The sequence below is a fragment of the Engystomops pustulosus genome, chromosome 3 (genome assembly GCF_040894005.1).
Source record: "Engystomops pustulosus chromosome 3, aEngPut4.maternal, whole genome shotgun sequence".
Taxonomy (NCBI): domain Eukaryota; kingdom Metazoa; phylum Chordata; class Amphibia; order Anura; family Leptodactylidae; genus Engystomops; species Engystomops pustulosus.
In genome coordinates this window covers 96,328,325-96,472,503 of record NC_092413.1, presented here as the reverse complement: position 1 = coordinate 96,472,503, position 144,179 = coordinate 96,328,325, and the positions used below count along the sequence as shown (strand labels likewise).

Below are 144,179 nucleotides of genomic sequence, written 5' to 3'. Positions count from 1 at the left end.
GAGGTATGCACCACAGCTGCTGAAGAACATCAATATATACTCTTCAACTGCTGTAAACCTCATAATACAAACCTTAGTTGCTGAAGAAAAGCACAATACACACGGCAGCTTCTGCAGAACCTCATAGTAAACACCTCTAATGCTCCAGAACATCATTATATCCTCTTCAGCGGCTGTAAACCTCATAATACACACCTTAGTTGCTGCATAACATCATCATACATACCACAGTTTCTGCAGAACCTCATAATGCACAATTCTACTGCTCCAGAAAATTGTTATTTCCTCTTCAGTTGGTGTAGATTTCTTTCTACTCACTTTCTGTGATGGTTGCTCTTGTGACCCACCTCCTGGGTCACAGGAGCTCACGTGCCCCTCTCAGCTACCCCGGTCCCCAGCTGGCTCACTTACCTAGCCGCGATCCAGCTCTGCCTCCCCGGCTTCTAAGATTTAAAGGGCAGTGCGCCGGTAATTGGCACTGGCCAGCTGCCAATTCTGATAAACTCCCAACCCCTTCCTGTGTTCCCTGCCAAATCTTTGTGCTTCCATGCCTGAGAGGAAGCTATATTCCAAGCCCTTTGCGGTTGTCCAGATTTCCCGTTGTGACCTCGATTTTGCTCCTGTGTCGCCTGTCCTGACCTACTGCTACATCCCTGACTCTGATCCTGTGCTTCCTGCCACCACCTTCTGCCTGTCCCCGACCACAATTCTGCCTCATGCTATATACCTTGCCTTGGCCACCAACATGGACAAAGTCGTGCCTTTAGAATGACCTGGTGGTACCACGCCACAGCAAGTCCAACCAGCTTTGCCATGGGCTCTGGTGAAAACCGGATGCCACTTAGACTCCGCTCCCAGGTGTCGGCTTAAGTCATCATCTGTGGTGGTCCAGTGGATCCACTACCCCTGGTGCCTGACACTTTCTACAGGACCTGTAAAGGTAACTGGCTGATGTTTCGAGTAGTCCCATAGAAAGTAAGCAGAGTTTCCAATCATTTGACCTATATTGCTTGTTATAATTGATTGTTATATCTGCTTATGGTACATCAGAAGTGTAGATCTGTTTATGGTTTTATGGCCATGTAGAAAATTTGAATCTAATTTTTGTAATTATCGAATAAGTAAAAACCACCAAGCGGACCAATTTTATCTTTTTTATTGTTAATGTATAAAGGTCTTTATACTTTATATAAGAAAATAAATATCTAAAGACAATAGGGAGGTTGACTATTGGGGAATCATTTGGTACGGTTAGCACATGGAAATATATAATATGATACTGGTATGAGAATGGATCTCCATATCATTTGGTTGCCAGTAGCGTAATAAGGAGAGGCAGGGCTCCAAACCAGACTTCTGAATATGGTTCCCCTTTCCACTTAAAAATATGCATATTTGTATATTCACACATGCAAGCTACATTCACACACTCTTTAGTGTGTCAGATCGAATGACGGAGCCCCCTGACACTGCAAGCCATATAGCAGTTGCTATGGCTGCTACCACAGTATTTAGGCCCCTGTCGGTTGCCATAGGGAACAGTCAATGCTGGAAAGGTCAGCTGGAGGGCTGTGTAAGGGTTCCATGCTGTTACTAATTTACATACTCTCTGCATAGCTCCCAACCATCCCGGATTTGCCGGGACAGACCCGGTTTTTCACCTCTGTCCCGCTGTCACAGGCAGCTGGGAGATTGTCCTGGTTATTCCCCCCAGGTCCCACCTAGTACATACTTTCAAAGCCAGAATTTTCGGTACTGAATTTGGGCAATGGAATCCTTTTTAGAGATGTGTTCGGTTAGATCTGCAGGGAGATATCACTATCTGTCCACATATGGTCTCTACATCTCCTAGGGCTTCCCCAGAGCAGACATCGAGCAGGGAATCCTTTTGAGAGATGTATCAGGTTAGCGCAGAGCAGGGACCATGTCATCAGGGAGACATCACCATCTATGGTCTCTATATCTCCCAGGGCTTCCCCAAACACAAGACTCTATTTAATTCAATTAAATAAATTTTAGCCTAGCCCGAGATTCAAACCCAGAACCTCTGCAGACCAACTGCCATAGAGACACAGAGCCTCTATCCAATAGGCCAGTGATGGCGAACCTTTTAGACACAGAGTGCCCAGACTACAACCAAAACCCACTTATCTATCCCAAAGTGTCAACATTTATGTACAATTTATGCAGTAACTTCTTGCTCCCTTCTCTGTTATAGCTTTCAGTCGTATCAGTATCCTAAGAACACCAATACAGAAGAAAGAGGGGGTGACAAATTCCAGTTCCCCTGAATAGGAAGAATTTTCAGGCCTGGAGCGATGTTACAATGATAATCCAGATCTATCCACACCTTCCCAGTCCTCCTGTAGTCACAGGCAGCACTGTCGCTTTAAGGCCCCCTCTCCACTGGCGTTTTTCACGCGCGAGTTCTGCGCGTGCATTTGACGCTCAGAACTCGCATTGCACTCTGTCCCATTGTATTCAATGGGTCTTTCTCCATTAGCGTTGTTTTTGACGCGCGTGCTTGCGTTCGTTTGCACGCGCGTCAAAATCGCAGCATGCTCTATTTTTGCGAGTCACGCGCAATTTTCACGCCCCATTCAAGTCTATGGAGATGCATCAAGAACGCATTGCACTCGCAATCATTGCAAGTGCAATGCGAGTGCAATGCGTTTTAAACGTAAGGGTTGCTAGGTGACCAGAATAACATTATTTCCCCTGCTCGCGAACGATCATTTAATTAAAAAAACACAGTGAAGAACAGTGAAGAATAGAATAAAAACAGTGAACACAGTGAACACAGTGACCACAGGATCATTTAAGATAAAAACACAGTGCAGAACACAGTGCAGAATAGATTACAGATGTTCGGCACATCTGCTTACTTGTCGGGAGATACGCGCGGAACGGCGCGAACAAAATAGCATGTGAAGAACAATATATATGTGTGAAGAACACATTGCAGATGTATTTAAACATCTGCAATGTGTTCTTCACACACATATATATTGTTCTTCACATGCTATTTTGTTCGCGCCGTTCCGCGCGTATCTCCCGACAAGTAAGCAGATGTGCCGAACATCTGTAATCTATTCTGCACTGTGTTCTGCACTGTGTTTTTATCTTAAATGATCCTGTGGTCACTGTGTTCACTGTGTTCACTGTTTTTATTCTATTCTTCACTGTTCTTCACATCTGCTAAATTGTCGGGAGATAATATACGCGCGGAACAGTGAAGAATAGATCGCAGATGTTTGCAAATTATCAGAAGACATTATTTTTCAATTAAATAACACATTTTAATCCCAAACCATGGTCCCTTTGAAAAATGCTCGAGTCTCCCATTGAATCGCGCGTCAAAAATGCGCCGAAAACGCAAAAAAAACGCAAATTACTCCAAGGAAAAATGGAACAAAAACGCAGCCAAAACGTCAGTTTTTCACGCATTGCACCCTGACGTGAAACGCAACGCTAGTGTGCAAGAGGCCTAAGATAGCACTGAGCGCAGAAAGTCCTGGGCTGTCTGGGAATCCGTGAAGATCCCTTGTGTCCTCTTTGGTGATGGTCTGGGTGCCCACAGACAGGGCTCCGAGTGTCACCTTTGGCACCCGTGCCATAGGTTTGCCACCACTGCAATAGGCTATGAGCTCAATGGTTGTCTATAAGGGGATTTTTGGTTAAGAGCTGTTAACTGTTACACTGTGACACAGACTTAATGCACTGATATATAGAGAGGGATCTTCTCAGAGATTATTATTGTAATTATTGAGACAATTATTTTTATTATTATTATTATTAGTAGTAGTAGTAGTAGTAGTAGTATTATGGAGATGATTAATAATAATAATAATAATAATACAAATAATAATAATTGTCTTCATAATAAAATTACAAATAATAATCATAACTGTCTCAATAATCACAATAATAATCTGTGAGAAGATCCCTCTCTATGTATCAGTGCATGGAGCCTGTGTCACAGTGTAACAAAAACAGTTAACATCTCTTAGTTACAAAAAATCCTCTAATTGAGAACCACTAAGCTCATAGCCTAGTGGGGTAGAGGCTCTGTGACTCTATGGCACATGGACTGTACAGGTTCCAGGTCCAAATCTGGGCATAAATTTATTTAATTTGAATATTATTATTATTGAGACAATGATTATTATTATAATATGGTAAACATTTGGGCCGTGGCCCAGGAGTAATTAGGGGTGTGGCTTAGGGGGATCGCTGTGGCCGCCATTTTTTCCCTTCCAGAAATGTTGGGAGGTATGTCTCTGGTGTCTATAAAAATTATTACAATAATTTCAAAACTATAGAAGTGCTATAATTACTATATAAATTATTAATTCTGCTATAAATCAATAATTTTTTTTTCACAGTTAATGAAGAGCTTTCTGAAATCCGTGCCCCAAGAGATTCTCTGCAGGATTACTACCTTCAGTATAGATGGTTAAAGTCATCCAAGACGCAACGTCACAAGAAAACTTCTTAATCCAGATATTACTTCACACACAAGGACAGTGCATATAATGTAAAGCTGCTAACACTTCAGAAATCACTAGGGGAAAAGTAAGAATCTAAAAATGACTGCTTAGAGCAACAAGAGGAAGTAAAAGGTGATGCCAATTAGGACATCTTTCCTGGAAAATCTCCGCTCACTTGAGACATGAAAGCTGGAGCTGTCTTAAATGGATCTCATGGTGATTTTCCCAAGGTTACAGGCGCTGCCTATGGACCAGGACATGCTGAAGTCATTTTAAATCTGTTTCTTTGCTATTTCTGCTGCCAGAAAGCTGCAAATATATGCAGTTACATAACAGTATCCGTAGCTGTAAGCTAGGAACAACACAAAGTTATTAGAAGCTGCTGCCTCAGTCTAAGGACAGCTCAGTTTTTATTTTTTAGAAAAAGTTTCAGTGATCGTCATGTAGTGTACATTTCTAGCCTGCTGAAGCAGCCCAATGGATTTCGTGACACACTTACCTGATTCCATTAATCCCACAGTATTCATAGCCATAGCTAGGATCACTGCAGAAGAGCAATAAGTGATAGAGGAGAAACAATGATCTGGCATGTGGGTGGCATGAGCACTTTCCAGGCTATAAATATAGAACACACAGTTGTATGTTTACCCTTGTTATACGGGGAAATTCTGACTCATATAAAGAAATCAATAGGCTCTATTCAAACATAAACTAAAGAAGTGTATGACGGTCATTTCATATAGCAACATATGCGATTGCAAGTAGATATCTCAGGTAGGGACTGCCACATTGTCCTCCTACAAGCAAGATTGGATATAAGTTACATATTTTGGGTACAGTATTTTTCAAACTATAAGGCGCACTAGAGTATAAGGCGCACCTTCAATAAATGCCTGCTAAAATGTCTAGGTTCATATATAAGGCGCACTGGACTATAAGGCGCACCTAATTATAAGGATGAATGACCAGCAGGTGGCAGACCTGTGCACAGTTCAAGGCAGCTATTGTCTGTAAGTAAAGTTTGTATATTAGGTGCCCTAGACTATAAGGTGCACCTTTGATTTCAGAGAAAATCCAAGGATTTTTTGTGCGCCTTATAGTCCGAAAAATACGGGTATATTCTTTTTTTTATTCATTTCATCATACGCCCCAGGAAAGCTTTCAGAGATTAGACTTATCCACACATTCTCCACTATACATGTATTCACACTTAGTCAAAGAATAGACATTACACATGAAACCAATTCAACACAGTATTGCAAGATTCTAACAATAGCCTTGAAAGGATCATATACACACCACTTCAAATTTTGGATAAACTCAAAGCAAAACTATGTGGCTTTTAGAAAGGCAGACCAACTTGTTATATGTTTTTCTAGACATGCCCAGCCAAAGAACAGATAATAAAGGACCCTAATATTGTGCAGGTTGGTCATGAAGTGGGTCTGGATTGGAAAACCTGCCTCCCATCTGGGTTGTGCATGTGTTTTAGAAGGAATTATGGACAGATCTTGTTGTATTTAGGCACCCCTAATAAACATTGTATACTGAAGTGTTACTCCTATGATAAGTGTTTCCTATCATAAAGTGCTCTTCATGTAAAGACTTACATCAAAGCATAAAGATAAATCATTTGTATATATCATCCTTATAATTGCTGTTAGATATATAATAAATAAGTGTGATGCATGACTAAATATGCAATTCAACACAATTTTCTTTCTGATATATTTATCATTTTAAAATTGGACATGTTTAGGTGTCCTTTTAAAGGAAATGTACCATCAAAATCAAGGATGACAAACCAGGGACAATTACTCATAGATCCAGGCACATATAAATTTAGATTGATATTAATTTGGTGTAACAGGGCAGAGTGTGCCCCCAGCCCAGACTATACCCAGGGTTAAAGTGGCCTAGGCCAGAGTATTCCCCCAGACCAGAGTATGCCCCCATTTTACTACATTTTATAAATGCAGGTGTGGATCCTAATGGGTGAGAATATATAATGGAGATGCTACTCCTCTTATTATTTGTTCTCCACTCCCGGTTTGAACATCAAAAAATGCTTTCTTTCAAAAACTCCATTCAAAAAATCTCGGCATTCACATTATCTGCATAGACATTTCTTCAATTACATTTTATTTCAAAAAATGTTGCTGTATGAATATTGTTTCTCATAAATGTCACTAAAAAACTAAAAAGTTGTCCTTGGATACAACTGTTCATGCACAGGTGGTGTAAACATGGTGTTTAAGTAAACGCTGGTTAAATACAATGGAGTACATTTACTAAGGGCTTTGCGCCAGTTCTCTGTCAGACTTTGCAAATTTTTTTAGGTGTAAACTGCTTGCACAGGTATATAACCCCTTCCCGACATTTGACGTAATAGTACTGCATCGTGGGAGGTGCGTTCCCGCAAAATGCAGTACTATTACGTCAAACTTCTGGCCCTGGGACTGCCAGTGCCCGGGGCTGCGCGATCCTCCTTCCTGTAGCCGGGTCCCTGCCTTCTGGCAGGACCCGGCTGTAACACACTTAGCATGTGCAGCATGCTCAGTGTCTTACATTACACAGTGCAATACATCTGTATTACACTGTGTAAGATGAAGAATAGCTTGAACAAGCGATCAAGCTAACCTGTAAAAGTAAATTTAAAAAGTTAAAAACATTAAATTAAGACATTTATTAATAAAAAGAATTAATTAAATAAAGTTAAAGTCCCCTAAACACAAATATTCCCTATATACATGCAATAAAGTGAAAAAACCACAAAATCAACAAAAAACCCCACATATTTAGTATCGCCGCATCCGTAACAATCCGTACAATAACTCAGAAACATTATTGGGCCCGCTCGGTGAACGCCATGAAAAAAAAACCCACGAAAAACACGCCAAAAATTTACATTTTCCATAAAATCTGTTCACAAAAATGTTCTAAAAAGTGATCAAAAAAAGTTATGTGTGCCAAAATGGTACCACTTAAAAGTGGCTGAAAAAGTGGCATCGGCGTTAGGGGGTTAAGAAGTGTCTGCACCACAAATGTGTCGCATGCAGCCGCTTTGTGGTGCAGCTACAATAGCCACCATGCAATACAAATTAAGGGGCGTTCCAGCATTCAGTCAGATAGTGCACATCCTATGTTAAAGGTGCACTACAAAAAATTGGTCAACTCTGTTGGGCCAGTGCAGGGAAGCAACATATTTATGATTTCTGGTTCACGTTCTTAATGAATCTGTCGCACCGAGCATTACACCCGCAGAGCTCTTATAGTGCAGTTTCTGACTTTCTTAGTAAATGTGCCCCATGTGGAGTTAACATGTTCAAATTTGTAACCACATAAATGCAGTTTACATTAATGTGATGTTGACACAATGTAAACATGATTTGATTGAAAAGTGTGTGAATGCAGGCTACAATTGCGATTACATAGCGCTTACATAAATGTGGTATGAATATCGCGTTCACAATCCTTTTACATAAACATATTTTAAATCAACCCAAGGTTAATGAAATGTAAACGTGATGTGCGAACACAACCGAACATTGAATTCACATTACTTTCACGTAAACATGGGTTAAATATCTTGTTCACAAGGGGAAGGTTTCTGGCGTGGTGGAGATGGAAAGGGATGAGAGTTTCTCACCCCTCCCACGTGACATTGTGGCTCTGTCATGGTGTGGTGATAAATGGTGTGCTCACCGCCACGGGGCCATGCATAATTCTAGTTAATGACATTCGTGAGCAGTTTGTGTGGATACTGCGACCCAAAATGGTAGTTTACATGAGTTGAGATAACATTATGTCCGGGGAGGATTTAAGTGGCCTGTTATTGCAACACTGTGTGCTTAGCTTGAAAGGAAACCTACCATTTGATTGCATGCATTATGAAGCAAACATACTTTGAGACTGCTGTAGCTACACTGATGCAGAAGCATATCTTGTTTAATCCCTGAGCTGAGTGGTTTCTATAATTTAATTATAAAATTATGATAATGAAGCTTTCTTGCTCCTTTGCCTGGCTCAGAGCTTTTCCTTATTAGTTATGCACTGCACCACAGGATTATGTAATACTTGTGTTTTGCCTGAAGGCTGAATAATTAATCACTGCACCATCCCCCAGCTGCTGTGTATGAGTGATCCAGCTCAGGTTGATTAGTCCTGCCTAGACTAATCCCCATGTGTAATACAAGCTCTGTTTAACTTGTGCAATCATGCAATCCAGCTCTCCCAAGGTCCTGAATGTTATAATTGTTTTTTAGCACAACCACTCAACTCAGGGATTAACCAAGATATGTTTCTGCATCGGTGTAGCTACAGCATTCTCAAGCTATGTTTGGTTCATAATGAATCAAATCAAATGGTAGATTTCCTTTAACATCTACTCTGTACTTTTAAAATAGTAATCCATTTATAACGTACATCTGACCACTTAGTGTGCTGTACTCATGACCTCTGGTAACACAATCACCATTTGAACACGCTGCATGTTTAGATCCTACGCTTAAAGGAAATCTACCATCAGGAAATGCATCCTGTTTTTGCCTAATTCTGGGATGCAGCTGCTGCTGAAATACACTTAATAAAACATTATGGTAAATAGTTTCAAGGCTACTGGGGGTGTGTAGTGCTCTGGAGCCAAATGCTACTCCACACCTCCAGTAGCTATTTCAAATCCGCCTCATAATTTATATTTTGTGGTGCAGCTCTGGCATCAATAGAGCTACTGCGCAAGAGCAGAGGCACGACAGCAGATCGTGAGCAACTGCGAATGCGTTTATCTGCCTGTGATCCGCGCCATCAGCAGACGTAGGTAAGCTGCTGCGCATGCAGAGTGCGCACAATCAGCAGACGCATCAATTGATTGATGCCACAAAATATAAATTACAAGCGTAATAGAGGATTTGAAAAGGCTACTGGATGGTAGAGTAGCCTCTGAAACCAATTACCACAATGTAAGGGTGCGGTCACACGTCGCGTTTACTGCATGCTTTTAAAAACGCATTGCTACAGCTGAAGGGAGATTTGCCTAATTAAACAGCTGTTAACGCTTGCATTTACAAAACGCAAGTGTTAACACATTGTTAACATATGCGTTAACGCATGTGGTTGTTAACGCATTGTTAATGCATGCTTGTATAAAGGGTTGCAGCTGCTCTTGGGGTGGGTGGGGGTTATCCGCACCAGCAAGTAGTTTCCTGATGGTAGATTTCCTTTAACCCCTTCAAGACTATTTTAGCCTCAAGGGTGCAGCCCATTTTTTAAATCTGCCCTGTTTCACTATAAGTGGTTATAACAGCTGACAGCCGCTGGTCCCGGCTCTGTTCGTAAGCCGGTGCCAAAAGCTGGGCGTTATTGCACATCCTGGTGCGGGAAGTAACGTACTATTACGCACAGCTGCGCATAAGGGTTCAGCTGTGTAGTGTCTGGCTACATTAAGTACAGCAAGTATTAAAACTCCAAACACATAATGTGGGGGGATTTATCATGACTGGGCACATTGTGTACCTGCCACCATGTTCCTTCTGCCAGCGCACAATATCTCAGTATACTAAGAGGCTCTAGCTTGACTTAATTGTATAACAAGTCTTTCCTGGCATAGAATTCTGCTATAAATAGCATTTGGATCCTGGTGCAGGTTATAGAAGTGCAGCCACAACCCACTTCCCATCCACTTGGTGTAGGTGGTACTAAACAGCAAGGAATTGCAAAATTTTCACTGCATAGATGCCATGACAAAACCCACAATAGACTGGTATCACTTTAACCAGAAAACTTCTTGAAACTTCATTCTATAAAGAGCAGCATGGTGGCTCAGTGGTAAGCACTACAGCCTTGCAGTGCTTGGTTTAAGTCCCATCCAAGTCAACATCTGCAAAGGGTTTGCATGTTCTCTCCGTGTTTGTGTGGGTTTTTTCTCTGGGTCCTCCGGTTTCCTTCCACACTCCAAAACATACTGGTAGGTTGATTAGATTGGGAGCCCCATAGGGACTGATTTGGCAAACTGTGCAGCCCTGCATAATCTGTGTGCGCTATAAAAATAAAGGAATTATTATTATAAAGGTGGGAAATCCAGTGAAGTGATCACATTAAGTCTGGATAGATAGGGTCTAGGTCAGTGATGGCGAACCTTTTGGAGACAGAGTGCCCAAGCTACAACCAAAAACCCACGTATATGTCGCAAAGTGCCAACATGACAATTTAAGCAGTAACTTATTGTTCCCTGCTGTATCACAGGGTTTAATCATATTGGCGTCTTGAGTTCACCAATACAATAGAAAGATGATGGAGAAATTTGGATTGCAGCTTCCCTCGTGGGTCCCCTGAAGAGGAAGAATCAGGGGACCCAGAGCAGGAGGTCCAATAACAATCCATCTCTATCCACACCTTCTTGCTCCTCCATTAGTCCTGACAGCCAAATAGCACTGAGCATGGCATGTCCTGGTCTGTATTGGATCACAGGACAAAGCCTTTAATCCTAGCTGGCAAACACTGTGTTGGGGTGAAGGCCTGGGTGCCCACAGAAAGGGCTCCGAGTGCCACCTCTGGCACCAGTGCCATAGGTTCGCCACCACTGGTCTAGGTTATCTTGTACCACCTGGTAAGGGTTATCCACAGGGGTATATATTCAGGCCTGGTGGAGGGTATACTCTGGGATAGGGTTATTCTGGACTACTACAGCAGGATTTTTGGAATTTCAAATATTTGATCTCTTTTATTTGTTTGCTTTTATATGACCCACCATTTTATTAACCCTAGCACTCAATTATTATTGTATCTACATTTTAAACCTTTACAATAAATCTTTGCAAAATGGGATTCTGACATTCAATTATGATATCACAATTTAATAATTCTTTATGAGTACAGGTTGGACACAGTCTGAATATTTATGCAGCCTGAAGACTTATATTAGATCGCCATGTTCATGAGGGGAGAACGTTCTTGACTCATTCTAGTCTTGTAATTTGTGACAGATAGCAGCATATCTGCAGGCATCAGTGATTAGTGAGAGAAGGGGGGAAGTATCAGAATTGCCCTCACAAACAGCGATTACTATTTGTATGACACTAGATAAACACAAAGTAAATTAAGTCTTCATTTCCATCCATCCAGTCAGTGGTCATTGATGGTAGTGCTCATTGGTGCAGGAGGTCAGGCAGCAGTGAGCACATAAGACAATTGCTCAATGCTCCAGGTATCTGCTGCTCTGCCCTGGCTTTTGACACTGGCTGTGTGTGCAGTGTTTGGACCCAGGGCAGCACCCAGAGCAAAAGTGGACCTGAGCGGTGAGGACATGTGTACTCAACGTTCGGCTCCTCCCTTGTATCAGCCACAGCACTGCTCTGGGTCCTAACATTGTCACATACAGCCAGGGTCAGAAGCCAGAGAAGGAGTAAATAAGACTGGAGAAGTAAGTGCAACACCCCTGCCCATGCATAAGCAAGGTGGTTGTTGCAAACAGTGCCTTCTCCTTGTCAGGATTTGGTGCGCCAACTCAAGCTACTGCTAGGTAAACTTAGTAATTGCCGCTTGAAGCCACTGCCTGGTAAGGCAAGAGTTAACAATGTTAAATGTTGTTGTCCAATAAGAATCTATATAATACAGTAAAGTAAGCTGGAAGCTGGTTGGAGATTGCTACAACTTGACCATGGAGTATAAAATCTCCTGGTGGGCAGGAGTACATGGTCTTTAGAGAGAACCAGACCTCATGGTCTGCCTTGTATTCTAGTCAGCAGAGTGAGAAGCAGGTCCAGTGGGCATCTCCTGCAGAGCTGCCATCCAGACACACTATCAGGAACCACAGGTGCCTCAGGCCACTGCCTAGCACCCAATGTAAGTCAGAAAACTTAAGTCCCCAGAGCAGAGGTCCACCATCTGGACTAAGCTCCATTTTTATAAGCCCAGTCTGAAGTTACTACCAGGCTGTGAGCAACCATCAACCACCAGCCTGCTGTTTGAAGTTGAATAAAGAACTGTAAGTTTATTTGCACAATGGTCCTCCGTGCAATGCCTGGATCAGGCTGTCTCACCGTCATGGGCTCCCCATCCTCCAGGGACTCCTACATACATATCAGGGGTTGTCCCAGGGAGAAACAGCCTCTCCCTCCATATTTCTTGTACACACATTCTGCTGGAGGCCTGCCAGGCTGTAGGCATGTCCTCCGGGCCCAATACCAAGTACCGTGACCATAGAGTGCCCAAGGCCACATAAGCCAACCACTTTGGTATTCTGGGCCCCGTTTGTCTACAGCCACCAAAGAACGGCTAGGCCCAGTGGGGGATGTTGCATAATCATCTGTCGTTTTATTTTATTAGTCTTCTTTGGGGAGTTGTTGGCTCTCCATTATTATTGTGTTCTCTGGGGGGGTCTCTTGTATTTGTGTTTGATGTGGAGAATCTCTAGTATTAGTGCCTGCTCTGGGGCGAGGTCTCCAGTATCATATGTTTGCTCTTGGAGGGGTTCTCTATTATAGGTCTGCTCTGGGGGTGGGGGGGTCTTCAGCATTATATGTGTGCTCTGGTGGTTTACTGTATTATAGGTCTACTCTGGGGTTCTCCAGTATTATAAGCCTGTCTTTTATTATTGTATTTTACTTGCCTTAAAGTATGGTAAAACCACGGCCTACAGTTGCCCACAGAAACCAATGAGCTTTGCAACAGTGATGGTGCAGTAGGCCATGCAGCATTGAGCATATAAGAAAAGTGCTCGCCTCTCCATGTGTATCCTGCTTAACCTTGTCTTCTGTGCAGTTCTTTGTGCAAGAGGGGACCTTAGCAATGAGGACACCGTACTCACCACTTGGTCCCCCCCCCCTTCTCCAGCTGCTGCACTGTCCTGGGTCCTAATGCCGGCACATACAGACAGCGCCAGAAGAATAAGAGACTGCAGAAAAAAACACTTGGTTTTTGTTTTGTTTTTTTTTATCTGCAGTATTAGCGCTTGCCCCATGTTAACCTGTATTATGTGCCTGCTCTCAGGGCCGGCGCTATGGGTAGGCAAAGTGGGCAATTGCCAGGGGCCCCCTGAAAGGGGAGAATCTCTTCTTTCAAATGAATCTTGAATTTTGTTTCTAGGTGCTATGGATCCAGAGATATTCAGGTTTAAAGTGACAATATCAGGTGCCATTTTAATATATAAAAATCACTCCCGACGGCAGTTTAACAGTTAATATCTCCATGTTCCTGAGACTTAGAAACACATGTTTAGATTCATATAAAAGAGGAGGCTCTCTTCTTTCAAAAGAAAAAGAAGTAACTTTCTATGTGTCACAGAGCCAAAGATACAGCCCCCTGAAGTGTAGCCCCCTCCAGATTCTTAGCCATCAGGCTACAGGGAGAAATCACTGCACACAGGAGCTGCTGCACCTCACAGATAATGCAAATATTCACTTTATATGTTGCTACATTTTTTTTTTTTTTTTTGCGAATAACGATGAACATTTGATCCTCTTCGTCTAATGTCACTATTATATATTAACACTGCAACCCAGAACATGTACATAAAGTTATATGCAACACCAAAAACACACACATGTCCTGGAATAAAGTTTTTATTTCCCACCATCCTCCATTAATTACACATATGTTATGACGTTCTCACTCTCATTCTTATGAAGCGCGGAGGGTTATGTTATTGTGATAATACAATGGCGCAAATCTAAACGTGACTTTTATTATCTCATTAGCTTGGTTTATGGATATATAGTTATTTATTTGGGTTACCATTGTGTAAGGGTCATACAATGATACATCTGTGTGAAGCTCAATGCAATTTTCTGCATTTTTGGTGTCCCCTGTGGATGTAACATTCTCTTTGCTGCATATTTTGGTGAATATATTGGTGTGGGGTCTGTATGATCTCCTCACATCTTACTGTTTTAGGAAAGTATATTTTCTTTATACAAGTATTCTGGATTTATACATATTTTAGAGGAACTTTTAAATGCAAATTGCCAAATGCATCGCCTGATTGTTTGCTTTCAAAATGCTATAGGTTTTATGGCTCCTTTACTGTTTATTCTGTTTTATTGATATATTTTGCAGGTTGTAACTGTCTTAAAATTTGTAGCTGAAAAGCAGATATCTAGTTATTACAGTTTTAGTGATATTATGTGGATTTATTTATGTGAATATATCAATATGGGACATTTGTGAACTCTACACATGTCCATCTATTACATTTAGGAGATGTGAAGGTAAATATTTTCTGTTTGGAGCACATTTTTTGCCATCAAAGTCAAATTTTAAGTATTTTTTATAAAATGTTGCAGTTTGAATCAAAATTGCATGAAGGCGTCTCTGTCTATAAACACTTTAATGCAATTTTGAAAATGGGGCGACTGTCTGCTTTCAGAAAATATATGGTTTGTTGGGTTTACTTTAATTCTTTAAACATTAAAATTGTAAAAATTGCTCTGGTCAATAACGCGACAAAATATCCAGAAATGCCGGGCGCTGAAAGGGCTTATACACCCTGGTTAAATTCTCTGGTGAAGATGCTTATCAACTATCATCATCCTTTCATCATCATCACCATTATCTCCTATAATCTGACCATTTATATATGTTGCTTTTTCTCTATCTATTTACTAATCAATCTTCTATTTCTCCTACTGTATTTATCTCATATTTATCTACTGTATATATAATCTACGTTAAAGTTCTGCATCTAGAAATCTCTATCATCATTCATATTTATCTTCTATCATAGTAATTATGCACACAGATTACGCAGCGCTGCATAGAGCTTGCCAGATAGTCCCTGTTCCGAATGGGGCTCACAATGTATTCAACCTACCAGTAATTTTTTTGTAGTGTGGGAGGAAACCGGAAGACCCGGAGGAAACCCACACAAACATGGAGAGAACATACAAACTCTTTGCAGATGTTGACCAGCTAACCACCGAGCCACCATGCTGCCCATCAATCTCCCTATCATTTATCTATCTCCTGTAAAATTCTCCCATATTACAGTTTGTTTTACCATACTAAATGGAGCCTCTTACTGACTGTGACTGGTCATTAAATAGTTTTATTTTAGGGCCCCACTTTTAGTTTTGCCCAGGGCCCCACTTTGTCTAGAACCGGCCCTGCCTGTTCTGGGGGGTCTACAGTATGTGCCTGCTATGTGGGGGTCTCCAGTTTTATTATTTTCTGGTTTGTGTACTATATTTAGTAGTATTTGGTTTCTGGGGTGCTATTTTTTGCTATACTGTGGTTTTTTTGGTGGTCTAGGGTGGTTGTTACTATTGCAGTACCTTGAAGTTGGGCAGTATGACAATGCCTTAAAGCAATACAATGTTCCTGTAGTAAAGATGTTATACTCAACAAAATAATGGAGCAGGGTTAAAGTTAAAGCATTTTTAGTTACTCTGGGAATAACACCATTTAGTTAGAAGTTATTCATTTACAAGTGACCTTTTTTGGTCAGGAGTAACCTCTAAACAGACATAATCCATCAAGGCATGTTTGTATAGAAGAGTTCAGCAGTATCAAGAAAAGTAAATGCACCTCATAAAACACAGCCAAATAAGCTAAACAACCTTTCTAAATCAGTTTCTTATATTTATCAGCGTTATCTGGATTGTGTTCAACCACAATTAAACTAATAATGTGGCTATTTATCTTAAAGGGTTTTTTCAGTCTCCTTTCATTTTATCTACTAATGACCTATCCACAAAAAAGATCTTCAGTATGTAAATGTGGGCCTGCCCAACACCCACTAAACAGAGATGAGATGAGCGAGCACTAAAATGCTCGGGTACTCGTTATTCGAGACGCACTTTTCCCGATGCTCGAGTGCTCGTCTCGAATAACGAGCCCCATTGAAGTCAATGGGAGACTCGAGCATTTTTCAAGGGGACCAAGGCTCTGCACAGGGAAGCTTGGCCAAACACCTGGGAACCTCAGAAAAGGATGGAAACACCACGGAAATGGACAGGAAACAGCAGGGGCAGCATGCATGGATGCCTCTGAGGCTGCTTAATCGCACCATTATGCAAAAATTATGGGCAACAGCATGGCCATGACAGAGTGACTGAATGAGCATCTAAAACATGCAATAATTGACCCTGACACTATAGGGGACGGCATGCAGAGGCAGCGGCAGCAGTGGCAGGCTAGAGAGTGTCATGGTGACATACCCTAAATGGAATCAGGTTTCACCAAAGGAGGGGAAATGATTTCCTATGTGAACAAAAGGTTGACAGTATATTTAGTCGATAACACAGCATGGTGGCGACATAGTGACCAAGTTCCATAACGTATCTAGTGAAACACCCGAAAAATGAGCCTGACACAGCTCTTTTGATAAGGGGACGACATGTGGAGGCAGCCATGGAGCCGACTTCCATGATTAAGAGCGACAGTATGGGGCATTCATATTGCGCTGCTATGATTGCAACTTCAGGTCTCCAGCATGGCGGCGACAGATGGGCCGAGTTCCACCATGTATCTGGTGAAACACCTGAAAATTCTGCCTGGCACAGCTCGTTTGATAAGGGGATGATGTGCTGCATATCCTCTCGTGCTCCAGCGTCTGGGGTATAGAGAGTTGAAATGAGACATTGTTGGAAGCTGTGGAGGATCGTGGAAGTTTTCGCCTATCCAAGCCCCTGTCTCTCGGTTACTCCCCAAACAGCACTTCTAAGAACCTTTTGTATAAGATCAAGTGTAGTAGCGTTCTTATAAGTTTGGGTTATGGCGGGTGAGGGGAATGTAAAGATGCGCAAGAAGCGCTGAAATAATATCGGTAAATGATAAAAGTTTGCCAGTATATTTTGTGGATTACACAGCAGGGTGGCGACAAAGTTAACAAGTTTGATGTGGAATCCATGAAAACAACCCAAAATTCTGCCTGACACAGCTCGTTTGATAAGGGGACCATGTATGGAGGCAGTGAACTAGTAGTAGATTAAAGGTACTGCAGTTAAAACTATGTTAGTTGGATCTTGAGATGGAGCTGGCGCTCCGCTGCCAGGCGAGCTTTCGCCAATCCAAACCCCTGTCTCTAGGCTACTCCCCACACAGCACTTCTAAGAACCTTTTGTATAAGATCAAGTGTAGTAGCGTTCTTATAAGTTTGGGATATGGCGGGTGAGGGGAATGTAAACAGATGCGCAAGAAGCGCTGAAATAATATCGGTAAATTATAAAAGTTTGCCAGTATATTTTGTGGATTACACAGCAGGGTGGCGACAAAGTTAACAAGTTTGATGTGGAATCCAGGAAAACAACCCAAAATTCTGCCTGACACAGTTCATTTGATAAGGAGACCATGTATGGAGGCAGCTATATGGACGACTTTTGGAGGCAGCTATGGCGATGACATGTGGAGGTAGCAATGGAGACAACGTGTGGAGCCAGCTAAAAAGACGACATGTGGAGGCTGCTATGGAGACAATTTAATTTGGATAGTGCCTGTATGTGGCAGTCCAAAAAAGTTTTCAAACCAGAGGAGCAGGTAGGTAGTCCTCCAGAAAAATTAAATAAATTGAGTGCCTGTATGTGGCAGTCCAAAAAATGTTTCAAACCAGAGGAGCAGGTAGGTGGTCCTCCAGAAAAATTGAATAGATTGAGTGCCTGTATGTGGCACTCCCAAAAATTGCTTAAAACAGAGGACCGGGTAGGTGGCCCTCCAGAAAAATTAAATACATAGAGTACTATGGCTAGATCCAGTTGGCCCTGGCAAAAAATAGCCAGTTTCCTCAGCTTTAGTGTACAAAGTGGAGGAGAAGAAGGACAATGAGGAGGAGGAGTGCATACATTATTCAGGTTGAGCTTCTTTCACCTGGTGGAGAATGAAAATCCGGAGAAATCCAGGCTTTATTCATCTTGATAAGCGTCAGCCTGTCAGCGCTGTCAGTTGACAGGCGTGTACGCTTATCGTGATGATGCCACCAGCTGCACTGAAAACCCGCTCGGACAACACGCTAGCGGCAGGGCAGGCAAGAACCTCCAAGGCGTACAGCGCCAGTTCGTGCCACATGTCCAGTAGTTGTAGGGAGCTGTGTGATGATTTAGGACGATGGTATGGTCAGCTACGTACTCCCTCACCATCTTTCTGTAAAGATCAGCCCTACTCTGCCGAGACTGGGGACAGGTGACAGTGTCTTGCTGGGTAGACATAAAACTGGCAAAGGCCTTGTAAAGCGTACCCCTGCCAGTGCTGGAAAAGCTGCCTGCTCGCCTACTCTCCCTCGCTACTTGTCCCGCAGAAGTACGCCCTCTGCCGCTAGCTCTGTCAGAAGGGAAATACTGTTTCAGCTTGTGCACCAGGGCCTGCTGGTACTCATGCATTCTCACACTCCTTTCCTCTCCAGGGATAAGAGTGGAAAGATTTTGCTTGTACCGTGGGTCCAGGAGAGTGAATACCCAGTAATCGGTGCTGGAATAAATTCTTTGAACGCAAGGGTCACGGGATAGGCAGCCTAGCATGAAATCTGCCATATGAGTCCCAACGCGCAAGAATTCACTCCCCTCACTGGCCTGACTGCCCATTTCCTCCTCCTCCAACTCCTCTTCTTCTGCCCATACACGCTGAACAGTGAAGGACTGAACAATGGTCCCCTCTTCTGTCTCGCCAACATTCTCCTCCTCTTCCTCCTCATCCTCCTCCACCAACTCCGATATGCGCTGAGAAACAGACCTAAGGGTGCTTTGGCTATCAACAAGGGAATCTTCTTCCCCCGTCTCTTGTGAGGAGCGCAAAGCTTCCGACTTCATGCTGACCAGAGAGTTTTTCAACAAGCCAAACAGCGGGATGGTGAGGCTGATGATGGCGGCATCGCCACTGACCATCTGTGTTGACTCCTCAAAGTTACTCAGCACCTGACAGATATCAGACATCCACGTCCACTCCTCATTGTAGACTTGAAGCTGACTGACCTGACTACCAGTTCTGGTGGAAGTTGACATCTGGCAGTCTACAATCGCTCTGCGCTGCTCGTAAACTCTGGATAACATGGTTAATGTTAAATTCCACCTCGTGGGCACGTCGCAAAACAGTCGGTGAGCGGGCAGTTGGAGGCGGCGCTGCGCTGCCCTGAGAGTGGCAGCATCTGTGCTGGACTTCCTGAAATGCGCACAGATGCGGCGCACCTTCATGAGCAAATCAGACAGATTGGGGTATGTCTTGAGGAAACGCTGAACTATGAGATTTAACACATGGGCCAGGCATTTAACACAAGGCCTTACATAGTAGGCCTTTGAGACCTGGACCGAGGTAGGCCCCGCAATCCTCGGCGTCGGCAGTATATGACCAGCCCCAGGGTCAGACTCGGTCCCAGCCTCCACCAAGTTAACCCAATGTGCCGTAAGTGATATATAGTGGCCCTGCCCGGCAGCACTCGTCCACGTGTCCGTGGTCAGGTGGGCCTTGTCAGAAACGGCGTTGGTCAGGGCACGGATGATGTTCTCTGACACTTGCTTGTGCAGGGCTGGGACGGCACATCTGGAAAAGTAGTGGCGGCTGGGGACCGAATACCGAGGGGCGGCCGCCGCCATGAGGTTTCGAAAGGCCTCAGTCTCTACCAGCCTATAGGGCAGCATCTCCAGGCTAAGCAACTTGGAGATGTGGACGTTGAGGGCTTGGGCATGTGGGTGGGTTGCGCTCTACTTCCTTTTGCGCTCCAGCGTCTGGGGTATGGAGAGCTGAACGCTGGTGGATGCTGTGGAGGATCGTGGAGGCAAAGATGGGGTTTTCGCACGGGAGGTGTTTGGGCCGTGGTCCTGGGCAGGGGGCTGACTAGCAGATGACACAGGGGAAGGAGCAGTGGTGTGCCCGGCCGGAGGTGAACGGGCTTGGTGCCATTGAGTGGGGTGTTTAGCATTCATATGCCTGCGTATACTGGTGGTAGTTAAGCTAGTAGTGGTGGAACCCCTGCTGATCCTGGTTTGGCAAAGGTTGCACACCACAGTCCGTCGGTCATCCGGTGTTTCTTTAAAGAACCTCCAGACTTCTGAAAATCTAGCCCTCGCCACGGGAGCTTGACTACGGGCAACATTTGGCGCTGATGCACCAGCTCTGGCCCTGCCTCTCCATCTGGCCCCACCACTGCCTCTTCCAACCTGTTCTGCTATAGGACTCGCCTCCGTCTCAGAAGCACTGTGTTCACCCGGCCTATCAATCCAGCTTGGGTCTGTCACCTCATCATCCTCCCTCAGTCTGCTCCCCCCTCGGACTTCCTGCCCTGACAACAACTTCACCACTGACAACCGTGTCTCCTCATCGTCGGACACCTCTTTACACACTTCTTCCACTACGCCAATAATGTCATCATCACCCACAGACTGCGACCGGTGGAAAACCTGGGCATCGGAAAATTGCTCAGCAGCAACCGGACAAGTGGTTTGTGACTGTGGGAAGGGCCCAGAAAACAGTTCCTCAGAGTATGCCGGTTCAAATGCCAAATTTTGGTGGGAGGGGGCAGACTTGGGGGAAGGAGGCTGAGGTGGAGGAGCTGAAGGAGTGCTGATTTCGGTGACATGGGTGGACTGCGTGGAAGACTGACTGGTGGACAAATGGCTAGAAGCATTGTCCGCAATCCACGACATCACCTCTTCGCACTGTTCTGGCCTCAACAGTGCTCTACCATGAGTCCCAGTAACTTGAGACATGATGAACCTAGGGAGTGTAGCTCTGCGGCGTTCCCCTGCTCCCTCATCAGCAGGTGGTGTCTCACCCCGCCCAGGACCACGGCCTCTGACCCCTGCAGTAGTTGGACGCCCACGTCCACGCCCTAGTCCTCTACCCCTAGCCCTCGGGTTAAACATCTTCAAAATTAAAGTGTAAACTTAAAATTTTTTTTTTTTGTGTTTTTTTTTTAAACAAAACGATGCTATCCTATTGCTATGGCTAGTTTCTAACCTACACTGACGGCACACAACTGGATTTTGTGCTGTGCCAGATGACTTTGAGTTATAAGAGAAATAAACGTAAAAAATAAATAAATCAGCAGACTGTGCCTAATTCAAATCAAACCCCTAATAAATTGTCCCACTTCGGTGTTTGAGGTGGATATGTGTGTCACTAAGAGCTAAACACAACGGTCGCAAGTCTCCCAGCAAATTCCTCACAATATGGTACTAGCTGCACTACTAATGCCAGCAAGCCCAGCCACAAGCAAACCAAAAAAAAGGAAAATATAACGCTATTGTAGGCCTAAATAAGCCATTGGGGTTCTCCTATGGCTATTTTCTAGGCCACACTCAAAGCACACCGCTTTGGCAGATTACTGTGAGTTCTAAAAAGAAATAAACGTAAAAAAAATAAATCAGCAGACTCGGCGTAATTCAAATCAAACCCCTAATAAATTGTCCCACTTCGGTGTTTGAGGTGGATATGTGTGTCACTAAGAGCTAAACACAAGTCTCCCTGCAAATTACTCACAATATGGTACTAGCTGCACTACTAATGCCAGCAAGTCCAGCCACAAGCAAACCAAAAAAAAAAAGGAAAATATAACGCTATTGTAGGCCTAAATAAGCCGTTGGGGTTCTCCTATGGCTATTTTCTAGCCCACACTCAAAGCACACTGCTTTGGCAGATTACTGTGAGTTCTAAAAAGAAATAAACGTAAAAAAAAATAAATCAGCAGACTCTGCCTAATTCAAATCAAACTAATAGCAGCAAGCCCAGCCACAAGCAAACCAAAAAAAAAGGAAAATAAAACGTTATTGTAGCCCTAAGAAGGACTGTTGGGTTCTTGTAGAATCACTCCTGCCTAACACTATTCTAATAGAACACCCTAACGCTTTCCCTGACCAGCAGCAGCTCTCTCCCTAGCGGCATCCAGACAGAGAATGACGCGAGCAGCGCGGGCAGGGGCTAGTCTATTCCAGGGTCACCTGATCTGGCCAGCCAACCACTGCTATCGACGTGTAAGGGTACCACGTCATGCTGGGTGGAGTGCAGAGTCTCCTGGCTTGTGATTGGCTCTGTTTCTGGCCGCCAAAAAGTAAAACGGCGGGAGATGCCATTTTCTCGAGCTGGCGAAATGCTCATCCGAGCAACGAGCAGTTTTGAGTACGCTAATGCTCGAACGAGCATCAAGCTCGGACGTGTATGTTCGCTCATCTCTACATAAGATCAATGTGGGATGTAGTTGTAAGACACATGCTGATCACATTCTGATTAAAATCCTGATGAAATATTTGTCATCAGTAAAATGGACCTGGGAAATTCCTTTAACATATAGTTAAAGAAACAAGTATTGAACATGTCACAAATACTATAAGTAAACATATTTCTTAAAGGTATTTGCAACATCCCCCACTGGGGCCTAGCCTTTTCTTGAGGCCTGGAGACAGCCGGGGCCCGCGGTACCGGAGTGGCTGGCGGTTGCGGCCTAAGCACGCTATGGTCACGGTGCTTGGTACGGGGGAACCGGAGGGCTGTCCTACAGCCTGGCAGGTCTCCAGCAGGGTGGTGTTGGCAAGAAATGATGAGGGAGCGGCTGCTATAGCGGATCTCCCTGGGGCAACCCCTTAATGTCCCGAGTATGAGTCTCTGTGGGGTGGACAGGGTGCCGGTGATGAAGGCAGCCGTATTAGCAGGGACCAGACGGAGACAGAAGTTGAAGAAAACAGTTCTTTATTGGAACCGCAGGAACCGCAGCAACGTGCCTTTAACAGGTAGATGGAGTGCTGAGATGTGAGTTGGAGGGAGCCTCAGGAGATAGTTCACCAGCCTGGATGTAGAGGGCAGGCTGGGAAGGCAGCTGTGTCCTGGTAGGAAGCTTCAGCTCGTCCTGTAGGGCTTCAGGTATCACCTTTAAAGGTAAGATGATACCCCTTTTCCTCAATACACTAACTCTAGTCTAATACTCCACTCTTCAGAGGCAGGGGCTAGGCTCTTCCTGCTCTGGTATGGGCTAGACAGAGATTTCTCACTCACTCACTGATCTCTAGGATTCCACACTAGAATAATCATAATCCAGAACATTCCTGGCCAGAGGTTTTATTACCTTCCTTTGGTCAGGTGGTGGCTGCTCCTCCAATCACATCTCAGCTTACAGAGCACAGGATGTAACACATATCATTGGACAACAGCATCTTGCATCATACAAAATACTTAACCTCTGCCTTGCCAGGCAGGATTCACCACTGCAATACCCCTATGTCCTATCAGGACCATGTAGTGTAATGTGGGTACATGCAGGTGGGACGTATTCGCAAACACTCTCTCGCCATTGCATCGGCGAGGGTGTATGCATACCCCGGGGGCAATTGAAAGAGCCGCCCTCGGCTCGACTACAGATGTCTTGAGGGGGCCGAGGTGGATAAGGGCACTTCTGGGAAGTGCAGGCTATGTGAGGTGTAGGGACAAACCGCCCATGGTCCTGGAGACAGGCACCTGGGTTGGTGTCGGACTAAGACAAAAACATGTAGCTGTATGACAGTTGGTCGCTGACGCCATTAAACCGAACTGTACAGTAGGAAAGGTGTGGTGTCATGTCCTGTAATCCACTCCTTGCACCAAGGCCTGTATATTTGTTGTATCAACGCTTCTTCCCTGGCGGCAATTATATATAAGGTGTCTATCTGCATTGCGTTAGCATATGCGACACGAGTACCTCCTGACTGGCATCCTTACCCATGTATGAGTGGCATCCAGGTGCTATCTTTGTAACACCCCCGGTCCCCGTAGGACCCGCAGTTTACGGACTACCCCCATGTGCAAACCTCGGTTTGAGGGATCAGGTAGCGGTCAGTGTTTTACACAAAAAGACGGTCCGACACAGCCACACTACAACCTGAAAAGCCTATGAAAGGGTTAATGCAGACTACTGGCAGATATGACAGTGTGCAAACAGGTTAAGCTCACATTGGCTTAGGAGCCCAATGGGTACACATCTTGAACGTTACAAACGTTACAGAGGTAGATAGGCTACTCAGGGTAGCACGGTAGCAAATGTCTCTTTTCCTACAAAGAAAAGGCATAAAAAGTGCAAGCAGAATGTCCATACCTAAAAAGGAAGGCATTAAGTGCAAAATAATAATCAATAGCCACTTTTCCCTTGTAGTATCTGGCAAAAGTCTCACAGAAGGTCTCTAATGACAAAGTCCATCTTCTGGGCACAGCCCTTGATGTGGGGAAAAGTGCACTGAGAAGCAAAGGGTCTCCTCTTTGTGTAGAGGGACAGAGTCCTTTGAAGAAATCTCTGCTGTGGCAGAGGAAGGGGTGCTATCATAGCACAGGACAATAATCAGTTCAAGGAAAGTCTCTTGACTGAGATAAATAGGGATGAGAGTCTCAGGAAAGTCTCTGGCTCTTTAGGGAAAGGACAGAAATAAATACACAATATGTACATAGTACAGTACCTGAAGTGGGCTACAGCCCTTCAGGGGTTAATCTTGCTGCACTGCAGCAGGGACATCATCATCCTGGGTGAAGAAAGCAGTGTTGAGATCTGTCACCTGAAGACATCTGGTGGTAGAAACTGGAACTGCTGACATGGGGCACCCAGTAGCTGGAGCTGGAACAGCAGGGAGGTCATCTGCGGCGGCAGGCATCTCAGCAAAGGAAGGAGACAGGCACTTCTCTGGCTGACCTTCAGTAGCTGGGGGCGCTGTGGAGCGCATGATGATGACCGCAGGAGCTGTAACTTCTTCACTGCTGACAGCTGAAGGATTGTTGTTCCTGGACTGACCTGCAGCTCTTGGGGGCGCTGTTGCGCTGGCGGTGGTAACCTCTGTAGCTGGCAGGGCGTTCTCACCAGACAGCCTGGGCCTCTTAGCAGGTGGTCCTGGATACTCCGCAGGACGGTCAGCAGCATTAGATAAGGGGTCAGGCCCCTTTAAGAGAGTCCCTTTTGTAGCCGGGCCTCCTATGGGGAGATGTTGGCCCTCTGCAGGGAGGCCGGACTGTACCCCAGCCGGGGCTACAGGAGATATAGTCACAGTCACTGTGATATAGGCCCTGGGGGCCATGGTACTCACATCCGCGGTGGTCCTCTGGAGGTCCGGAATCGGAGGAGGCAGCCGCTGTGGAGAATCCGCCATTGGAGACTGCGTACGGGAGACAGCAGTAAGCGGTGCAGCAGAGGAAGGTGCCCAAAGCTTGTGGGCAAGCCATGCGACACTTGGTTCTTCATCTCGGAGGCTGTGCGGCATGTCGGCAGGACAGGAGACAGCACGTGGAGAAATCCAAGATGGCCGATTAACCTCTCTGATGCTGGATGGCGGCTGCGCTGACTCTGAGGTACCTCGTGGGCTCTCACTGGCGTTGCAGCTCGGGAGAGTTTCGCGCCAGAGGGCGGAGCTTGAGTCTTTCCCGCCAGGAGTTGTGGCGGGCTCAATTTTCTGCTGCGCCACAGCGCGCTGAGGCAGGATTCGTGCCATACGCGCAGGGGGCGGAGCTTAGCGATGTCTCTGGGTTTCCCGCCAGTGAAAGTTTTGGCGGGCTGGAATTACTTGCTGCGCCACAGTTTCGTGAGGTAAATGCTTCAGGCGCAGCAGCGCCGGATGTAGCAGAGCTGGTACAGTTCTTGCCGGGATTAACCTCCTGAGTGCTAGAGCGGCGCTCGACAGCACATGGCAGCAGTATAAAGTTCAATGTAGAAACACACAAATACTTGGGCCTAAACCCGGATGGCAGCAGGGTTAGGCAGCACAGTCTTTTTCTTAATAAAGTACAGTCTTTAGTGCCAGGATAAGGCACAGAAGTATATATCCTGTGATTCGTGACGCCACTTGCAACATCCCCCACTGGGGCCTAGCCTTTTCTTGAGGCCTGGAGACAGCCGGGGCCCGCGGTACCGGAGTGGCTGGCGGTTGCGGCCTAAGCACGCTATGGTCACGGTGCTTGGTATGGGGGAACCGGAGGGCTGTCCTACAGCCTGGCAGGTCTCCAGCAGGGTGGTGTTGGCAAGAAATGATGAGGGAGCGGCTGCTATAGCGGATCTCCCTGGGGCAACCCCTTAATGTCCCGAGTATGAGTCTCTGTGGGGTGGACAGGGTGCCGGTGATGAAGGCAGCCGTATTAGCAGGGACCAGACGGAGACAGAAGTTGAAGAAAACAACTTACAGTTCTTTATTGGAACCGCAGCAACGTGCCTTTAACAGGTAGATGGAGTGCTGAGATGTGAGTTGGAGGGAGCCTCAGGAGATAGTTCACCAGCCTGGATGTAGAGGGCAGGCTGGGAAGGCAGCTGTGTCCTGGTAGGAAGCTTCAGCTCGTCCTGTAGGGCTTCAGGTATCACCTTTAAAGGTAAGATGATACCCCTTTTCCTCACTACACTAACTCTAGTCTAATACTCCACTCTTCAGAGGCAGGGGCTAGGCTCTTCCTGCTCTGGTATGGGCTAGACAGAGATTTCTCACTCACTCACTGATCTCTAGGATTCCACACTAGAATAATCATAATCCAGAACATTCCTGGCCAGAGGTTTTATTACCTTCCTTTGGTCAGGTGGTGGCTGCTCCTCCAATCACATCTCAGCTTACAGAGCACAGGATGTAACACATATCATTGGACAACAGCATCTTGCATCATACAAAATACTTAACCTCTGCCTTGCCAGGCAGGATTCACCACTGCAATACCCCTATGTCCTATCAGGACCATGTAGTGTAATGTGGGTACATGCAGGTGGGACGTATTCGCAAACACTCTCTCGCCATTGCATCGGCGAGGGTGTTGCATATTATTATCATGAAATTCTCACCAGATGTACATAGCAACCCATCCAACTTCATCAAGGCAAACATTTGGTTATGTCTAATAAATAAATTGGCACATAGAAAAATTATTGAGCACATGAAGAAAGAGAGGTGAAAAAAGTAGAGTGAAAATAGAAAAAATAGAAAGTCATGACACATTCTGAAGTTGATCTAACTTAGAGGCCTTAGTATAAGTTGTTGTACAGTTGGAGTATGTGATTGCCAAGATGTTGGATTACAGGAACATCATAAATAGTATTCAGTATTTGGTACACTGGAAAGACTATGGTCCAGAGGAAAGGTCCTGGTTGTCCACAAAGTGTCCTGTCTCCTGCTAGCAGTGCTAAGGTTGAATATCCATCTCAGTTCGAGGTTAAAGGTTGCCTGTTAATTCGGTTGTGGCCTTGGATGTGTGAACACTTTTTGACCAGACAACTGTTTCCTGCTAAGGTACCTCGACCTCGGCTGCCACCGCGGGCTAGTCACACCTGTGGAACGACCTGGTGGTACCCCACCACAGCATGTCCATCCTGCTTTGTGCCCAAGAGCCCTCTCCATACACCGGGACCCGGCATGTGCCGTACTATTACGTCACATGTCAGTAAGGGGTTAACAGTCGGATCCTGGGGCAAATGAAATTGTACACCAGGACTGATAGAGACAAGTTGGAATTATATCTGTGAAATGCTGTATTTTTGCTAATAACAGTGAATTATAGAATGTTATTTTGTCATCCTGAGTATATTTAAGAATCTTGTCGTTGTGGTAATACCCCTTTAAAGTCTGCTCCACAGTGACCAAACCACTCATTAGCAGAAAGATTGAAAAGGCTAGACTATCCTTTGCTGTTGTGTCGACAGAGTTGAAGTGGTCCACATTTCATTAAGGATGAAAGTTTAAAGGGGTTTTCCCACGAACTAAGTTATACAGCATGCTCCATTCATCTCTATGGAGGTGATGGTGTTCACCGAGCAGAGGCTGATGTCACAACCTGTGCGCCAGAGCGCACGAGTATAAGTCTGGTTTGGGTTTTTCAGCACATTTTTTGTTTTAACCCATTCATTACAATGTGCTAATTGCAAATTGTAATGAATGAGGAGGAAAATCCCTTTATACTGCCATACTGTAGTATGGCAGTATATGATAGGACCGATCAGACAACCTAGGGTTTAAGTGCCCCAGGGAGTCTGAAAAATAGTAAAAGTAAAAATAAAAAAAAGTTTTAAAAAAAATTATATATGAAAATTATAATTAAAAAAAACTAAAAATTCTAATCACCCCCCTTTCCCTTTCCAATTAGGTATCACCGCGTCCGATACAATGCCCGGTCTACCCCGAAACAGAAAATAGCGCCCAAAGTTGAAAATGCCACTTTTTTGCCGTTTTGAAAAATATTTTAAAAATTCATAAAAAGTGATCAAAAGGCCATACAGTCCTAAAAATAATAGTAATGAAAACACCGTATAAAGTCGCAAAAAATGACACCACCCACAGCTCCGTACACCAAAGTATGAAAAAGTTATTGGCGCCAGAAAATGACAAAATACAAAAAAAAAATTTTATACAGGAGGTTTTAATTTTTGTAAATGTATGAAAATATTATAAAACCTATACAAATTTGGTATCCCCGTAATCGTACCGACCCAAAGAATAAAGTAGACATGTCATTTGCGGCGCACAGTGAAAGCTGTAAAATCCAAGCCCACAAGAAAACATTGCAAATGTGATTTTTTTTTACCATTTTCACTGCATTTGGAATTCTTTTCCCGCTTCCCAGTACACAGCATAGAATATTAAATACCATCACTATGAAACGCAGAAAATAAGCCATCACAGAGCTTTATGTGGAAAAATAAAAAAGTTATAGATTTTTGAAGGTTGTGAGAGAAAAATGGAGGTGAAAAAACTAAAAAAGGCCAAGTCGTTAAGGGGTTAAACCCCGTAACCGAAAATAGCACCCAAAGTCGAAAATGGCTCTTTTTAGCCATTTTGAAAAATATTAAAAATTCCATAAAAAGTGATCAAAAGGCTGTACAGTCCTAAAAATATAAGCATTAAAAATGTCATCAAAATGACTTCACCCACAGCTCCGTACACCAAAGTGTGAAAAATGTATTAGAGCCAGAAGATGGCAAAATAATGAATTTTTTTTGTGCAGGAGGTTTTAATTTTTGTAAATGTATAAAAACATTATAAAAGCTAAATTTGGTATCCCTGTGATCGCACTGACCCAAATAATAAATTAGGCATGCCATTTGGGGCACAGTGAAAGCCGTGAAATCCAAGCACACGTAAAATCCAAGCAAATGCATTTTTTGACCAATTTCACTGCATTTGGAAAATGTTTCCCGCTTCCCAGTACATGGTATGGAAGAATAAATACAATCACTATGAAGTGCAATTTGTTATGCAGAAAAGCCAAACAAGCCATCACACAGCTCTTTATATAGAAAAATAGAAAAGTTTTAGATTTTTAAAGGTGGGGAGTGAAGAATGGAAACACAAAAACGAAAAAGGGCCTTGGTGTTAAGGGGTTAAAGTTTGGGAAATCTTTTTGTATCCAAATCCGGCTTTAAACTTCTCCACAACAGTATCAAAGAGCAGGTGTATTTATACGGAGACCTGATTATACACAGGTGGATTATATTTATCATCATCAGTCATTTAGGAGTGAGTTTGCTGCACTGAAAGTAACATTGCACGTTCCACTTCTCAGTTTATTATTTTTAACAAAAGTTTGAAATATTCAATAAATTTCATTCTACTTTACAATTGTGTCCCAAAAAAATTACAATTTTATATCTTTATGCTTTTCCTGGGGTTTCTGGAAAGGTGATGATAACACTCTCCCGTGGGTAGAACAGAAGGAGGACCCGTCGCGGTACGTAAAAGGATTTATTTAATATATAAAACAATAAAAGCAAAACGCGTTTCGGACCCGGAGTGGATCCTTCATCAGTTGCATAAATCTGTTGACATACGTGCGGTTTTGGCGTGGTATGATCACCGGTTATGGCAACCGAGCAGACCAATTAGTGGATAACAGAGATAATCGATAAAATTTCAAATATTTACACAAATACAATGAATAAATGAATAATAAAATACATAACTTATATATATGACCTATTTACAATGGTACCTTTATATTGCATCCTGGATGTAATTAATATGTAGTGTAACAACAGAATGAATGGCTGGACGGTAAGGACCGGGATGTGGAGAAATCCTCGTCCGTAGTGACTAGCGGTGGATTGGAGAAAAACTACAAAGATGGCCGTCATTGCCGCACACGACTACAACTACTGATGCTGGCAGGGGTCAAAAGGGTGTTGAATGGATGGGATGTCTGGCTATGGATGCTTATAAGGTTAAAAAAGATGCCGAGTTTGGATGAGGTGAATAGGCATTCCGTTATGACCTGATACCGATGTAAGAAAATAAAGACACAAATGGCTAATCGATTCTATATCGGTCCAGGTCACAATCGTGGGATATATTTGAAGGGGTGGTAGTGAATATATCCTTATATTAATATCATCTCTGTGGCTTCATTAAAACCTTGCGGTTTGAGTGTTTTAAGTTTGTACATCCAGAAGATCTCTTTTCTTTTCAAGATCTCAAATCTATTCGAAATCCCCTCGTTCACATGGTCTATTGGTATAATATTATATTTAAAGTCATCTTTATGTTTTAATTCCAAATGTCTGGAAAGGCTATGATTCTTATTACCATGACTTATATTGAACCTGTGTTGATTCAATCTACAGTGGTTGTGTAGTGTGTTTACCTCATAGGTTGTCAATGCGGACTACAATATGTAGGACACACTATGCAACCACTTCACTGTAGATATCTTTATGCTTGAAACCTCAAATGTGGCAAAAGGTATAAAAGTTCAAGGGGGCTGAATACTTTTGCAGAGTATCCCTGTATATTGTGATGACGTATCAAAATATTTTATTAATTTCTGTATGCTCCGTTGCACATATAAGGAGCTTTTTACACGTACAGTATCCCTTTCTCAATAGATGGTAAGGGTGTCACTAATACAGTGTTCAATGTAATACACCAAATTGCTGTACTTGCTACAAACTGTTCACCTAAATATTGTAGGTTATGATGGGAGCAACCCACCTACTGCGTTACATCTATTCAGACCTAGATCAACTCAAACTTTTGAGACAGCCAGCAATGGGTTTACTAAGGTAGAAGTTGTCAGACTACCCTGATCTCCTTCTATGAAGAGGTGAGCAGATGCCTGAATGGGAGCTGCAGTGGATATTGTATTTGTGGACTTTGCCAGTTAATTGGTGCACCCCAAGGTTCTGTGCTCGGCCCACTATTATTTAACTATATATATAATATATTAATATAGAGTTTGGAATAAATAGAGCTGTATCTTTTTTTGCAGATGGAGGATGTTCATCGGCTGTCAGCTCACTTGGACAAACTGTGTTTGGTCATCAATGTGGATAAATGTATGGTTATGCACCTCAGGACTAATAATCTACCTGCAACATATGTCCTTGGTGGAGTAAATCTGGGACAGTCCCTTGTTGAGAAGGACATGGGTGTACTAGTAAATAATAGATTAAACAACAGCATACAATGTCAGTCAGCTGCCTCTAAAGCCAGCAAGATCTTGTCATGTATCAAAAGTGGTATGGACTCTTGGGACAGGGATGTAATCTTACCACTGTACAAGGCATTGGTTCTGCCTCACCTGGAATATGCTGTTTCAGATTTTGGGGGCTCACCTACTACTACATAGAAATATTTTGGGATAAGGGAATTTCTAAGCACTAGCGGGAGCAGTGAAACAAAGGATAAACTAAGCCCTTTCTCCCTCCCTCTCTGCTAGTGCTCGGCTCTTAGTTTGTGTACAGGGGCTGCAATGGTGACGTTACCTCAAGGCATTAATGTTAGGGATAGTATAAGAGTTACACCTGGTTTCCTGGGCTTTCTGTTGCTGGCTGGGCTGTGGTTAGGAATAGTAAAAGAGTTACCCCTGGTTTTCCAGGCTTTCTGCTGCTGGCTGGGCTGTGGTTATGGATGTAAATGTTCGCACCAACCTTCCAATAAGAACTGATGTCAATAACCCTACTCTGGCGTCCACGCACCACATCGACAAGTCACCCCTTTCTCTCTGACCCTATAGTTATAAAAGTACATACTCTGAAAGATTTCTCACACTAGAAGGTTACTCAGTGACTACAATACTGATCAGACACAGTAAGAAGTAGCATCTAGTACCTCACAGGTCACTTGTCTACTCCTTCATGATCAGAATCGTCGTAAAATCTGGTAGCAGAATTTTCTGGCATATGCGTTCAGCTCTTGGAAGCAAATCCCCCTCACTGCGCCTATAAAAATACCACAGTTACTTATAGTATAATGTCACCTGGCTAAAATGATGTCCCACACTGTACTTCTAAAGAATCTACATAAGAAACCCCAGCATATCACAAATTACATTGTTACCCCCAAATATATTACTATACTACAGTCTGTGAATAAATAATACTCTACCATTAAAAATTATGTGTGGTCCATAATATATGGTTCCCCTGTGAATTATTTTAATGAATTTATCTATTTAATGTCACTTCTAATTATTTTTATACATTTCCCCTACTAAAAAATGTGTTATATAACAATGATGCATAATCAATTATTTTGTACAAAATGTGCTAATATGTTTTTTTTATACCATGTCCTAATTATTATTGTACATATAATGCCCTCCAAATTATTAATGAGCATATAGAATCCCTTCAATTATACAGTTATACAACTTGCCTCCTATTTATTCATTTACACATAGTATCTGCACATTATTACATCCAGCCCCCTGTAGTGTATAGCCTGCCAGCCCCCTGTAGTATATAGCCTGCCTGCCCCCTGTAGTATATAGCCTGCCAGCCGCCTGTAGTATATAGCCTGCCTGCCCCCTGTAGTATATAGCCTGCCAGCCGCCTGTAGTATATAGCCTGCCAGCCGCCTGTAGTATATAGCCTGCCAGCCGCCTGTAGTATATAGCCTGCCAGTCGCCTGTAGTATATAGCCAGGCAGCCACCTGTAGTATATAGCCAGCCATGCCCCTGTAGTATACAGCCAGCCAGCACCTATAGTATACAGCCAGCTAGCCCCCTATATTATACAGCCAGCCAGCCCCCTATATTATACAGCCAGTGAGCCCCCTGTAGTATATACCCAGCCCCCTGTAGTATATAGCCAGATCCCTGTGGTGTATAGCCTGCCTGCCCCTGTAGTATATAGCTCCTTTTAATGCAGGCCTGCAATGAAGTTGAAATGTGTTTTGGGGAAAAAAGTTAGTTTTCTAGGCAAATATTGACTTTGCAATTAATTGCTGTTAAGCTGATCACTCTTTATAACATTCTGGAGCATATGCAAATTGCCATTATAAAACCTGATGCAGTAGACTTTGTAAAATTTAACATTTGTATCATTCTCAAAACTTTTGGACAAGACTGTGGCATACAGCCTGCCAGCACCCCATACACATTGCCCTTCATACACATTAACGACCCTCCATACACATTACCACCCCCCATATACAAATCCACTCCACCGCACACAATACCATGGTTCCCCTGTGAATTATTTTAATGAATTTATCTATTTAATGTCCCTTCTAATTATTTTTATACATTTCCCCTACTAAAAAATGTGTTATCATAACAATGATGCATAATCAATTATTTTGTACAAAATGTACTAATACTTTTTATACCATGTCCTAATATTATACATATAATGCCCTCCAAATTATTAATGAGCATGTAGCATCCCTTCAATTATACAGTTATATAACTTGCCTCCTATTTATTCATTTACACATAGTATCTGCACATTATAACAGCCAGCCAGCCTCCTGTAGTGTATAGCCAGCCCCCTGAAGTGCATAGTCTGCCAGCCGCCTGAAGTGCATAGTCTGCCAGCCGCCTGTAGTATATATCCTTCCAGCCCCCTGTAGTATATAGCCAGCCAACCCCCTGTAGTATATACCCAGCCCCCTGTAGTATATAGCCAGCTCCCTGTGGTATATAGCCAGCTCCCTGTGGTATATAGCCTAGCTGCCCCCTGTAGTATATAGCTCCTTTTAAGGCAGGCCTGCAATGAAGTTGAAATGTGTTTTGGGGTAAAAAGTTAGTTTTCTAGGCAAATATTGACTTTGCAATTAATTGCTGTTAAGCTGATCACTCTTTATAACATTCTGGAGTATATGCAAATTGCCATTATAAAACCTGATGCAGTAGTAAAAATTAACATTTGTATCATTCTCAAAACTTTTGGCAATGACTGTAGCATACAGCCTGCCAGCCCCCCATACACATTAACGACCCTCCATACACATTACCACCCCCCATACACAAAATCACTCCCCCACACACAATACCATATACACAATACCAACCCCCATACACAAAACCACTCCCCCACACCCCCATACCCAATACCAACCTCCATACACAAGATCAGCAAACCCCAACCCCCCGGCAGGCCAGACCGACCCTGAAGCAGGACATGATATTTGGCTTGGGAAGTTACCTTTGCTTGTGCTGTACTATTACTTCCTGTGTCGGGAAGTGGTTAATATACTGTAAGAACTGTGAATCTGCGGAATAGCCTGCCTCAGAAGATGGTCACAGCAGGAACAGCAGACAGCTTCATAAAGGATCTAGATGCCTTGTAACATCAAAATACCATTAATGGTCAGTAATTATGAATATAAGATCAAGGTCCTAGCAAGACGATTGTTAATGGACAGTTAGAGATCTCATGACCCTCCATCTGCAGCCATTTTATGGTCATGAATGAATGGCTGATGAGGAAAAAGACATGAAGCTTCACTTTTCATATCAAGAAAGCAGAGCAGGACTTTTAATAGATGCATATTGGTAAATTACCTAATATCCTGGCTGCACACTTACAAATATTACAAAAAAGATGAATTAAAGGGGCCAACCCTAAACACATCTACTTCATCAGCTATAATGAGGTTCCTACACTATTCTCCTACAACCTAAAAGCAGAAGTCACCCAACAAGCGATGTTTGACACCAAATAAACAGTCAATTTGTGAGGTAATGAAAGAAAGTGGCCAAGCAAGAACATCTGAGACTTTTGACCAGGGCGTGTTTGATGTCGCTAGGCTTTTAAGCTAGGTCATTTATAACATTTGTCAGAATGAAAAAAAATCTGATTATTGCAGAACTCACAATCTATATGGCTGCTGCAAATGCTTTCATGCTAGACACTACAGGACACTTTCTAAGTTCTAGTGGGGCCCAAGCCCTCAAAAGCCCCTGCTGTTTTGATGACACTAGAATGACACATACATTACAATATAAGTGGTACTTATAATATATATAATATAGCGTATTGCGTTATATTTATTATATAACAATATATTGTTATAGCTGGTATACATTTCAGGATGATAACATAAATAATTTCCATGACAAAAGTCTATTTTATTTGTTTCCACCTAGTTAAACAACCTACAACAAAAATAACAAAGTGTTTTGAAGCAGCATAAATGCTACATTGGTAAATTGCTCTTCTAGCTCTTCATATTTCTGTAAATTGGTATAATGGACAAAATTGCTACATATGTTACATACAAAAGACATTGTTTATAAAGTTGTTTTTGTCACGCAGGAGGAATATTTCCACTGTTATACTTCTACCACTCTTTCCTTTGTTGTGGTAAATTACTATATGATTTACATGTACAAGTACTTTTTCTACAGGCGAGTCTATATTTACGCAATAATCACTTATAAGTCTTCAGATAACAAAATAATAATTCACCATCTGATAAAAACCTTCTCAATTTAATATATCAGTTATTATTTTAGGAAAGAATTACTCTAACAATCATGTTATGTAAGCAATTATCATGGACCAATGAAATGAAGGCAAACAGAAGCTTTGCAGTGCTCTAGCCAGTGTTCTGCTTTAATACTTGATCACAAACTGTAGTTAGTGAGTTGAAAAGACTTACAGCATAACTGACCTTTTGTCAAAATTTTAGAAATCAGTAGTGCAGATAATAAACCTTATAACATACTTTATTTCCAAAATATGCTCCCGTGTCCTCTTTTCTCTACCTTTCTTCCATATTTCAACATTTTGTATAAATCAACTATTTGTCCCCATACATCACTGACAGCTAAAGAAAAAGTAGCCTAATGAAGTGTCTAATGATGTAAAAGGGGTTTTCCCATGTAAACTATTTATGACGTTGCCACTTCCTGGTCCAGTGGGTCTCAGTGATGGGAACAGGTGTCCGTAGAACCCCATTGCATCCCAAACAAATGGAACGGGCGGTTTAACATCTGAGTGGTATCTGTCAGACTCCAGCCCTGGATATAGGCTCTTAAGGTCTCTATAACAAGGTATGTTGGGATTTAATACCATTGAAGAAAAAGGCCTTTGTGTATACTGTATAGGGCCAGTCAGCATTTTTGGTTTTGTTAATATAGATAATACTGGAAAGCTGGGTTCCCACTTTTGTCTTTTAGGCAGGCTCAGTGTATAACCCAGGAGAGATGCCCACATACCTGATAATTTCATTGTCAGACAAGAGAGTATCCTTTCCGTCTGCATCTGTCCAGTATGTCAGCAAACGTGTCAATCTAAAATATGTACAAGTTTGGCTTGTGTATGAATACAGCCTCCTGTACCACTAAATATAATCCAGTGTCCAAAAGCCTTTGGAAATCATCGTATTAGTAAATATAGTACCTCTGTATAATATATACACTCAGTATAAAAACTGTTTTGTGAAGGATTCAAAGATTTGTTAGAGTGAATAAATAGAATCATGAGAATCTAGGGACACACCAGAGAGCTCAGTGATGAACATGTGGCAAAGTTTATTATGGAATTAGGTTCAGAATTTCTGTAAAATGCATACACCTGATGATCCTTTATCAGCATGTTTTTCGGTTGATTGGTAAAGTACTATTTTTGGGGGGAAATTTAAAACCCAATTGATTGGTCCCATCAGTCAGTAGCTGAGATAAATGGCCAGCTGACCGTTCTAGTAAAATTAAGAAAGAATTTTAACATTTGACCTTCATACAGTAAGTGGGGGACATTAATGCCTCATATGCCACTTTTCTGGTGTGCAAGGTATAATAAAAACAAAAAGGCATAATTCCGGGTGCATGAGTGGCAGCTCCATTCAGAGGCACTGGTGGTGATAGCCAAGTACCAAAGCTGTCATGGCAACTCTCAGATCATGGGTATTAGCAGTGGGTGTTTTCTGCAATATGCTGCAAACCCCGCCTTTGTATGATGGGGGCTTACCCTGTAAGCCCTCTTCATACGCCCTTCTTTGCGGCACAGAGAGTGTGAAGGAGTTAAGGACAAGTATTTTACATTATGGGAGATGTCCTCCTCTTAGCAATGGCTCGCATTTGTTCAATCTGCCTGAGAGTAATGTATTAAGTAACTACTCAGATGTCATGACTGTGATTGCTTATGACCTATATTATACAAAAGTGCTGGTTGGATAATACACCTGAGTTGACCGCTCCTAAAGGTTATATAAACCTTTAGGGCTGAAAGTTCCAGGTCTTTTTCAGATCTTGTCTTTGCTGAGCTTCAGAAGAAGCATCTGTGTCTGAGGCCTACCACTCAGGCCTGCAGGTCTCTGAGCTCAAACCAGAGTCTGCCTTGGAGTATTGCATAGCAGCTACACTTCCATCTCCAGCCTGAAGCTCCCTACACCAGGCTGTGAACAACCTTTGCCAAACACCATCCAACAAACTACCTTGAACCAGTTAAGCTGTTATCTGCTGTTGTTGCCTTGTCCTGGAATAAAGGAACTTTAAGTTTATGATTGACATCCCTTGTCTCTGTGTGATCGCTGCCCAAAGCTACTAATATCAAGGGCACCCCAAATACCATCTGACCAGGGATCCCTACACCTACCAAACATTGGGAGTTCCCTAGGGAGAACTATCATATTTCAGCAGCATATCCCTCCTTTCTTGGAAATGTACAGGCTGGACACCTGCCTGGCGTCGATGAGGCCTGTACCTCCGGTACACAGCACTGTGACCCTGACTAGCACTAGGCCACACTCAGACAACCGCTCAGGGACCAAAGGGAATCCAGCATCAAAGGTCAGACTTCCGTTGATTTCAGAATTTGGAGTGGGAGGCCCATGTTATGGCTGTTAAGTTTACACAGCAAAGATAACAAAGTATGCCATAATAGTGTAATCCAGAAATAAGAAATGCAAGAAAAATTAAATAAATTGTTCTTTATAATCTCATATCAGTTTAACACAAGAAAATACAACGTTACAGGTGTTTGGCTAAATGTAAAATTGTAATAAACAGAGTCATTCAGAGTAAAAAGCAGAACTAGAAACTATTTTGGCTCAAGCTGAAAGCTATATTGACCCACCATGCACTAATGGATATAGGATAAAGGTATAGTAAAAATACACATAGCGCAAAAGTAAATGCAGTATGTGAAAAAAATAGCAAAATTTAAGGTAAAAATTCCCCTCTGATATTGGAAGATGCTGAGCTGCAGTGTGGCCTGGTGTCTGGGAATCTGAGTTTGCCAGAGGTGGGAGAGATGTGTCAAAGGCGGAAAAGGTATTTAAACTTCTCATGAACATAATCCAGTGTGTCCAAAAGTCTTTGGAAATCATCTTATTGGTAAATATAGTACCTCTGTATAATATATACACTCAGTATAAAAACTGTTTTGTGAAGAATTCAAAGATGAATAAACAGAATCAGGAGAATCAAGGGACACACCAGACCGCTCAGTGATGAACATGTGGCAAAGTTTATTACGGAATTAGGTTCATAATTTCTGTAAAATCCACACATCTCATGATCTTTTATCAGCATGTTTTTGGCTTATTGGAAAAATACTATATTTTTTTGGACAATTTAAAGTCAGTGCATGAGATAAATGGTAAGCAGACAGTTCTAGGAAAAGAATTTTAACATTTGATCTTCATCCAGTCAGTGGGGACATTAATGCCTCATACGCCACTTTTCTGGTATGCAAGGTATAATAAAAAAAGGCATAATACCCATGTACCTAAACTCACCATAGTATGTTATTTTTATTGGGAATCGGGCCTTCGTCAGGTTTTAATGCCTGACGAAGGCCCGATTCCCGGGCCGAAACGCGTTGCACATTAAATAAAATACGCTTTTAATGGAACCATATCGAGAGCAGTCCATCCACAAGCGCCGGCACCCATTTTCTTCCACATGTACACTTGGGCTTTTTTGAATGCATCATCACAGCGTCCTCTGAGCATTTGGAACCGACGGGCATTTGGAAGGAGGAGCCGGCAGCCACCAAGGATATATCTAAATAAGGCGCTTCTTTTGAGCGCTATAAGGTGAGCGCACTAATCACAGTTTTAAGCAATTTTCATCTTCATCTGACCTACTACACTAGAAAAGCGCCTGTTTTTCTCCCTTCTTTTTCTTTCTCCCCTGACATTTGCTCCCATCTCGAGCAACCATAACCTCGAGGGGATCTTAGAGAGGGGCTCCAAACTTTTTCGATAGACAGTCTCCACCCCCTTCAGCTCTGGTAAGAAAGATTTTTGTCAAACACTTTCAGAAGAGAAAATGCCATAACTTTGGAAAGAAAAGGTTGAGCAGCACGAAGTAGACATTGTTCTGATTGATTTAAAAGGGGGAATCAAATAATTGGTAAAATCATAACTTTTCAGTTACACTTTAAGGGGTTAAGGAAATATAATAAGTTATGGAGTTTTAGATTTCTGAAGATAGGATGTTGTTCCTGGGAACCATTTGGAGTCTGGAAGAAATGTTCCCTTCAATATGGAATTGGCTTCTCTCTTAGAAGGTTAAATAATCTTAAATTTATATAGAAATAATTGATATATCTTTCCTCTATAAATCTAATATATTAAAATCGTAAAACAACTTCCTAGATCAAGGGGCATCAATATTCTATTCCGGCAATAGTACCCATGTCATTGGGGAAGACAACCTTCAGTTATTCAGACATAATTTATTTCTATTTTGGCTGGACTCATAAATGACATGGCACTTGAATTCATTGGGTGTTTGTATAACATGGTATTTGAGGAAGATGTAAGCAGCCACATAGAAGTAGCAATGGAAAGGCAGCACACTAAAGTATATTGGGGCTGTAGGTGAGGAATAGGGCCAGGATAGAATGTCCAATGCATCGTATTCTTTATTATATTTGGAAATATTTAACAAGTAGTTAAAACACATACATGTATTCAATAGAATAAACAAACTTTATTTAAACAGTATTACAGAAAGCAAAATATTCTTAATACAACCTGAAGCTGCTATAAATCTAATTTGGCATTTTAACTATACACTGTCGACTGTAAATCAAGACGAGAGACAAACTCAATACACATTTGCTAGTGGTAACCAAGGTGGGTGAAGTCATTGGCAAATTCAGAAAAAGTGTATCTTTCTACATGCCAAAACCTGTATAAATCATTACAAAACATTGGAAACATACATCAGAGTTTAACTAGGTTTCTGACAACTCTACCATGTACACAGATAAAAACCAAGTGCTTCACATATGTGAATTCTAGAATATGGTTTAATATTAACAAACAGCACAATGTTGCTTCAAGCTGCCAAATGTAAACCTCCTTTTGGGAGAGATGAAACTTATATCACCTTTCCTGGAATGTTTAAGTTGTCTTTTTCCAAAGGGAGCGGCAGTGTTCATTTCTAGCTGGACAGAAATAAAGGGGCGATATGTAGCTGGATGCGGTCTCTCTGTTGGTCTACGCTCTACTACAGGGGTCCCCAAACTTTTTACATAGGGGGCCGATCACTGTCCCTCTCAGACCGTTGGAGGGCCGGACTGAAGTTTAAAAATAAAAAAAATATTAATTAATTAATTATTTCCTATACTGCCCCTGATAATTAATTATTTCCTATGCTGCCCCTCATAATTAATTATTTCCTATACTGCCCCTCATAATTAATTATTTCCTATGCTGCCCCTCATAATTAATTATTTCCTATACTGCCCCTGATAATTAATTATTTCCTATGCTGCCCCTCATAATTAATTATTTCCTATACTGCCCCTCATAATTAATTATTTCCTACGCTGCCCCTCATAATTAATTATTTCCTATACTGCCCCTCATAATTAATTATTTCCTATGCTGCCCCTCATAATTAATTATTTCCTATGCTGCCCCTCATAATTAATTATTTCCTATACTGCCCCTCATAATTAATTATTTCCTATGCTGCCCCTCATAATTAATTATTTCCTATACTGCCCCTCATAATTAATTATTTCCTATGCTGCCCCTCATAATTAATTATTTCCTATGCTGCCCCTCATAATTAATTATTTCCTATGCTGCCCCTCATAATTTATTATTTCCTATGCTGCCCCTTATAATTTATTATTTCCTATGCTGCCCCTTATAATTTATTATTTCCTATGCTACCCCTTATGAGGAAATAATTAATTATGAGGGTCAGAATAGGAAATAATTAATTATGAGGAGCAGGATAGGAAATAATTAATTATGAGGGGCAGCATAGGAAATAATTAATTATTCCCTATGCTGCCCCCTCATAATTAATTATTTCCTATCCTGCTCCTCATAACTATTCCCTATGCTGCCCCTCCATTATTATTTTCTATAATTGCCCCATAATCCATAATTTCATATATTAGGGCAGCCACAATGTTTCTACTGCTGTTTTAAAAAAAATAATAAAAGCCCTGTACTTACCTCTGGCTCCTGCATCTTCTTTCTTCGGGCTGCTGCCGGACAGGAAGCGGTGCGCGGCCGCGTGATGACGTAATCACGCGGCCGCGCATCCAGGTTCAAGGAGCGATGTGCGCCGGGGTTGTCTTCCGGCCACATCGCTCCACCTGCAGTAATAGTGCTCGAGCGGCCGTTTCCGGCCGCATCGAGCACTATTCAGTGACGGGCAGGAGCTTCCTGTCCGGATGGACGGAGGCCCCTGCCTGACTGCCGTACTGGAGCGCCAGCCCGGGGGCCCCGAAATAACAAATCCGGATCCCGGGGCTCGGCGCTGGATGGGACGGGGGCCGGATAGAAACGGTCCGCGGGCCGCAAGTGGCCCGCGGGCCGTAGTTTGGGGACCCCTGCTCTACTATATACCAATAAAAGCCTCAACTTCATATAAAATGTCCACTGGCTATTTTTCACAAATATATAATAAAAAGGCTGTGTTGTATCTATATTATCTCTCTTGGTTTAAACAAGAATTTAAAACACAAGTGCCGGTAGAAAAAAAAAAAATACCAATGAACATGGAATTGGATTGTAGGAAAGGTGTAAAAAAAAGAATGCTTTCTAAACATTTGATTCACCTGCATATTCTGTAAATAAGTAATATTTAAGAAAATAAACATAAAAAAATACAAATAAGTGGGAAAACTACATTAGTTACACAGATTTCGGCATCCTCAGATCAGAGGTTCTGTTTTGTTTCTTTTTTAAAAGGTTATAGGTCACAAAACATACAACCAAGAATTACAAAAATAGAAAGTAGTTGTGCAAACAAAACTCTACTATAAAGCTATGAATGTTAGGAAGTGGTTATAAAAATTAAACAAGCAGAAAGGAGTGGAAAAGCACAAGTCAGGTGTTAAGCTGAGGTTGTATGTTGGCATCTTAACCGTCAGGTGTCCCGTCATGCTTGCCAATCCTGGTCACATCATTTATGATATGAGCAGCAGGACATCGTTGCGTTGTTGGCGTTTCTTCATTCTGTAACCATCTTGGACTTTATTCTGAAAGCAAAAAGGTAAAAATAAAAAGGGGATATAATTTGTGAGGAGAATAACAAAAGTGTTCACATTGTCATATTAGAAGGACTACCTAACAAGATTACATGCTGAATACCAAGAACACTGCTCCTTCATATGTTGTGTGGTATGCACAAAAGCAAATGTATTCAAATGATGGCACAACTACAAGAGATATATGCATTTCATTCGTCACACAATATATTAAATATTTATTATATACACACACATTTCTTCAATTCGCTATTAATTAATTCGCTGTGGGAGTTACTACATGTCCCAGAGCCGTTCTATGGTGGTCAGGTGCCTCAAAAGTGCATGTGTGGTAACAACTACAAGATTGTCTCCAAGGACAACTATCTTGTCCTTAAGGGACAATATGGACATATATGCGAAATTATCTTCACACGGGTACATTTTTTTTTAAACATACAGCTGAACAAATATTTATATATGGCAGATGAATTTAAATAAATGCATATTCCCATATGAGAATACCCCTTTAAATGTCACAAGGAACAACTACACACCTTGGAAGCACAGCATAAAAGTAAACATTCACCAGAATTATTGAGACAGATTCCATACACTCCCAGATTATACATTTACTGCTTTGGAAAGAACAGGCTTGGTTTTTACGAAAAAAGCAGCAGGGCCAATAAGCTACTGAGTAACTGATGTAAGAAAGGGAGGTTAAGGAGGAATATTCCAAGACAGTCCATGTACTCAACCCAGTTGAATAGTTAAATAAGCACTCTGGTAAAATTGCCAATTCTTTCATTATGTCCCTATACTCCAATATATATATATATATATATATATATATATATATATATATATATATATATATATATATATATATATATATATATATAATCCTGCATTTATTGGCTTATTTGGCAGTCTGTTTCCATATGTGGAGATTGCATGGTCTTTTCCTTCTAAGTAACAGGCATCAAGGCAGGTTGTGGACACGTAATAACCTTTTGAGCAAAGATAGTCTGTACTGAAGAAGCAAGGGTCAAGTACTACCTAATAAACTGAAGCACCTAGCTGTAAAACTAAAAAAAAAATAGTAAACTAGTTAAATTGAACAAATGGAGGTGTTACAAAGCTAAATGTGTGGCTGTGTTTCTCTGAAAATAAGAAAGGGTCTTTTTTCCTCCAAATAGTGACTTAGGGGTCATTTTTTTCTTTCGTAAACAAACAAAAGAAAATTCTACAATTCTATGAGTACGATTATACCATCATCTTCTGGAGCACCTTGAGAACTCTGAAAACCCTCAATTCCATTGTGAATTTCTTGCGAATATTGCCCCAACTTCCTCTACGTGACTGCTTGTAGCATTGCACCTGTCAGTTCCCTCATGCTGCATTCAGCACCTAGAAGCAGGTGACGTTTTAAAGAGGAAAATCTCCCCATCAATGCCATACATTTGCGTTTCTGGGTGCAAAAGTCAAATATACACAAAATAAAGTTACAGACGGGTGTTGAAGATGTATATGAAAATTACACACCCAACTGTAAATTCAACTGTTGATATCTCTGGTGGCACCTTAAAACATAATCCCTGTGCAAATGATTTAAAATGACACCACAACTGTGTTTCTAAGAGCCACATTTCAAAAGATATAGCCATTGTAACTAGGACTTATTTTCTGGATTGGGCTTATATTTCAATTGTACTATGAAAAGGCTGAAAATATCAATTAAGGCCTTATTTTCAGGTTAGTTCTTTTTGGAAAAAAAGGTTAATGAGTGTAAGGCAAACTACCCTATATGAGAAAATCAGAGGTGGTTTCTAAGGGAACCACCTATAAACTAACAATGCGGTTTATAGCATTCCCTCTTTACATTAGTTTTAAGCGGTTTTCCCGCGACAAACTCCGTCAGCTTCATAGAAAAGAAAGGAGCAATGTAACCATTCACACATTCGGCTGCTCCACTTAGCAACGAGGGGGCCAACCGGGGTGCATCGAACCTCTGTTCTTGTGATCTGTGGGGGTTCCATCACAGAATTTTTTTTTTTAAAAACGCCATACTGTATCTTGTAATGACAGTACAGTACAGAAGTGCTATTCCTGAAATGGCTAGGAACTAACAAGCAATGCCTGTGTTTGTAGAAAGAAAATGAAGATCCCATCATTTTGACAACACAACAAACTGTCAATGAAGTACTAGAACAAATTACTTGCCAAAATGAAAGCAGCAAGACAGTAATTTGGGAAAATGAGTTGCAACTGTAATTGTTATTGTGTTTTGCTGTCAGACGAGTTGCTTAAGCACAGTAAAATATCTGTTTACTTCTCATTCACTATCTCAAAATTGTCATCTCAAAATCTTATCTCAGGGACGTTAAGTTAAACTGTCAGTTATATATGTATACGGCTATAAGCTAAAGGTGTTTACCAAGATTATAAGCAAGGATTTTTTTGTTTGCTTGGTACTACTTATCAGGGTTATAGCAAAAGACTGAGTAAGCTGTTTTTACCAAAATACAAAAAAAAAAAAAAAACACTCCCTTGAGCCCATTCACACAAACCAATCAATCACTCAGTGATACTGATCTATGCAGTATGCCAAACCCAGATTGGAGGAGTGAGTATTTATTAGGGCAACTACCCAGAAGTTGAGCAGGAGCAATAGCCGCAGCAGCAACAGCATCTAGTTCCCTAATTGAACACATTGATTGAATGGGGGTGAACAAACAGTCACCTCTGTCCAACCTTTCCTGAAAAAAAGGGAGAGTTAAAGTGGTATTCCAGAAATATGAACGTCTGATAGAAAAACCCATTATGCTATAGATAAATGAATATAACAAAACTCATTAGTCTAAAAATGATGCTTAAATAGATTGATTTTATGATTCACAACATTTTATGGCCTCTCTAAAGTAGGTGGTTATCACAAAGATGGCCGCCACTGGAAACTACAAGTCCCATAATCCTTTAGTTCTCAGTAACTCCTCGTACGTCCTATGCTCTGCTCCCAGTGATGATCTAACAGACTGTCCTGCTCTGTTACCATAGTAATGATGTGTAACTGCCATCACCACAACACTGGCCATACTGGATGCACTGCAACCAACCGACTACAGCCAAAAATAGTGATCACATGATCCGCCCTGGCAGGTGTGGACATGTGACCAGCGGCCATCTTCTGTCCTGTGTCTTCTCTGCGCGAAGGAAATCAACGAACTGATTAAAGGGCCGGTAGAATTTTAATTCTCCATTACAAATTTTAAATAACAACTAATTACATATTAGCTTAGATTTTAAGTGCCCACTTGTATATGAATTATGCTGATTCCTGGAATGCCCAAAATTATTGAGCGACAGTTTCATGTACTGTCAACATAAAACTCACTAAATAATTTCACTATGAATTACCCTCATAATTCCCTAAATCGACACAGTCGGCCACATCACAACTGCATCTCGGCCGTGTGCAGGCAACTCCATCTATTCACACCCTTATGATGGAAGAGAACAGATGTCCTTACACAGGATGTGAACAGGGCCTTAAATGGCACAATACATTTTAACTTTTAACCCTTACCCTGGAAAGAACACTTCCCATACATCCTCAAAGGGTGGCACATCTTAGGCCAAAGAGGTATGAGATACATCCTGGATTCTGGGAGCCACGTCCCGGTAGCCTCCTGGCAGCTGCGCGCACATAGACTATCTATGCAGAGCTGGCTGTGAAGCCGGAGCTACTGTACAGCCGCCAGCTCTGCATAGATAGCCTATGCAGAACACAGACGAGTGAGTGCAGCTACCAGGAGCTGCGCGCTGAAGATCTCATAGTTGGAGGATCCAAAGAGGCTACTACAACGTTGAGTAGCCACGCTGTGTAGCTTCAGCTCCAGCTACGCCACGCCCCAGTGGCCTCTTTCAGATATTTGCATAGTAGGCGATAAAAGATTTATAAAGTTACAGGCCACTCAAGGATTAGAGATGGTAGGTTTTCTTTAACAGTCAGTATTTCCGGTACCACCTATAAACAAAATTCTCATATGAAAGAGGAGATGCACCTTGGGATTCTAGGTACCAGGGATCCAAAGTTACTGCCCTCTGAAGCAAACAAGGGCACTTACTCATAGATCCAGGCATTATGACTGTGGAAATATTCTTATGTGTGTTATTCCTGGCCTCCTTCCTTCTAATATCAACCTTTAGAATTATGCTAATGGGCCAGAAGGTGTTACCAGAGTACCTCCATGCTGCAGCTTCACAGGCTGTAACACTATCTCACCATCCCCACTGCTCCCTCAGCACCCCTCCAGTCCCCCCACATGACCTTTCTATCCTATTGTACCTCCCCTTGTGCATGAAAATTGTGAGACAAGACATGTTATGTTGTGAATCAGATTTACCCAAGTTTCAGAATGGTATTGGTCATTGATGTTTCAATGCTATTCATTGTATTTGAACCCCCTTCGAGCTGTGTGTATAGACCACTGAGGGTCACTTTGGATCTGCTAATCCATTTAGCCAAAACACCCAAAAAACTTTGATTATAAAAATCACTTGACTATCTGCAGTATCTGAATATAATAAATGTCCATACAGATCTTTTACTTGCAAGTCTGTACACTTTTTGCTACCTGTATCTAAAGTTTTGCTGCCATCTACTGGTAAAAATTGGAAATTTTTGGAGTCTGCAAACATATATTGTTTAGGCCTCATGCACACAAGTGTGAGCATTACATGGGCCACAAACTAGGGACCCTTGGTGCCTTGTTGCGAGGAATAGGACCTCCGCCGAGTTTTGCAGCTCCAGCAGTCTGGTCACATGCTGAGCCATGGAAACCACAGCCATGTCTATGAGCCTATAGAAATACATCTGGACATCCCAAAAATATATCATGCATGAGACCTCAGACAGTTTCTAAAATCTTTTATTGATTTTTCTTGGAAAGATTATAACTAGGGCTCATTGTGATAGCCTAGATAATCTAGTATATCCGGAGGCACCAACTAACCGACTACACCTTTCCAAAGGATGAATGTATGATTAAATGTATCCCAAGCCAAGCTGTGTCCTGCACTACATTGACAGCCGTTCTCTATGAAGAAGGTCAGACACTTAAAGGAAATCTACCATTACCCAAAAGGAAAAAACACACTACACATACTCACCTACTCTCCTCTTCAGCCAGATCTCAGCGCTGGTCTTATTTAACATTAACACACTGTTCAGTGCTCCGGGCTGCTTATTATGCCCTCCCTCGCCACCTCCCTCTACAATGCGGAAGTGAATTCTCTCCTCCCACATGACATCTCCTCATTCTCCCAGCATCTCCCAGGTTTCAACATTAAAGAAGACAAGCACCGAGATCGGGCTGAAGAGGAGAGTAGGCGACTATGTGTGTCTTTTTAGTTTTAGCTTTACATTTTTTATAATATGATATTTAATAAAGAGAAAATACTGACCCAAATCACACATGTATGGAGCAGAGACCTTTCGGAAATAAGTACGTATATACTCGAAAAATGTGCTGAAAAACCCTAACTCAGATTATACTAAGGTTGACAATCAAGCAATGTGGCTACACCTTAAAACATATTTTTTAATATACAAGGTATAAAATCTTATCCTTAAGTCTAAAAAACATATAGCTGAGTGACACTGCCCAGCAACAATTGGCTACAGCAATGAGGGACCCAGAGCCAGAGCTTCAGAAGACAGAAGAGGACCTGCGGTGGGCGTACAGAGGGTTTAGTTTAAATAGGCTGGGCAGGCATACTTGGCGTGAGGGGTGCTGGCTATATACCATATATTAAAATGTACTGAAAAACCCAAATTTGGCTTATACTAGAATCAATAGGTTTTCCCAGTTTTTTGTATTAAAATTGGGTACCTTGGTTTATACTCAGGTCTGCTTATACTGAAGTATATACGGAAGCAAGTAGAAAGTTTTTTTACCTGCGACAGACAGTCGCTGGAACGAGTGACAGTCTATAGATACATATGCGGAAGAACGGCAGCTTAGTGGTTAGCATTACAGCCTTGCAGGGGACCGGGGTTCAAGTCCCAGGGTTAACATCTGCAAAGAGTTTGTATGTTCTCTACGTGTTTGCGTGGGTTTCCTCCCACACTCCCAAAATACATACTGGTAGGCTGATTAGATTGTGAGCCCCATTGGGGACAGGGACCAATTTGGCAAGCTCTGTGCAGCGCAGCGTAATCTGTAAAGATTAGTAATTATTAATTAATTAGTAATTATTATATTTATTATTATTTTTGTTAACCCAGTTATTTACAGCTAGAGTAAAAAGAAAAAAAATTCAAATAATAATATAATATAATATAATATATATAGTTCGTATATTGCCATCAATGTGGATATAAAAAGAAAAACAAATTTATATACAGTTTGTATGCTGCAGTATTAAGCACTACTGACCATGTAGTATTTCACATATATGTTGGTGCTGAGGTTCTAGGGAATCCCCACCGTAGCTCTGAATGGAATGCAAGCTACTGGGAATTACGCAAGGAAAAAAGTCAAGGGATGAATCCAATCATTTGGCCATACTGGGCAAAAACTAATCTTGTGTAAGGGGGAGTCTATTATATCATTATATTTAAGGGGGCTGTCCAAGACTAACAAAAACAAGTGAGGTGACGGGAGAGGAATTACAAATTAAAAAAATTAACAAGTACTGTACTTACCTCCTCAGTCCCTCCCGTTTGTTTACGGCGACATGGAAGCTCCACTCTGGAAACTTCCAGGCGGCTGAGCACCTGATAAAGTGGTCGGGTGGGAGTGCCACCCACCCAGGGAACCTTGCTTTTTTTGTTTAGTTACTTGGGCAACCCCTTTAAACTTGATTATTGTTTAGATTCAATCTTCCAACCTTGCATGGGAGATAGGAACATTTCCAGTGGGCACTAGACTCAAATGTGGATACTTTGCCCATTAGAAGCCCAATGTACTGGTATACAGAGTTGTATCTACTAAAATACATCTCTACAATGGTTAAATTCGTTATACATTTAATATCATAACCAGTAAAACCTATACAAAACAGTAAAACAATATATGCAGTTATTGTCAGAGATACATTGAGATAATATGTAACTAATATGTAGTGATAAGAATATAAAATTAATAATAAAAATGTCAAATAAATGGTCATTCAGTAACATAACTACTGCAAAAGCAGGTCACTTGTCTATTGTTGGACCTCTCCCTAAACTACCGACCATGACCTACAACCAGCATACATCCCTGTACACCAACTTATGTAAAAGCTAAAATATGCAATGGTGCCTGTAAAAATCTATATCATCACTACAGCACCGGCAGGACCTGAATTAGCCAGTCAAAATAAAAAGCTATAATATTTTCGGACAGTTACTTACCATCTGATTATTCTTCTTCACCTTCCTCAGTCACCTCTGTCTCCTTGTGCACCACCACGCGAGTTATAGACATGTCAGGGTGCTGCTCTTTGGCCTCCTTAATTGCTTGTGCTAATGCCTAGGAAAATATCCGAAATGTCTCAGGGTCACAATTTACAGAAATTATTTTCTTTCAATTACCATTTACTATGTAGTGGGTAAAGGCTACCACTAATGACGCTGTCATGTATCCACATGGGGAACACATAACACAAAAGGTTTTCCCATATCACCAGATTCTGCAACCTCAACTTGTTCATACTTCAGTGTATAGACATGTGTAAGGCAACATTTTCCATTTTGGGGACTGTAGAGCCTTTTGATAAGGTTTTTTTAAACACTTATGTGTGGTGAAATGGCAAAAAAAAGTGTCAAATCATTTTTCCGATTAAAGTAGTAAAAGTAAATAAACTTTCACCAAAATATGTTATAAATATGTAGAGAGCATGATTCTATGAACCTTCCCCCCTTCCCCTGCCCCCAAGTTCAGCTACAAATGCAGAGGATGCATGTACTTCTACAATTCTGCAAACCCTCTCCCACACAGCAGTGCATAGAGCAGGGTGTGACTGCTAGCACTATGGGGAGGAAGGGGGGTGGGGTGGATAAATTAAAATGTGAGGTGCTTAAGTGATTGTACATGGGATAAATCCACAAAGGTATTTTCCTTTACTTGTGGTGTGCTGCTTCCTTTCATTGGGTGGTATATCCATCTATAAAGATTATTCTTCTTATTAAAGGGTCAAGCTAGTATAAAGATTATGAGCAGATACAAAAGCAGCTAACCACCACTGAATACATATGCAGACTTTTGATACAATTCTGAAGGAGTACCTTGCTGGTTTACCCCAGCACCTAGTAGACCACAGATCAATAAATATTCACCATTATGCTATTTATTTTTTTTTGGAAGCTTAAGCTCTATTACTGTCTCAGTATATGCATTCTATAAATCAAAATTTAGAAATGCATAATTTTAGCTTTACTCAATACTCAGCCTACCTCATCGTGATCAATGTCCGCATCGCCACTGATAACAATACGTTTTTCAATTCTGGTTTCAGATACTCCTCCTTTTCCAGTCTGCAAATAGAACAAATAGCTCATGTTTGTCGTAACAACCAAAGACAAAAGTAAGACTTACAATTTTTTTGTTGATTTACACAAACTATATTCATTATTTTATAATATTTAAAAACTTAGAGGAGTATTCTCACCTGGGCATTCACAATAAATGTAATCTGCAATAAATATACATTTATTTAATTGTATGTTATTAAAATAAGAGTTAATGTCAGATTGCAATTTCCCATAAATGTAGCCACCTAATTACATAATCCCCCTTGTATACGACCACCACTATTCTTTCAGTAGTGGCCAGACATGCACTATTGAGGCCTGACTGATTACCTGGATTCAGTGTCCATTACCAAGGGACATGGATAATACATCTATGGGAAATTATCTTCACACAGCTCCAAATTTTTTTAACATCAAATTGAAGAAATGTACGGATATGTCCAAATCAGACTACCCCTTTAAATATTTATGTGATTGGTCAACTCCACAGTATTATCCATAAATAAATGACTGCCGGAAAGATAAAAGGATTCTACCAGCTTGGAGCTAGTAAGCACCCGCAAATGTGGAAGACCTGAATACAATCTCAGTTTACCTTGGTGATGTGTGTTGTTGTAGTGGTCAGAACGGAGTCGGATGTGATTGTCTGAGCACTCAGTAAAATCCCTGGTTCACTGTCTCCAGCACCATCCAGCTTTATGGGGGAAGGGGGGGGGGGGGGCATAATGACAAGATGACATTAATACAGAACAATGCAAATTTGATACAAACATAGGCAGGTCAGTTATGGAGCAGTGCCCGGTCCTATATACTGAATGTCATTTATTATTTCTGTATTATTAATAATGCACACTCGGCATGTTTAGCAAAGCTGCAACCTTGGCATACTGTAGAAGGCAACATAAAATTACATTGCCTCCCATCCTGGGAATACATACAATAATGGCTTTTAATTCCACCCCCCCCCCCCCGCAAAAAAAAAACAAAACACAACAACAACTATATGATCAGAGCAGAATCAAACTGCTCCCCAGGCTGTGCTTGCATGGAACATGTGATGTTTAAGATTTTATCCTATATTCACATGATTTATTCAATTACGTGTTGACAGCACGTAATGACTTAATGGCCTAAGAAATAGTCAAGTAATTGGATTTGACAAAACTACTGATATCATTTGTACTCATTTTTGCTGCAGCGCACATTTACAAATACGTAACAAGATCCTGCAGACTGTCACTAGAAACATGGAGCAAAGATGACATTTATTCCCAGAGTCTCTGGAGCAAGTTATCATTTTCATAAAGAGAAGATGTTAAGCACAAGGCTTTTTCTTCCGAGAAGAGGTTAGTATAAAAAAAACTTTCCACAACTAAAGATATTATGAGGATGGAGTACAGAACTAATTTTTCATGACCTAGGTATGTTGTTTCCATAGATTACATGTCACATATCTAATTGTCAGCCATGTAAGTAACTCTACCTGCGCAGATTCAAAGGTAATGGTTTTTGTCTCAGTTTGAACTATTGGAACTTCTTTTGTTGAAATTTCTGTCCTTTGTGTGGCATCAGAAAGTGTGACCATCTCTGTTTTCACCACTGGAGGCTACAGAGAAAGAAGCATATCATTCTTGTACACAGAACATAGGAACATTTTGAGTAGCTTTTCTCTATCCAAGGAAGCCAAAGAAAAAAAAGGCTAGAAGGAGCAAGGTATGAGGTCTTGTTAATAAATCTTGGAACTATAAAATATGATAGCCTTCCCTTAATATTAATTGTAGGGGTCAATTTCAGGAACCACAACTTTTTGATTATTTACTAGGCACAGGTATGTACTTTTATCAGTAGCTGTACCAGTTATCCAATGTCATTACACTATCATTTTATTCAAGTGAATGAGAAAGTGGGTTACATATACGAAGTTGGGGACTGCCTGTACTGCTAAAAGTACATAAGTATCTAAAAATCTGTTATGATACCCTATTGGTGGGTGTGTGCGGATTCAAAATCCAGGCAAAGCAGCATCTATTCTTTTAGGTCCTATTCACACAGGCGTATTCAGTTCATACAAATGGGTGACTGTATAACGGCTATTAAATCTAGACTGAGCACTGCCCTGGGACCCAGATTGCCATCAGTCATCTATGATGTTAGGAGTCCTAATTTACCTTCCCCACCTTATGTCATGTAATAAAAGCATGACTGCAGGGAATGGCCGTCATACAGAACATATTCAATGGACTGGATAATACCATGTGAAGGTGGCCTACATCATTTTAACAGCACTTAAATTAGAGAATGGTAGATTTACCCACCTAAAGATTTAGAACACTGACCATGCAGGTTCTGTAAAATGTTAATACACACTCATGAAGAGGCTGCTATATAGATAGATAGATCTCAAATACCGTGGGTGGAATGAGAAAGTCGAAGATTTTAGAGACATCAGCACATACATAAAACACAGGAAGGAGGAGACTAATAGGAATTTTATGAAGCTTTATAATTAGTAGTTATTATGTATCTATAATGAACTAACAAAGAATTATACAGACAAGTCTAAAATACAGAGAACACATTCAGGAAAGACAAAAGTAAAACAAACATGTAAAGTGGAAAATTATTGTGCAATTAAAGATGGAAAAGAAAAGATGGTATAATGAATGTGGAAGTGTAAAGAATTGCAGATAGAAGCCATAATCACTAGTATGGCCTATTTTTTTTATGGACCTCCATAAAAAAGCAGTGGTATCACTCACTGCAATAAAATGTATAGGTGTATAAGAAAACACCTGCTAAGTTTTAACCATTTACCTCAGAACAACAAATAATTTGGGAAGAAGAATCAACGTCGATGTGAGACACATCGCCATTAATCTTGTTTTGCTCCTCTAGGTGAACTTCATGCACTTCTTCAACTTTCTCTTCACTTTCAAAAGTACTAACTGTGATTTCCTGGGATATAACTTCAGTCTTTTCTTGTATTTCCGTAACCGTTAACGTCACAGCATGGTCTTCACTTATCTGAGATTCTTTAACTGGTTCAACCTCCTTGACATCCTCTACACTTTCTTCGGGCTCTTCTGGTATAACGTGATCCGAAGCTCTACTTTCAGCTTTGTATTCTACCTCTTCATTCTCACTTTCACTACTACTATCATATGAAGACAATGACTGGGTGTCATTTTTATCCAAATCTTTTACTTCTGCATTCTGGTCACTGACATCGTTATAGTGCTCAATATCTCCATTTATTTCAGCTTTCAGGTCTTCCTTGACAGTTGTGTGTGTAATGTCAGAATCTGCCTGCTTTTTCTCCTCCACTATGTTCTGTGTCTCATCTGAGTTCTATATGAAAATGGATGAGGAAAATAAAAATAAATGAATAAATAAATAACCAAAACAAAAATTAAAAAATAGATTTCTGCATTTCATGGAGAATAAATAAAAAAAGTGATGAAGTCAACAGAAAAGTTGAAAAATGTGATGGTGATCAAGATGAACATATTGGTACTTATAGTACAATCTGAGCACCTCAAGAGCATCACTCAGTCCAGTGCGCATCCCTCGTGTTCTGGGCAAAAGTTTCTGTAGGACACAAGTATACATAAAAGGACACATAATCAATACAAAAAGATTAACGTAAAAACAATAAAACCTTGACGGAAAAAAAATAGCAACGTGGTAAAACATTACACGAAGATGGAACATGTAATAGAATCATAACGGGCACAAACACACAAGTAGATAAACACAATGTGGGCCAAACAGACAACCTATAGAGAACAACAAACCAAGAACTACAAACATATTATACAAAGAGGTAAATATTGTTCAGCTCATCAATAAAAATTGTGATATAATTACTGACTTTAGGGGTGACCTGTTTCTTTAAGCAACAATTTTAAGAAAATGTAATTATAATTGTATATTTACTTATATTCTGGAGCTTTACGCATTTGAGGAATAACAAATTACAGAATCATTATTTAATATTTCCCACAGTTGGCAACTAGACCAGTGATATCGTGATGGGAAGGATTTGCTGGCACAATTTCACAGTTAGGACCAGTTAACATCTCCTTCAGGTCTTTTGTTATTTCATCCAGTTACTGTGAGTCAAAACCAGGAGATGTGGAACACACAGAACAGGTGCAAGTCTTTCCATTACTGTATACTTTATCTCTGACATTGGAAAGAGACTTGTACCTGTTCTGTGTGTTCAACCACTCAAGGTTGGGCTAAAATAACTAAAGGAAATAACTGAAAACCTAATAGAGATTTGAACTGGCCCTTGCAGGTTTTAGTACGGATCTGTAGCAACAAGATCAGGACAAAACCATGTATAAATCTCTGTTTTCAAAACTTGTTCTCCTGCTTTTGAACTTTTCTTCTTCTAAAAGCAAGAGATAAATTCCAATCAATTGTCTTCTGTGCCATGTGGTGACAATGTAACCAGATGCTTCATATAGTGGCCAACAGTAGAATACATTAAACCAAAATATTTCTATAATTTTTAATATTCCACAAAATAGAAAAATACATTTTCAAGTCCAAAAAAAAAATCCTAAAATGAAACAGTTGTTTTTATTATTTTGTGACATATACGCTCTCATGTATAATTATACTAAAATATAAACAGTTACTTTTGATAGAGGCCAACAGCAACTTAATCCATAAATAAATTAAATCATAAGGAATAAGGGATGGAACTTAATGGAAATCTACCATCAAAATCAAGCATGATAAACCAAGGACAATTACTCAGATACAGGCACCGTGACTGTGGTAATCTTCTTATGTCTGTTATGAATGGCCCTTCCTACTAGAATCAACTTTTACAATTATACCAGGAACAGAGGCAGTGACAGTGTTAGAGGAGAGACAGTGTAACAACCTGTGAATCTGCAGCAGGAGGGGCTCTGGGAACTGCCCCAAAAGACTTTCAGGCTCATTAGCATAATTTTAAAAGTTGATTTTAGATGCCTGTATAAACAATAAAGAGGATAGTAATGCAGAAAGTTGAGAAAAAAACATGTGCATGATGTTTGAGACTAAGTAGAATGTTCATAACAACAGACACAAGAAATACAATTACCGAGTATACAAAGTATATTGTGTACATTTGTAATCTTTTGGAAAGTAAATATTTATGTAAGTATGGCCCTTTATAACATGAAGCAGACATAGTACAGTGGGTACAATGGTTTTGTTAGAAACAATCCTGTAGCTAAATTTCAGACATACAAAAGATTTAAAAATAAGCCAAAAACTAGAAGGGCCAGAACAATAATAAAAAGTCTGATTATATTTTTAAACAACCATCTTGTAGACAAAATAAAAGCCTTGAAAGAAATATGTTGTCTAACAGTCAAGTTATCAGGCAGGCATTGCCTTCTCATTTAGAGGCAGAGAATGGAAAGACAGGGAAAACATTACAGATTATGAAGAAAAAGTGCACCTCAGACAGTGGCGGAGAGTGAGTAACGCATAAGGTGGCACTGTGTGCACCATCATTCACAACATTGCCCTCTGCGGTCCAGTGGTTAGAAGACAAGATAGGAAAGCGTTCTTTACTAAACAGAATAGATGTTATCTCCTCTTCCAGGCTCTAGACAAGTTAGAAAGTGGAAAGCAAAGAGTTAAAGCAGAGATAAAAAGTGATGTTACTGTGAAGGCACCACAGAGAATGCACACAACACCAATGATGCACCAAGTCAATGATGGCAGCTACTGTAGGGTGCTCAATACAGAGCAATACAAGAACAATACAGAGCCAAGCAATCTATTTCTTGTGCTCTCTGCAATAGCAAAATATACAACTACATGTCAAACTTCTCTATCAAAATGTGTCAGACTGCCCCCCACCTTCCAAACCTTCAGACCCACCTGGTCCCTCACCTAGTGTCTCCATCTACCATCCCATATAGATTCCCAATCACTGTAGTTTTGTATTTTGGACTTGTATTTGTTCTCGTCTTAATGTAATGTATGTGAACTCCTCAATGATTGTACAGCACCATGGAATTTATGGGGCTCTATAAATAATAGTTTAATCAAACACACAATACATATAGCCCAACAGTTTAGTTGTAATGCTCATATTATAACCTTTAACCCATTTGAGAACAGAAAATGAATGAGAGCAAGAAGCTAAATTCTGTGATATAGGTTCATATGGAGAAGAAATTCTGAGAGACAGGACACTTCCATGTTCATTCATTGGCAGCCTTTTGTACACACACACACACACACACTATTAAGAGAGAGATGTCAATCACTCACCCTGCTCATAACAATCCAGTCAGGATTTACTTACTGTATTTTGTTTTTATCCAATATTTAATATCAACACTTAACCCTATAAAGAACAGAGTGCAACCCATCTTCCTTTTATGCTTCTTTACAAGGCAGCAGAAATTGCATAAGATAATTTTGCTTTAAAATATTTGAAAAAAAAAAAAAACCAAAAAAAAAAAAAACAAAAAACCACACACACCCAAAAACAAGCTAAGATGGAGTTATGAACCTGCAAAAAAAAAATCTCGCACTCAGTTTATGGAGACACAATATACACTATCCCTAGAGGATTTGGCAGTATTCACAGATTAATCATTTTTAGCACCATAACAGCTTCTCAGAAATAATAGAATACAATTTAGCACCATACATTTAAAAGCATGGAACTGGTTTTAAAAAGACTATATAATATTGTTATAGAGCACACATAGGGAAACGCCGTCATTAGTTCTTCGTTGATGCGCCCTGTAAAGTGTTAAGAAATAGTGGGGGGAAAAATTGGAGAATTTAGAGAACAAAACAGACCATTATAATAAATGTTATAAAAGGGGTTGTCCATGACTAGAAAATGTTTTCCCATCTTGAACAATCAAAGGATATTCACAAGAAATACTTGTTTGGTCAGCTTCAGCCTGTGTGTGCCTGTGTCAGTCTCCTCTCCTACACACTCATCCAGCTCCTTCAGGATGGTATGAAGCAGAGGAAGACATAGGATGCTGCAGCTGACTAAATATCGCAACGCGTTTCAGTGTCACAGAGTCTTTCAGAATAAGGGGCCCTAAGACAGAGGATAAAATAAATATAAGTACAATTAATGGAGATAACAGAAGGATAAATATTACATACATGGCAAAAAGAATGCATTAAAAAGACAAAAAAAACAGAAAAATATCTGGGATATAAATAGAAAATAGAGAAATGGACAATATTCAAATATAAACTTGACAATACCAGCTGGTTTGAAAGTGGAAAAAAGACAAAAGTTAATGCTTAAAGCTGGCAATAAAATGGTCATAATATGCTTAAATATAGAAAAATATCTGAATTTAATGTTTGCATAAATCAATCAGTGAACAAAAAACAAAACAAAAAGTGTGCTGTATGCACTGCATTTTATAATGTCAATAGAGGGGAGCAGCTCATGCCTAAATCTGGGAGTGGCGCATGCGTGTTTAGCCAAGAACCATCCAGACAGCGTAAGCTTCAGCTGTGTAAGCGATGTATCGTGTTTTATACAGAGATGTGTGTCCTGTGTGGAGTAGAGAATGAATTCTGTAAAACAAAATAGGGGGATAAGTTGGAACTTATTGGGGGATATTAGACGGCATGAAATTAGCTCTTCATATTATGAATAGGGGAAACTAAAAAGGGTGAAAGGGATTGGTGGGTACACCAAGATTAATACAGATGCATAAATGCTTACATTTAGAAGACAGCATATGCATGATCATTCATTCTCTCCTACACACAGGACACACATCTCTATCCTTTTTATAAGGTATACATCACAATACATCAGGTATTGGTCCACTACCTGTGCGCCAGTTTCCCTGACACTGCTTACCTGGCTTACATCGTCTGGGTGGTTCTAAGCTAAACACGCATGCGCCACTCCCATATTTCAGCCGGAGCAGCTCCGCTCCATTGACATTATAAACAGCAGCTCATAGCTTCGGGCATACACTTCTCATCCATGCAGCAGATCATGAGATTCCCTTTTTGTTCACTAAATGATTTATGCCAATATTAACTACATGTTAATTACTAGTTTTAAGCTTGTGTCTGAACGGAGAAATCTACCCATTATGAATTAACATTCAATACATTTTTTATATATTTATGGATATTTATGGGTTTTTTTTTATGGGTCCAGATTTTGCCTTTACATATTTAGAGAGATATTTTTATATATTGAGGCATTTTATCACCAGCATTAAGCATTCATTTTTGCCCTATTTCCACTTTCAAGCAAGTTGGTATTGTATAACTTTGTCTAGCTTATATTGGAATTGTCTCTCTCTATCCTCAATTCTACATATGTACAATATATACATATCCAAGACTTTTTCTGTTTTTAAATTTGTCATTTGACTTATTTGAATTTATTGGTTTTGCCACATATGTTATATTTATTTGTCTGTTATCTACACTCACCGGCCACCCGGTGTGGTCTTCTGCTGCTGTAGCCCATCTGCCTCAAAGTTCGACGTACTGTGCGTTCAGAGATGCTCTTCCTTGGTTGTAACGGGTGGCGATTTGAGTCACTGTTGCTTTTCTATCAGCTCGAACCAGTTTGCCCATTCTCCTCTGACCTCTGGCATCAACAAGGCATTTCCGCCCACAGAACTGCTGCTCACTGGATGTTTTTTCTTTTTCGGACCATTCTCTGTAAACCCTAGAGATGGTTGTGCGTGAAAATCCCAGTAGATCAGCAGTTTCTGAAATACTCAGACTAGCCCTACTGGCACCAATAACCATGCCACGTTCAAAGGCACTAAAATCACCTTTCTTCCCCATACTGATGCTCGTTTTGAACTGCAGGAGATTGTCTTGACCATGTCTACATGCCCAAATGCACCGAGTTGCCGCCATGTGATTGGCTGATTAGAAATTAAGCGTTAACGAGCCGTTGGACAGGTGTACCTAATAAAGTGGCCGGTGAGTATATATCAATTGTACCTAAATCTTATATTTATTTTATCCTCAGTCTCTTACAGTTACGAAAGGGGCCTTTTGTGACCCTGAAACGCATTGTGATATTGAGACCCTAAAATGTTCATCACCGATTACTGGTAGGGGTCAAAATGTAAAAAAAAAAAAAAAAAACTGCCAAAAATGTAATTCCTGGTGTCAGGTTTTCTTTCGGCATTGGTAGTTTAGCCTTGGAGAACTCCTGGAAAAGAAATTATTTACCACAGGAGTAGATATTGTACCAACTACAAAAAAGAAAAAATGAGGCCACAGCACACAAATGTGGCAGGGAATCCTTGCATCATAGTGAAATATTTCGCCATTCAAGTGAACAGCAGCGCAGATGATGCAAGAAGCCCCAGGCTGAAGACCTTTTAATACAGTCTGTGGTGTGCAAAAAAATCAACATTGAAACATTGTTCAAAATACACATTTGACTACATAGTGATTTTGGCAGATTTAAATTTTTTTAGGTTACTTGTTTAACCTCGTTTGTGAGGATCATAATCATGCCAGCCATTTTCTGCACAGAAAGAGCAACAACAAGGAATTCTTACCTTTTATTATTAAGCAACTAATATATATTTGTCCTTCCTAAACTTTTCTCTTGGCTTAACGTGCTGAAATATTTTGTGTAGCATAATTATGTGAAATCTATCCTATATGTGCACATATGGTGCAGTATGTCCAAATGACATTTATCCTATACATGTACATGTGTAGTGCAGTATGCCTACAAGGAGATATCCATCCTGTGTGTGCACGTGTGGGGAGATATCTATCACAGGTGTGTACACAATTGTGGTGCAGTGGAATTATGTGATGAGATATCTGTCCAATGTGTGTACATATGTGGTGCAGTATAATAATGTGAGGAGATATCTAGTAGTTTTTTCCAGAAGATTAATGTTATAATTAAGTAATAATAAGAGAGTAAGTAGTGTTAAAATGATGTTTGGGTTAAAGCTGTTTTTTTTTTATTTCACATCCTAAACTGCTGCATCTGTTGAGATAAATGATATCTTTTTTGTAACGTGTGTAGCTGATCTAGATAATACATTTATCTCCTGACTAGATAACATGCCTCTGTTTTTAAAAAAATCAATAAAGGAAATATCAGCAGCATGAATGTACCTTAAAACCACTAAGCATCACGATGCATGCACAAAGTAAATCTGTGACATACCCCGTGTGTCTGGAGAGGTAACGGAGTGATACAGCGCTTTTCCCATTCGTTGGGACGTGGCTCAGGTGTAGACTCCATGAAAGTGCGCTTGAGCTCACTAATGCTAGCCTGATGTTTCAAAATCTCATCTTGTGATTTATCCAGATCCTATTAATGGGTTATGTAAAAATGTAAAAAGATAAACAAAAATAAAATAAACAGAACAAGACATAAAAGAACTTAAATGTCAAGACAAATTAGCCACTTCTAACATTGAAAGGTGTTAAAAGACAAAATGTTTGACCTGTTGTAACTATAAATAGGCTAAATAAGACTGGGATGAAATCCATAAGATGTTGCTAAACATGTGAGAGAGAGTCACATGAGATTAGGTAAATTCAGATTTAGAACAACTTTACGTTTGTCCAAATGGGAATACAAAGTTTTATTAAGTTTTTCTATAAGACATTCTCTCGAATTAAAAGGTCATAGATTCTGTTATGGCTTCAAGACAAAAAGCGGATGACTAGGTTGAGATCAAACAGGTCTTATAATGAAGTGGACATACCAGGTCATTCATTTTGCTTTACAAAAGTTGTTAAACCATTATCAAAGTAAAACTCTGACTACCACCGTCTGATAAACGCTCTCATTATGCATAAATAAGCTTCTAATTAATAACTGGGATAATGAAATGCATAATTCATCAGTACGAAAAGTCAGAGCAAATCTTTGATGATTAAAATGGTCTTTAACAAACAGCTTATTAGAAAAGCTGCAACAAGCAACATCATGTTAGTTTGGTTAGAATGTAAAGAAATGTCACAGTGCAAAAAGTGACATAACCACATTAAAACAATGGATGAAGAAATAAAACAGAAAATGCATGGGAATGATGACATCCAGGTTGGCTCCACAGTGGAGCCCCCCAATGTTCCATACTGGCTGTTAATGTGGTCATTAAACAAATTAACAAGTAATGTGATAGCATATAAATAGCATAGTAAAGAAGATCTTTTTGCCTTTATATAGTAAAGGATATTGGCATGTATAACATCACAAAGACCTACAGGCCATCTCTGGGAGAAGTCTACACCTGAAGTCACAGCATGCTCTTCTCCCACCCCAGCAGTCATGCAATTCATGCACTGTGCCTTGAGCAGCGCCCTGCATGTGACAGCCCCACCCTTGCAGCCCATGGAAAGGTTGCCTTTATACAAACCTCCAACATTAAATTGCTATGCCTCACATAAATATTTTCTCCATGTACTCTCAAAGACTTGCTCTGTGAAATTAAAGTTAAAAACGAAAAAATATGAAGCAGAACCAACAAGCACAATTTGGTATAAATGGTTGGACTGACAACTTAAGCTGCACACAAAATAAGGCTGCAGCTGCCCTTTTCTGCTGCTCATATTATGTAAAAAGCTTGGTAGTTTTAGAGAGATCAACTTAATATTCTGTAGGAAAGGGTCTAGAAAATGTTATCAATCCAAGTAGAATACCAAAAAAGTACTAACAAAAAGGTGGTGGTGGGGTTTGAACACACTACACATTCAAGCACATATAGATCTGACAGCAAGGCGTGCAGGCAAAAATTTCAAGGGCAACATTCAACACCTGCTGTTTGGGAGTCTCATCCTCTTCTTTATCCAGCTGAAGCAAAGCATGAAACAGATTTGGAGGTAAAAGAGAAAAAGGCTCTAACTGGCCATTTTTTGCCAACCTGGTTTACAATATTTTTATCACAAGTTAATGTTACAATTTTTTTTTTTCGTTTTATATGGCAAATGAATATAGCAGGTGATAAAAGTGAACTTTGTAATACACTTCATTAGGTAAAGCAGCTTCTCTGTGCCTTTTTTCAATACTCTGTGTCAGGCCTCTTGCACAATATGTCATCCCAATTCCCATGGACAGCGCACCTTGTACAGAAAGGGAATCCTTGCATTATACCAAAATATGATGCAAGGGTTTCCCAGTCTGTGCCAGCCGGACTCCAGTCCCATAACAGTTTCAAAGGTGCTGGCAGTGAAGCACAGATTAAAAAGACAGACATGTCAGTCTTAGTAATTCATCGCTTTACTTGGAACTCTGTATAGTGTAGTTATTCCTCCAGAAAATGAACAAATAAACTGACAACGGTCAGGGAACAAACTACTCCCCTGACAGAGACTTCTCACCAGCACAGTTTAGGGAACTCATCTAGCCAAACCAGTATCCTACACTGTGCTGATGAGAGGCAAAAAAAACCCCCATTGAAACAGCATTGTCTACAGCTGGGAGTATGTTTCTTTAAGAAAATACATATTGGTTTGGCTTTTATCCCATATCATGTTAATAGCCTTCTGTGTACATCATGTTTAATGTATTGGAAGCTGCCATTTTAGGTAGCACTGAGCCAAAGTTTTCCTCATACCACCATTAAATGTACATAAAGGTGCAAATAATCCAAGGGGGAACACACACACAGAACGGCTTATGGTCTACGCGTTTCGGAAAACTCCTTAATCATAACCTAGGTCATGATTAATGAGTTTTCGGAAAACGTGTAGACCATAAGCCGTGGTTCTGTGTGCGTTTCCCCCTTTTTGGCTGCGTTTCTCTTTTTATATTTCAATAAAGAAAATATCACGTTTTTACCTACAACCGGAGTGTCCGTGGAGCTGGATTATTTGCACCTTATGTATTTCTTGGGTTTGGAACAAAGAGAATCCGTGCTTGGACTCCCGGTCATATGCTGCTATGCCTTCAGGTGAGCTGACTCCTCACTCTTCTATATATACCATTAAATGTAGTTACATATGTCATATTATACTTGTAAGAATACAGCACAACCTGCAAGCCTGTTTTCTGTCCACCTTTCTGTGGTTTTCCAACACTTACTCCACTTTTGGCATAAAGACCAGAAGAAAGGGCAGAATATTTCTAATAAAATATATTTCATAGTAAAATACTAAGAAAGTACTTTATTTTTTCCTTTACTCTTTAAAATATTAATAGAGAAGTTTATATGTTATAAAGTGGAAAATAATTAAAATATTATAAATTGAAGTCATTATTTAATTGATCTTAGGATATGATTATGTCCATTAATCCATAAAAAGTAAATTATACACTGGAAAAACTATTCAATTTTAAAAACACAAAAAGTTTCCCAATATGTTTGCACAAAATTATTAGGATGTGTGTAAAGAGAATTGTGCCTAGATATACTAAACTTTAGGGATCTTTTCAATATGTGCCACAATAAAAATTATAAAATGTACATACACATACATGTGTGTTTGGTGTGTGCCGATATTCAAACAACTTTACTATTGAATTTGTTGGAACAGGTAAAACAATAAAACCACACTTTTTCCAGTGTGGCAGAAAATATACAAAGTGGACTTCCATTGCATGGCTTGAACAGCCTTTTATGAGAAATAACATATAGACGTGAAAACCAAGTGCAAGTGGCAGCTATAATATTGTTACACACCTCTTCCCCTGCTTTCTCATTCAGGTCAGAGTCATAAAAGGAGCCCAATGGATTCGGCTTAGGCTCCAGGTAGCAAAGAGACAGGGCCAAAGGGAGGGAAAGGATCAATGAAAATGGGACAGACTGAGAGGCTGAAAGGAGCAGCACAAAGATGAGGACAAGAGATGGTATGAAGGAAGGAGAAGTAAGTGGAACATAGCGCTGCAGACTTGATGGCAGGAAAGAGACACAAACTTCTGGCAGACTGGGGAAACTAATGTATCCATCCTCATCAAGCAAGGAAGGGAACTTTAAAGGGAAAATTTTGCATAAACTGAATGAGAAGAAGCCACATTCCCCTGCCTTGCACTTTAAGGACAGATGGCTATTGTAAACTGCTACAGGAGAAAAATGGCTGCCTGCATCAGTGGTGGATTCCAGGATTTTCGCTATCAAATCACTGTGGATAGGTGTCATTTCCTTGGCAGTACAATCTTTATTATATATGCCTTCATCACTAGAGGATATTTCATGTTGTTCCTCCACTGCCTCATCATCTGAAATGTCAGAAGCTAAGTCCATCTCAGGGATGGATGGCAGGTTTGCTGAAATGGTATGACTGCAGTGAATGGGTGACTGTGATGATGGGTGACTGAGCTATTTCAACAACACCAGCAGCAAGCAGGTGGTGGATATGGGTGTGTATAAAAATGCAGTATTGTAAAAAATAAAGAGTGAAAAAATGTGTACGCAATAGGAACAGAGAAAGAAAAAAAAAAAGATAGAAATAATGTTAGTAACAAATAAGTACAAGTCCATACAGAACTGTGCAATAAGAAAACAATTATATTAATTTAGTGAAAAGGGAAATATGCATTTATACATGCCGCAATCCATGATCATATAGAGCCCATGAGGTCCACCCAAATACTCACACCAGCACCCCATCACAAACTATATAGCACCTTACATTTTTCACCCGATAACAGTTCTCTCTATTATCTGAAACCCAGCATGCAAAAGACAAGAGAAGCAGTAAATTCAGGATTACAACACAGTGATGCAGGCAGGTCAGGGGACGGGATCTAATTCAGATGAAAATCGATATCAATTTATATTTTATTTAAAAGAATTTTACAGAATCTTTTTGGAAACAGTATTGTAAATGCATTGTAGCAGAAAAAGTTACTTGTTAATAATCCAAGCTGAAAATTTTAATCTTTCTAAAGGCTAACCAGATGATATCTAGCCTAACTCTTCACCCTTCACCTGGTGGAAAGCCCAAAGAACCCCTGAATCTCCTTCTCATTCACGCCGTCTCTACTGACGGTTGTTTCATTCCTCCCTAGAACAAGATGTAAGATGTAAGGCTGTATGCACACTAATTATAGTGCAGGTCCCATTCCTTCCCCAATTTGCAGCATAGACGCTCATTTCCCATCTACGTGGGTAAGGTGAGCTGGGCTCACCCCCGCATTCTCCCATTGGTCACAACAGGATCACTTTCCCCTATTTGCAGCCCATACGGTCCTGTGCACTGAGGGCTTCTACTCAGTGTACAGCGTTGTCTCTGCTGCCCAGAGGCTGGTGCCACACGCAACGCTTTGTCTGCGTTTGAAAACGCAAACAAAGCAGCACCCACCAGGCCGGGCCTCGGCCCGATCGCATCAGCATTTCTATGGAAACGCCTGCGATCGGGAACGAGCCGCCGGTGTTTTGCGCTTATTTAACACAAAACACAGGCAGCTCGTTCCCGATCGCAGGACTTTCCATAGAAATGCTGATGCGATCGGGCCAAGGCCCGGCCCAGCGTTTTCAAATGCAGACAAAGCGCTATGTGTGGCACCAGCCAGAGTTTTGAGGAGAGCAGAGCCAGGAAATGGTGGGTGGGACAAATGTAACAAGTGACCTCCTGATCTGCAAGAAGGGGAAGAGGAGAACTACATGCTCAGGAGCACGACTACATAAAAACATTTTGATTTTTTTTATGGTGCCGAGTTTCAACTTGCATATGATTTCCCTCCAGTCTGGCAGGCCATCCTGTTGCACCCTGAATATTCAGCACAATATTGAACTGAAAATGTGTGTATATGTGTGAGATCTCTATAGTTATTTTCTCGTTGTTCTGCTGCATAAGAGAATGATAGAATAAGCTGCCTGAAACCAGACAATACAGTGCTATATAAAAGGACATCTACCACCAAGATCAAGGATTGTAACCCAAACACACTGACATACTGGTGTGTACCACCTCTGGCAGGATCTGCTCTTCTTTTAGCTTCTGATGCCCTGGTTTTTACAACAAAAGGCTTTAAGAGTTATGCAATGAGCCTGAGGGGCTCCAGGCTCTATAGATGTTAATGGAGCCTGGAGCCTCTCAGGGTAAATTGCATAATATTTAAAAACAAGGGCATAGGAAGATTAAGGTAAAGAGCAGATCCTGCCAGAGGGGCACACACACCAGTATGTCAGTGTGCTTGGGTAACAATCCTTCATCCTGGTGGTAGATGTCCTTTAAAGGAAACCTACCACTTCTGATGGTAGGTAGGAGATGTAAACACCGGGCACCAGCTCAGCCGCGCGCGCGCACGGCCGCGCGCAGCGCCGAAGCTACCTCGGAGAGGTAAATCAAAATGTGTTTAAACCGCGATATAGCGGTTTAAAACACTCGCTAAGGTAAGCTCCGACACCAGCTCACCCTGAGCTGGTGCCCGGTGTTTACATCTCCTACCTACCATCAGAAGTGGTAGGTTTCCTTTAATGTAGATGTGTCAGAAATATATAAAAATGTAGTGTGAAGTGACACCTGTATCAGATCTTAAAATGAATCTTCATTTCCAAAAGTGGTATACAAGGAAGCACTTCCAAGAGTTTGATATTATTTGATGAACATTTAAAATAAATGCAGTTGCAGCAGGCAAATAAACCATCCATAATCGCAAGGAAAAAAACTACAGTATGCCATAAAGTGGTAGTAAATAGAAATGCTTCTGTTATTATGCTAGTTGCTAGTACCCTTACCTTTGTATCATTGGGGAACACTGAAGGAGTACTGGGTGTTGAGACATGATCATGGGCTTCTTGTGTTGCAGCCTCTGATCCAGGCACTACACCATCAACAGCACTGCCTCCACCAGGAACATGGATGTCTTTTAGGAGGCTCTGATCTGTGATACCTCCAAGTGGAGCTTTGAGAAAAAAAGAATTTATGTAATAAATACATTGTATAATAAGGGGTTCTGCAGTTCAATTTAAAGCAAAATCTGTCAGGTGCTTTATGTGGTCAGAAGGCAGGGAATGGGAGTTCCTGCTCGATTTGCAAAGAGGTTGGAGCCTCTTTGTATTTCTGATACAACCTATGGGGCCGGGGAACATCAAGCTCTGGCACATGATAAATGCCCACAGCAAGTAGCGCTTATTGACAGCCTTAAATGTGTTCACACACAGGGAAAGCTGTCTTTAATGGACAGCACTCAACATTGTAAAACATTTTATAAAACTTTCCATAGCAGGTAATAGTCAGCAGATGGCAGCAAAGTATAAAAGGCTTCCACCAGATGATTATATAACACTGCGCCGTGAACCTCCCTGTCATAATAAATATTTAAATATTACATGTGCAGAATCTGCCATGAAATATTAGACTTGTTTAATAGGAGAGGTTATTGAAATACTGCAGCTTTGCTGAATCCTATAAAGCAGTGCATATAGTTGAGACAGGCACAAGATCAATATGATAAATGCACAGGACTACCATTTCTAAAAGGGTAATTACCCAAATAACATCTCGCATAGTACTGGAGATAAATGTATGATAGACCTCCAGTTACCTATCTGACTAGATGCTACGAGGCTCAGTATACCTATGATAAAACCCAGCTGCCCTAGAATCTCAGACGAGGAAGGGTTCACATGAGGACGCAGGGACGCATCACTGTCAGTGTCTTCACTGCTTTCAACATTTTTCCTATGGTGATTAAGATGACAGTACATCCATGTATGACATAGGTATCCTTTATTAAATCCAATTGCCTTAAAAGCTTTAAAAAATATATATATTTTATATAAATCATTGCTCCCTATAATACAAAAATAATTTATCTCCTCAAAAACTTTTAAAGAAATAAACCCCTGTGTATCCCAAAATGGATCTGCTTAAGTGTTACCTCCATCAAGACTTCTGGATACACGTTTGCTAGATGTGCGTTCAAAATATGGGGCTGGTCTGTCAATCCTTGTGCTGGCTTCCCGAGTCTGAGATTGTGTGCGACCACTGTACCGAAATTTGGATCCCAGGGTCAGGAACCTGGCTTTTGGGGGCTGTTCAGGAGACGAGAGCCTGGAAGACAATTCAACATAAAAATCATCAAAACTCTGAAGCAATATATCATTTCAACTTAAAACTGAAGGAAACATCAGAGTGGTCAACATTCTGGGCATAACACAACTTTATTCTCCAATGCACAGGTAATCTAAATCCTTTGTATAGGTTACACTGTAAACTAGAGAGGAACATAGAGAGGCTTGACATAGTATGTAATATACTATACGGCTACAAGTATGTTGATAACAGTCCCTCCTACCTACATGAGCTTTTTTAAACTTAAAATAAAAAGTTTCAATTCCTATACCTAGACTAGGTAGCTGTAGAAGAAACTGGAAATGGGTTTGAAAAACTATTTTTAATCCTTGTCAAAAATAATATAATCCTAAGCGGTAACAAATTGGAAATTAGAAAGTTGTACAAAACCATTTTAGAGAATGAATGCCATTGCTCAGCTGTAAGGTCGTGTATGTAACAATACCTGTAGAATGTATGATGTTCCACACAAACTTTCCACAATCTCTTGGCAGCACGATGGTTGGGCAGCTTGAACCCAATGGTGCTCTCAAACTGTTCCAGCTGGAAGACAAAGTCAACATAACTTTAAAATAAATATTTACCGCGCTTTACTAAAGTTTTAGACAACTGTGAAAAAGCTGCATAGTAAGAAGCGAATGAACAAAATAAAAACTTAATGAAATCAATATTCGCTTTGATCACACTTTGGCTTCTAGGAACACGTGCACACAGTATTTTAAAGAACTCAACAGTGTAGTTGTTCCTAACCACAGATCTTCTTTGGATGTAGGCTTGCTTACATTCAGCGGTTTCTTCCAGTACTCCCAGACTATGTGACGTCCTATCAGAACTTTGAGTACTCCTAGTCCTTGGCTGTATGTTTGAGGAGGTTGTCCTATGAACCGTTTTTTCTCAGCACACAAGACACTATTTATGTGGACCATACCCTGTACACCATTTGCTGAAATGAAATCCCAAACTTTCAAGGAACCTGAACCATGCATCCCTGTTACCTGCAGTGATTGTACTGCTCCCCCCAGCTCTTCTGCAAACAAACCGCTGGCACAGCATGGTGGCTGAGTGGGTAGCACTTCTGCCTTGCAGCACTGGGGTCCTGGGTTCGAATCCCACTCAGGTCAACATCTGCAAAGAGTTTGTATGTTCTCTCCGTGTTTGCGTGGGTTTCCTCCGGGTACTCCGGTTTCCTCCCACACTCCAAAAATATACTGTTAAGTTGTTTAGATTGTGAGCCCCATGGGGACAGGGACCAATTTGACATGCTTGTGCAGCACTGCGTAATCTGTGTGCGCTATATAAGAATTATTATTATTATTACAGCCAAATGTTGATTCTTCCATCTAGAGTGTCTTCAGCTACCCATTCTTCATCCTAGTAGCCAAGTTATTCTATATACGGTAGTCCCTTGCCTGATTTTTCATGTTAGACCTTTTGACTTCAATCTAATTTGGGCTAGACGTCTACACACAGTAGATGGGTTACTTGGATCCCACTAGTTTCTGCCACTAGTTCCCACTAGTTTCTCATGGAACTTACTTTCAAAGGTAAGTGAGCATGAAATGTATTAGTGTGGCAAAGCACGTTTTCTAGGCAGTCATTAATGTTGTACATTTTTTGATGCTTCTTCAAATGAAAAGCACACATTGTTGCTGTGCTCAGTCTTACCTTGGACCGAGAAGTCTTCTGCCACTTAACATTTGTAGAGTTTGGCTTACATGAAATCAAAACCATTATCTGCTTGGTATCAATGGCTACTTGTCCACCTGACTATAACCCTACAAAATCCCTGAATATGTGCCCTCTAGAAAAAGTATTGGCATCATTTTTATGGAAAAAGTTAATTCACTCTAAGGTTAATCCACTTCAATATTTCTATATTTGAAATGTATGTATTTATTCCACAACCGTTTATGAATGTGAGCTACAGGTCAGGTGCCATTGTTTGCAGCCTTTCAGCACTGTAAATGAACACTGTAGGGTTAAATGCATGATCTGGATTTTTAAAGAAAAATCCACACAGATATTTTGACTACTATAGGACACAACCATCAAAGAAATACATTATGGAAAACAGAAAAGGAGGATTCTTTTTGAAAACAATGCGGGGTGAATCTGACATGCGTAACACCATAAATATTTCTCCAGACTTCATAGACTGCTCAAACTTTAAGGGAACCTGTCCCCAGGAGACCCAATTTTAGCACTCCCCCAGTCCCCACAGAGCATAGTACATACCCTGCCAAAGTGTTTTTGTATTAAAAATAGGTTTTACAGAAAAAAAAAAGATACGTTATATTGTACCTTTCATTAGCATCTGCTGTGTGACTAGGCAGTTGCCAAATGGGAGGGACTGGAAAGGAGCAGTTCCCCCAACCCTTGGGGAACAGCTTCTCCATGTGACCTTTTCAAATATATGAAAACACCCATCACTTGGCTTAGCAACTCCCCTGCTCCTCTACAGCCAATCCCGAGTGAGGGGAGTTATTCATATATTTGAAAAGGTCACATGTTTCCTAAGGTTGGAGGGGGAACTGCTCCTTTCCAGACCCTCCCATTAGGCAACTGCCTAGTCACACAGCAGATGCTAATGAAAGGTACAATATAACATATCTTTTTTCTGTAAAACCTATATTTTTTTATACAAAAACACCAGTGGGGACTGGGGGAGTGCTAAAAATGGGTCTCCTGGTGACAGGTTCCCTTTAAGTGATGTTTTAAACAAAGTAAATGTGTTCCACCCAGAGAGAAAATGGATTAGGACTATAAGAAATGCTGGCATTTGAAATAAGATCTTGTTGGTGGAAGCCTCTTTTTGATTGTTTTGGAGTAAAATTATTTTCCACATGGTCACAAATAAAATGCAGCCCTTCTGTATGAGGCCATGTACAGGAGTTCTCTTTCTATCTTATGGACATTGTCACCACATCTTCATATTGGCAATCTGCAGTGGACAGGAGTCCTTGCATCATAGTGATATAGTATGCAGGGATTCCATCTCTCTCAGCTGAACAGCAGCATAGACATGTTAGCATACTTGTGCAGGGGGCTGAGGGTGCACATGTTGCAGAATGTCTGCAGGATTTACCCCACCAGTAACCCATTGTAAAGCTTGATTTTCACACAGACATCCGCGGCATTTAGTGACTTCTCGCTTATAGAGTTCGGTATCACGCTGCAGATTTGCCGTATGGAAATCCACATGTAATACATTATGTGTGCAGTTACCCTTTAATCTGGCCAAGTTGCAATCCTACAATACATTTTTCAATACTACATCCTACATTACATTTTTCACAGTCCTGCTGCTAACAACATCACACACTAAAAGTATGATTACACAGATCTCCACAACCAATACATAATGGCGTCTGCAACTCAGCTACCAGCTGTTCCAGCATTGCCCTCACTTATCCAGTGATAAACTGCATAATCGTAAGCAGTGAGCAACATAACTCATTCACGGACCTCAGAAGTCATGTGAATGATGTACAGTATGTGAATTGATTGCAGGAAGAATATTAGGAATCAGAGCAGGAAGGGATTTATCAGCGAGTACATGTTATTGCTAGTGTTCCTTTACTATATACAAGCTATCTAAAGTGCACAACTAGCTTTACTTACTTCACCAGGTCTCACTTTAATGAAAAAATTGCTGCGCTTGTAAGAAATTTTCAGAATCTTGGGCCACGCAAAGCGATTAATTCGAAGCCTGTCTTTATATATGAGTAGTCCATTTGCGCAAACACCAAGCATTATATCCACGGCTTCAGAATCCTATTGAAGACAAGAAAAAGTGAATGGTTGTAGAATCAGTAGCACTAAATACCAGATATACAACCAAGAGAATAACAAATGGGGCATTAAAGCCTCTGACTTGTATAGAAAATATAATCTGAAAAAAATACAAGTTAAAATTATTCTCATTTACTTATAGAGCATCATTAATTCCTTGATGCTTTACAATCAATAAGGGGTTCACATACATTACATTAAAGGGTACAGGTTGCTGCTATAGACAAAGTACTGTATATTCCAAATAGGTTTTTAAAAAAAACATCTGTGTTATACGGCATTTGAAATAAAGTATGTGAAATTTTACATGGCTTCCTGCCAGATGCTGCAGCCAAGTCCAAGAAGAAAATTTCAAATGACAGCTTCCGTCTGCTCTATAATATATTCACTGCTCGTCACTCCTGCTCCTCCTCTGCCCAGCTCACTGCAGCAGACAATCTCCTCCTCTGCGCCATGTCACAGCTGAAGCACAAGGCAGGGAGCCAGGTAAAGTTTCACATAGTTTATTTAAAACACTATATAACAGGTATTTAAAAAAACAAAAAAAAACAAACAAATTTGGAATATACAGTGCCATGTCTATAGCAACCTGTCCCCCTGATAAAAATGGCACTTTAATGACAGGTTCCCTTTAAGACCAGAACAAATGCAAGTACAAAACTACAGTGATCACGAAACAAGTGGGAGGAAGGCCCTACCCATGAGGAACCTGTCTCCAGATTTTACCCCATAAACCTACTAGCCCCCTAAGGTAGGGTAAGAACTTTCCCTTCTACAATTTGGCCTCATTTACTATGTTACTGTGGAGGGTTTTTTTTTATAGATAGAAACCATAAAAACTATGAGAACATGAGCAGAGAAGAGTCATATTTTGTCTGGTACGAGTCAGATTCTATGAGTTAAAGAAATGTGAGCCACAGATAAAGAAACTATATTTGGCAATAAAAATCTAATGGGATTTTTGCAGTTTCATAAAATGTTCCTTTTGCATTGTATAGTAAGATATTTAGATATATTATAATGTACTTTTCACACATATAAAACCAGTCCAGATTATTTAGGCAAAATACAAAGCACAGAGTTGGAAGCAGTCAGCTACCGTTGAAGATAATAGCAGCCATTCCTATATTTACAACTTCATGCCACTGCATAGAGCCAACCACTTCAGATCACTTCTTTCTGAGAAAATGTGACGGATCCAGATCTGTATAGAGGCTCGGTATTGGTCTCTCGTTGACCAGAGATTTAGTGCTTAACCTGAGTAAAGTCCATCAAACTTTCTGGAGAATCATGTTAAATTAATGAGAATGCTCACCATGTGACTCTTACAAGGCTTGTATTATAAAAAGTAAAACGTATATAGGAGTACCTTAGCATGATGAAGATCCACACCGTACATGGATAACTTCTTTGCGTTCTCTAAGAATGTAATGTCTGCTTGAGCTGGTGTGAGACCCCTAAAAGGGAAAAGGCACATTTAAGAATGCAGCTACATGTTATAAAATCACCAATAGGTGAAATAACACATTACAAATTAAGGCTGCATTCACACGACCGTAGGGGGACGTTATGTATGGCTGCAATCTTGCAGCCTTACATATGTCCCCCATAGACCGGCAATGGCAACACGGAACGATGCGGTCTCCGTACACGGGGAAAAGATAGGACATATCGCATTGCAATGGAGAGGGGTCACCCCTCCTCCTCTCCATCGAAGCCTACGTATCCCCGCCTGGTCGTAGACGTGCGGGCATACATTAGTGTGAATGCAGGCTTACCTATCAAGTGGCAATTTGAAATGTGAATAAAAGACTGCTCAAAAAAAAAAAAAAAAAGCCAACATGCTTGAACCAGATTTTCCACAGTGCATGCAATAAATGTGCGAATTTCAGGACCCGGTCCCTCCACAGAATTGTGGGGCAGGGGTTCCAGACCCTCCTCATTGAAGTAGTGTGTTGCAGAGAAATGGAGATCACTGGGTGGCCCTCAGTTTTCCGCCAATACTGAACCTTTACAGACCTGTGTGTTTTGTGCAGTTCCACCACCTTGTCTTCTAGTTCCTTTGTTTGGTTGGGTGCAAACTGAAAGTCACTGATGTAGTCAGCGCTGAGCTCATCTTCATCATAATCTCCAACCTCAGCCTGTAACATGAGGGAGCCCAGTAATGCATGCGTGACAAATGAACATGGCAGACGCCCAGTCGCAATATCCTGGCGGAGCTGAAGGCACAGGTAGTATCTGTGGAAAGTAAAAATTAAAGCAGTGTAAAAACACCCACATCACAAGCTAGATAAAAGGCTTGAAGGCTTTATACACCATTTTATGGTGCCAAATTCTTTTGTACAATGATTTTCTGAACCATTTGACTCCTCATGTGTTCATGAGGTATCACTATTGTGGTGCTCCACTATCATGCTCCTCATCCAGCATTGATTGAGAGAGATTGGAGCTATGACATGTCTAAAGCAGACAGCAAAACTGTTGCTATATAAACTAGCCAAATGTAGAAAATACATATTGTACAAGTGTACCCATTGAAGTAGAAATCTGCTTGTGATAACCGGTGTGATGTATGAAGTAGTGATGGAAGTTTGCCGCTATAGTGAGCTGGATCACTAGGCTCTTCTGGCTTCTGAATGGCTCCATACGTAATTACGTAGGGAATCACATAGGGAATAGTTTTCAGGCAGCCAGCTACCCATCCCCACTCCACTTTTAACCCCAAACAGCTAGGTTAAAAGGGGCGTGGTTACAGAATGGGGCGGGGCTACATGAGCCATCAGCTCTCTAGGCAAAGCAGACTCCTCTTGTTCACTTGAAAGACTAGTCTGAAGCCATATTCCTACACATGAATGTCATAAATGTGCATATCTCGGAAATGAGACACAATCTAGGTAAATGCGGACTATAAGGCCATGGTTACCTTGTTATGTCTTCAGTCAGCTGAGCAGGATCAGGCGGATAAAACTTGACGTTAAATACAAATTGCCAGGGTGAACCTGGAAGAAAGCAGGTTCAATGAGTGCACTGTAATACATTACACAATATACTTGCTTGTAATACACATGTAGTGGTCACATTCATTTTCACTCACAAAGTAATGGAAGGAACCTGAATAGACACTAAAAACAAAATTCCAAGCTTGGCATGTTTGATCCGCAAATTAAAAAAAATAAATAAATAAATGGCAGGATTTTATTTTACATCACAAACTAAATGAGGAGAAAATTCCTTTGCTTTCATCTATTGGATCTATTCATTTGCCAACCACATTAACCCTTTAGAGTCATACATCATGTGGTACAAGGCTTATTATATGGTACGAATGTGAAAGACATCTTCATTTCAATTTGACAGTTTAAAACATGTTGCCATGAAAATGCAGCACAGTCTGAACGTAGTATGTTATAGAGCAGGAGGACCTGAGCAGAATGTACATAGTGCCTTGTGTACAGAAAGCATGTTGTAGAGCAGGAGGAACTGAGCAGAATGTACATAGTGCCTTGTGTACAGAAAGCATGTTGTAGAGCAGGAGGAACTGAGCAGAATGTACATAGTGCCTTGTGTACAGAAAGCATGTTGTAGAGCAGGAGGAACTGAGCAGATTGCGTGACAATCTTTTGGTTAAAAAGGTTTGTTAAAACTTTTTTAAATCTTTGCTCTTCATGTTCTAGTCATGTACTATAGTATCCAGTTATTTAGTCATGTTTGCAGGTCCTAACAGGGGCCGACAGCTATCTTTGCACCCACAGCCATCTGTCTGTTATTGTATTGGTTTTACTGCTTTGATTTTACTCTTGAAATGAAAAAGGACTATGTGCCCAAAAAAATAATTGAATAATAGTAATATTTGTAGATAAATTATGTAAAAACTGTCACAAAATACAGGTTACAAAATGAAAATAAATAATAATCAGAAACATAGGCAGATTGTACAGTGGTTTATTGATCTGTGCTTGAACAGAGGATTGACAGATCAGTTACGGTACTAGGAAAGTAGAGTACATTTTCAATACTCTCTTTGTTCAAAAATCAAGAAAAAGTGATGCAATTATGGAGGTAGGAATTGAATTCAATTTTGCAGTATTTATAGATACAAAGGTCATCTGCCACTTCAGAAATTGTAAGTTACGTAATGATTAAAATCTTAAGCATTTTTCCCATATAGAGCATATCATTGTCATCATTGTTAAGAGTTAATAGTACAAATAATGATTCACTAGGAGCAGGAAAGGCTTTCTCTCCTCTTGCTCAGTATGCCTTGCTATGGCCAGGTAGAGAATTGTAGTGATACAGACACATAAAAAGATGATAGTAGAGGTTTGATACCAGTTTATGCTTTCAAGTGAACAAATGTACACTGAAGAGCAAGATTAGAGAACAATGTCCGATCATTTTATTTTGTTCAAATATAATGTACTATATTTTTCAGACACCCCTTACTAGAAGACGCACCCCATATTTACACAGGAAAAATATATTTGATAAATATTAAAAGGGGTATTCCGGGAATATGAACGTCTGATTCAAAAACCCCAAATACTATAAATAAATGAATTTAACAAAACTTAATGGAGCTTAATTAGTTTGATTTTATGATTCACAAAATTTTATGGCCTCTCTAAAGTATGAGGAGTTATCACCACTGGAAACTACAAGTCCCAAGATCCTTTAGTTCTCAGTAACTCCTCCTCCCTCTTATGCTCTGCTCCCAGTGATGATATAACAGGTTTTTTTGCTCTGTTACCATAGTAATGATGTGTAACTGTCATCACCAAAACACCGGCCATACTGGATGCACTGCAACCAACCGACTACAGCCAAACTTATCTTCAGCCCCACAGCTTCTGAGTTTAGCAGAAGAGCACAGAGCCAACACTACTTCTGGGTCACGTGACCCAACAACGTTATTCAAGGTACTTCACAGGTTTGCAGAGGCTCTGCTCTCTGAGAAATCGGCTAATATGCTATATCAGCATTTCACTCAATCTCGCAGATAGAAGGGTCTGGCAGTGCTGGAGCCTCCTGACTTTGGACCAGAAGACGCTGGCACTTTTTAGAGAAAGACTCTCTTGCTAAAAAGTGTGTCTTATAGACAACATTTTTTGCAAGGGGTACAACAGCCATTAGAATAGTGTTTTACAAAACAACAAAAATAAAACATAAAACCTTTTCTGAAGGTAACACCAAACACCAATCAGTAGAAAGTGGACAGGTCTTGGCTCTGAATGACTTAAAGCACATCTGCAGAAACAGGACATCACTAGTCTGCTCTGCACTGCTGTGGTGGGATTTTGGTCCACACTTCTGCGACTGTTGTGGGTTTCTTGGCCAAAACTTTGTCACCAAGAGTTTCCAGAGCTTTTCTACTGTGCTTAGATCAGGTCTCTGGGCTTGCCTTTTCATTCTGTTTCAAAGAACTACTTCACCCTTTTTGCTGTTTGACAGAGAGCATTGTCATACATCAAAATTGTTGGCCGATTGTGGTGTTGAAGGTTCTGTATCCATGTAGCTGTATAAGAGGTCCAAGTCCTTCTGCAGAAAACATGACACTTCTTCCATCAGCTTTCACCAATTACTTTGAGTTCAGTCTTTTCCCCAGTTTGAGGCCAAACATAATGTTTCCCATAAAATCCAAATACTGTATATACTTGTGTATAAGCCGAGTTTTTCAGCACAAAAAATGTGCTGAAAAACGTCCCCTCGGCTTATACACGAGTCAATACTGAGTAAAATTTACTAAAAAAATAATAAACTTATATACTCACCCTCCGGTGGCCCCGATGCGCAGCGCTGCTCCCCCGATGTCATCGCGGCTCCTCTTCTGGCTTCCCGGCTGTTCTTCCTTCAGCGTGCTGGGCGCCGCCATGCTCTTCTCGCGGGCGGCGCCTAGTATGACGTCAGCAGCGGCCCGTCATACTAGGGGCCGCCCGCGAGAAGAACAAGACGGCGCCCAGCAAGCTGAAGCAAGAATAGGAGCCGCGATGACATCGGGGGAGCAGCGCTGCGCATCGGGACGCACGGTGAGTATATAACTTTATTTTTTTATTCTGCTGGGGGCACGGCTGTATACTACTGGGGGGCAGGCTGGGCTGTATACTACTGGGGGGCAGGCTGGGCTGTATACTACTGGGGGGCAGGCTGGGCTGTATACTACTGGGGGGCAGGCTGGGCTGTATACTACTGGGGGGCAGGCTGGGCTGTATACTACTGGGGGCTGGCTGGGCTGTATACTACTGGGGGCTGGCTGGCTATATACTGGGGGGTCTGTGACCAATGCATTTCCCACCCTCGGCTTATACTCGAGTCAATAGGTTTTCCCAGTTTTTTGTGGTAAAATTAGGGGTCTCGGATTATACTCGGGTCGGCTTATACTCGAGTATATACGGTAAATACAATTTTCTTTCGTCACCAAAATGAATTGTGGACCACTTTTCCTCTGTTCACACAACATGTTCCTCAGCAAAGGTAAACTTAGTCACTGCAGAGTGGGCTTTCAGTCCAAATGCTTTTAAACATCGAGACACTGAGGAGACAGATCTTACCCTGTTCATTGCTGATGTAGCGAGCAATTCCAGCTGCAGTTTTGAAACAATTACACATGGAGATTCTCCACATTATCCTGTCCTCTGTAGTATTTGTCTTTTGAGGGTGACCAGCCTTCTCAAATGAATGGGATGTTGTAAAGCTGCAATATTTTAGAAATCTGACTTGGAACAATCAACTTCTCATGCTATGGCTAACTGGGTTGCCCCTTTGACCTTTATATGGACAACCCGCTAACGTAAAGTTTCAGTTTTTGAAAAGTTAAGCAAACTGGAAAGTTAGGCTGCCGATTAAATAAAGTTTGTCAGATAATGAAGGAAATTATCACCAGGTGCCAGATTAACAACAAGAACTTGCAGGTATCTGAAAATGTTCTCCAATTTTGACCAGTGTTCTTTCACAATTGTATCATCATTTACATTAATATTTTGTGTGTTGGGCTGAATTCACAAGTGGCATTTACATTGGGATTTGAAACACAATACAACAGCCGAGGAGAGGAGTTAACGCATTGTCTTAAATGCACGCTAACACCACATTAACACTGGGTTTATATTTATTAATATACATTTTCTCCCCAAATGTATCATGTCTTGTGCGCCAAGGCATAAAAAAGTGGCTAATATTGGTACAAGGCACTCTAACTAGCCAAATTTACTATAACCTTCACCAAAAACTGGTGCACAAGTAATGTGCTGGAATTCCTAAGGCTGTGTTCAGGTGGTATTTAAGTTGTGTTTTGAAATGCAATACAATAGCTGGAAGATGTGCCTAAAAGTGTTTAAATGTTAGCAAATATTAACATAGCATTAACAGGTGTTAAAAGTGCATTAACATTACTATTAAAGGACACCTGTCATCAGGTCTCTGCCACTAGTCCTGTCACCTCTACCTGTTGGAGCAGCTCACAAGGATCCCATCACAGCCTTTATCTAGTGAATTCATACATTAATCATTGTAAAATCATCTTTTCTTTATCATGTAAATGAGGCTGGTCACATGGTCAGAGGCAGTGATGCCACCCCTGTTACCCCTCCCCTCTCCTCCCCCTGCTCATGTCTGTGTGTAATGTATAGTAAAGTATTGCTGGTATCTGTGCTGCATCTGCTGACATGCTGCATCCTCCTAATATACAGGTGAGAGACACAGACATCAGCTACACATGTACCTGACAAGTTCTGCTGTAACATGGCTGCCTGGAGCTGCTGTATCTCTCCTAAACACACACACATGCACACACAGGCTGCAGGGGGCGTGGCCACCAGCAAGCACATCATTATACAGGCTGTCAGTCATGCACTGGGGGTGTGGCTGTACCTCCCACTCATGAATAGAGTGGACAGCTTGAATATGCTAATGCTTCATTGGACATTTCACAGGTCATTTGCATACAGCTTTAGGACCTCATTGCTTAGGTTTACATGCATGTAGAGGGACAATAAAGGGATAGAGGCAATGCTCTCTAATGGCAGGTTATGAAAATATATTTAGTTTAGGGGGGTTATTTTGCATGACGGGTTCTCTTTAACTTTTGCAAATGCAACATAATGCAGACAGCATTTGGTCATTTCAAAGGGTGTTATATTCTCAAAATTGTCACCAATTTACCCAGTTTCTTCATACGATCTAGACCACCCTAATGCCAACAAATCTTCCATGGTCCCAATGCAGTGTTTGCCGCTTACCACATCCCACCTTCCTATATTTACAGTGCTGACCTATAATCCAGTTTTGAAAAAGAAATGCCTGGGGGACTCATCACATATTATGAATATGTTCCAGTATGTCAACAAGAAAACCTTAATGGGTTCAATCTCTGCATACAAGCCTTACTGTGCATTTCATTGTAAATAAAACCCACAAGATACATGAGAAAATTGGTTGTAGCCATCAGAGGTTGATACGGCAGAATCTGCTAATGATCATTCATGCTCCTTAGGAGATGACAGATGATCACATTCTATAGGATGTGGACGTAAGAAAACCAAGCCAAAATTCTCCAATGATGCCATCATAGTCTGTGCATGTCTTTCTGCAGAGTGGAGGAAAGTTCTGTACAGGAGATTGCAGTAACTTGGGCAGCGCATGAGAAATATACATTAGCGACATGTGACAGACTTCCAATTAAGTTATGTAGCTGCCCGATCAGATAGTATCTAAATTCCAGAGGACAACAAAGTATTCCATATAATGTAAATCATTCTAAGCACAGGACTCTTGTGTGAGTACAGTGGGGTTACAGATAGGAGGTCTACTCCAATATTTCTTCCAGATGAGAATCTGGCCAGGATCCACCACAATGTCTGAGTTGTGCACATGGGGTGGGAATGGAAGAGACAGGATAGAGAACAGCCAAACAATGTGTCATGAATTAAAAAACTGGGTGGGGATAGAGGGCCGTGCTGCTGCAGTTTTCTATTTTTTTTATACCCTCCATTTCAAAGCTTTATGTACAGTGATGAACCAATAGAAAAGCGCCATGTGAGCCAGATCCTCAGTAAAGCCACTTTTTAATGATTCATCCCCTTTGTAAACCACATGATCCCAAGAGGTTGTTTTGTACACTGCAACATAAGACTCTGTTCTTCCACCATCCCGTGATGATAGAATCCAAGAATGTGCGGAGGTCAGCAGCATCTGCAAGGGTTTTTGTATTCACCGTGGACCCGTTCCAGATCTGTGAGGCACAGAACATGGAAGCCTCCCTTGTTCTCACTTGTAAAGAAGTAGAGCAGCCCCCCCCCCCACAAAAAAAAAAAAAAAAAGCTTCACATCAGCCTAGCTCTTGCAGGTCATAAAAAAAAGAAAATCTCTGCCAAACCATTGTAAGGGACTCCTGCTACAACAAATTTATCAAAGTGTCTTATGCGGGATGAGAAATGTGGAGTAGTGCAAGACTGTAGTCATACTCCGCACTTCTTATTAATTGGCGCCAGTTTTCATACAACAGATTTCTGATTTTCCTATTGATAGATATGTCAAACACAGCACTGCATTTCGAGCAAGTCTTAACTCTTTTTTTGTGTGTACCCCCGTCATAAATCTGTCTAACATGACGTATGCCACTTTTTGGAGCACAGTAATGCCCATGTTTATAGGCGTTGGTGGCCCACTTGAAATGGTCATAACTCCAGAACCATGGCACCTAGAAAAACAACACAATGTGGGTGTTCTAATGAGGCAGAAATATTCCCCCTTATTACCATATTGTGTTTCCAGGTGACACAGAACCAGGAAAAGCTACTGTTCTAGTTGCAGCAAAAATGTAATTTTTCTGTACTGTTCTCAATTTCTTACTGTAAATTTAAGTGTGTTTCTATGGTTCTGGGTCACCTAGAAACACAATTCTCATAAGATAACAAAAGGGAAATTGTCCTCTTTAAAAGGTCATTAGAATAGTTTTTTGTGGTGAGATATGACTGCTTAAGGCGAGTCCCCTTCCAAACTTTCAGGTGAAGACAAAAAGCCTAAGGACCTGTAGAAGACAGTACAGGCTCGCTCGGCCTGCCTCCGAATCTGGAAAATGATGATAGCTTGACATTGTTTTATTTCCAACATATTTTGCTAACTGTTTATACAATTTTGCAGCTTATAAAAAAAATTTAATGGGAAAAATTACAAAGAAGTATAAGGGTTTAAAAGGTCAAGAGTAATTTTAAGGGCCATAACTTTTTTTCGCGTGCTACATTAGAATTTTTTCTGGGGTTTTTTTTCGTGCCACAGAGCTAGTTAAAAAATTAATAGAAGTTTAAACTTTTTTATTCATTTTTATTTAGGGTAATTTTATTTGCAATTTATAGTAATTTTTTTATTTTAGTTTTTTAAATTAACTCAAAATAAACATTATTAATGAATTCCCTATTTTGTTTGTTTGTGTCATTTTGATATATATTATGTATAGTCTCAGGTAAATGGGACGACTAGCTGGGGATTTTATTTTTATTATATGGGAAAAGGTCAATGTATTTTTATGAATATTTATGAAAGGAAAGCTACCACCACGGATCTACCTATAAAGGTAGATCGGGTGGTAGGCGCATCTATTGGACGTGAGGATAGCCCTTTTAAGGGCTAATCCTCACGTCCCCACAATCTTTTTAAAACTTTTATTTCCTTAATATTCAGATTTTCTAAAGAGGCGTAGAGTAGCCGGAGCTGAGGGTACATGGCGTGGCTAGTCCGCGCCCCAGTAGCCTCTTTGATCCTCCAATCAGAAATCTTTGGCACGCAGCTATGAGGAGTGACCGCCGAGTCTACAGAGCTGACGGCAGTGCCGGCTCTGCTCCTCTCTGCATCGCGCTCCATCAGTGTGATTCTGTGAAGAGCGGGGAAGGGAGAAGCAGTAATGAACCGCATCTCCCTTCTCCCTAGGTGCCTCTGACATCTAAAGATGTCTCTGCAAACTCCGGACCTGCGCCCGCTGACGTCTTAAGTCAGCTGGTGGTCCGAGAAGAGTTAAACCCTTCAGGACGCAGCCAGTTTAAAGCTTAAAGAGGTTTGCCCATGATAGGAAAATTCTCAAATTTCAATCCCCTAGTGATGTTTACACAATAATTTTCAACCCCTTACTTTACAATTTTACTCAAAATGTATTGCTGTTTAAGCTCCTATCACTTCTTAGGCTGGTCAGTGCAAAATCCCATATTGTGGGCAGGGATTCTCTAATCAAACACTTCATGATTCCTTTAGTGCTCTGTGAGATGCTGTGTGCTGACAATGTGGTTAGATTATAAGGGTACAGGGTTATCTAGAAGATTATAGGTAGATTCATGGTGGTAGGTTCCCTTTAAAGGTAGATGGGGTGGAAGGTGGATCAATAGGACGTGAGGATAGCCCTTTTAAGGGCTAACCCTCACGTCCCCGCACTTTTTTGGTAACTTTTATTAGACATTTATGCAAATTTTCTTATGCGGCTACTTGGGCATGGAGTAGCCGCATCTGAGGTTACACGGGGCGGCTACTCCACGCCACGGTAGCCTCTTTTCTACCACCCCATCTACCTCTATAGGTAGATTTGTGGTGGTAGGTTCCCTTTAACGGTCGGACCCTGGGACAATTGAAATTGTGTACACCAGGACGGATAGAGACAGGTTCGAATTACATCCGTGAAATGCTGTATTTTCGTTAGTAACAGTGAATTAAAGAATGCTTTATTTTGTTATTTATATTTAAAGTTGTTCTCTAGTGACAAAGATTGACCTCACTATACATTATCTCCCCACACTTCTCACTTCACTAATTCAGAGTAATTAAATCTTCTGTCCCATTTCCATGAAATCAAAGTCATTCCTGTGCACTTCCAGCTCCTGCTACACTTTGTTTCTACAGAAATGAACTGTAAGCTTTCTCTACTCTCCAGTTGGACACGTGCAGTCAGCTCCCTGTTCCCTGCTGTGGGGGTGTGGCTACGTTTCCCTCTATGAGGAAGCTAGAAAGGTCAGATTTTATCAGTAACACGTTCATTCAGCCTTAAAATTTACACATTCAAGTACAATAAAAAGAGAAAATTCATCTTAAAATTTGTTATGCAATTTCTCCTGAGTAAGGAGACACCACACTTGTTGTACAGCACAGAAGGGAAAAGGGGGCATGCAGCAATAAAACATTTGTTTTGTTTAAATATTGCCACGTGAAGGCTTATATTTTGCAGGATAAGATGAATTTTTCAGTGAAAATTTTGTTTTGGGGGAGGGGGAGAAGGGGATGGGTTGTAGAAAAACCATCAAAAAGTAACACAAGCAACACATAATGTTTATTCTACAGCTCAGTACAATTGTAACAACACCAAATTTCTATATTTTTGCTTATGTTTCACTAAATTATGTAGAACAATGCCGTGTGTGTTTTTTTTTTTTTTTTTGCATTTCCAATTTTCCAAGTGGCATACATCTTAATTGAGAGCTAACTAGCAGGACATGTTGTACTTTACAGTAGTACCATTTCTGTATTGATATATATATATTTTTTTATCACTTTTTAATTGCATTTTATGTGGGACAAGATCAAATCATAAATAAAGAGCAGAGTTGAACCGGCTTTGGCTCCACAATGCATTATTACAGAGTGGAGCACTACTATCAGGACGCCAAGCAATAATACTACGGCAGGGAGCACAAACAGGTTAAATTGATCTTGCATGCACGCAATAGCATAGGATCAGCCGTCCCCTATGACTTCATGGGGCTTAGTTCTTCAAAGGATACGCTCATCACTAATCAAGGGTAACATTGTAACCATCCCAAAAATGGAACAAAAATGGACATCAAAAAAAATCAAAGACAATTGTGCAACAGAACAAAGACACAAAAAGTGACATAAATCATGGACAGATAGATGTGTGAAAAGTTTTAATGGAATCTTCATAAATTTTAAAGGACATGGAAAGGACAAGACTTACTTCTAATTTGCCTTTTTATTTCTTTTGCTGGATCCAGCCAGTTCTAGAAGAAGTAAAAGCAAACCAATTAATATTTAATAATGAAAAATACAAATTAGAATCAAAACACATAACATTATCCCTTCCACATTTTACATTTGTTGAATATGTTATTTAAATGCAATGACATGCTGCCCCTCTCTGCAGGCCTCATTTTACAAATCCCCTGTAGCATACAGCCAGCGCCCCTGTAGCATACAGCCAGCCAGCGCCCCTGTAGCATACAGCCAGCCAGCCAGCCAGCGCCCCTGTAGCATACAGCCAGCCAGCCAGCCAGCCAGCGCCCCTGTAGCATACAGCCAGCCAGCGCCCCCGTAGCATACAGCCAGCCAGCGCCCCCGTAGCATACAGCCAGCCAGCGCCCCCGTAGCATACAGCCAGCCAGCGCCCCCGTAGCATACAGCCAGCCAGCGCCCCCGTAGCATACAGCCAGCCAGCGCCCCCGTAGCATACAGCCAGCCAGCGCCCCCGTAGCATACAGCCAGCCAGCGCCCCCGTAGCATACAGCCAGCCAGCGCCCCCGTAGCATACAGCCAGCCAGCGCCCCCGTAGCATACAGCCAGCCAGCGCCCCCGTAGCATACAGCCAGCCAGCGCCCCCGTAGCATACAGCCAGCCAGCGCCCCCGTAGCATACAGCCAGCCAGCGCCCCCGTAGCATACAGCCAGCCAGCGCCCCCGTAGCATACAGCCAGCCAGCGCCCCCGTAGCATACAGCCAGCCAGCGCCCCCGTAGCATACAGCCAGCCAGCGCCCCCGTAGCATACAGCCAGCCAGCGCCCCCGTAGCATACAGCCAGCCAGCGCCCCCGTAGCATACAGCCAGCCAGCGCCCCCGTAGCATACAGCCAGCCAGCGCCCCCGTAGCATACAGCCAGCCAGCGCCCCCGTAGCATACAGCCAGCCAGCGCCCCCGTAGCATACAGCCAGCCAGCGCCCCCGTAGCATACAGCCAGCCAGCGCCCCCGTAGCATACAGCCAGCCAGCCAGCGCCCCCGTAGCATACAGCCAGCCAGCGCCCCCGTAGCATACAGCCAGCCAGCGCCCCCGTAGCATACAGCCAGCCAGCGCCCCCGTAGCATACAGCCAGCCAGCCAGCGCCCCCGTAGCATACAGCCAGCCAGCCAGCGCCCCCGTAGCATACAGCCAGCCAGCCAGCGCCCCCGTAGCATACAGCCAGCCAGCCAGCGCCCCCGTAGCATACAGCCAGCCAGCCAGCGCCCCCGTAGCATACAGCCAGCCAGCGCCCCTGTAGCATACAGCCAGCCAGCGCCCCTGTAGCATACAGCCAGCCAGCGCCCCTGTAGCATACAGCCAGCCAGCCAGCGCCCCTGTAGCATACAGCCAGCCAGCGCCCCTGTAGCATACAGCCAGCCAGCCAGCGCCCCTGTAGCATACAGCCAGCGCCCCTGTAGCATACAGCCAGCGCCCCTGTAGCATACAGCCAGCGCCCCTGTAGCATACAGCCAGCGCCCCTGTAGCATACAGCCAGCGCCCCTGTAGCATACAGCCAGCGCCCCTGTAGCATACAGCCAGCGCCCCTGTAGCATACAGCCAGCCAGCCAGCGCCCCTGTAGCATACAGCCAACCGGGTCGCGTGGTCCTCTTCTGTCTTCTTTCTGCTGTAACAGCCGGCAGAAATGCGTCCTTGTGCTCTGCTGGCCGGTGCATACTATGACTTCATATGCAGCGGCATCATTGTGTGTGGACGTGTTTCTCCCGGCTGTTACAGCATAAAGAAGACATAAGAGGAGCTGCGACGAGCATTGGGAAGCCGCAACAAGCACCGGGGGACACCGGAAGGCGAGTATGCAAGTTTTTTTTTTTTTTTTAATTGACTCGTGTATAGGCCAAGGTGAGATTTTTCAGCACAATTTTTGTACTGAAAAATTCGGCTTATACACAAGTATATACTGTATCTATTTTCCCAAAGAAAGTAGAAAATAGGTTTTAAATAATGAGAATGTATGTGCTTATAATACGGGCTGAGCAAGCAAAGATCGTTGGTGACGGGTGCAGTGAAGTGAGGGAGGCTTAAAAGTTTGCATTTGCACTGCATTTAAATAAAAGCAAAAAGCTTAATTTTATAACTAATCCATCTTATTAAAACTGTTAAATAAACATATGCCTGTATTAGCACTGCCTGAGGCTACCTTGCACCGTGAATGGTTAAGTACGAGATTTCCTTTTATAATTAGATGCCGTCTAGAACCTTTAACCACATAGTTATAAGGTATAGTACTTTCTCATGTATTGTTTATCTGCATCTATTGGCTGCACAGAATACTGATGTCAGGGGTTGTTGGGATGCCCCATCTTCTGGTACTTTTACAATTGTGCCTCGGTGTCTCTGTGATGCCCGGAGCACAAGAGTGCCTGGCATTCAGCTTACCCATTCTGCAGCTGCAATCCCGCACAACAGCTGGCTCATAAATGGGTCACTGTACTGACTGCACTGGGACAAGTGAAACAGATCATTCAGCATTCAACACAACTTTGGCTGAAGGTCACAGAAGTGAAGGCATTTTAATCTAGAAAGGCAACAACCCCGACAGGAAAATTTGAATCAGAGGGAAACCGTGCCAAGAAAAAAAAAAAAAAAACCCTCATTTTTTTTAAGACTCTAAAAAAAGTGACATAAATGAAAGAAGAAAAAAAACAAGAGATGCTCCTAACATCAAGCCCTATTGCAGCACATCACAGGGAAGGCACTGAAGCAATGCAATGTGCTCCAAGCTTCCCTGAGGAAAAATCTACAACAAGAATATGTCCAGGCAAGGAACAGGAATTTGCTAGTCTATCACAACATGGATGGATGGAGGATAAAAAGGCTGATGCTAAAACATTCAGAAACATATTCCTTTTAGAGCCACATCAGCAGGTTTTAGGCTCCAAGTATAGACAAATCGATGGTAAAATGCAAATAAAGTGCAGACTCTAAACTAACCTTAAGCTCTGTGACCTGCTGACTGAAAACATATAGAAAATACTGCTGATAAGAGGGGTGAGAACTGCTGGCCAATATGGACAACATACTACAAAGTAAATCTGATGGAATCCAATAAAGAAAAGGGTAAATGAGGGCACCACAGCTCTCACACAGACTTGACCCGCTGTGACCTTACATCATGTCACCCCTGACTTGCAGGTCTCAGACACTGCTTAGGAGATCAGAGACACTGGAAGACATCCATACCTTCTGCTCTGCGTTGTCATAGTAGATCAGTCCAAAATAATCCGTTTCCAGTAGGTTGAGATGTTCGCAGACCATCACAAACAATGACTGTCCTTTTGCACGTTTCTGAAAAATAAATAAGTAGAAATCTGAATAGTTGAAAATAAAGTGTCATTTTGTTTAAATTTGTAATAATCCTGAACATGTCCAATGTTAGGTGAGTGTTATAAATGGATGTGAACACACACACACACACAATCTCCTACCGCACAACCTGGTATATTTGAGGGTTTGCATTATTTCATGCAAAGAAAATGTATACCACAAATTGTGCTTCCTAGTGTCAGAATTTAAAGAGGTTTTCCCGGAATATGAAGGTCTCATACAAAAACCCCAAATGCTATAAATAAATGAACAAAAAAAAAAAAAAAAATAGAGCTTAAAAAAGTTGATTTTATGATTTGCTAAATGTTATGTTCTTTCTAAAGTAGGTAGAGTTATCACCAACATGCCCTCTTATGCTCTGCTCCCAGTGATAATGTAACAGACTGTCCTTCTCTGTTACCATAGTAATGATGAGTAACTGCCATCCCTGTACATTACCTCACAGAGATGTGTCACGCCACAACACTGGCCAAACTGGATGCATCGCAACCAACTGCAGCCAGAGTGATGATCACATGACCTGCCCAGGCAGGTGCAGGACATGTGATGTGGACATGTGATCAGCGGCCATCTTCTGTCCTGTGTCTGCTCCGCAAGGAGAAAAATCTATGGACTAATTAAAGGGCCAGTAGCATTTTAATTCTTCATTACAGTGTATGTACACAACATTTTTCTGCTAAAGGGAGCAAAATTTTAAATAACTAATTACATATTAGTTTAGATTTTAAGGATTATATGAATGTATATGAATTATGCTTATTCCTGGAATACACCTTTAATATTGTATGGCATGTACTGGGAAGAGAGAAAAAAAAATCCAAATGTGTTGAAATAGTGAAAATTGCAGGAAAAAACCCCAAACATTTGTGCTTTGCAGTCTCCGTTTTTACGGCTTTCACTGTGCTCGACATATTAAATCTCCCCTTTATTCTTTGGGTCGCTACGATCAGGTGGATACTAAATTTTTATTAAAGGGGTATTCCAGGAATAAACATAATTCATAAACAAATGGGTACTCAAAATATAAGCTAATGTGTAATTAGTTGTTATTTAAAATGTTGCTCCCTTTAGCAGAAAATGCTGTGGCCATACACTGTAATGAAGAATTAAAATTCTACTGGCCCTTTAATCAGTCCGTTAATTTCCTCGGCGCGGTCCGTTGCAGAGCAGACACAGGACAGAAAATGGCCGCCGGTCACATGTCCATATCACATGTCCTGCACCTGCCTGGGGATGTCATGTGATCACCACTATGTTTGGCTGTAGTCGGTTGGTTGCAGTACATTCACTATGGACAGTGTTGTGGTGATGGCAGTTACACATCATTACTATGGTAACAGAGCAAGAAAGTCTGTGATATCATCACCGGGAGCAGAGCAGGAGGGGTTACTGAGAACTAAAGGATCATGGAACTTGTAGTTCTTGTAGTTTCCAGTGGCAGCCATCTTGGTGATAACTCCACCTACTCTAGAAAGGCATACATTTTGTAAATCATAAAATCAAACTATTTAAGCTCCATTTTGTGACTAATGACATTGAGTTTTGTTATATTCATTTATTTATATCATCATCGGTTTTTGTGTCAGACGTTCATATTCCCGGAATACCCTTTTAAATTCTATTGTTTTAATAGCTTCAAAAAAAAAAAAAAAAAAAACACATTAAGCAGCAAAAACTCGCCCTGTATGAAGAGCGCTCAGCCCGTGAGCCTTCTCCATACACCCTTTCCCAGAACTTTCCTTTTTTAACGGATATGTGAATCCGATGACGCAAATAAACCAGAGGCGCTCCAATCTGTGTCAATGGAGCGCCTTCTGGGTCCAGCCAATGATAAATTATGCCGGTCCCCACAATCCAAATTCACTGTTCAGACCGCCTACTAACACTGTAGACAGCCAGTGACGTCACCATCTTTCCTCCTCTGCCATGGACAAAGGTGCTTCTGGGTTTCCTTGAGGTGCTGCATGGTCTTCAGCCGGCTAAATAAGGAAAGTGTTACTACACATGCTAGACTTGCAGACAGCAACGTGACATTACCGGCCATCTTCAGAGCTAGCAGGCATTACAAGGAGTCAATACAGATAATGGGGGCATGCATAATTTGTGAGCGGCCAGAGTCAGAAGGCACTCAGGCGTGATGTAGGTCACAGAGCCTCTGGCTCATTTACATATTTTTATAAAGTAGTTTTTACTGGATAACAAAAACAAGTGCCCAGAGCCCCCTAAGGTAACGAGCATGTCCCTAAGGACAATCTCCCATCAATAAATCTGATTTTAGATGTCCTTTAAGTCGGACCACAGGTTAACGTCTAGCCTTTTCTAGGCCATTCTAAAACATATACACCTTTTCCCTTTAACCTCTTGCCCCCGACACCAGCTTTCACATTTGTGACCAGTCCCTATTTTTAAAATCTGACAACTTGTCACGAAACTAGTTTAAAGTTTTATTGCAAAAAAAAAACAAAAAACACACATTTAAAAGAAAAAAGGAAATATGGCAAAAATATTGTCAGACCACACAAATAGCTTGATAACTAATATTTCCCGAATGTCTGCTTTATGTTTCCATGTTCCATGTACACCCCTCAACATATGTAAAACACATGGGTTAAAACAAAATGGAAGTGCAATTCTTAAGCTGTCATTTTTGGGGAAAATACAATCATTTAGGCCAACATTTATACGTTGACGTTGGATTAAATGCTCTACAGATATTGATAATTTTTTACCAAACATGCCAATACCCCATATGTGGTGGTAAATGTGTATGGGGAGGTGGTCAAGCATTGAATGAAAGCAGCGCCATCCAGAGCAGATGTTTATATTTTTAGGTAATGTGCATATGCTTCATTTTTGGGGAGGGTCTATTGCTTATTCATGAGATTTTATTAGCTACCGTATTTACTTGAATATAAGCAGACCCAAATATAAACAGACTCCTACTTTTAACACAAAAAACTTGGAAAACCTATTGACTCAAGGATAAACATAGGGTGGGAAGTGCATTGGTCACAGCCTAATAACCCCGCAGGTCTTTTCTTCCATCAGTCCGGCAGCAGCAGGTCCGTGCGGTGCACAGCTCGGACGTCGCTGACATCAGACACAATACTATTGCAGCGACGGCTGATGTCAGAGCCTGTGACATCGTACGGACCCGCCGCTGCCAGGCTGATGGAAGAGATTTAACTTTCATATTTTTATATGTACTCTTTTATAAGCAGAGTTTGGGTTATTATGGATTTGTGGAGCACTTTTTTGGGCCACTCACCATAACATAAAAATATTTTATCTTTATTCTGGTTGACTAGGATTACGGTGATACAGTATTAATATAGTTTAGTATAGTTTCTTATCTTTGCCCAATTTTACTTAAAAAAAACAAGATTGGAGAAAATCGTATTTAAGTATTGACAATTTTTCAGATAAATAACTGTATTTTCCCGTAGAGCTAGTTGAGGACTTTTTTTTGCGGAGAGTGGTATCATATTGGGGCACAAAAACTTTTTTTGACCGCTTTTTAAAACATATTTAGCAAGGGCATTTTATGAAAAATCATATTACAAGAAGTTTTCCCATTTTCTTTTTAAATGGTGTTCATTGTGAGTGTTCAGTATTGCTTTAGATTTATTGTACGTGGTAATACCATACCATACTTTGATTTTTCAATGAAAATGTGGTGTATTACGGGCATTTTATTTATTTTTTTTCTATTATAAAAATATCACTTTTTTTTTAAGCATGTGATATCTGAATTTAATTTCTTGCTCCAGAATTCATTGTCAAACCAGGGATCAGGATGCCTCTTTTCTTGTGATTGGACTACTTCTCAAGAACTGCCTCCCACTAACTTCAAACCGCAGGTAGGTTATACATGGTCTGATACCTAGCAGCTCAGCATTGTTTGTTTAAATAGAGTGACAGGACACTTATGCTAGCACTGCACCATTCAAAGTCAATGGTACTGACAGAGACTGACTGACAACCCCTCAGACTTTTAATGTGTGGCTGTTCAAAATTGAGGTCACAGGACTCAACTCCTATGATGAAAGAGGGGTCATACTGGTGCATTAGTGATTAGTTTGGGTGACAAAATAGACACTTTAACCCTTTAAGGATACAGCCCTTTTTCGTTTTTGCATTTTCATTTTTTACTCCCCACCTTCAAAAATATGTAACTTTTATTTTTCCATGTACAGAGCTGTGTTTGGGCTTGTTTTATGTGTAACAAATAGCACTTCATAGTGATGGTATTTATTATTCCATACCATGCACTGGGAAGCGGCAAAACAATTCTGAATGCAGTGAAAATGCTGAAAAAACGCATTTGCGCCACATTCTTGTTGGCTTGGATTTTACCGCTTTCACTGAGCAGTAACAGGCGGGCGTCAGCTGTGTTATACAGCCGTCACCCGCTGTGTATGGAGAGAGCTCAGGTCGTGAGCCCTTTCCATAAACCCTTAGCAGCACGAGGACGATATAGTTCGTCCTCGGTCGCGAAGGTGTCAAAGCCGTGCAAATTAACCCAACCAACATAAATACATCATTACAGACAATGATTAAAAGGCATTGCCCTTTTTCCCAAATGGTTCCTTTCTGTAGCTGCAATGTTACAAAAATCAGTTTGCAAACTTATATGCAACTCACCTGATGTGAGTCCTGCACAGTAAATTTTACTTGCACTTCCCTGCCTTCTTGTTAATGATTGACTGTAGTGATGTGTCATTCGCGAACGAGCTGGCTTCCATCAGTGAGCAGATGGTTTACTTAACCTCGCCCCTAACCGGCTCACTGTGCCCCCTTAAATTCGATACAAATTGGGTTAAAAGTGATGTGGGGTGATTGACTGGCCTGCGGCTCCCTATCATATTCAATAGGAAGCCATTCAGCAGCCAGAAGAGTCTGCTATTCTTAGTGAGCAGAGCCTAATGAGCCAGAAATCTGCCATTTGGAAAGCTCCGTTTCATCATTGGGCACTTGAAGTCATGTGACCAGGATGATATCATCGAAGGTCTTGTTACATCTCCAACGTCTACTCCACCTATTTATCTAATTAATCATGGAATCACAGCAGCCTCCATGGAGGATGGGAAAAGTAGTGCATGGAGGCTGCTGTGATTTCATGTGATCAGATATATGCATGGTGTACAGTTTGGTAATGTTAGGAGGCTAAAGGACTTGTGATAATGTCACTCGGGTCGCATGACATGCAGAGAAGAGGCATGGGACATGGGCATGTGTAGATGGGAGGGACTGGCCATGCAGGGCATGCTTCCTCCGATGCCAGGGAACATAATATAAAGTTGATTTATGTGGATGCAAGGGAAACTATTTTTAGCTTAAAGAATGGTGTCAGTTAATAGGGCTCTATAGGAACCTGTCACTGCCTGCATATGTGAAAATGTTGTGAAAAAGGTTTCCTTCATGCTTCAGACTACAGATTATATATCCAAGTTCTTATTCCTACCATCTATGATTTTTGTCCAATCATTTCATAAAATGCCATACTTTCTCACGAGCTTCTCAGTTGAACAAAACCCTAATGTTTAGAAAGGGGTAAAGATCCATAAAACAAACTTTCACTTGGTAGTTGTGGTTTGTGTGCATAAAACCTGGAAAAGAAAAGACAAAGCCACCAAGCCTTTATTTACTCAGCAGCACAACCTTACAGCTACGTCTGCTGCACCCGATCAAACACTTCAAGAAAACAGGAGCAAAACCTTCTCACTCATGATAGAAAATATACCAAAGGCCAAGACATTAGATATAACAGATTACTACAAGGGGTTCTAAGCAAGGATTCAAGTCCTAACAAGTGCTTGAAACAAAAGTCCAAAACTACCAGTGCAAATAGTCACATTTAACTCATTGCTATGTCAGCAGGTTTTCACTATTTTATTCCTAGAAACAAGAACATTTTCCTAGGCACATGTGTTCTGCAACAGGAATCAGAACGGTCTGTAGTAAAACTGCTCTAGGTGCCCATGGAAACCAAAGGAAACCATGGAAAATTGAGCTCTGATTGGTTGCCATGGGCGACTAGAACAGTTTTGCCTTCCGATGCATCTTCCTTATATACTGCTGGTGTGGCACTCAACATCTCCTTAATAACACCAACTGTGTAGGACTGTCTTATGCCCATATCCTAGAACTTAGAAATTAACTTTTAATCAAAAACTATTAAAAATATTTTAATATACACATAAAGGTGAATGAACAACTGTTTTAAAAACACACAGAATCCTCAGAGTGGCAAAAGTAGCCAAAAGAGAGAGAGAGATATGTAGGTTGTCTAATTTAACTAAAGTGTAGCCAAAACCATTTCAGTTACTGTACTGTATAAAATATAGGCGTATGCACACACATATATATATATATATATATATATATATATATATATATATATATATATTTTCTCCATGTAATTTTTTATCAATGTAATGTGAACATCTACTCTGTGTCCAGATACATTTTGGTTTGCATTCACGTGGCAAAATTCATTGTACTAAAAACACATTGCAAATGCCTCAGGCTTAAACACATGTGCACATTGACAAAAGTGACAGTGTTTTGCTTTTGCTATCATCATCATCTTACCATTCAGTCCTCTTTTTGGCACAATGGGGCAGATTTATCAAGCTGTCTGAAAGTCAGAATATTTCTAGTTGCCCATGGCAACCAATCACACCTCAGCTTTCATTTTACCAGTGCTCATGAATATTTTAAAGGGGAGCTGTGATTGGTTGCCATGGGCAACTGGAAATATTCTGACTTTCAGACAGCTTGATAAATCTGCCCCAATGTGTTCACAATGCTTTACAAACTCCTCCATGTGAGTGCAGCTCTTAGCCAGGAGACACATGGGGCAGCTTGGCTGCAGGTTAGATACAAGTCTTGAATCTGCAGCTTATTTATTATTGCTTGATGGGTTAGATCAGTGGTCCCCAACCTTTTTTTGCCCAGGGACCAGCTGTAAACATGAATTTTCTCAATGAACCGGTGGGTGGGGGGACACGAGCGGGGAAGCGACACAAGCAGGATATCGGGCGCACAATCTTAATGAATCACGGCACAGTGCATTGGAGTCAGACAATGCACTTTCTGTGAATTCTGGTGATGGGGAAAAGTGATTGTGCCCCAATGTGATGACATCATAACGCTCACCGTCAATTTAGAAGTGCATTAGAGTGGAAATTAAGTAAAAGGAAGAGAAGACTGCTGCATGGGAACAGGGAATATGAGTATTTTTTGTTTGGTTTTTACAGAGGTCGGCCGCGGACTGGTACCGGGTGTTCCACGGACCAGTCCTGGGCCAAGAACCCAGGGAACACCGTGTTAGATGACCACAACCCAGCCATTAGTCAACAGTGAAAAACTAACCTTAACATACATTTGTTTAGGACAATCCACATCACTTTCACAGACTTATGAATTATAGATCGATATGCTCTACCATTTAACAAAACCAACGCATGGTCCAATAAAATAACACCCATGGGCACTGATCTATTATAATGTATTGTATTAAAAAGCAGCCGTATGACAACACTTGGCGTATTTATACTCTACGAGGAATAAATTGAGTGTGATCTCTGTCCACAACACAATTGTTGGTGCCTTTAGATACATTTACAAATCAGTGCATTTCTGAACACTACAGGATTACACACACACACACAAACACTAGCAGGTAATGTAGGTAGGTAATTCCTACTTTACCTTATCTACTACATATTTGAGTTGCCCATGGTAAAGTAAACGAGAACTTTTTTTCTAAAAGTCATCAAAAATTTCCACATTGTGAATCCAATGTATGTGAATGAAGTTTCCACAGCCAAAATTCACACACTACAAAATACGTCAACATAGAAAAAAAAAATCAAAAGACACCAATAAAACCAAAGAAACACTTGGTGAGAGATTTTAATAACCTGCCTTACGGCTCTAAAGATGTTAACAACAAATGTCACAAGATAGCAAAAAAAATGTGAACAGACCTCCACTGTTCAACTGAATTGAATTCGGACCTTCACACAACCCCACCGCAACGCCCCATACCAGTAAATACGGTCTCCCAGTTATTCTTCACAACGCCTTGTTATGTGTGGTATGCAATATCTCATCCAGAAATATAACATATTTTGTGGTGTGCCAGCAGAGAATACTGGATTCAATACTAGTCTGCCCTTCAGAGACAGTGAAACATTGCTATCCTCCCTGTGTAGGACTCTTACACACTGCCACTATTGTGCTGCTTAGCTGACAAGGATAAAAGGACTACAATGGAACAAGAAGTGAATGCCACTTTGGTGACTGAGGTAGGGTGTACACAAATTCCACAATGTCTATGGAATGTATTGAAAATGGTAGAATATAAAAAAAGGAATACCACCATAGAACATTGCACTAGATTTTACACATGCAAAGATTATTTTGGTTTTATTCTTCAGCATTACCATGTAGTATGGAACCGTCCCGTTGTAGAAGTTACTGATGTTAAAAAGAAATTTAAAAAAAAAAAAAAAAACACACTGAACCACACTGAATTCTACAACCCATTGTCTATTTCTTGTCTAGCAAGTTCCATATTCTAGTACTGAGAACCAAAGTTTCCAATAAGTGGTGTAATGTGGCCATATAATCATTTGTGTCAACAGCCATAAGGAATACTGATGCCCATTCTAATGCATGGAAGTCTAGCCCATCCAGGTAATAACAAAAGTTGACCTCATCGCCCTTTCCGTTACATTCTAGTTAACCCAGAGCATGTAACAAGTGTATGGATTTTGCAGAAACAGGTGACCCCCTAGGGCTCCTGCCTCCAATATGTTCTATAAAACCTGGAAGAAACAAACTGATACAAGTTGGACAATTCTGTATTCCCATTTATCCTCATAGATCGTAAGCTCTTCTGGGCAGGGCCCTCATCCCTACTGACCATGTAATTACTCTGTAATGTCTTACTTTGTTTGTGTATGTGTACCCAATAATCTGTAAAGCGCTTTGGAATATGATGGCGCTATATAAATAAAGATTCATTATTATTATTATATAGTTATAATAGAGGTTTTGTAGAATTTTAGTGCTGTATATTTATGATAAACCCCATTATGACCATAAGCAAAATGTGGCGCTTTTTTTAAATATGCGTTATACAACTAGAAAAGCTCTCCTTTACAAACTGTGCAGAGGAAGGTTATTTCCTTGGGGTGTGCGACAAATGGTCCGAAATGCAAGCAGCGATGAATCCAATGTCAGCTTGAATATGCATCAGATGCTCAGAGATGCCAAACTAACATGTAGCCATGCAGGACGGTCTTACAGCCGCCCCCAATAAAATATTCATTTTAGAGATGTCCAAGCACAGCAAGCGGCAGGAGAGAAGAATGGCGCGTCTCTAGATCACTTAAGAGCCTATTCCCGTCATGTAATCAGATTGCACAATTGGCTGTTTCCAGGTGGATGAACGGCATATCAAGCACTTGGAAGGGATTTATAAATATAGGTCAGCGGTCGTCTCTCTGCTTCCTCCTTCTCCGCACACTCTTACGCTGCCAAGTAGAAATGACATGTCACTATATCCTACAAGGAATCTGCACCATCACTGCAGAGGCCATTACCAGCAATGTGTGACATGAAAAGGCAAGTTACTATGTTACAATGGGAAAGAACAGATTGCCAGGTTCAGATGGCACCCGCCATTACAAAAGTCCTTCCATGAAAGAGTGGAAAATCAATCATTATACAGTAAAGTGAAATAAAACATTTTACAAGGTTCATTCTATGTAACTTTCAGGGCATGTGAAAGATATAAAGGGAGGGTTTGGATAAAAATATTTAACCAATGTTTGATCACCTATGACTGCAAGCATTTGTTAAAAGCTGAATAAGCGGTAGCCTCCATAAACATTATCAATCAATGGGCTCCATTAACGCTACCATGACCATAGGCCTTTAGCAGGGCCGGCACCAGCACTGGGCATATCGGGGCCCACATAAGGCTGTACATAAGGAATTGATGGGCATGAGGGGCGGGGGGTATCTATTGAATCCAAAGGGTGTGAGGGGGGCTTGTAAAATAACCATGAGGGAGTGGTTTGGAATGATAAACTAGTAAATATTTTAGTGAACAGGAGATTGTTTTGGTGTCCGAATTTGTAATGCGTTCACTGCAAAGGGGCCCATTGAGGCTCTATCGCACAGGGTCCAATCTTTCTCCAGTTCTGTTCTGCTTTAAGGCTACATTCACACGAACGTATGAGGGACGTATATACGGCCGATATACGTCCCCCATACACTCCTATGGGCGCACGGCACCCTACGGGAGCGGTACGGTGCAGCACACGTGCGGCACCATACCGTTCCGTACCCGGGGAAAAGATAGGACCTGTCCTATCTTTTCCTGTAATACGGGGCGCCATAGGTTGCTATGGAGAGGGGCGGGGGTGAGCTGCGCTCACCTCCTCCTCCTCTCCCCGTACACTGCCGTTGCCCGCTACGGTACGGTACGGGCGGGCAACGGCAGTGTGAATATAGCCTAAAATGAGAATATCTTTGGAATAGCATCAGGCTTGAAAATGGCTACATTGAGTTAGCTGAAACATTGAAATAAACGAGTGCAGCCATATGGTAGTCATGAAAAGGATATTATTTATCTGAGGATTAAGGCTACATTCAGGCGGAAGGACCACATTGTATAAATGATTGTATATGAAACAGCTCCTGAGATAACCATTGAGCGTGTTGCACATATTGCCAGATAATAATGATTACTAAGGAGTTAACCCACTGACATTGTGCCATCCTGACTCTCATACAGAAATTTCAGGATTTAAGGCTGCATTCACACTGTCGTATGGGGGACATGTATACAGCCGATACACATCCCCCATAGACGGCAATGGTCGCACGGCGCCATACGGGAGCAGTATGAACATGTCCCATCTTTTTCCGTAGTACGGCGCTGTTCGCCATATCTTTCTATGGAGAGTGGCAAGGGTGAGCTGCGCTCACCACCTCCTCCTCTCCACGCACCGCCGTTGCCCGCTGTGCTACGGTACGGCAGGCAAAGGCAGTGTGAATGTAGCCGAACACATATAAAACAAACAGCAAATTCCTAATATAATGTCATCAAAACATCATTCATAAGTGGAAGTTAACTAGGTACAGGCATACGCTCTGGTAATCTCAGCACATGTATTGAGGCAAAACCTAAGTGTTACTGGCATACTCATGGCAAATCATGGGCGGACACAGACAACACAATGTTTAGCCGTACACCAATATGAATGAGTTGTTCAAAGATAAAGTAAAAAAAAAAAAGTTGATAAACAGTAATAAAATCTCAACAGCATCAGAAAATACTGTAACACGGCAAGACCCTATGGGCCATTGACACGAACGTAATGGTAACCGATATGCGGCCACAGGATTTTCGCCCGCTTATCGGACCCATAGAAGTCTAGTCACGATACTGGAAGCACAAGTCTCATTGCACTGTAACTGTGCACAGAGAATTATAGGACAGCAATACATATGTCCTATATTTTACCGTGTTACGGCACTGACCCTGCGTTGCTCTAAGGAGAGCTCTCCACAATACTGGGGCTAGTGTAGTGTATCCATTGCAGGTATAGTTCTCAAAGATGTGATCTGAAGCTATTTTTCTCCGGCAGGGTTAAAAGTGAACCAATCACCAGGAATGTCATTGTTAGCTGCTGGCAGGTTCCAATAGCTTATGCTGTTCAGATTTTAAAAATGCCTTCTCAATCATTTCAGTAGTTTATTAAGTTTAATTCACATTAGCTGGCTCCCTGCCAGCACAAGTCCTGGAGGGGCAACTGCAGCCCGTGTCAGTCTCCCCTCCCTGTCATTTGCATTGAGCAGACAAGGGATGTAGGGGGATGGTAAGGAGGAGAGGAAGAATACATGAGGAGGCTGCAGCTGCCCTTCCCCTGGGACTCACCACATGCTGGCAGGGAGCCAGGGATTGTAAAGTAAACCATTATAAACTAAACTACAGAAATTATTCTGAAACCAGACAATGGCATTTTAAAGATCAGCATAGCATAGGCTATTGGACCTTGCCACCAACAAAAAAATGACATTTCTGGTGACAAGTTCCCTTTAAAGGGGTTTTCCTATGAACACGTGGGAACCGAGAATGGGGAGCTTATGTGGTTATTTATTTACCTAACCAGGCCCTAAACCCCTTTAAGAGAAGGAGTTTGGCGCCTTAAAGTAAATACTAGTCTCAGCTGCCCACCCAATGTCTACCAACAGAGACTGCTGCCAATGACAGGAGTGGAGAGCAAAGGGGAGCACTCCGGTAAAATGGTGTAAACTCAATAGCACTCAGCAACTATCTGCACATTCTCTTGTGCTTAAAATGTAGCACATAAAAGAAGATAAAAATGCCTCATAGGGCTTCATGAACAGTATATCGGAAGCACACTAAGTGTTCCAGCTGAGACATGCTAGTCTTAAAATTATTTTTATACCATGCTGCCGCAAGTGCTACATGTGCCCATCCTCTCCTCTTGCTCAAAGCCAATTCTGTTCCTTTCTTGATCATTCCCAAAGTCCTTGAAAGTAAAATCATAACCTTCATTTCTAGAGGGGCTAGGAAGCAATACTAAGCCAGATATAATAGGCATGACTTGTGCCACAGTACGTGGTGTTTGTATCTTGGAATAATAGATATTACTGCAATCGGGGTCCCTGAGCCTACATTCCTCATCACAGCACGGTTGATAGCAGTATGAACAAGGCTGCTTCATTCTATAGGGGTAGGGGTGTGCACATAGTACGCATGTGCATGTTAGTACCACGTACTAAAAAGCCATTTAAACGCCACAAGGCAGTCACCCCAGTGAAGAGGAATAGGGGTCACTTCCAGTGCTGGTGGTGTCCAGATAACAGACAGTTATTACTTATCCCCGTTTATAAATGCAAAACAGGTCAAATACGGTGCAGACGCAAGCATCAAAATAACCTGCTGGTGGAAACTACAGGACAAAACACACATCAGCTCTGCGACTAACAAGCGGTTTGATTATTTTCATATAATTTCCATGTATTTTGGAGTGTTAAAAATGAAAAAAAAAAACAAAACAACATATTGGTATACTATACAGGGGGTCCCCCCTGACTTACAGACTACTCCTAGTTAAAGACGGACTTTACAGCTGATCATTGCAGTCTGGGACTATAGTAAAGTGTCTGTAATGAAGTTTTATTGATAATCCTTGGTCCAATTAGAGCAAAAAAAAATGTGAAACTCCAATTGTCACTGGGGCAAAAAAAAAAGTTTTGTCTGTAGCTACAATTATAAAATATACAGTTTTGACTTGCATGCAAATTCAACTTAAGAACAAACCTATGGAACCTGTCTTGTATGTAACCCGGGGACTGCCTGTATACTGTTTGTTTACAGGGGCATGGCTCCTGTCAGAGCAGGGGAGGCGTGGCCCTTTGAAGAAAAAAGGGGCAGGACAGGGGCAGACAGTGGCGCAGGACACCAGCAGTGCCGAGGGAAGCAAGTATAGGGTTATTTCATAGCCCCCTCCAGATCACTAGTAGTTTTTACCAATGTCAGACAACCCCTTTAAAGATGATACCAAAGTTTTTTTTTACCCAGGAGAAGAAAAATGATTTAGTAAGACACTTGAATCTTACTCGGATGAAGGCTTAAAAGCAGGAATTTTTTGTTACTGGGAGTATCTTTTTCATGGTTTGGACATCGAGAAAAGGAGTTTGTTCCTTACTTTGCCCAGTAATAAAAGTTGGCTTATTGCATCAATGTGTTCGTCGGAACAGACATTAGCCAGAATAGCTTGTCAATAACATGATGGATCTTCAAAAAGAAGGGTGGATTGCATTTAAAGGGAAATGGTCATCAGCAATTGGCTTAATAAACCACTACCGGTATATTGTCAAACAGCGTAACATCTTGTAGTTTTTGCCTCTCATGGAACAGAGTGGTGGCATCCAGAAAATCAAGTTTGAAGTGAGATGTAAATTGGTTGTATAAAGTCAAGGAGGCAGAGAGTTTAACACTAAAGTCAAAGTGGGGGAGCTCTGAACACCTCGTCCTACGTGACACCTCATCCTACGACATTGTGCATCGGACTTCAAGATATCTGGTTAGTGATACCTCTGGATGCAGAATCATCAGTTCCAGTGAAGGAGGCTTTCTGAGGAAGAGAGAGCTTGACTTGCCTTAAAATCTCTGCCTCCTTGACTTTATACAACCAGTTTACATCCCACTTCAAAAGTTGATTTTCTGGACCATGAAAGAGACATGTTCGGGAAGGTGTTCAGGTGTTCACAATATATTGGTAGTGGTTTATTAGATCCATTTCTGCTGACAGGTTCCCTTTACAGAGGCTGTAAAGAATTTTTTTTAACAAAGATCCTGACTACAAAAAAAATCATGGGATGATTGCTGAAAGCATTAGGTTGCCTGATGAGCTTGAAAGTGCATTTCCTATATTCCCACCTTGACTACTTTCTTGAAAATTTGGGAGCTGTGAGTTAAGAGCAAGGTGAATAATTCCACCAGGACATTAAAGGAATGGAAAGAAGATACCAGGGAAAATGAAGCATTACAATGATGGCAGATTACTGTTGGATGCATCAGAGAGACCTTCAGGATGCTACTCACAAGCGTAATTGTACAAGGAGGAGCTTCACAGGGAAAAGGAATTGATTTTAATGAACGTTAGTGAGCTCATTTCAGTTCAAAAATTATTTTCAGGAAAAATGTGTTATTAAAATGTCTATTTACTTTGGGCTTTCGCAGTAATGCCTTTAACATAGTTATCTAAATTTTCAGAAAAAATGCGATGTCCTCTGACAAAACTGAGGTCATTTTCAGATTCAGCACACCAAAAAAAATAAAGAATTAGGTGTTATAATCAAAACGACTCTTGAATTTTTAATTTTTTTGCAGGCCTGTGTTGTCATCTCAGTACCCACCTCTATTTGACAGATGTATTCAGTTTTATCTAACAGGATCACTTTGCATCGGACAGTTTTCACTTTTTTGGGAGATTTAGATGGAATATCTTTCTTGGTTTCAGTTGCAACTTTATCCCTTAATCCTTTTTCATCTTCTTGTTTGCCCTCGCTATCATCATATTTCAAAGTCTCTGGTTCTGTGTTCCCCTCTGTAGACACCTGTAAAGCAATAGAACAACATACAACTGAGTAAGATGGGGATGGAGGGGAGATAAGGGGTACAGAAAGACTATCTTAGTCAGTACCATGAATGTACAACAGTAAGTGGTTACAATACATATGATGGGTATACCTATAGATCAGTCACCATAAAGTGCCCCTTTGACATTATAGGAAGTCTAAGTGACCCCTTTCTTGGCATGTGCCAGTCAACAGAAAATGCCCCCTATGTATTCAGAGATGGCAGAGTGGGTAAAAGACAATCATGAAGCAAATAAAGAGGTGATAAAACTGGAGAAATCAGGACAAACCCTGTATAGGATTCCTACCAAGATAACTTACATCCATGACAAACAAGCCCACATACAGTATTACTATTACTATGATGGTATACTTTGTGCAGACCAAGGAAGGGGATGCTTACCTGTATGTCTGCAGTGGTGGATTCAGCTTTCTTCTCAGGACTCGGTGCTCCCTCTGCCACCACAGGCTGAGCCTCTTCTGATGTCTCCTCTTTATTGTTTACTTCAGCTTCTTTTTCAGGCTCTTCCTCAGGAGAACCGTCTATATGGTCTTTGTTCTCTTCTTTCGGCTCAGTCTGGCTTATGGATTTTTGCTTCTTTAGCCATGGTGGCAAAAAGCGGGATATCCCTTTGCTTTCATGTGCCTCCTTTTTCTGTTTGCTTGGGCTCTTCTGCCCAGGGCTGGTGGGGGATGATGGTGACTTAGGTACATCTACTTGTTCCGCCTCTCCAGGGTTTGTACTCCCAGGGTTGTCACTGACCTCTATCTTTTCTGCTGGAGAGTCATCGGGCTCATTCTGAGGGGTCTCAGGATTTTCAGAGCCGTTTACTTCGATGGCATTAGCTGCTTCAGTCGTCATGGTCTCAGATGTTGCTGAAATGAGATGTAAGGTAGTTTCTTAATATCAGGAGGAAAACATACATGCAATTTAACTAGTGAGTAAACAGGGGCCAACATTAAGACAGAATGACAATCTCTATAAAGATCATGGTCCAAAGACGACATAGTTATGGATAATATAAGCAGAAATCAGTGGAATGGAGGAAGGAAGGATATATATGTACTGAAAAATAAGAAAGGGAAGTTGGGTGTCACACACAGTGACATCAACACTCTCTTGTTCTGATTTCTATATGACATAAGCCATATGATAGAAGGTTATTTAAACACCTTCCTTCTCCAGTGATTTCCAATGTAATGTTTTTTGGTGGACAATGCCCATGTAATGAAAACACATTACAGCATGAGACCATTTCTGGCACACTTTACTCTCTTTAGAAGGTAAACCCTGGGAGTAAACACAAGCATCAGTAGGCATCAGGCAAAAGTCACTGTCACACTTCCTAGACCAGAGAGGTCGCATATTCTGGTTTAAGCAAAGAAATCTATAATATAATTTACAGTATGTGCATAGCAACACAAGAAAACCACTGACAACTAAACTAGTGAGAAAATAAAGACTGGACAAAAATCTATGAGTATAGATTATAAATCCACACAGATCCGGCTTAGTAATAGAGAAAGTATAATGGAAAGATGTTACATCTGTGTGTTGGATTCAGTCCGGTCCAACAAATACTCATCAGAATACTACAACCTACACCAATCCCTAGAATTACCCCCTTACGCCACTATATATATATGGAAGGCTAAAATAATAGTTATGGCAATCAGAAGGTCTTCAAACAAAACAAAATTTATGTATGCGAACATACTGACCAAAGGTGCAATGGGTAAGGATTATTGGTACCACACAGTGAAAGCCATAAAAACTAGTGCACGGAAATGGAGAAAAAGGGTTAAAACAATGACTATGGTTAACAAGTCAATATGTGAACATCTTTTCTTAGAACTCTACAATACGCATCAATACTGACTTATTTTATTGCTGAAAAATCTAACTGGGTATCACTAAGTCCTTGTCCCTACACTGCCAGTCCCACTGTTGCACTACAGGTGGCCCCTGACTTGCAGACGACCACTAGTTACAAACAAAAGTCTAGACTACAATGATCAGCTATAACAGTTATTACAGGTGTCTGTAATGAAGCTTTATTGTTAATCCTGGTTCTCACGACAATTTTTAATATCTAATTGTCACAGAGACCAAAAAGATTTTTGGCTGGGGTTACAGTTCTAAAATATACAGTCCCGACTTGAATAAAAATTCAACTTAAGGACAAACCTGTGATGGCAAACCTTTTAGATACAGAGTGCCCAAACTACAACCAAAACCCACTTTTATGTAGCAAAGTGCCAACATGACAATTTAAGCAGTAACCTATTGATCTCTGCTGTTTTACAAGTTTCAATCATATTGGCGTACTGAAAACACCAATACAATAGAAAGCAGGAGACATTTGGATTGTAGCTTCCCTCCGGGGTCCCCTGAAGAGGAAGAATCCTTCTTGCTCCTTATACGACTGCAAGCTTGCGGCTGTATACACATCCCCCAACAGTTGTGTGAATGCAGCCTGCAACTGATGGCCCATCCATAAGATATGAGTTAAACTGGTTTTCCATTATTGAAAAATTTTACATGACAAGTTATGCGCAGCGATTGAAATACATTCGGGAAAGAACATGAACAGATGTCCACAGACAATCCTAGCTCAAAATGTCTGATGACTGGAAGCCTATATGGACATCTTTATTACTGTGCCCATGACTACTAATCAATTAAAGTACACTGAAGGATGAGGGACTGAGCTCTGTACATTTTCTGAGAGCTGTGTCCCTTGTGAATATCCTGACCTGACCTTGGACCTAAGGGTGGTGACACACATGGCGTTTTTAGGCCGTGTTTAGTTAGTGCAGTCTCAGATTGTAAAAAATGCATGTGTTTTTGACCAGTTTGAATGAAGATAATTTGTCAAACCTGTCAAAAACACATGCGGTTTTTATGATCTGAAAACGCCCAGCGGCCCAAAAACGCCATAAAAACGCCATGTGTCACCACCCTAAATTCTGCAGCCCTGGTGGGACAGTTAGGCTGGGTTCACATGTTGCCTATACATTGTGTTAATATAGTTTACATCACAATAACGTAAAGTCAATGTAAACATAATTGATCTGCATTTACAATTTTTTAAACAAAAAGGTGTGAATGCAGCCTGAGGTACACTCGGTTGTAGCATCAAACACATCATAAAAGAAACTGTGGAAACATATCCTTTTTGTTGCTTACACAAATACCATAATTAATTTCTACGTCTTCCCAATTCCCAAGCATAAGTGAAAATGGTCAACAACAACATACAGGCAACAAGCCAGGAAATAATCAATTACGCTAAATAACAACCCAGCTGAAAATGCTCCATTCCAGAATGAAATTCCTGAAAAAAAAAACTGCTTGGAAATGGAAGGATTCTGTGGGAATGAGACAATTCAGTCTTGCGGAGCCATGCCTAAGAAGGTTGGGAAGCATAAAATATTCACAATTCCCAGAAGGAAAGGTTACTTGTGGTTCACCCATACTATTCTAATGTTGTGTCTAGAAGTAAGAAGCATACAGCTGCATGAAGCTACAATGCTATAAATAAACTCCAGAAATATGTCTGCAGTCCACTGGACATTTACACTGGCACTAAATGGACATTTAGTCTTCCTCCAGATTAATGGTGGTCCTGGAGGTCGGACCACCAGTAATCTATCGTTACCACCATCCTTTAAACAGGAGATAAACTGCACTGGGGGAAACCAAAGGATTTTAAAGGTCTCTTTGGGTTTAATATATAGAAAATGTAAACCTACGCTTCCTGGCTACAAGTTGGCACAATAACAATTTACAGACGCCTCCCTTTATAGTAGACCTAGAACAATAAGGGTGGTGCAAGGCATGGATGCTTTTATTACTATACAAGAGTTGTTACAAACCTAAACCAAAAGCTGTAACGCGATAACATCTGTTAAGAATAAGAAACTATTTGTGCATATTTTACTAAAACCACATAAATCTGTACTTACAACATGGCACCAGATTTGTACTGTGAGACACATAACAGTAAGCAATTGCCCGCATTTATAACAATTTAGCCCTAAAAGCAATTTTCCAGGAAACATTACTTCCTCAATTACAGGAGTCTAGGATCACACAGCTCCTTATCAGAAGGTTTCCCTGCTAGATTGGCACACACATTCATCACAGGCAATTCACTTCTATACTGAACTTTAAACTGTAAATTAGTAGAACCAGTGATTGGAACAAATCTGGAATATACTTCAAATCTGTATACAGCCGCGTTCACATATTTTGAAACACGATTCAAATACAATGGGAGGGACTTGGATTAGGGCGCATGAATCGCATGGATCAGGGCGCATTAACATGTGACGTATAATGCATGTGTTCCGAAATGCAATGCAACAGCGGAAGAGATATTTGACCAATTAAAATCGATGTCAACATTTGTGTTTATAAAATAGGGTCCAAATGCACATGTTAACTCACATGTTAATATTTTCTTAACATGCAATGCATTAATGAACATCAAGTTAACGGTTGCGTTTTGTAGAAGTAAATGTTAACATCAATTTTATTAGGCAAATCTCTCTTCAGTTGTTGCATTGCATTTTGAAACGAATGTGTTTAACGCCACGTGCTACTGCACCCTCAATGTGTCAATCTTTAAACACTCCTAGGGAGATGCCACACATGGCGTTTTGAGCAGCATGTGGTTTTTGAAAAAGCAACCGTTTTTGACCAGTTTGAATTAAGATAATTGGTCAAACCTGTCAAAAACTGATGCGTTTTCAAAAACCGCATGCATCTTTTGACAGACTGCTACAAAAAAGGGCCTAAAAACAGGTTCAAAATGCCACGTGTGCCATCACCCTTAGGCTACATTCACACTGCCATATGGAGGGGGGGGGGGGGGGGGGAGAGCGTATATAAGGCCGACGTATATACAGCCGATATACTTCCCCCATAGACTGCATAGTAGAAAGATACACGGCGCTCTCCCCCTCCTCCTCTCCCCGGCACTGCTGTGTGCCCGCCGTGCAGTGGTATGGCGGGCAACGGGAGTGTGAATGTAGCCATAAAGCGTAGGCATTTTAAGAAGAATGCCTTTTTGTTTACTATGGATTTAGCTGGTTTGAATCAGTTTTTATTCAATTCTGGATTTGTAAATTGTTGTGAAAATGTTAATACAGCTGCTTATGCTTCCAGAAATGAAGAAAAACTGGTAAACACATTAAACCACATTTAAAAACGCACCAAGAATGGTTCAAGAACGCTCCCTGAAGACGGCGGCACACGTGGCGCTTTAAACCCGTTTTCGCGCCGTTTTTAAGCAGTCCGTTAAATGCCACGTGTGCCGCCGGCCTTAGGTTGGTGGCACACGTTACACTGTGTTTTAGCAGATGAAGTGGAAACGCAATGTAACCTTAGCATGTGATCATGGCTGAAGCCTTTGGAATGCGTCAAAAATGCAATGCAGCACATCGTGTGAAAGCGACTTAAAGGGGTATTCTCATCTGGGAACTCACATTCAGTTTCATTAATCTGCCATATGTAAACATTTCTTCAATTAGATGTTATTAACCTCTTAACGCTCAGCGTCCGATATATCGGACGCTGAGCGCAGTGACTTAGCGCTCAGCGTCCGATATATCAGACGCTGAGCTGATGCCGGTTCAGCTCAAGATCTGAGCCGAACCGGCATCGGGAAAGACGGGGTGCCGGCTGTGACTGATAGCCGGCACCCCAGTGTAACACCCGCGATCGGAGTTGTCTCCGATCGCGGGTGCTTAACCCGTTAAATGCCGCGGTCAGCGCGACCGCGGCATCTAACATGTATCTGGGGGATCTTTCCCCCACGATCGGCCCCCCCGAACAGTTTTCGGGGTGCGCCGATCGTTGCTATAGTAACTCTGGGGTCCGATCTGGACCCCAGAGTTACCTGCAAGAATTGCCAGTAAGATGGCGTCTGTGACGTCATCTTACTGGCACAGTGCCAGCCTATGCAAGTGTATAGGCTGACACTGATAATACTCTGCAATACATCAGTATTGCAGAATATTATCATGAAGAAGCAATCAGATGATTGCTTCTTCATGTCCCATGGTATAAAAGTGAAAAAGTAAAAAAAAAAGTTATTCAATAAAAAAATAAAGTCATAAATCACTAAAAATGCCCCAAACCCCCAAAACATATAAAGAGACATATAACTCAAAAAAAAGTCTAAATCATAACACAAACCCCACATATATAGTATCACCGCGTCCGTAACAACCCGTAGAATAAAAGTAAATCATTATTGAACCCGCATGATAAACGCCGTAAAAAAAAACTGTTATAAACCCTCCAAAAATTATGATTTTTACCTTTTCAATCCCACAAAAAATGCTATAAAATGTGATCAAAAAACCATATGTACTGCGACATGATACTGGTGCAATGTACAACATGTCCCGCAAAAAACAAGCCATCAACCAGCTCCGTAGCCAAAAAAGTAACAAAGTTATGCCACTTGGAAGACGGCAATACATAAATGATAGATTTTTCCCCACATTAGGGTTTTGTTTGACAAATTTAGTAAAACGTAAGAAAATATATTCATGTTTGGTATCCCCGTAATCGTATCAACCCATAGAATAAATATAACATGATTATTAGTCTATACGGTGAACACCAAAAAAAAAAGAAGTAAAAAATCCAGTACAGAATTGATGCTTTTCTACTCCTGTCCTCAAAAAACGTTCCTAAATTTTCAACAATAGGTGATACAAACCCCAAAATGGTAACATTGGAAAAAGCATCTCATCCCGCAAAAAAAATGGCATCACATGGCCCCAATAACGAAAAAGCGAAAATTTTATAGCCTTCAAAAGGGGCCAATGAGGAAACTAAAATCCTGGCAGCTGCAGCGCCCTCCTTCCCTTCTGCACCTCGCTGTGCCCCCATAACACAAGTCACAGCCACATGTGGGGGGTCTTTGTACTCAGGAGAAATTGCAGAACAAATTGTATGGTGGGTTTTCTCTTTTTATCTTTTGGAAATGTGTAAATTTTAGGGCTAAATGAACGTATAAGGGAACAATATGACCATTCTAAATTTCACCTCCATTTTGATTCAATTACTATGAAGATCTCAAGGGGTTAACAATCTTCGTAAAAGCTGTTTCTGATAGCTTGAGGGGTGCAGATTTGAAAATGGGTTGGTTATATAGGGGGTTTTGATGCTAAATATGTAAAATTTCATTCCAAACTGTATTTATCCCCAAAATAGTCAATTCTGAAAATCCGGAAAAGCGATATTCTTTTTGTAAGCCGCGTGACATCAAAATAAATTATCCAGACATTTCAGAAATTATGAAAATGTAAAGTAGACAAATGGGAAATGTTATTCAGCAACTTATTTAGGTGGTAAATCAATCTGCCTGAAAACGCAATGATTTTGAATTTCGAAAATGGCAAATTTTTCCAAAAATGTATCATATTTTCTTTTTTTTTGTAAATAAATGCAAAACTTATCTGCCAAAATTTACCACTAAAATGAAGTACAACATGTGGGGAAAAAAACAATCTCAGAATCGCTTTGATAAGTAACAGTGTTCAAAAGTTATAACCGTATAAAGAGACGCAAGTCAGAATCCAAAAAATCGGGCTGAGCCTTAAGCTACAAAATGGCTGCGTCCTTAAGGGGTTAAAAAATATGTTCCTGTGTGAAGATAATTTCTCATTAATGTAGCCATGTTGTCCCTTAGAAACGAGATGGCTTCCTCGGATACGGCCACCTCTGCTGGAGGGATTGCACAAAGAAACAAAAGGTTATTGTATATAAAATGTCCGGGAGTTACTGCATGTCGCACAGCCACCCTGTGGTAATGATTGCTGAATCCTGGTGGTCCGGCAGGACTCTATAGCGCAAGTCTGGCCACCGCTGCCAGAGTATGACGTGGTCGTATCCGAGGAAGCTATCTGTTTTCTAAGGGACAACATGACTACATTTATGAGAAATTATCTTCACACAGGAACATTTTTTTAATTAACATCCAATTGAAGAAATGTTTACATATGGCAAATTAATTTAATTAAATGTAAATGCCCAGATGGGAATACCCCTTTAAGTCCGGCGGAACACGTGGCCCTTTGAACCAGTTTTTAAGCAGCTCGTTAAAAACCGTATGCATTTTAAAAAATTAAAAATGCGTTCAAAGGGTGATGACACACGTGGCGTTTTGAACACGTTTTTGGCCCGTTTTTAAGCAGTCCGTCAAAAAACGCATACGTTTTTGACCAGTTTGAATTAAGATATTTGGTCAACCCTGTCAAAAACGCATGCTTTTAACGGACTGCTTAAAAACTGGCCAAAAACACCTTCAAAACGTCACGTGTGCCATCATCCTTACTCTGCACTGGTCTATTCACTGACACTTTGATAAATCTCACCCATTGTGCTTACTGCTTCCAAAGAAGGAAAAAGGATAAGTAGCCGGTACTGCTGATTATATGCCCCTGAATAATTGATCATCAAAATACGTGACCACCTTCAAGAGGGTGCGGTCACACATGCTGTTTCAACTGTGACGCAATACATACGTGTTTCCAGTGCAACGCATATGCGATCAGGCTGATATTCGCCCAGTGTGCTTGGGTTGTGTTTGTAAATGCAGACCTAGCGGCACGTGTGAAAGCAAAAGCAGTGCCATGGGAAGGGTTGCATAGATATTTTTGGATAATGCCAACCCTGTATGTCAACACATCATAGAAGCTATCAAGCGTAAATCTGGTAGAATGAGGACTGTGGATAGTTCAGCAGAAACTGAAACCTCTTGCAGTTATTTTTATGTATATCAAATATATTCTAAAATGAAGGCGAGGCCATCCAGCCAGGAGGCAAGGCTGCTGTCACACAATAGAGTTCTGAAAAGCAATCAAAACATACTGGCCATGGCCGATGGCATATACATTTGTATGCAGACGAATGCGACCGGCAACCAGAACCGGGTATCTTGTATTGTCTAAATGGTGCTCATTTCAGATAGCATTAGTGATTGTCTGCAAACTCATGCAATCGGCCCGCCCCAGCATGTTTTGACTCAAAATGCTATTGTGCTACAGCACACTAGGGCTTGACATGATAATTTGCCTATAGACATCTATTAGGGAAGGGGTCACACAGGACATTTACAATGCAAATGCAATGTAGATACCCCAAGGGTGTGGTCACACATCGCATTTAATGCATGCGTTTAAAAACGCATTGCAAAAGCTGAAGAGAAATTTGCCAAGTTAAACAGCTGTTAACACTTGCATTTACAAAAAGCTAATGTTAAAGGAAACCTACCACTGCTCGCATGATAAAATCATGCGAGCAGACCACCTGGTAGGCTATTTAATACTGATGCCGGCACATACTTTAGTTAGGCACGGCGATCGTTAGTTTAGCTAAAAAAAAAGTTTTACTTCCATATGTAAATAGCCCTCCGGTGCTACCCTACGTCATCTTCGGAAGGTAGATGGCTTCCGATCTTTAATTATTCCCGCCTCCTTAATTGTAGCCGTCCTCCTTCGGGTGCCGAGAGCCGTGACGTCAGCAAGCTCTTGGCACCTATCGCGCATGCGCAGATACTAACTCTCGCACAGCCGGCCGGCGATAGGTGCCGAGAGCTTGGTGACGTCAAGGCTCTCGGCACCCGAAGGAGGACGGCTACAATGAAGGAGGCGGGAATAATTAAAGATCGGAAGCCATCTCCCTTCCGAAGATGACGAAGCACCGGAGGGCTATTTACATATGCAAGTAAAACTTTTTTCTTTTTTTTTTTAGCTAAACTAACGATCGCCGTGCCTAACTAAAGTATGTGCCGGCATTAGTATTAAATAGCCTACCAGGTGGTCTGCTCACATGATTTTATCATGCGAGCAGTGGTAGGTTTCCTTTAACGTTCGCGTTAAGGCATGCGTTAACTACTGCGTTTTGTAAATGCAAGTGTTAACAGTTGTTCAATTAGGCAAATCTCTCTTCAGCTGTTGAAATGAGTTTTTAAACGCGTGCGCAAAACACGACGTGTGACCACACCCTGAGGGCGCGTTCACACGTTGTGCTTTGGTTGCGTTTTCATTGCATTTAAAACACATTACAACAGCTGATGAGAGGCGATTTGCCTAATTACATTAATATGTACATTTGTTAATGCTATGTTAACTGTTATGCTGTGTTAGCAAAATGCATAGGTTATCACATTGTTAACACATGCGTTAACAATGCGTTTTAGGGTGAAGAATCACATGGCGTTTTTAACCCGTTTTCAATCAGTTTTTGGCCCGTTTTTAAGCAAAAGCATGCTTTTTGCTTAAAACTGGACCAAAAACGGATTTAAAATGGTTTCAAAACAGATTCAAAACGCCATGTGTGGCATCAGCCTCAAAAGTTCTAAAATGCTTTCTTGAAATGTAAAGATTCCTGGTTCAGGAATGTCATCAGCGGCCATTCTTGTCCATAAATATGGCAGGATATGGAGAGTCATGAAAACCCAGGTTTGAACCCGTTTTTCTTCATTTTTAGAAGTGTACGTAGCTGTGAAACAGATTAAAATCAGCCAAACGCATGGTAAACATACAAAAACGCATGCAATTTCAGTGCATTTAAAAACGATCCAAGAACGCACCGTGTGGCTGCAGCCCAAACTTTGTAAAGAATCTGTAGTTTGGACCCACCATGAGTAGTGAAACTTTTGTACAATCATGCATCCTTTCTATGCAGTGAATTTAAAGTAAAAACCAGAAATACGGTGTGTACATTACACCTCAGACCATCATATGCACTTATGTTATAACACTGCACAATAATCGGATGTAGTAAATATCATCCTATACAAAACATTTATCCGTTATGCTATAAACCCTGAAAACGGCACACAATGGTGAGGAATCTACATTTACCTAGTGTTTAAGTGTCCTCCGTCTCGATCCGCAGACTGTGCTCAGAGATACTAAAAGCTGAATGAACAAGCATACCCCACCCAAGCACTGACATTGCTGGAGCCTGAGGAGGAGGAAAAGGACATTCATACAAGTTCACAATTCACCCAAAACAGCAGAGTGCTAGGACATTAGTCTTTCCCCTAACTTTCAAGTAGGGAGTCGCACGCTCTGCTTCATCTGATGGATGGATGCAGGACTGGCTAGTATGGAATAACAAATGCGAGGAGCATACATTCCTTCAGAGGAGGAAAATGGAAATTAATATTAACCCTTCAAGGACACTGCTTTTGGCCCCACTAGTCAAGAAAGGTACATTCAGCAGATACATACACAAGTATTACACTACCAAAAACCACTATCCATTTTTGAAATGCAATGCAACAGTTGGAGAGATTTGCCTAATTGAATGGATGTTAACATTTGCATTTACAAAACACAAGAGGTTAACATGTACATTAACGAGTGTTAACTAAACAAAGGTGTTAACACCATGTTAGTGGATGTGCTAGTAGCAATTTAATTTGCCAAAATCTCTCTTCAACTGTTGCATTGCATTTCAAAATGCATGCCTTAGGGTGAAGACACACGTGGCGTTTTTAGGCCGTTTTTAGTTAGTGCGTTTTCAGATAGTTAAAAAACTATCTGTCCGTTTTTTTAATTGCGCAAATAAGGAAAACCGGACAAACGTATGCGTTTTTTAACTATCTGAAAATGCACTAACTAAAAACGGCCCAAAAATGCCACGTGTCTTCACCCTTCGTGCTATGCGGGAACACAGCCGCCGGCTACCCCCTGTATGACAACAGCCTTGGGCCTCTGACAAGCTCCCACATTCCCATGATCCCTCAGTTCTCAGTTACCCCTCCTCCCTCTCATGCCTTGCTCCCAGTGATGATCTAACAGACCGTTTTGCTCCATTACCATAATAATCATTGAGATGGGTCTCACCACAAAACTGGCCATTCAGGATGCACTGCAAGCAATCAACTACAGCCAAACACAATGATGATCACATAACCTGCCCAGGCAGGTGCAGAACATGCGATGTGGACATGTGACCAGCGGCCATCTTCTGTCCTGTATCTTCTCTGCAAGGACAAAATCAATGGACTGATTACATGGCTTTTCCATTATAGTGCGGTTACCAGTGCTGCTGCGCAGGGGACAAGTTTGTGCGGGGAGGTCTGGGTCACTTTTTCTATCCATCTATTTTCAGAAGCTGGATTGAAATGTAGACGTCTGCAAAATGTCTATTGTTACTGAAGCCTGGGATGTACTTTTTACATATATTGCTATTCTAGTAAATACTGGGATTGCTGTTTGGTGCAGTTTCCATCTTTATCTTAGAATGTGTATTACTAGGTGGATTGCTTCCCTGTAAGAACTCGCTCTGACATCATGGGGGAAAAAAAAGAAGAGCTCTTCCTGTCTCTGGAGAATCCTCATTGTTCATATTGGTGCGGCCATGTTGACATTCCACATACATGCTGTAGCCAAGTATGAAGGAGGGAATGCTTTTGTTATTTTGACCTTTCAGTCCAGCTCTCTTGTTGTGCAAAAGGTACAAGTTCCAAAGATTGCCTGCATCCGCCAGGAGTGTTCAGTCCATGGCCAACATCCAAAAGGAAAACCCTGGCTTTAACACAGAAGAAGACAACTGTGGGCCATCGTGTGGAGATTGAACATATTTTATGGGGTTAGCATGGAAGTCATCATTTCCTTTACTACCGTCTTATAGATTTGTGCTTATACTTATGTCCAAGTCTAAAGAACACACAAGAGAAAATTAAAATGTTTAAAGAGATCATCAGAAACTATACAACCATAATAATCAGTAGACAAGAATATTCTGCCAAGTACACTAGTCTATGTATGCTCCATAGCGTTTAACTGCAAGTCGGTATAACACACCATACGGAGGGCTGCTTTACCAAGGGGAGGACAGGCTCAGAAGACATATACTGACAGCACTCCTGCCACAGTCAGAGTTCACATCATTCGCAGCCATTGATCAGTACTGACAGCAGTGCCTAAGAAGTTGACGGAAATTACCCACTCACCACGATTTAAGGGTGCAGAGGTGTTGCAGAATATTTTTTTTCCCCCCATAGACTTCCCAATGTGAAAAATAGGAGATTTTTCATCATACCTTCCTCACTCATTACTAGTACCATATAGTACCTGACAGAAAAGCACTAAATCAGATTTTTCTTGTCTGTCATATTTTGCTTTTGTCTGTCTTATCACTGGTGCTCCCTGCACAGCACGATGCTGCAATGAAGACAGACCTATGGCACATGCATAATGAAGCCAGGGATCTACTACACCAGATTCCCTGCCCAGGCTCGTAGCTCCAAGCCAAAGAAGGTACAAGGCCTAGTTTAAATCTTTGTTTGGTCTTCTAGCTTTGCGCAAAATAACTGATAGAAATAACTGGAGTTTTTGAACACACAGAACAGGACAAGCCTTTCCAGTGACTATACTGTACAAAAAGTAAGGTATAATGGAAAAACTACTACCTGGGCTGTGCGTTAAAGGGAACCTGTAACCAAGGACCCAATTTTCACTAAAGACAGGTTGTAGAAGCCCACCACACCTGCAGTGCAAATATGCCTTTCTGCTTTCTCTAAGCATTCGCATTACAATACAATTATGTGTTAAAACTTAACTTGCACCCTGACAGAATCCTCTGTGTAGTCCCAGGGGTTGGCTTTGGTTTGGATGCATTTAAAAACATGCAACTTGTCTGTGCTGCTTACTCCTCAGCTCTCACCCCCACCTGTGTGCTCCTGAACAGCTCCTCCCTCCTGCTTCTTCACAGAAGTCACAGGAGATGTACAGAAGCACAAACGTGGGAGGCAACAACTGAGGAGTGAGCAGCACAGACAAGTTACATGTATATTGAAATGCATCCAAACCAAAGCCCAAGCCTTAGGACTACACAGAGGATTCTGTCAAGGTGCAAGGCAAGTTACAACACACAATTATATTGGAATGCAAATGCTTAGAAAAGGCGGGAAGGCATATATGCTAATAAGTCTTTAGTGAAAATGGGGTCCCTGGTGACAGATTCCCTTTAAACTTCAAATGCTTTTGGCTCAAAATATCTGCTAGAAAAAAAAAACACAACATGTAAAAGAAATGACAACAAAAATGGTAGCCCTGTTTTTTTGTAAACCTAGATAAGTCCTTTAAACGGTGCAAACAGTTTTTAGGACAATCCTATAAGGGGAAACCATTCAGTATATGAGCAACTAAAGAGGTTTCTAAAACTTAAAAGATTATTTCCAAAAGAATTACTTTTAAAATTGGGGGTGGGAAGTGGTAGTTTCTGACGTGTTCATTCAGCTCATACGACGTCCACATGCCTTATTAAGGTAGCCTCTAAATGTTCTTTAAAAAAGAAAAATCCAGTTCTGTGCTCATACATACATAAAGCCTTTCATCCAAGAATCTCTTTTGTGAATACAAATTACAAACCTTATACTATACATTAAAAGCCTGACAAAAGCAGCGCGTCACATGCAAGGATGCAAGTATCTTTTTACACTGCATTCATGTCATCAAGTGTAGGAGGAAGAAAGTTATCCCAAATGTACATTGTACTGGGAAAAAAAATGTTGATGTGTCCTCATGTACCTTTGATTTACAATGACAAAGTAACTACATGTGTAATAGGGAGAAAAACAAATATCTATGAAATAAGTTAGTGAAACACAGCGCTCACAATGCCATGGCCTCATTTAGCAATGCATGCTGGGAGCGAGGAAACTTGGAGCTATAGAGGCAAATAATATTGCAATTAAATATGCACACATGAATGATTCACTATGAAAATGTGCCCCAGCGACTTGGTGAAGATTAGGGGTAAACAATCGCACCCACTGTTACAGGTTTTTTCTTTATAAAGACTCAAATTTCTCATACGAAGAAAAACTGGAACTGTGTACACAAAGAAAAAGTGACGCCAGCAAAAAGTGTGAGAAATAATGCAACCACTGACATCCAAGATAATTCATTTCCATTTAATTTGCTTTTATATGCCTTAGATTCTAGCAGTTTACTCAGGAATATAGTTGTGCCTAGGGTTGCACCGATACCAGAATTTTGTGTGTGAAACCAATACCCGGAGAAGTCTCACAATACTCGATACGATGCTTTAAAGAAAAGAAAAAAATATTATCTGGATTCAATGTTTAGTGTGCGGTCACATTGGGCATTTACACTGTTTAGAAACCCCCAATGCAAACATCTGGGGCGGGGCTCAGCCCAATCGCATAAGCATTTCCATTGAAACACATGTAATCGGTAACCATCTAGGTGAAGGTGGTCCTGGTAATGTGAACATAAAATGTATAATTTATTTTGGGGTCTTATACATTTCTATTCATTCAATTTAACTGTAGTCAATTATTTTTTTAGAGTATACATATATACAAAGGATCCCCTAACAATGTCTCTTCTAAGGATTCCACTGCAGACAGATACTAGTAGTCAGTACAACAGCAGAAGTCATTCAGTACCGAAAATGGCAGAATCCCAGTAGGGAGAGACCAGCCCTAGTCAGAGATTCAGCCCGATACCTGGGTGGCAGGTTAAGAGAAGATTCAGAGGACTTTCATGTCTCTATGCTACAAACAATAAATGAAAGTAGTTGTTGAGAACACTCAGATAAATGTAAATCACCTAAGTAAGAAGGAGCTGGGAACAGCTGTACCCCCATCACTGGTGTGCCCACTTTGAGAGGATGGTTTGTGTGGTTACACAGTAATAGTAAAGAGGGACACCACAGGTTGGTGAACTCCTACACTAAGAAAACCTATAAACATGTTACAGATCCTCTTTTACAAAGATTTGTCTCACATCACTGTGGGGGAAGACATCAAACATCCTTACCATGTCCACCAAAGACTATTGATTGTCAGCCCCCCCATTTGGGGGTGGGAGGAAACATTTTACATTTTTGGCCATGTGGTCCAGCCCCTGTAAAAACAGAGTTTTTTCGTCACATTCATCAAGCCCTAGTTTGAAACAATTTAATGAATGAGCAATGTATGATGTGCATTTCCTATTCCATGGTTGTGTGGTCCTATTCTTCTAGCTGCATGTGTACGTCTCCACAGTAGGATAAATGCCCCTGTATTACACACACTGGCCTATTTATAGAACATGTGCACCGGGCCCATAAAAATGCAAAGGCCATTCAGCCTCTTTATAGGGGAGGAAAATACATATAAGCCTTTTATTGTCTGGAGTCAATCCATCAAAATGATAAAGAGACTGGAATAAAGATATGTCTGCACTTACTGGGAAGTATGGAAAGCCTGGGACTCATCATGTGGCCATAGAAAATTGCTTACAGAATATTCACTCGGAGAAAAGGATTATTGATAAATATTACATTCACTTTATTTCAGAGTTTGGATATGAAAACTTCAACATGTAATCATTTTAGTTTTTCATCAATAAAGATGAAAATTACTCTTGCCGATTATTGTATTTTCCATAACTGTGTGGGGTTTTTTTTGTGGATGTGAAAAAAAAACTGTTGATTTTCTAATCTATTATTTACCCTGCCCAGTTGGTTGCCTAGCAAAAATGGACCACATACAGATGTCATCTGTGTGCAGTTAGTTTCTTTGCAGATCTATTGACTTCTATGGAGGTCCATGGTCTGTATGTGAGAAAAAAATTGTGCATGCTGTAATTTTTCTCACATCCATAAAAAAAACCAAAAATAAAACATGCGTGAAAAGAATCAATGGGTCAGTATGCCATCTGCAAAAAAACAGATACTACATGGCCCTCTAAAACATCCATCTGAATGAACCTCATAATGAATTCAGTGAAAAAACGCTAATGTGAATCTGTCCTAAGGTTGCTGTGCCCGAGTGCAAGAGCAGCATTCAAAGCATCCTGGGACACCACAGAAGAACAAGGGTAAGCGACCCCTTTAAATTGATTCCAAGATGTTTCCAGTCCCAGGAGAGGCGGGGAATCCTAACCAGGAACCATCAAATTTGTGGGCCGTCTGTATACTGAAACCAGAAATTTACATGCACTATAAAAAAAAAAACATTTTTCTCACTATGTGACATGAAGTCATTATAAACATTTCCTGTTTCAGGTCATTTAGAATTACCAAAATCATTTACATTTTCCAAATGCAAGAATAATGAGAAGGAGGGAGAGAGATCATTTTTAAGTTATTTTTATGACTTTCTGCAAAGTCAAAACTTTACATACATTTCACAAATATTTAAAGGGGTATTCGCATGAAGACAGGTTTCTTAAATATACACTGGATAACAAAATAACACTTTTTCTAATTCACCGTTATTAACAAAAATACAGCATTTCACAGATATAAGTCCAACCTGTCTATCAGTCCTGGTGTACACAATTTCAGTAGCGCCTGGTTTCTGAACTTTTCTGACTTTAGGGTCGACAGACATCTTGACGGACGCTTTGGCCGGCGCCACACAGGGCGCTTTGTCTGCGCTTGCAAACGCAAACAAAGTCGCGCCCACCGGGGCGCATCGGCGTTTCTATGGAACGAGATCGGGAACGAGCCGCCAGTGTTCCGCGTTAAATTAACGCAAAACACCGGCGGCTCGTTCCCGATCGCAGGCGTTTCCATAGAAACGCCGATGCAATCGGGCCAAGGCCCGCCCCGGTGGGCGCGACTTTGTCTGCGTTTGCAAGAACAGACAAAGCGCCCTGTGTGGCGCCGGCATTTGGAGCCGAGCTCCCCTCTCGCCCATCCCCCCTGCATTTTAGGATGAGCTTACACTGATACACACTAGTGATTCTTCGTGATCTGGCTCATTAGGCTCAATAAGAAGAGCCTGATCTTCTGGCTCCTGAACAGCTCCCTATTAAATAAATAATGGAGTCACCCGGACCTTTAGGAGGGGGACCATGACTTTTCACCTTTTATGGGGTGAAATTTCCCGCTCGTTTAGCAGAGGTAAAGTTTTCTAGTGCTGCATGGTGATTGGTCCAAGGTATGGGCCAAAGGGGGATTGTCACCAGGGTGGCTTTGCTAATTTCCCTTGGTGACACTTCTTGATTGGTCCTGCTTGGGTGTGAGGTGTGAGGCTTGGTCAATAAATACTCGCTCTGACAGGGTTATTCATTTTCCCTGTCAGAGTTTCCTGAGAGGTACTCCCCCCTAGTATAGTTTTGTCTTAAAGTTTGAATAGTCTTGTAAGATGTTTTATTAGCACAACTGTATGTCTGCAGTCATATTACCACTTTAAGGGTGATGCCACACATAGCGTTTTGAACCCGTTTTTGGTCCGTTAAAAAACCCATGCGTTTTTTGAAACCGCATCCGTTTTTGACAGGTTTTACTAATTATCTTAATTAAAAATGGTCAAAAGCGGATGCGTTTTCAAAAGACGCATGAGTTTTTAAAATACTGATGCGGTTTTTTTTACAGACTGCTTAAAAACTGAGCAAAAACGGATTCAAAATGCCACGTGTGGCATCACCCTAAGCAGTTAATTAAAAAAAAATTACATATTTTTACAGGACCCATAATAATGCCTTTCCTACATCTATTTTTTAAACAATACTTTGTGACATTCTGAATACAAATCAATAGTAAAATCAAAAAGCCAAAATCTGGAAACATCCCAAATACAAAGACAAAGGGGGCATAAGCCAGATTTACTAGTACATGAAAAAGTTGCAAAAAAAATTGTTCAAAGATCCAAATGTGACTAAAAAAAAAAAACCACACAACAATAAAACCATTATGCTTACATTCAGACAAAAATCAATCGCCCTCTTATGTATATTGAGAGATTTGTGCAGTTGTTAACAGCCTGGTCTCACTTCAAGGTGTGTCTACTGTACAGCTCAGGTACAGCACTGACAAGAAGAGTACATTACAAAGTTCATACACTCCCCAGGAAGGACTCCTGGAACAGCAATGTATAATAAGGAGACATCACAAGACAAGCTCTTAATATCAGTTCCAATGACAAAGACATTAAGGAAAACTACCTCAATAAAGCAAAAAGTAGAGCCAAACATTAACTGAAAATAAGTGCCGAAACAAGAGATCCAAAGATCATCCCCTTGAGGCAAATAAAAGATAGCTCCAGCCAGCCTTACTGCTAAGAGACTATAGAACCCAAGCCAAGACCTCTTGACATCTTGGCACAATCACTGAACATAAAATACTTTCAGATGGTTTAGCTATCATGCTTGCTTGGAATCTGAGAGCAAGGAGTGTGGAAACAGCTGTAAGTTATCCCAGCCATGCTGCTTTAATACATATGAAAATGGACAAAAATGCTACACAAACGGAATGGATCTGCCACAATGAAAGTACAGAGGAGGTAGCATGTTATAGAGCAGAGTGATGTATAGTAGGAAAGATTCAGCAGAATTGTCATTTATAGTTCAGCTGAACTGAGGAGTCTAGTGGGCGATACTACTCAGTGAGTAATATGTAAACAGAGTCACTCCGGCACTGACGTGGCTTGGTTAAAATTGTTTCGTCTTTATTATCGTCCAAAGTTAAAACATGAAAAAAATGACAACCCAATGGCAACATGTTACCAAGCCACGTCAGTGCCGGAGTGACTCTGTTTACAAGTTGCATCACCACGTCAAGGTCCGGACGTACTCCACGCGCACGACTTCAGGTAAAGGTGAGCCGCTATTTTACCTAATTTTTCTTTATCTACTTCAGTGAGTAATAGCTATCTCTGTATGAGTGTCACTACAGAATGAGTTTGGAACCATTTTTGGGAGTTTTGAACCCGTTTTTAGTCATGCGTTTTAAGCTTGTTAAAAAACGCATGCGGTTATGTTCATTTTTAATCAAGATAATTGGGAAAACGGGTTCAAAACGCCACGTATGTCTCAGGCCTAAGGGTGGTGTCACACATGGCGTTTTGAACCCATTTTTGGTCCGTGTTTAAGCAGTCCAAAATCGCATGCTTTAAAATATGCATGCATTTTTGAAACACACATGCATTTTTGACCAGTTTTAATTAAGATAATTGGTTAAACCTGTCAAAAACAGATGTGTTTTTCAAAAACGCATATGGTTTTAAGACCGCGGTCACAAGTACCACTAGGCGTCCGTCATAACGCGACGCTAGCGCACAGGGGGAGGTCCTTGGCATGCAACCAGGGAAACGCATGCAACTGTTAAGCCGATCGCATGCGTTTCTCTGGAAACGCATGTGCGTTCGGGCCGAGGACCTCCCCCTGTGTGCTAGTGTCGCGTTATGAACGGACACCTAGCGGTACGTGTGACCACGGCCTAAACGGACTGCTTAAAAACGGAACAAAAACGGGTTCAAAACGCCACATGTGGCATCACCCTCAGTGTCAAGCACTTAATAGACCTTCCTGCTGTACTGTAATCGGAGGTTCGGAATGGACAGGATTTCAGATTAATAACATGCTCTGATAGGCTACTTTCAATAAAACTATGGTAGGTAGAGTTCTAGAACTCAGTAGATGTTCAATGTAACAGTTCCCCTTTAATACACATTTCCTTTCAGCCATTAGAGGAGCTATAGGGTAGTACTACGCAAAAAAATAAACAACGGCTACTGGCGTTCATTTTGGATGCATTCAGCCCAACATTTCAAAATGTTAGAGTTCTGATAGATCCTGAACAGGGCTGGCTTTGGAGTAAACACAAATGTAAAGCATGCCAGAACTGCCAAAAATCTGGGAACTCATTTACAATTTTTTACCATGATATAATTTATCCTTCCTGTTATTTTCCCTGTTTCCCTGCAGAATCTTAGAGAGGTCACATTCCCTGCTTTTCTGTGACATATCCAGAAAGATCATTTGTACAATTGTATTTATGTAGATAACCTTATGTCATAGAAAGAGACAAACCAAACTGATAGATGTATGGAGATAACTTGTCACCTAAAAGGCTGCTGTCACACGGGGCGTTCTTGGACTTTTTTTTAAACGCACTGAAAACGCATGCATGTAAGCAGCTGTGAAACTGATTCAAACCAGCCAAACGCATGGTAAACATACAAAAACGCGTGCGTTTTCAGTGCGTTTAAAAATGGTGCAAGAACTGGCCAAGAACGCACCATATGACAGCACCCTCATTCTATGTCATGCCGATGCAATGTATCCACTTTTACTGCTGCATAGCTCTGTTCAGGCATTCAATGAAATAGATGCAAAATATAGAAAGTCTGCCTTTTATCGTGCCATTAAATCTGATCAGTTTTTGTGTCAGAATGGATTTAACTACATCACCCATACATATATGGAACATATTTACATATATGGCTTCTGTTCATTTCCATAATTTAAATGTGGAACGTACATTAATAGTCATTTAGGTTATAACAATTTAGCAAGGACTGTGCAGTATAGTATACTGGCAAAATGTCAAGGCCTGTGAAATTGATGATAAGCCATAAGCAAATACAGCCAGTGACTGCATACTACAACTGAAGCGCTAGACACAGCAGCTAAGCATACATGTAGCCTCCGGGGTTACTAATCATGTCAAATACATGTTACATCTACAAAAAGCAACAGCAATGCACATTCAGAGTGAACAGTCCCAGGCACAAACAAACTTATATACAACCAATGCCAGTTTATGGTTTACTTCATGGCATGCGTTTTTTGGACGGACTGCTTAAAAACGGACCAAAACCAGGTTCAAAACGCCATGTGTGGCATCACCCTTAGTGACGTTATTTATTATTCCATGCCGTGTACAGGGAAGCTGGGAAAAAAAAAAAAAAGGTTTACGTCCCTTCCTTGTGGGCTCAGGTTTTAAAAACTTTCACTGTGCTTTATACTTTGGTACAATCACAATGATACTAAATTGATACTGGTTTTATTGTGTTTTCATATATTTTCAAAAAAATGTGTACGTGAGGAAAAAAAATAATAAATTGTGTCACCATCTTCCGATGCAAATAACTTTCATACACTCGTACGGAGTGTTGTGTGGTGTCATTTTTTGCGAGGGAAGCTGAAGTTTTCACTGCTACCATTTTGAAGACTGTGAGGCTGTCCTTCTATAGAAAGCTTCAGGGTGCACTCACACGTGGCGTTTTGGATGCGTTATCAAATGTTACAATGAGTTTGGCTACTCTTCATTGCTATAAGTGTAAGCAGATGTGAAAATGTTTACAAAGCTGCTTACACTTACAGCAATGAAGAAAAATGCTTCCAGATTAGCCAAACTGATTGTAACATTTAAAACCGCATGCGTCCTGACGCATCCAAAACGCCACGTGTGAATACACCCAATATGATTTCTTCCAGTGGACAGAAATCTGACCATGGTCACACAGGTGCACGGCTCGTTAGATTCATAGAGAGTAATCAGAGCTGTATGATATAACGAGCTGTGCACCTGTGTAACATGGTCAGATTTCTGTCCACTAGAAGTAAACATAGAAGCTTTCTATAGAATGACAGCAAGCAGAGATCTAGAAAACTGAGGAATTGATACGCCAAGTATGTTGGAAAATTGTATAACTTTTCATTATTCAAACAACAGCAGTTACTTGTTGAAATGGAAATACCCTTTTAACTCACAATTTGACATTTACCAGATTTATTGTAGGGGCTGATGTATATGCAGACTGTTATCCACATTTATACATTAGTTGATGTTCACTAAAAGTTGGTGTATTTAGCGCAGCCTATTTGGCTGGGTTTTCAACAGCAACCAGATCATTACTTTCCATTGAATCATTGTCCAAAATAACTGGTATCTGATCAATAGAAACCAATGCAACACTGTTAAGTTACTTTTTTTGTTCATGAAGGTCATTGTCAGTGCCAATACACACATGGTAAATGATAGCAGCATGCAAGCTACATTTTAACAAGACACCTATCACAAGCACAGATGTAAAAAATAGAAGACAAAAAAAGGGGTCAATACATCTTAGCATGTGCAAACATATTCCTGGGTAGTTTGAGAAAAAAAATCAGTGTAAGAAATGCTGTTCTTGGTGAATCTCCCCCATTCAGTAGTACAAACCTAAAGTCACAGTTATCTAAATGGAGACGCCTTAAAGGGGTTTACTTATGAAAGAAAGTTCACAAATTACAATCCCCTAGTGATATTTATAGAATAAAGCTCATTCTAACCCCTTATTTTACAATTTTACAATTTTATTGCGGTTTTAGCTTCTATCACTCAGTGATGGTCAGTATAAGATTCCAGAGTGTGGACAGGACTCTATAAGCAGACACTTTATGGTCCTCTAGTGCAGTGAGATGCTGTGTGCTGACAATGTGTTTAGAATACAGCAGCCTAAAGGTGATGCCACACATGGCGTTTTGAACCAGTTTTTGGTCCGTTTTTAAGCAGTTCGTCCAAAAACGCATGCGTTTTTTAACAGACTGCTTAAAAACAGACCAACAACGGGTTCAAGACGCCATGTGTGGCATCACCCTAAGGACCGTATGGTCTTTACTGTTCTGTATATACGGCGGTATTCTGGCGATAAACAGGGGTTGGAATTGCAATGTATTGCACCATCTTTGTATGAAATACAGTGGGCTGACAGAATACACCTCACACTAGTTCTGGATACTGAAAATGTATACGGCAGCATACGGTGCACAGACGTATGCAGCACATATTTAGCCTGTATTTTATACGTTCCCATTGACTTCTATGGGCCGTACAGAGTGGAAATATGGTGGAAAATAGGACATGCTCTATATTTTTATATGGCTCACTTACAGTATGGTGGAAAATATGGCCGTGTACATGGATGGCCATATTGCCTATTGGAATGCATGGGACCGTATTCCAGCTGTATATACGGCCGTTTTTATATGGCCGGTGCTGTGATATTTCATTCACAGTTCAATAAGTACAAAGGGGTTGTATCAAGTATAATAATAATTCTTTATTTATATAGCACACACAGACTACAGAGCGCTGCACAAAGCATGTCAAATCGCTCCACAAGCTGATCAGTGAATGTCCAACTACTGGAACCGCACCAATCATGAGAATGGACAACGACCATTCTCAATAACTGGGTTCCTGTTCTGACTAATTGAATGTAGATTTCAATACTGGGAGAACATCAGAAATTGGTCGGCTACCTCAGATAGTGGAGTGCTGGAGAAAGCTGAATGCTTTGCACAGCAATATCCGGCACTACCATATCATTGAATGGAACCCAGTCGGACGGTCACTGATCGTATTGTTAAACCCTATAGTGTCGGAGTACAAACTGTAATATAAAAATAATAGCAGGGGAACATTAAAGGGCACAGTGCTGAAAATAGTGGAAGTCAAAGAGTTAAAAAAAAAAAAAAAAAAAGAGCACATGCGAAAAGGCGAGATAACGCCTTAGCAGACAAAAACTGATATAATTCTGCTAAAGATCTAGACTACTGTAAGTAGCGATAGGCTATAGAAATTGATTGCTGGGAGAGGTGAAAGATTGAAAAAAATCTCATTTACCATATATGTCATCAGTAGTAGCTAAAGTTTTCTGCAGTTACACTTCTTATGCCTTGGGAATAGTTTTGCTTTAAGTATTTAGATGTGAGGCAAAGATAGAAGATCTATTGCTGGAGACGTAAAACGTGTAGCAAGAGGTAGTTGGGCAATAGTATATGACTGCGAGACTACGATGACTGTCCCTAGTCTACCCCATCTATCAAGGGTCTTTTATGCCGTGGAGATCACAACTCTGGGCAGTGGCCATAAACGGGTGTCTCCCCCCACACACACACACACACCCTCTGACTGGAATCTATGCTTGTGTTAACAGCATCCTCCCTATAAACCTAAGTGTACATACACAATATTGTATGCATACACCGTGCACAGGATAGAGGAGTGAGCGCTGCTCACCCCTCCCCTCTCCATAGAGCAGCAAGCATACATGTCCGATATTTCTCTGTGCATAGTCATGATGAGGTGAAAAATTGTGCATTGACAGCACAGTGACCATAGGAGTCAATGGTGACCGATATCAGGAAACAAATGGTGATGCCTGGACATTACGTTTGTGTGAATGAGCCCTTAATGAGAGAGATTCAGGTTTGCATGGGAACAATCATGCGCCTTATATAGGTTTGCCAATATTTATCTTGACAGGCTATGTTTCGCCATAGGTCAGGCTCATCAGGGGAAACCATCCCACTGGTTTTAGTCAGATGATGGCAAGTAGCCATGATCCACTGTGATGCAAACAGCACAAAGTCTTAGGCAAAATAGGGCATACCCTGAATACCTGTTAGGCAGTGGACAAATGTAATGGCTTAGGTTATGCTGTGTAAATAGTCACTACAGTGTGAATACGGAATAACATAATAATGAGTACCACCCCTTCAAGTAATCCTATAAGTCAGTGGTGGCGAACCTATGGCACTGGTGCCAGAAGTGGCACTCGGAGCCATTTCTGTGGGCACTCAGGTCATCGCCCTAGGACAGAGTTCACCAAACAGGACCAAATCTTCCTGCAGTCCCAGGCAACTTAAAGAGATGCTGCTCTCCGCGTTATTTTAAAGCAACACCTCATTGGCTGTTTGGAACTGCAGGTAAAATTAGAAGGTGTGAACAGAACCGCATTATCTTTGGAGGTCCTCCTGCTGGACCCACCATTCTTCCTGTACAAGCTACAATGACAGTCTGAATTTGCCCTCCTTCTTTCAACTGTATTGGTGGCCTCAGGGGGTCGATACAATTGAAAGACGAGGAAGAACATGTAGCAATAACTTACTGCTAAAAATGCCACGTTGGCACTTCACGGTAAATAAGTGGATTTTGGTTGTAGTTTGGGCACTCTGTCTCTAAAAGGTTCATCATCACTGCTATAAGTGTTTTGAATATTACAACAGACATATATACACGATTCATATGATGCCTAATAGAATAATGAAATGAAGACAATGACTTATCAGCACCTACCTCTCTTTAGTACAAATGGTGTCATTAAGGGATTGTATTGAGGATTCACAAAAAGAACCTGCACATTATACATATGGTTCCAATAGTTTAATGGATGTGTAAATATGTATAGAGGAGGATTACTTCATCACAAACCCCAAGCTATAGATCGTTTAAGATGTAAACTTATATCAGTAAATAGGTTCATAATAAGATGATCATGTCACTATAGTAATATATCTACATCTATATATCTTATCTATCTCAAAGAATCATCCCAAGTAGACTGAGCAGAGCTCAGGGGCCATTGAAGGCAGTAAAGAGGCAGGACGTACGGTTAGATAATGTTATAGCTGAACTCCACAGCCCATTAACCAAACATCAGATACTTAAACATTAGAACAAGTTATGAACAAACACTGCATGCAAACAGTGATGTTGGCTCTAGGAGGGACATGAACCCTCCGGTGTGGTCACCCAGACTGTGCCATCAGGAGCAGCCTTCTACAGATAAACACAACAGCTGCTGTTCTCTCCTAAATCTAAACAGATTCCAGATGCATGTATCAGGAAGGATGTGCTTACTCCCCAGCTCTTACCTATACAATAGCAGGAGAGATGTGCAAGGAGATGGGCACAGGAAAGACCCAATCTCAAGACCTTCAGAGGAACTGTACACATCACATCCTCACACATAGATCATGGAAAGGAATGAACTTTGTGGCACTTGATACATTTTTTATCACGACAAATGAAAGCTTTTCTTTCAGCTATATAGGAACACGCAGGTAGAGTGCATGACTCTTATGGGCAGAAGAAGAGGCCATGCAGAAGCTGCAGTCACACAGCAGATGTCAGGCCATTGCTCCCCACCCACTAAAGCTCATACTGGCTGCTGTTTACAGGCCGGATGCAGGCAAAGCTCGAGGGAGCAGCACACAGGCCTATGGAAGATGAAGATGGATGAGAGAGATGGAGAGAAAACATGTGGGGGAGGGAAGGGGAAGCGACAATTCTCCCACAGCTGGCTGCACTTTAAGGCAGTCACCGGCCACAAGTCAATATGAACAGCTAGGAAGCCAAACCACTGCCGCTTCAAGGCGTCACAGTAATACACAACATATATTCAAGCTCACTCACTTCTACTGTATACACACAATTCAGTGGAGATTATATCAGCCATGACACATAGCCAGAAGACACTGCTGACAATTGTGTTACTGAAGATCACAAGCAACAAGCCAGAAGACTCCAAGGACAGAGGAGGAAGGGGGTGTAGCAGCCCGACTGAGGACACAGCAGAGCAACTCACTACAGTAAAAGATGCAGGACCTTTGGTGTGATGGGCTACATGTGGCTGACAGATTCCCTTTAAAGAGGACTTCTGACCCTTAAAAAATGCACTAGGAGCTGCTTACTGCAGTAAGCAGCTCCTAGTGCTACCTCAATTTTAGCTGGGGGTAAACTGCTAGAACCCAGTGCCATAATCTCAGAACGCCGGACAGAGCTTACAGCGGTCCGGAATATCCAAGAGGAGGTGGTCCGAGGCGCTGCTTCTTCACTGAACCGCCCCTCCCACAGCATAGGCAAGGGAAGAAGTTGAACTTCTCCCCTGGCTGCTCCCTCTCTCCAGCCCACATATTGTGGCAGCAGATACTCCTTGCTACAGTGATATTGGGAGGGTTAGGCCGGGGCAACTAATAAGTGTATGCATGCTGCTGGGAGCTAACAAGCAGTATTAACCCCTTAAGGACGCAGCCATTTTGTAGCTTAAGGCTCAGCCCGATTTTTTGGATTCTGACTTGCTTCGCTTTATATGGTTATAACTTTTGAACACTGTTACTTATCAAAGCGATTCTGAGATTGTTTTTTCCCCACATGTTGTACTTCATTTTAGTGGTAAATTTTGGCTGATAAGTTTTGCGTTTATTTACAAAAGAAAAGAAAATATGATAAATTTTTAGAAAAATTTGCCATTTTCGAAAATTCTAAAATGCGTTTTCAGGCAGATAGATTTACCACCTAAATAACTTGCAGAATAACATTTCCCATTTGTCTACTTTACATTTTCATAATTTCTGAAATGTTTGGATAATTTATTTTGACGTCACGCGGCTTACAAATAGAATATCGCTTTTCCGGATTTTCAGAATTGACTATTTTGGGGATATATACAGTTTTGAATGAAATTTTACATATTTAGCATCAAAACCCCCTATATAATCTACCCATTTTCAAATCTGCACCCCTCAAACTATCAGAAACAGCATTTACAAAGATTGTTAACCCCTTGAGATCTTCATAGTAATTGAATCAAAATGGAGGTGAAATTTAGAATGGTCATATTGTTCCCTTATACGTTCAATTAGCACTAAAATTTACACATTTCCAAAATATAAAAAGAGAAAACCCACCATACAATTTGTTCTGCAATTTCTCCTGAGTACAAAGACCCCCCACATGTGGCTGTGACTTGTGTTATGGGGGCACAGCGAGGTGCAGAAGGGAAGGAGGGCGCTGCAGCTGCCAGGATTTTAGTTTCCTCATTGGCCCCTTTTGAAGGCTATAAAATTTTCGCTTTTTCGTTATTGGGGCCATGTAACGGCATTTTTTTTGCGGGACGAGATGCTTTTTCCATGGTTACCATTTTGGGGTTGGTATCACCTATTGTTGAAAATTTAGGAACTTTTTTTGAGGGCAGGAGTAGAAAAGCATCAATTCTGTACTGGATTTTTTACTCTTTTTTTTTTTGGTGTTCACCGTATAGACTAATAATCATGTTATCTTTATTCTATGGGTCGATACGATTACGGGGATACCAGACATGAATATATTTTCTTACGTTTTACTAAATTTGTCAAACAAAACCCTAATGTGGGGAAAAATCTATCATTTATGTATTGCCGTCTTCCAAGTGGCATAACATTGTTACTTTTTTGGCTACGGAGCTGGTTGATGGCTTGTTTTTTGCGGGACATGTTGTACTTTGCACCAGTATCATGTCTGGTACTTGTTCGAGTATCATGTCGAGTACAAATGGTTTTTTGATCGCATTTTATAGCATTTTTTGTGGGATTGAAAAGGTAAAAATCATAATTTTTGGAGGGTTTAACAGTTTTTTTTTACGGCGTTTATCGTGGGGGTTCAATAATGATTTACTTTTATTCTACGGATTGTTACGGACGCGGTGATACTATATATGTGGGGTTTGTGTTATGATTTAGACTTTTTTTTTAGTTATATGTCTCTTTATATGTTTTGGGGGTTTGGGGCATTTTTAGTGATTTATGACTTTTTTTATTGAATAACTTTTTTTTTTTACTTTTTCACTTTTATACCATGGGACATGAAGAAGCAATCATCTGATTGCTTCTTCATGATAATATTCTGCAATACTGATGTATTGCAGAGTATTATCAGTGTCAGCCTATACACTTGCATAGGCTGGCACTGTGCCAGTAAGATGACGTCACAGACGCCATCTTACTGGCAATTCTTGCAGGTAACTCTGGGGTCCAGATCGGACCCCAGAGTTGCTATAGCAACGATCGGCGCCCCCCGAAAACGGTTCGGGGGGGCCGATCGTGGGGGAAAGATCCCCCAGATGCATGTTAGATGGTTAAGCACCCGCGATCGGAGACAACTCCGATCGCGGGTGTTACACTGGGGTGCCAGCTATTAGTTGCAGCCCATGTGTCTCCCGATGCCGGTTCGGCTCTGATCCAGAGCCGAGCCGGCATAAGCGCCGTGGCGGATATATCCGCCACTGAGCGCTAAGTCACTGCGCTCCGTGGTGGATATATCCGCCACGGAGCGTGAAGGGGTTAAAAGGGCAATAGAGCTATAAACGAGTTGTAGATTTTCTTTAAAAGGTTTTTTCGCTACAATGCTATCCTGCTATCCAGGAAGACATATCGGAATTATAAGGAATAAGAATCGCTCTATACAGGCAGTCCTTGGGTTACCTACAAGATAGGTTGTTTAGGTTTGTTCTTCAGTTGAATTTTTGTATGTCGGAACAGGTATATTTTACCATTGTAACCCCAGAATAAAAATTTTTTTGTCCATGCGACAATTGGATTGCCAACATTTTTTGCTGTAATGGGACCAAGGATTATCAATAAAGCTTCATTACAGACACCTTACAGCTGATCATTGCAGCCTGGAGTATAGTAAAGCACCCAGAGAGCTTCTCCAGAGGTCAAAGTGGGCAAAGAGGTCCGTCTGTAACTAGGGGTCGTCTGTAAGTCAGAGACAGCAGTATATGGTTCCCTATACAGTTTTAATGATGCAAACATGATGCCACACACTGCCGCAGACACTCTTTTATGGGACTGCCAGAGATGGTCTTTAGGGGTTTGAGAGTCTTTGAGAGTATAAACATACGTGTTTTATGCTGTGAAGGAAATCTTCTTCTAACCAGTTGCTATCTAGTAACCACCAGGAGGGTTAGAGGATATGGAAGTACAGCATCCTGTTTACCCGGAGCATCACTCATGAAGTCCTGTCAAAGCACAAGATCAGTGAAGAGATTTCTTCCTGGTCTGTGCTCCATTGCCTCAGACCCCAGTGTGCTACACATTTTCCACAAAGTCGTTCAGAAAAAAGCACAACGCTATGAAGTCCAGAACCTCCTGACCTTTACAAAATAATGGGAAAATGGACAAAATTAGCAAAACCTAATGTTTTGCTAAAGGTATTGCCTGGAATCCCTATTTGTTATATTACTAAAAATTACAGTTGTCCCTCTATGGGTCCCCCATGGGTCCAATGCAGCACCAAGCAGTGCTGCTTTTTTCACATTAATGAGACAATCCCCGGCTATGAGAAAACTAACATCTTCTTCATGACCGGTATAGCTTTTTACAAGGGAACCTGTCACCAGGAGACCCATTTTTAGCACTCCCCCAGTCTCCACAGAGCATAGTACATACTCTGCCAAAGTGTTTTTGTATAAAAAATAGGTTTTACAGAAAAAAAGAATATGTTATATTGTACCTTTCATTAGCATCTGCCGGGTGACTAGGCACTCGTCCACTGGGAGTGGCTGGAAAGGAGCAGTTCCCCCCCACCCTTGGGAAACATCTTCTCCATGTGTCCTTTTCAAATATATGAATAACTTCCCACACTCGGGATTGGCTGTAGAGGAGCAGGGGGCGTTGCTAAGCCAAGTGATGGGTGTTTTCATATATTTGAATAGCCCATGCGCCGCTATCTTTTTGAGGCTGCCAGCAGCTTTGCCGGCAGCCATCGCTGTGAAAACACCCGCAATCGGTGCTAGCACCGATCGCGGGTGTTACCGGTAAGCCTTTGCTGCAATATGCAGCAAAGACTTACCGGCTATGGAGAGGGCTCAGCCCGTGAGCCCTCTCCATACAGAGCGACCTGACCGCCGCCGTGAATACACGGCGGCCCGTCGTGAACTCGTTAAAGCCCATTTATTTAGGCAGGCCTATCATACTCGCTAACTACATGCAACTTTATCTCTCTTTATCAACAAATTCTGGGTCCCACTGACTTTGTATACAAGACGGCGGCTGATGGCTGGTTCAAGCAGCAGCATTTTTATTTATCAAATTATTTTTCATCCATTCCTTTATAAAAATGGATGGACCATTATACCATGGATGGACCATTAGCTCTTATACATCTTGTGTCACCCCTTCCTCATTCCTATTGTTTCATATGACTGTTATTACTCTGTAATGCATTATTATATTTGTATATGTTCCCCAGAATCTGTAAAGCGCTACAGAATTTAAAGGTGCTGTATAAATAAAGATTATTATTATAGTCTATAGAACGCACAACTGTCTCATGGCAACCAATCAGAAATCAACTTTCATTTTATGAACTACCCTGGGAAAATGAAGCTGTGCTTTGATTGGCTGCCACAAGCAACTATCCCTTTAAATAAATCTCTTCTAATGTCTTTTTAAAAAAAAATTAAAAATAAAAACACAGCACAATGGGGGAGATTTATCAGAAGTGTCTGAAGCAAAACTGTTCTGGAAACCAATCAGAACTCCGCTTTAATTTTATAACGAGCGATAGGAAAATGAAAGTTGAGCTCTGGTTGGTTGACATGGACAACAAGAACAGTTTTAACTCAGACACTTCTGATAACTCTCTCCCAATGTGCGCAGTTCTCCATGCAAAAGATAATAGGTCATCAGCTTTGATCATATTAAGTTTCAGAAAGTGTTAGGTCCCTTTCACACAAGAGTTTGATCAAAGTTTCCTCAGATTTCAGATTCTAATCAGTTATCTATCAGAATTTGTTCAGTGAGTCAGTTTTAACAATTAATAAAAATGTATGTAGTTACTGTGTTTTAGCATGCAGGGAAAAAAAACTAATGGCAATTGAAAAGTGAAAGAAAAGCATTGTAATTGCACGTATCTCAGAACATAATATGTTTTTAATGCATCCCCATTGACTTTTATTGGGTAGTTTTTCACACTAGTGATTTGCAAAAGTAGAGCATGCTGGCAGTTTGACGCACGTTAAAAAAATAAACCATGCATAAGTGCCTAAAAGAAAATGCATGTCTGTCAAAATCCACTGGATTCGATGTAGTGCTCAGAAGCTAGCCAAAATCCTTGAATATACTGTAAGTGCATTTTTCACAGTCCTGCTGTTACTAACCACTCACACAAAGGAATGATTACACAGATTTCCTGGGACAATACCGAACACTGCCTTGTATGATCAAAATGGACAACAGATTCCCTTCAAGCCACTAAAGGAAATCTACAATAATAATCTAAATTTCGCCTACTTATTTCAATGTATTTGTGTCCTCAGGATGTTCATATGATTCATAGCGAAGGCAGAGCAGTTAAAAATAAGGTACTGCTTAACTTAACTTTAGACGTCAACAGGCGCAGGTCCGGAGTTGTCACTACAGTTTTCTACTGCTCACAGGAGCAGGGCCGGGTTTCCGGGTGTCAGAGACACCCAGAGACCCTAGGGTGAAGGGAGATGTGGTTTATTACTTAAATAGCGTGTTGCATAAAGGAGCAGAGCCGGTACTGCCGCCGGCTCTATAGACTCAGCGGTAACGTGACCTCCGGGTCTAAAGGGGTTAATCAGAGCTGCTGGCTCACAGGTGGTCGTTTCCCTATGTAACTGAGGCTCTTATAGATGCCCCAGTTACAGGAGAAAACTTGTAAAAGAAAAAGAAAAAAAAAAAAAAAAAAAAATGTCCCAGGGGTCTTTTATGACATCATGTTTCCCTATATACTATAATAAAAAAACAAAAACAAAAAAAGGGGCACGCCACCGATGGACAGTGGTGCAGGACAACAGGAGTGCTACAGAAGGTAAGTACGATGTGATGCATAGTTACATAGTAAGGCCCCACGCACAATGACGTATGCCCGCACGGATATGGCCAGCAGGGCATACGTCAGCCAAGATCCAGGCGCAGCAATCCCATGGGGGGGGGGAGGGGCATGTTTGTTACCTGACTGCAGAAGGCAGGGGTGGGGTGTTATCCAACTACAGAAGGCAGGGGGGCGTTACCCAATTGGAGAAGGCGAACAGGAGGGGGGCAAAACTACAGTGTACAGGCAGTCCCCGGGTTACGTACAAGAACGTACTTTGTTCTTAAGTTGAATTTGTATGCAAGTCGAGAATGTATATTTTATAATTGTAGATCCAGACCAAATAAATTTTGGCTCCAGTGACAATTGGAGTTTAAACATTTTTTGCTGTAATGGGACAAGGATTATCAATAAAGCTTCATTACAGACACTTTACAGCTGATTATTGCAATCTGGGACTATAGTAAAGTAATCAGAAAGCTTCACCAGAGGTCACAGGGGTGCCGTCTGTAACTATGGGTTGTCTGTAAGTCGGGTGTCCTTAAGTAGGGGACCGCCTGTACTTGGGGCCCCTTCACATGGAAATAAATTATTGCTAATCCCTACATTATTCCTTCTAGAAATGTATCAAAAACGCTGCTTAAGCCAGTATTTAACAGAAGAGCTTCAGGCAATTTTATTATTTTAGCTTTAACTTTATTTGACCCTTTAAGGGCTGCAGGGTTAAACCTCAGTTTATGGGCACAAGCTTTAATAAACTACAGTATTAGATATCATGGCTCTTTTCCTTGGGGCAGCTCTCCTCTGGCTGACCTGAACACCAGGGTACAGATGGTTTAGCACCCCTTTAACTCTTTGTTGTCCCTTAGATCATCAGAAGAAGCTGCAGGCATGTCAGTGGGATGTTATTTGGGAAAGAAAAAGTGGAACTCTTCAGAAGCTCTTTACTCAAAAATGTCAATATATCCAAACCTATAACATCAATGTATCAAACAGATATATGTGAACTAGCCTCACATCAAGTGAGGGCAACCCGGGCCTTACACCCATACAGGGTATAAAGGAAGATACCCAAAAGAGCCATGGTAAATTGCAAGATTGTTTAGTTTGGACACCCCTGTTCTCTTTATTGTACTTTTAAAATGGGAGACAAAAACAAAACAAAAAAAAAACCACAACAACCTTAAAACAAGCCCATTAATAATAGTAATCTTTATATAGCGCCATCAAGTTCTGTAGCGCTTTAGAAACCCATTAAGCTGAAATCATAGTGCTGCTGGATTGAAATTACAGCAAGTATGGTGGAGTTTGCAGAACAAATCATTTAAACCCGATGGAATCAATAGAAAATTGGATCAGTCAGCATTTCTGTTGGGTTTAAGGGGTTTTCGAGGATAAGAATATTGATGAACTGCTACTACTTTATAAACAGATAACAGACAGTACAAGGCAGACATCCTCAGTCATAGCTTGAGTCCAGTTAGATTCACAAGCATGGCGCTACATCCCTTGGAACAGACTACAACCCGGAGCTTTCATATGGTGCCCTTATACAGCAATACACCATATTGTTGGTGACTGATTAGCATGTATGATAACATGAAGCCGCCTGCTAGTATACAAGCAGTGTTGGGGACGGGGCAGGAGACATCTCCGCAGCATCACCCAGTCCTGATCACATCTGGCAGGAAACGTGTCAGTACGAGCTGCGGTAACGCTGCACACATGTGCTGCCCACCCTGATGAAGAGCCGCCGCACACAGGTCAGCTCCATCCCCTTCCGCTGAGATTTAGCGCACATCTGCACAGCACTAGATGACAGCGCCATCCCTCCGCCGTCTACTTACTGTGTGCACAACTGTTAGCCGCCCTGCAGCCACAAACTCAGTGACGTCAGGATGTCCGCCGTTCAAACCGTGATGTAAACTGCTCCAGCAAACTACGGAGAAGAGCTGAGAAGACACCGCGATGCTGTTCCCTCGGTCAGTCCGCCACCGCGGCGCACAGCCGCTTCCACCATTCAAATTCCCGGACACGAAAGCGAGCGAGCGCTACTAGTGATTGCAGCCAAAACCACGCCTTCCCGCTCACATTGTCACGCCCACAACACGGTGCGACACGCTCTAAACCACTACCACAACACTGAGTGAGCCACGCCCCCATCTGCAGCGCCTGCCTCCTGTTGCCGAGTGCCACTGGCTGGTTAAGACGTCATTCGAATGGACCTGGAGGGATTTCTTCAGACACGCCCCCTAACGACTCCACACCCGTTTAGCAGATGTCTGCAGCTACTCTATGGTCGTCAGTGACTGATGTCACCCACACTGTGCACTTTCTTATCACTCCCCTCTGTAGTGATAAGCTGTTGGGCGACAGTATTTCTAGATCTGCACAAAGCTGCAGCTATAGCCATGGCTGTGACCTTTATATGCATATAGTCAGGACAGCGTGTTCCCAAACTCTTAGATGATGTCACAGTACAACGATAATACACACAGTGATGTCACAGTGCAGGGATAATACAATGATGTCATAGTACAAAAATAATACTGTGACGTCACAGTACAGTGATAATACACTGATGTCACAGTGCAAACATAATACACACAGTGATGTCAAAGTAAAGATATAATACACACAGTAATGTGGTAGTACAGAGATTATACACACATCAAGCTGAAGGAGGAAGTGCTGATGGAGCAGAGGTAGATAGGAGACAGTGTAACAGCCTGCGAAGCTACAGCATAGATTGGCTCTGGTAACATTCCCTGGAGTTCACCACTCCCAGCTTATTAACATTATTTTGAAAGTTGATTTTAGATACTAAAGTTGATTTGGATACTAAAAATGAGAAGATTACCACTAATGTTTAGCTGGTGACAGGTTCCAATAGCCTATGCTATACTGCCACTAAAGTTTATTTCACTTTACCAGGCTCCCTGCCAGCAGTGTGCAGTGAGTCCCTAGGTGGGGTCGTTGTAGCCTGTATCTCAGTTTCCTCTTGAATGCTTCCTCACCTCCTCACTTGTCCAGTTCCCTCAACCCTCCCCACTTTGTGTCATGTGTATTGAGCAGGTACAAGAGAGAAGGGGATGGTGTTAAGCAAAGGAAAAATGCATGAGGAGACTTTGCTGCAGTCCCCCCTCACCCCGTAACTCCGTAATAGACCTGGTAATTTGATAATAAAGTTTTATAAAGTAGTTGCAGTATTCATAACGCTGACAAAAGCATTTTTAAAATCAGCAGCATACACTGTTGGAACCTGTCACCAGCTGAAAGTGACATTCCAGGTTGATTTTAAAGGGGTTTTACCATGAAGAAAGTTTGAAAACCTCTAGTGATGTTTGAAAAATAAAGATCATTTTTAACCCCCTTACTTTACAATTGCATTTTTATGTTATTGCTGTTTTAGCTTCTATCACTCAGTGTGGGCGGGAACTCAATACGTTTTTTGTATATGCTAAGCGTATATGTCGGGAAAGCACCCGGCATATAAGCTTAGCGCATACATTGACAAATAGTGTCCGGCCACTATACGTCCTGTAGGTCAAAAAATGCAGGATGGGAAGACATAGGAAGCTTCATCTTTTCATCTTGCAGCCTCCAGTTAGGATGTCGGAATCCTCCTGACGTGTCCAACGTATGGCAATTAATGTGGTATGAACCCAGCCTTAGACACTTCATGATCCCTTGTATAAGTATTAACACTAATGAGCCTGTTTTGCTTCTGCATAAATCTCTGCTGTTTGTTGTCTGTGTTGTATCGGCTTCAGTTTTCTTCATGTCCATTTCTACTTAGTTTTTTTCCAGGGAAATGGATGGTTGCCTTATATTAAATGTCAAACCACCAGGTTCTCCAGCATCCAATTAGAAAAAATGTTCCGCAAACTAATGGTATTTGTGTGACATCCTTTTTTTTTACGTATCCATTTCATACATCACACACACTATGCAGGCCCTCCATTAGTGGTCTGAATTAGTGGAGCCAATTGTTTCAAGTTTCCCTTGCGTTTTTACTGGGGCCAAGTGAACTGGTTCTTCTATTTCCTTTCTGTTATTACTCAACGAAGAATATTTGGAGTGATGCGAGCTCCCAGCACAACTATTAAGGAAGAGCTGGGACAATCTTTCTATTACAATTTGCCTTTTCCCCTCCCTGGCCATACAGCCATTTTTGGAGAGTGGCGAGAGCAGCAGAGAAAAAAGATGCAATCCAGTAAATACATGCCCCTCAATGACTATTTTCTTACATTTAACTTGGCTGTGTGAAACAGCAATAAAAAGTAAAATACAAGTAATTTTTATGGTTTCCATAATTTTATTTTATTTGAACGGGTTCAACTATTTATCTAATTTATCTATTAACAAATATATTGATTCTCAAAAAATGAAACATAATATGTACAAAATATTACAAACAAATGACACATTCTCGCAAAAGATCAATAAGCAGCTGTTATCTCAATAAAATGTTACATATTTTTTGCCTTTCCACACAGCTAAGGAATTTGGACGCAAACCACACATTTATCAGACAAAGAAGCATTCTGCATATCTGTTCTGCTGCACAATGACATTTTATCCCAGCATAATACTGTATTCAGTACTGGCATAAGGTCTATTTTTTGCAGCAGTTATCATTTTGTGTATACTATTTTCCAGTCTCTTATATAGCGGGCTGTGTATTAACACTCGTATCCTTGTGTCTTTGCTACATTTTAGCAAAGACAGTCATTGTTGAATCTGACCATCAAGGGATAGGCTAGACAAGTACATAGATCTGCAACAAGAAAGATTTGTTTAAGAAACTATTATATTATAGAACTTTTCGGTTCTTTAGTTTTTGGGAGCAATTATGATTTTGGTATATTGTATTCCTGAAAAATTTTATAATAGTTGGACTACACACAGGGGGAGATTTATCAGAAGTGTCTGAGAGCAGAACTGTTCTAGTTGTCCATTGAAACCAATTGTCAGGCTCCAGGGGTAGTGGACCCACTACCCCTGGAGGCTGATGATGTAAGCCGACACCTGGGACCGGAATCTAAGTGGCTCCCGGTTTTCACCAGAGTCCGCCGCAAAGCAGGTTGGACTTGTTGCGGCGTGGTACCAGGTCGTTCCACAGGTGCGACTCTGTCCACGGTGGCAGCCAAGGGGAGGTACACAGACGTTAGGCAGAATTGAAGTCGGAGACAAGCAGGAGCTCAGGATGGGCAGCACGGGATCAGAGCCGGGAACAAAGCAATAGGTCAAGGCAGGCAGCAGAGGAGCTAAAGCTTTCTCTAAAGCACAAGGCACAAAGATCCATGAGGGAACACAGGAAGGGCCTGGTAATTTATCAGAATTGGCAGCGGGCTAGCGCCAATTATTGGCAAGCTGGTCCTGTAAATCTCTGTGCGTGCCATAGGAGGCGGGGGCGCGGGATCGCTGAGAGCACAGGTGAAGGTCCAGGGGCACAGACAGGAGCACCTGTGACACCAATCAGAGCTCAGCTTTAATTTTTCCCACAGGTATTTATAAAATTAAAGGTGAGCTCTGATAGGTTACCATGGGCAACTAGAACAGATTTACTTCAAAAACTTCTGATAATTCTCCCCCACAGTCTCAATGTATTACGTGTTTATGCCTCTAAGTATATATTGAGGGCCATAGTCATTGTCAGACAAGAATTCCTTGAGCCCACCCCTTCATAACTCCCTGGTTAACTGAATCAAGTAGTCACCAAATTGAGATATTTTCTGCTGGATCTCTGGGGTCCATTACAGCCTGATCCTATCAGAAAATTCTTGGGTACTCTGGTGGGATAGTCCAAACCTGGCTATACCGAATAGATTTGTGTGGACTAATACCGCATAAAATACATTCTGTATGTTATATTTATGTCCTTAGTTTATACTCCCAGCTGAGGTATAGGTCTTAAATTAGGCACTTTTATAAGTCTTACATTTTTTACTCCCGTCATAAGGTAAGATTCTAACCATTTTTGTGCATTCATTAAAAGTCACATTGGTATATCCGGTGTCCACCCATACACACTTTATACACACAATAAAACTGCAAAAGTCACCGAATTTTAGCTCAATAGTGCAAATAGTTCCAAATCTCTATGTAGTATATTTATTGATGCCTGCATTGTGGGATGCAAGTATATAATATAATGCGCTTTACATTTGCTTGTGCCTGCATTGTAGGGGTTGTGTGGAGGTTGAAAGAATATCTGCTTTCCTCCACAAACAG

General features: G+C 41.2%; 1 protein-coding gene across 20 annotated transcripts; it reads right to left on the bottom strand.

Annotated features, from left to right (window-relative positions):
• Positions 1–40,453: 40,453 nt before the first annotated feature.
• Positions 40,454–140,074, bottom strand: EPB41L2 (erythrocyte membrane protein band 4.1 like 2). 20 transcript variants are annotated; one of them, XM_072141533.1, is made up of 24 exons: positions 139,790–140,074; positions 105,192–105,664; positions 104,567–104,767; positions 89,447–89,551; positions 86,215–86,257; positions 76,195–76,270; positions 75,291–75,509; positions 74,641–74,728; positions 73,101–73,253; positions 69,925–70,022; positions 69,286–69,458; positions 68,141–68,307; positions 65,141–65,776; positions 63,277–63,312; positions 61,678–61,824; positions 56,962–57,111; positions 55,035–55,088; positions 54,315–54,848; positions 52,984–53,106; positions 52,096–52,194; positions 51,638–51,661; positions 51,423–51,503; positions 50,382–50,499; positions 40,454–42,991 (listed from the first exon to the last, which is right to left on the bottom strand). In XM_072141533.1, exons 2-23 carry the CDS (start codon positions 105,648–105,650, stop codon positions 50,389–50,391), a joined length of 3,777 nt encoding a protein of 1,258 aa, XP_071997634.1. In that variant the 5' UTR covers positions 105,651–105,664; positions 139,790–140,074; the 3' UTR covers positions 40,454–42,991; positions 50,382–50,388. The 20 variants fall into 20 exon arrangements, with proteins under 20 accessions (XP_071997634.1, XP_071997630.1, XP_071997632.1 ...); XM_072141529.1 differs by lacking the exon at positions 63,277–63,312 and adding an exon at positions 62,879–62,941; XM_072141531.1 differs by lacking the exons at positions 63,277–63,312; positions 139,790–140,074 and adding exons at positions 62,879–62,941; positions 115,679–115,697.
• Between the last annotated feature and the right edge of the window lie 4,105 nt (positions 140,075–144,179).

Excerpts from the sequence above, each read along its gene's own strand:
- EPB41L2 (XM_072141529.1), bottom strand. The coding sequence starts at position 105,650 with ATGACGACTGAAGCAGCTAATGCCATCGAAGTAAACGGCTCTGAAAAT. Across the intron at positions 62,942-65,140 it reads ATGAGAAAGCAGGGGAAGAG|AGCAAGTCTTTGAGAGTACA; the intron begins GTGTGTAACAAT and ends TTAATTTCACAG. Across the intron at positions 53,107-54,314 it reads AAATTATTTGTTGTTCTGAG|CCTCCAGTGGTGAAAACAGA; the intron begins GTAAATGGTTAA and ends CTTTCTCTGTAG.